This window comes from Dipteris shenzhenensis, chromosome 27 (assembly GCF_047967505.1).
Source record: "Dipteris shenzhenensis isolate YYH24624 ecotype China chromosome 27, Dip_SZ_1.0, whole genome shotgun sequence".
NCBI classification, from domain to species: domain Eukaryota; kingdom Viridiplantae; phylum Streptophyta; class Polypodiopsida; order Gleicheniales; family Dipteridaceae; genus Dipteris; species Dipteris shenzhenensis.
Genome location: NC_141622.1, coordinates 26,460,598 through 26,604,776, shown reverse-complemented (window position 1 = coordinate 26,604,776; position 144,179 = coordinate 26,460,598). Strand labels below are relative to the sequence as shown.

General features: G+C 43.1%; 1 protein-coding gene across 1 annotated transcript; it reads right to left on the bottom strand.

Annotated features, from left to right (window-relative positions):
* Positions 1-76,534: 76,534 nt before the first annotated feature.
* LOC147884098 (M28 Zn-peptidase nicastrin) lies at positions 76,535-131,891 on the bottom strand. The gene is made up of 14 exons (XM_087398980.1): positions 131,532-131,891; positions 130,935-131,107; positions 128,344-128,447; positions 101,125-101,191; positions 100,827-100,919; positions 100,491-100,655; positions 100,220-100,360; positions 99,991-100,068; positions 99,777-99,889; positions 99,606-99,666; positions 99,327-99,494; positions 92,311-92,412; positions 80,969-81,058; positions 76,535-77,200 (listed from the first exon to the last, which is right to left on the bottom strand). Exons 1-14 carry the CDS (start codon positions 131,812-131,814, stop codon positions 77,138-77,140), a joined length of 1,701 nt encoding a protein of 566 aa, XP_087255106.1. The 5' UTR covers positions 131,815-131,891; the 3' UTR covers positions 76,535-77,137.
* Positions 131,892-144,179: the final 12,288 nt, after the last annotated feature.

Genomic DNA, 144,179 nt, shown 5'->3' with positions numbered 1-144,179 from the left:
AGGCATGGATGGGGTACTAAGATGGGCCATTGATGCAGATGAAGTACTGTTAGCCGGAAATGAAATCGAGACCAGAGGCTAGAGGCTAAGCATGGCGACGCTCAAGGGCCATAGAGAAAAGGAGATCATGAGGGCGAACGGTTGTCATAGGAGGGAAAAAGGAATTAGAAATGGAGGGAAGGAAGAGGGAGACTATGACACAAGGGGAAAAGGAGAGGGGGAAGAGAAGCATGTACATGATAGGAGGAGGAATGTAGAGATGGAGACATCAAGGGAAGAGAACCATACTTTATTTGAAAGAAGGGATGAGAGGGAAATATCAAAATACTAGCTAGGTGGCTTTACAAGAATGAGCATGTCTCATCAAGGAATAGCCCCTTCCTTTTATAGCCAAAAGAGGGGGTCTCTCCCCATTAATGTATCCTCCCACATGCATGGTGTGTGTGGAAAAGTCTCCCATGAGGGCTAGGCAGTTACGCACTCTCAATTGTGTGCGACAACCCTTTGCCTCAATTTTCCACATAAATCAAGCCCCATATCTCAAGTCTATGATACTCCCTTGGTCTCTTTCCAATTTTATAATATGTTCAAACCTCTAGGAGGACAAGTGGAGGGTTGGCACAAGGAATCTTGCCACCTCATCCTACTTTCCCCATTATTTAACTTGCTCTCTTGGACCTTCTATACCTCCCCCACATGGGCCTATCCCATATGGAGGGAATAACTCAATATAATAGCCATCTCCACCTATTTTATATTGCTTCTCCCATGGACTTTGAGCCATATCTCACTAAATGCAGCCTAGGTGGAGGGGTGGCACATGGAGGAGCCATGCCACCTTACATTTTATAATATTACTATCATGGATTATGTACAACACACCTTATGGGTCCTCTTACATGGAAGGGTGGCACATGGTCATGCCCTGCCACCTCAACCTTGGGCCCTATGCACACCATAGTTTATTATACTATTGCCACATATACAAACACACATACATATTAATGTCTTTTTCCTTAGACAATTTTATCCATAACAGTACCTAAGGTATTGAAGCATTATCATGATGGATTTTGTGGAGGCCACTATGCTGGTGACTATATAGCTAAGAAGATTTTACATGCTGGGTACTATTGGCCGACCTTGTTGAAGGATGTCACTATGTATTGCAAAACTTGTGAACCATGCCAATTCTTTGGTAGGAAGTATTTGCATCCGAGGCAACATCATCCAGTGATGTCCATCCATCCATTTCAGAAGTGGGGAATAGATTTTGTCGGGCCCCTGCCCATGACTACCCACAAAAAGAAGTATCTTTTGGTAGCCACTCAGTATGTCACTAAGTGGGCTGAAGCTATCACCCTCCCCGCTGCAAATGGTAAGGCAATTTCAAATTTCATATTTGAACGTATCTGCATAAGGTTTGGGACACCCATGGAAATAGTATATGACCATGGGAGTCCATTCTTAAATGAAGCAGTGGAGTTGCTCATGGATCTCATAGGTATTGATCATCACACTTCTAGCATCTATTATCCAGCATCCATGGGACAAATGGAGCGGACCAATGGCCTCCTTTGTAAATCCATGGGAAAAATGGCCACAGACTATAGGAGGTAGTGGGATCAAAAGGTCACTGAAGCGGTGTGGGCTTACAAGATCACCCATAAAACGTCTATAGGTCACACTCCTTTTGAGTTGGTGTACGGTACTAAGGGAAGTAGCAAGCTAAGGGTGTCCACTTTTTGTTCACTCCCCAATCCTTAGGAGGTGGAAAAACAAGCTTTTTAGCACACAAAAATGCAAATCTCATGTACTTCCCTATGGATCTAGTCTTTGAAGTCTTCAGACACAACATCATACATGCTATTGTGAACACAATGGTATAGTCTGACTGAAAATTCAATGCACACACAAAAAATCTCTTTGTGTCACACACAAAAAAATTCAAGGCGGTCACACCTACGGTTACGAACAAAGAGTGTCATATTAAATTCTAAATTTCTCACTCATTTTAGATTAGATTTTATTTAAACTTTGTAGGTGGTCTCTTTAAATTATGAGAGCTTAACTTGATTTATTGGTAATTATTTGAATGATTTATCTAATTATAAATAATTATTTATAATAAATAAAGTCATAAAATACATGCATTTTAGTAGCACACCACATTTTTTTGGTATTTTGAATAATTAAGCAAATCCAATTTGGTGGAAGGTTAGTAGGCACATAAGGGTGTGTCGTTCAATCATCAAATCCCAAATCCAATGGCTAGATTTAGGAAGATTGAAGTTTTATTTTTACTTTTACTCCTTAGAGGATCAACAAAGAATATTAAAAATAAATCTAGTAATTCTCAAACATGACCAAACATTTCAAAAATGTCAATATTTTTAGTTCTCCACATGATGAATAAGAGGAAAAAAATTTGGTTAAATTTGAGTAAGGGAAACATACAATATGGCCTCCAAGAGTGAAATCTCCCTTTTGTGGGGGAAAAAGGGCCACCCAAGTCTAATACCAAGACAAGGTAGGCTTGGTATTAGGCTTGGTGAGGTAGGCTAGGAGCATCACTGACCCTAGTGGCAAGCCATTGGAGTGTGCATCCTGCCCATGTGGAAGGTTGAGTCATCTATTTTTGCCTTGCAACCATGCCACGTTGTTAGACCACATGGTGCCATGTCATCAAGGAGATGTGACATCACTCCTTGCCATGTCACCTTAGATTGCCACACATGCTGCCACATTAGCCACATGTGCCACCTCATCATTCCACATCATAGGGACTCTTGGAGCCATGTCATCACACCTTGCCACCTTGGCATACCTCGTCAACATTGCCACATCACCAATCCCTCCACCTCAATTTGCCATGTCAATCTACCACCTCATGAATGCCCACTCATCATGCCACATCACATTTCCATGTCATGGAAGAGACTCATATATTCCACACCATATTGCCACATCATCACCATGCATGGTGCCACATCAGCCACATGTATACACATCATGATGATGGCGAGCCACATCATCAACATGCATGGTAAGTTATACATGCATGTGATTTGAGTGCATGAGGCATAGAATACCTCGATCGAGGTTTATGACCACGATGTGCATGAGGCATAGAATACCTCGATCGAGGTTTATGACCGCGATGTGCATGAGGCATAGAATACCTTGATCAAGGTTTACGATCGCGATGTGCGTGAGGTGTAGAATACCTAGATCGAGGTTTATGACCATGGTGTGAGTGAGGCATAGAATACCTCGATCGAGGTTTATGACTGAAGCATAGAATACCTCGATCGAGATTTATGACCACGATCGAGGTATTTGGAGTAACCACAAAAATTAGTTTCAAAACAAAATCCAACGTAATTTAGTAGCCAATTATTTTCAATCTTAGCACCTTCTCCACCAATAATAATCAAGAGCAATCTAGTGGATGAGTAAGAGCAATCTAGTGGATGAGTTGAGGCTCTCTATAAGACACCACATTTTGGTTCATTTCACCCATTCTTAGCCATTCTTGCCTCCCCATCACTTTGTCACACCTTACATCCTACTTTCATTGAGAATGGGTTCTCAAAGCCATAGAGCTAGTAGACGTGAAAGATGTAGGAACCCCCCCCCAAATCTCATTGACGAGGAGCACAAGCAGAAGGCTCGTGAGCGCAAGAGAGCCTCTAGAGCTAGAGCTCGCACTGCCACCACCGATCCACCTCCACCTCTACATCCCACCTCCACCTCCACCCCCACCCCCACCCCCACCCCCACCTCCATTGTCCCCCCCTCCACATCCTCATCCGCTCCCCTACCTCCAGCCTTCGCCCTTCCCCTAGCCACCTACATTTTGCCCTCCACCTCTACCTCTTCCCCCTCCACCCTCCCCCGTCCCCCTCCCCCCCCCCCTCCCCCCCTCCACCCTACCATCTCCCATTGATCCCCTTGCCCCACCTTGCAGCAGCAGTGTTGCTTCATGACGTGACTTGCCGAAGTCCATTATCCGTCGTCGTACTAGCAAGATCATGTAGTATTTTTTTAGTGACCTCATGCTAGCCTCACAGTCTGCTCTTCTCACGTCCCTGATTGATCACCCTGACTTGGTAGAGTGTAGGAGGCTTGCTGGTCTTGGTGCACATAGAGATAGGGTTGTATGTAGCGAGGTCCTTAGTAGTGTTCAATGTTCCTATGCTTCTATTAAGCATAGGAACTCTAGTGATGCCCTTGCAGCACGTCATGCTATTGTGGCTGCCATTAGTAGACCTCATATGATAGGCCATGTGCGTATCGCTTCATGTCTTCTTCAGATTGCACCGTGCACATTGCGAGCATTGCGAGCAGGCATGATTAGGAGGCAGAGTCTTGAGGATAGTGAGACTGATGCTCTTTGGGCTTCGAGTGGTCGTGCACCTCGCAACGATCGATTGTTGGATGATTCCACTAGGTCCTTCATACAACAGTTTTGTGAGGAGCATTGCAGAGCATCCCCGGTGCTCAAGAAGGCATTGTGGAAGAGGGTGTCATGCGGTGTGTACATTGAGCATGGTGCATGTTTTTTGGAGTGTACCCAGATTGAGTTGTACACTCAGTTTGTAGAGGCGCACCTGGAGTTTAGGATTGGGCAGAGGTCATTTGAGCGATGCAGGCCATGATTTGTGCGATGCTCTCAGGAGCCTGACACATGCTGTTGTCGCTACCATGTGGATTTTGGATTGATGTATGATGTATTCCACTCCCTTGATGGTCATAGGGGAGTGCTTCCTACTAGCCCTCGCGACTTCATTCATTCCATATTGTGTACACGAGATGGCGATGCTTTATTCCACTCCCTTGATTGTGTGGAAGGCAGGTGTACTTTGTGTGGTGACTTTGCTAGAGTGCCACGAGTTGCACTAGATACTTGTGACGTGCAGATGGTTTGTTGGCAGCAGTACGAGTACAGTACCCTGACGTTAGATGGTGGTGCACAATCGAGGAGGTTGCAACTTGTGGGGAAGGAGAGACCACGTGTTGTATTCATTGACAGTTTTCGAGGGAAGCTGTACTACTACATACGCCACTCGCACACTGCAAAGTGGGAGGATCGTCAGTTCCGTGCATGTTTGAGGACATTTCCTATAGGGGTGGTTGTCTCAGTGGTGGACTTTGCGGAGAATTATACCTTTGCACCACAGCATGAGATCCAATCAGAGTATTATTTCTCAGAACAGGTGATGTGTGATTGAGTTATTGGTTTTTTTATGGCCTCATTATATTGAATTATTTCAATAGTCATATTTTTTTTCAATGCCATATTGCAGGTTGCTATATTTGTGCACATTAGCTATCATCATGCACAGGCTCATGTGGATAGCATTGATAGCACCATGGACCACGCGTCATTGTGTGAGAGTATCACTTCTACATTAGTGATGATCGATCACATGATGCCCATTTTGTGCAGCATTGCTTCACTTTGCATGATAGTTTCTTGAGGGATCATGGTGTCACATGGCAGCGGCGCTGGATCTGGTCAGACAGCTATGGTGGTCAGTTCAAATCTGCTAAATAGTTTTATTGGTTCTGTAGATGGCATTCCGATCACATGGAGCTACTTCGAGACAGGGTACGGTAAGGGAGAGCACGATGGTGTAGGTGCTTGCATGAAGCATGCTTTGCGTCAATACCAGTTGCGTCATAGTGCTGATCACTTCAAGGATGCACATGATGTGGTGCGGTGGTGCAGCCAGCACTTATCCACTGGTGCTATGTCCTCCTTTCAGTCGCGTGACGATAGGGTGGTGAGCTAGTATTTTTGGTGCATGGACATTGGGAATCTTGATCGGTCTAGGCCTTTTGATTATCATTCAATGTCTAGCACTCTTGATTTCCATTCCATCAGGAGCATAGGTGAGTCTCACCCCACGATCTTTTCTCGACGGTTTGCATGTTTTTGCTCCGCATGCATTGATGATGATTAGGGAGGGTGCTTCATGATACCATGGGCCAATCTATGGGCATGGCGAGTGCTTTCTCCCTTCCAGCCTTGGGAGGAGGTACATGATGATCAGGATGCGAGATTCAGTTCCTCTAGAGATTATGACCAGCTTACAGATATTTTGTGTATTGGTGATATCTTCACGGTCATTGCTTCGGAGGGCAATGAGGAGGGTGTGAATTATTACTTGTTGCGATGCTCTATGGTGAAGAGTGTGCTGAATGAGGATACAGTGGATGGGCATGGGATGCACTTCAATGCTCATAGCATGATCGTAGGTGGCCAGTATTTTCAGCAGATACAGAGGCATGGTCGCTATATTGAGTTCCAGGAGTACATGGCAGATCAGGAGGCATACATGTATTCTCATCTTGTTGTTGCAATCAAGATTACTTTGAGTCATGTTTGCACTCGCAAGGCGACGTCCACTCCATGATGGCACCTTGCAGTGGAGGATCACGAGAGCATTCTTGCAACTATTGGCATGAGAGCCGATCCTGAGGAGTAGCACATTACATATCATAGTTTTGGGATCATCAGTTGATCAGATAGATTTTTTTTGGGCATCACTAGTTGATTACATATTTTTGTATTCAATATGTATACGCCCACTGTGTGACCGTACCATTGTAATTTTCATGGACTCGTATTTTGTATTTCACTATGATGGTTTTATACATGTTCATACACATCATTGTCTTAGATTCTATTTTATACATGATGTCCGTTGTCTTCTCAATGGGATTTGTTGTTTTTGTAAAACAAAAAATTGTTTATTCGTAGTAATGTTGTAACTGTGTTTTGTGCTTTAGGACATTTTAAAAATGTGACTAAGAAAATTCGCGCACATACTAACCAAATATACATGTGGACTTATCTGTTGGGGATGAAACTTCGCACAGCTCTTAGGCTACCCTAGACCTAGATCCATGCAAGATTTGGTCTCCAACTGATTTGGTATGTGCCATGTGGAAGGTATAATTCGTACATTTTTACAATCCCTACTAGTCACTACGCATGAAAAATGGTGCACGTACTAACCAAATATGCACGTGGACTTATTTGTTGGGGATGAAACTTTGCACGGCTCTTAGGCTACCCTAGACCTAGATCCATGCAAGATTTGGTCTCCAACTGATTTGGTATGTGCCACGTGGAAGGAATGATGCGTACATTTTTACAATCCCTACTAGTGACTACGCATGAAAAATGGCACACGTACTAACCAAATACGCATGTGGACTTAACTGTTGGGGATGAAACTTCGCACGGCTCTTAGGCTACCCTAGACCTACATCCATGCAAGATTTGGTCTCCAACTGATTTGGTATGTGCCACATGGAAGGTATAATGCATACATTTTTACAATCCCTACTAGTGACTATGTATGAAAAATGGTGTACGTACTAACCAAATACGCATGTGGACTTATCTGTTGGGAATGAAACTTTGCACGGCTCTTAGGCTACCCTAGACATACATCCACGCAAGATTTGGTCTCCAACTGATTTGGTATGTGCCACATTGAAGGTATAATGCGTACATTTTTACAATGCCTAGTATTGACTACGTATGAAAAATGGCACATGTACTAACCAAATATGCATGTGGACTTATCTGTTGGGGATGAAACTTTGCACGGCTCTTAGGCTACCCTAGACCTAGATCCATGCAAGATTTGGTCTCGAGCTGATTTGGTATGTGCCATGTGGAAGGTATAATGCATACATTTTTACATTCCTACTAGTGACTACGCATGAAAAATGGCGCACGTACTAATCAAATATGCATGTGGTAGTTTTACTCGGTTTCTCGATTAGTTTTCCTGGTAAGCAACATGATCATGTTGTTTTCATGCTACTTTAAAGAATAATTAACAAATGTTAATAACCCATTAATGTAAACATGAAAACGTGAACGTAATCAAGACTTGATTACATGAGGAGGTTGATAAGCACACATGTCACCAAGGGTATCTTGAAAGCTTGTAAGCAAGAAAAGAGAGCCAAGGAAGCCATACTAGAAGCCCTGAGGCAACAATTTCCCAACCCTCGTGTGTACAAGTTTGAGCAGAATTACATGCTTACGTGCATGGGAGAGCTCCTAAAGTCTCATAGATACAAGTTGAGAGAAGCTGTTAGGTTGGATAAGAATAAGCTAAGGTAGGCAAATGCAAAAGATTGGAAGAAAGTGAAGAAGGAGTTCAAGGAGAATCCAGATCCATGGCCGACTTGAGAGAGGGTGGCGAGGAGATGCCTGGAGACCGTAGGTGCTTTGCAGCTTGGGATCGGTGGCATGCTCGCCAATTGGGCATGGGTGGTAAGTATATATTTATCTTCTACTGCATATCTAATATGTTCAATCATTCAAATGTTCTATCATTCATATCTAACTCTTTGAATTTGGATCCACAAGAATTTGTGATTGGTAGGTCTCCAACTGATGAACGAGTATAGAAGTGCGTACATGCTATGATTAGAGCCAAGCCTTGGTTTAGGGAGATTGAGAAATTAGAATATGAAATCAATTGGCAGAAGGTGGTAAAGCATCATGTGAGTATACTCTAATCCTCATTGTTGTCATTTGAGTACCATTGTTGTCTTACAATTGACACTCTTATCTTATTTTCTAACTTGTTTCATTATTAGGGAGGCAATTTTGACCCATCCATGGATCTAAACTTGCAATCTGAACTTCAAGTAGAAGAGGAGAGGCTCGTAGCCCTGAAGGAGGCAATTTTGACCCATCCATGGATCTAAACTTGCAATCTGAACTTCAAGTAGAAGAGGAGAGGCTCGTAGCCCTGAAGGAGGGTGAGGAAGTAGGCCTAGCAGAGCGCCTATAGACGAGGAGGGCGAGGATGATGAGGAGAGTTTGGAGAATGAGTGGTAGTAGTAGGATAGGACATATTATCATTTTGTGTTTCGACACTTTGCTAATACCAACACTAGAAAGATTCACCTACTGATACCTACACCGACAAGTATACCCTGTGCTTTCATTGTGACACAGACTTTGACGGACACTCCGATACTTTTGACTTGTTAAGAAAAAAATTGTTTGTACTTAGCTTCGATATCTGTGTAAAAAAGTGGCCCATGTCTTGTAGTGCAGTTGGGAAGGTTGACATCGAGGTAATCAAGGCCGGCAGTTGTGAACAACTGCAAGTCACACATCCATAAAACAACCGCTCTACATCAAAGCGAGGTGATGAAGGCCAACAAATGGAAGCCTCATGCTCGCCTTTGATCCCATTTCTCACTCCCTCTCCTTTCTTAAATTGAAACAATTAATACTATGCTACTTGCTCCACTAGTAAGCTAGGGCAAGGTGATCAAGCCTAGCAATTGTGAGCCACACACCCAGCCTTTCTTGACAAACATCGAAAGAATAGCTAAAAACTTATTTGTCAAGGGATGTGATCAAGGCCAGCAATTGCAAGCCACACACCCGGCCTTGCCTAAGAAACATAAAACATAAAAACTTAAGCATACATGTCATTAGGGTGAGGTGATCAAGGCCGGCAACTAGGAGCCACAGACCAGACCCTGATTGCGGACCCTAATCGACAAAAAACAAAAAACAAATGAGAGTAGAAGCTCATTGAAAGCACCGACAGATGGTAAACCCTGAACAAAACATGATAATCTATTATCAAAATGTGACCATAATATTGTAGTAGGGACTAGTTTTTATAAACCTTGGCCAAAAATATCATGCAGTGGCTAACATCTGCACGGTACATTTTGCCCAATTGATTAGCATTGTATTACGCATGGCGCATGCTGATTCACTATAGTATCATGTAGTAATTATACCACATGGATAGACGGCATCACATGATTGCCATAGATATACCGTGATAGTAATGTGAATGTACCACACTGAATTTTATATATCATGCGGTGTTTTTACATTACCACATAGTGCGATACCGTTTGGTACTTCTGATGTACCACATGGGAGTTTGCAGGTTAACCGGTAATGCTTAGCCGATAAAAAAATCCATGGTTCTTTACATTTTAAATTTTCTTTTGGTATTTAAATAAAAATAACATTTTTTTCATAAAAGATATTTTTTGAAACACCCTAGCAACTTTGGTATCATGAAATTGTTATGCCACTGATGTTAGCAAAATCATGTGGACTCTGGAGTGCCACTCTCTTTACAAATAACTTATTAACACTTTACAATTCTTTGATAATACTGAGTGATGTTTTCAAGTTACAAATGCCTTTGATATTGAAATTCTATCTTATTCATAATGTGTTTCATGTCTAGATGTTGTATTATCTTGGTCAAAATGTCTACCTTTACACTCAATTCAAGGTTCCTTATCACGTGTTTAAAATGTTGCACAATTGTCAATGTCAAGTGTTGCATGTTCCGTTCAAAATATTTGGTCAAGATAAACACGATTCATGGTCACTTAGCAAAGCTATGTTGGATGTCTTGGCTAAGGGGATGAAATCATTATAAATTAATTCATATGACACTGCATTTGAAGTCAAATGATCCATCTTGCGTACACACTTTCCATGATTAATGTTAAATGATCTATCCTACAAATAAATGAGGGACTCATAGGCTCATCTCGAGTTGATGAATAGGACAAAAAGAATTAGTGTTAATATAGGCATGCTTGGTTAATCTACCTTATGCATATAGAGAAAGTTAATATTGTGTCTGCTAAGCCTTCTTTTGCTGCTTTTTTATTAATATTGTGTCTGCTAAGCCTTCTTTTGCTACTTTTTGCTACCCAAACTACAGATGCCTATAGACACATGATATCGGGTTACTTTTGAAATAAATCATTCAAATCCAAGGAATCATGATATGATAAAAGAAATTTGCAAAATAAGGAATGTTTCAAAGCCTTATGATTAAAATAGGCAAAGTTTGATGTGTCAAAACATGGGTAGACATGTATGACAAAACTTGGGTTACACTACAATTGGTAAGAGGGAGGCATTTCTCTAAAGAATGACAAGTCTAATGCATTGCATCTTGAAACAAATGAGTAAACTCTAATACCTAAATTGTTTCTTTAAAACTTGAAAACTAAGATGGTGGCCACTAGGCCCCATGAATATAGGAAGACTTAAATTGGGTGTGCAAAGTGCATGATTTGCCATGTAGTTCAAGTATCCAAGCATAGAGTCCCATTTATTAAAGAGTAAGTAGATTTTTATTGCTTTAGAAACTACCCATCTAGTGAAGTAGCTCAATATTTTCACATCTCCTTTCCCATATTAATGCCTTCTTTCATGCAAAGGGAGGGACCATCACATAGATTGCTATCTTTCATGATTAACTTGGCCCATTTAAAGACATTGGGTCGCTTCGGTGACTTGCTATAATTTGTTGCCACTTGCAATAGCAAATATCAACTTTATCTACTTCCTTTTATAAAAAAGACTCCCCCTCAATGAGCCCTCAATACCTTCAACGTACAAGAAGACATGTGGGTTCGTCAATTTTCAAAAAAAGAGGGCAATCTCCTATATAGGAATTGGTCTCATTGGCCTCTTCTCATTATTGTCAAGGACCGTGGCTTGCCTTTGTGAACTACAAAACCTATAAGATAGGCATTATGATCATTGCATCACCGATAAAGCATGCAAAAGAGGATTTGTGGCTAAAACAAGCCCTCTAGCATTGATGTGTTTAGCTTTCCATGCGTTTTACGTATAGGAGCAAGGCCAAAATTTTTACATCTTTGGCTCTAATATTGGTCACCCAAGATTTAACACTATATTAGGAAATTTGGGAATTCTCAATACGGTTAAGATTTGGCCACATGGTCAAATCTGAATCCATTACTTGAAAGTGGAATCCATCCTAAACACCATATATTAGGGAATCCTCCCAAGTCCCACTTTCAAATAAGGATTCAAGTTTTGGCCACATGGTCAAATCTTAACCCCTTGCTTGAAAGTGGGACTTGGGAGATTCCCAAACTCTCCAATATAGTGTTATTTGAAAATTCCTCATTTAGCCCACTATCATGCCATGATATGATTTTGGTCTAACATTGGCCCATGCCAGTAGCCAGAACTGGTGGGCCTTGACATCGGATGGCTAGAAAAAGGCATGGTTAGTGATTCATGCCCGAAAATCACCTTCATGTCCAACAAGAAGACAAATTGCAGCTTGGAGCTAGTGCACTTAGGGAAAAGCTTTTTTCGGAACAAATCAAAATAAAGGCACTCTCTAAGTCTCTTTTTTCACAATAAATCAAAATAAAGGCACTCTCCTCTCTCTCTTTTCCCAACAAATCAAAACAAAGGCACTCTCCAAGTCAGCCCAACTTTGCATTCCAAAATATACACATTTGCTCAAAATCATAACGGGCATTCTAAAATCTGAGCCGTTTCATCCAATTTGCATTAAAATACACCAAAGGGCTGAATTGGGTTGACCAATTTATGGCACTTAGGCAGGCCGAAAGGTTTTCTAATTCCCTTAGGAAAACACTGTCCAGATAGTTTACATTACTAACTGCCATGCACGATCGAATTGGGAGCTACTCTCGATCCATTAACGGCATGCGGCCGTTGGGAAAAGTATGGAGCACATGGCCGTTGGGATGAGAGTAAGGATGCACAAGCCTTGAGAGCTGGTTAACTTTGCGTCGAAATCCATTGAAGAAAATGTATGGGAATATTGAAATGGATGAAGGTCAACCACATGAAGCCGACAACTTCCAGTTGCAAGTGGTTCCACCTTCCAATGGAGGGATGCAGGCGGCAGGCCGCTTTACGCGTTCACCGAAGCTGCCGGCCCATGCAACAACTTCGGCAGCGATTACTAATCACGATTCAGAAACCTGAATACCGAGGACGATAATCGAATGACGATCGATGGATTTGGAAACCAAACCTATGTAATCCCACCACGACCTTTATATTGAATCAAAACTGGTTCGATGATCGATCTGCACGACCTTGTGCATTTCAAATGAGAGTCCCTACCTGGACGCATCTAACGACTACATAATCTAGATCTTGTTTAATGTAATTAGTGTAAAGACTTACCGAATTTATACTGTAAATGTCGCTTGTTTTGTGATATAAGCGAAGCTACCCGCAGATAGCATGAGAATCGGTGAGAATTTTACAACAACAACATGGACGATAATCAACGTAGGTGGATGAATACAGAGGCTAGAGTGGAAATTACAATCTTCTTGCAGCTTAATCAATGTGGGATGATGAATACAGAGACTAGTTACATGATTAGTGCGGAAACGATCTTCTTGCAGCTAATCGAAGCGGGTTAAGCGTGAACTCGTTAATAATTATTACTCAAGCTTGGGATGATGCGTTCGATGAAACTTACATCAACACGTTCTTGTTGAACTCAGGATGAAGAAATTCGCCGTGTAAATTCAGAGTTATCCCTCGACCATCATCGTTTAACTCGGCTTTGGCCTACAATCTCCTCTAATTATGGTCGCTTGCCTGCTGCTCCGCCAGCAGCAATATACCCCAGCGCACGTTACCGTGCCAATGAATCCGAGTAGCTGGGTCTGTATCTGCGCCTGCAATATCGGTTTCTGTCGTTTCCTCTGGGATACCGTCACCAAACTGTATGTCTATATATTCACTCTTCGCTTTTCAGCTGCATTCATCTCATTGCTATTCCTGCAATCCTCTTCTTCCTCCTCTTGCACTGTAGTTTGCTCCATTAGATAGGTTCTCTCTCCGCCGCTCGATTCTCTGCGGAATTTCCAGCAGCTCGTTTCATCCTCCTTTCTGTTGATTCTACTTGTCTCAGCCACTACCACAGGTAGAGAGACCCTTCCCCTTTCTCCAACACCTGCTTCAGTCTCTTTGATGTCTAGAAGTTACTACAAAATGGCGCACCTTCCTCGTCATGGCTGCATGGACGTCGAGGTCACAAAAACCTTTCACGCAAGTCCTATACGCAGCCCTGTACACAAGAACCGTACGAAGGGGTTGCATTTCGGAAGTAAATTGCGCATCCCTCGTATAAAAGCTCGTCTCTGCTCTCTCTCCTATCTCGTGGGAAAGATGAAGAAATCGTGTGGGCGCGTTACTCTGCTAGCAGCGCCAGCGCAAAGAGATCCCAAGATCTACAGCAGATTCGCAATCGACGGGAGCAAGCGCCGGGGAGGCGCGAGCTTGGCCACTGCTTATTGCACAGCCCGAAACTCGAGCTATCCAGACGCCGTAGCGGACTGTATCAAGTTTATAAAGAAGTCAGCGGTCTTGCAGCAAAGGAAATCTCAAATTTCAAGCTCATTAGCATGTCTGATAGAGCGAGACCGCAGGAGGGAGCAGACATTTAGCTACGTGATCGAATGCTGAGGATAATTCCATTCCTGCCCTTGCACGAGATCGACAGAAGAAGCCAGAGATGCATGCAAATCGTCACCTGACCTGTCATTTGCCAAAAATCTTTCCATCCGGCGTTCCCAACTTTCAAGATGGCTAGTATTCATCCGGCGAATGGTTATCATCAAGATGGGTTATAACTCTGATGGCTAGTCTTGCCTCATGTAAAGTCGAGTGTACTTCTGTCTTCCTCGGCCCTAAAAGAATTGCTTCACGTAATCGGCCTTGATGGTTTCGACTCGGAAGTTCAATTCACTGCGGGGAGGAGGAGCACCTTCGCAGCCCGCAAGTCCACATTACAGGCTGCGTTGATTTCAACAAGGGAACGGAACAGCTTCAGTCTGCAGGCAAGCTGCGAGTAGCCACGAATACTGCTGGATCTTGTAGAAGCTTTCAAATTTTAGTGTTCAAAAGTGCACCCTCTATTTGTTCCTCCATTACCTGGTGAGCAGAATGCAATTGCAAATTTCTACAGTTACATGCGAATTTCAATTTTGCATCTATACACGAGAGAATAAGATCGAGCTGAATTGAACTTGTGATAAAGAGTGACCTTTTGTGAGTTCTTTAGTGCATGCATTGAGCGTAATGTTGAGTGGAGGAAGACTGGAAGAGATGAATGTGAATGGCTGCTTTTATGTAGTGAGAAGCAATGATTCTGTGAGTACTCTAGTCAAGCAATGAAAGATCTCTCCAAACTATTTCAGTTGAGTATTCTTGGACATATGGAAAGGCTACAGCTCGAGTTTGAGGGCCATTTGATGCTAACTAAAGAACAAATTTAATTTGCAGATACAACCACCTTCTAAGGCAAAGAAGAAGTTGAGCTTTAGCTATTTGCATTGAGTTATGTATGTTTTTACATTTCAAAGTATATCATCCACAAAACAAGATAGCTTATGAGTTTTAACGTGTGCTTTGGTGGTTAAATAGAGATATTCACATGGGCGTATTTACCAGCTAAGTTTTATCTTGATCCGAAACATGTAGGTTTTTCAGCTAGCTAATTAGCTACATTCCTTTGAATATAGACTAGACTAGCTTGTTGACTTGCTAATTGTAGCGAGTCTACTGGTTGACCAAATAAAACTCTTATAAAAGAGAGTAATTTTGTTTATTTAGGCTAAATTTAATACTTCCAACGAGGTTCCTAGTAAGAGCTGAGAAAACTGTTCGTCTTCCTTAAATCAGCCTTTTCCCAAACGTATATCTAATTTTCTCAGTCTAAAACATGATTTTCAAAAATAGGCCCACAATCTTGATTTAGAACTTTTTGTTGAACACCCATATCCCCCAACAAAAATCAACCTTCTTTGAAAATTTAAAAATGGTAAAAAATTTAAAGATAATCCTTTGGCTTCGGATTCTCCATAATTTCTATCCTCATCTCAATCTTCCAAAATTCATTGTTCTTGGCCTCAAACTTGCATTTCAAATCTTGACACATAAATTGAAGAGAAAAACTAGTCTAAATTGCTTTTTCCTCAATTGTTTTACCACTATTTCACCATCTAACGAGCATCTAACCAATTGAACCGTCTATATTATAGTGTATCAAAATGATAGCTTATTAAAAATTTGACAACTTTCTCATATAAAATTTCTTCTAAATAAAATTTGACAACTTTCTCATCTAGGATTTCTACAGAATGAAAATTATTTCTTTCCATACAAATAATTTGCGTTCTGAAAAGGGACAATATAAATATTCAAATGATAAGATACCAAAACAAAAGGATAACAATATAACATAGAAAAGAAATAGAGTGTAGTAAGATGAGGCCTCATAGTATTTTTAAAAGCTTAAATAATTAGCCACTCTTTTATATTCATTGTCACATGATATGGCAAAGTACACAACAACACAAGCATCCATAGATGCATTTCTTGAATTTTTTTTAAAAAGTGACGGGCATATCTATTTGTGCGTCTACCTCGGGGGGGTCACTCATCATATGTAACCCTATCACGTGAGTTCAACAGAAGGATTTTTTTTATGTCTAAAATTTACAGAAATAAATATACATAAGGGACTATTTAAAATAGTTTTGGAAAAAATTTACAGATTTGTATAGAAAAGGGGTATATTTTATTAATGAAAATTTTTATAGATAAGGGACTTTAAATATAGGCCTTGAACGCACGTGATATAGAGGGTTTATACATAGTGACCCCCCCGAGGCGTCTACAGACCCACATCTATAGGTGCATCTATATAACAAAGAGACACGCCTATAGACGTGCTATTAGATGCTCTGTAGAAATTTTAAAAAAAATAGAAAGACACGATTATAGACGCTTTGCAAAATTTTGAAAAAAAAAAAAGGAATTATGTGTGGTTGAACAGGATGTTGTGTATACTATGTGCTTGCAAGAATCCCATTTGTATAGTGTGTAATTCAATTCTTACAGCCAACCGCATTTTAATTTGCATGATTCCACACATGTCTATAGCCGACGATTATAATTTTGAATAAAACATTACAACTCCAAAACGTTTAGATCACAAGGCATTCATTGATAGAGCATTGCACAAGGAAATTGAATGCCAAAAAATAAGAGGAGTGTAAAGCCAAGTGAATGGCTTCAAGTACAAAAAAGAGTAGCTAGCATTAATTCTAGTACTACTTCTATGACTAATCTAATTCATCCATGTCCTCACCTTCTTCATCACCTTAATCTTCCTCCTCAATATCCTCGCCTTCTTCCCCTTGAATATCCCCAGGGGCCTGTAAACGAGGGACAACATGCATCAATGTATGAAACTTCAAATCTTTATTTACAACATTGATATTTTTTAAGTACTTTTAAATACCTGCAAGGGTGCTACAGTAGCCCGGATATTCTGCTCCTCAATAATCAACCCTCATCATAGAAGTGCCTCCATTTATATCGCCTACGATGTTCACAATGGTAGGCTATCTCAGTAGGAGTAGGGTATCTGCCCACGATATCAAGCTGCAAGATGACACAATTTGCAAAAGGGTTAGTACAAAGGAATAACCTCCTAATGAACCACCTAAACACAATATAATTTGAGATCGATACTTACAAATTGGGCCTCCCATGATGCAATACCCCCTTCTCCAAAATGCACGTTTTCATATTGCTCCATTTGGATCCTTCGTGCCTCCACGTGCTACAGCGCCTTCGCTACCTTCATTGCTTTTTTCCACTCTCGCTTATGAGCAGTGTGGGACTGGCCCCTTGGTGGTTGAGCTCCCTTTCTCCTAGCAATCTCGGCTAGTGCTTGCCTCTTAATTAGCAAGGATCTCTTATTGGCAAGGATAATGATAATCTTTAACTTTGCCCATTTGTCTATGAACTCAACATTCGATGGATTGGGATACCTAGAGCGTATAGCATTGATGGTATCATCACCCAAAAAAAAAATTTGCTCTTTGAATGGAATAAAGCAATCTCTATAATTGTTATGAACTACAGAATGCATGAAGGCCATGATGTCCTTCCCCTATGCATCCATGAAGAAGCTGCCCATCTCAGTGATGTCATAGATGATCATACCGTCACCCTCTGCCATTACCCCCAAAGCTCTCCCTACTACTATGCATGTGGGCACTGTCATGACAAGCTAATATGATGGGCACTCACCTCTGGAGAAGGTAAACCCGATTGCATGGGAGTACACTAGCGGATCTGTGATCTAGAAGGGCCTCCTGACTGCAAGGGACAAGGGACTCCAGACCACAGGGGAGAAGGGACTCCAAACTGCAGGAGAAAGGGGACTCCTAATTATCAGGTTGGTGGTTGCGCCGCCTGCTCGCATGAGGGAAATTGGGAAATTGGCATAACTCTATTATATATGCATATGGAAAGAAGACATGCATGATGGAAATTGGGAAATTCACGTAACTTTTTTATATATGGATATGAAAAGAGGGCATGCATGATGGAAATTGAAAATTGGCATAACTCTTTTATATATGCATATGGAAAGAGGGCATGCATGATGGTTCTTATTTTCTTCAGTTCATGATGTGGCCAGGAAGCTCTTCAAGAGCCTCACCTAACCCTCGAGATGCCTTATTACAGTAGTTATATAACATTTCAGGGCACCCTTCCACTCCACAAGAGTTATACACATACATAACAATGTGTCTATAGGCATGGTTGCATAATTTTTAAAAAAATTTGACACGCTGTTAGATGCGCTCTGACTAACGAATCTAGACAAAACGGAGAAGGAGAAGAGAAGGGAGAGTGGATTAAGGAGAGGGGAGATGGAAAGGAGAAGGGAGAATGGATTAAGGAGAAGGGAGATGGGAAGGGGAAGGGGAAGGGGAAGGAGAAGGAGAAGGAGAAGGTATGCAAAGTTGTATGTTGTATGCAGAACTATCGTAGTGCATCTATAGATGCAGCTAACAATGCGTCTATAGGCACGGCTGCATAATTTTAAAAAAATTTTGACACGCTGTTAGATGCGCTCTGACTAACAAATCTAGACAAAAAGTTGACAACAACAGACGCCTAACCCCAAAAAGAACAAAAGTACCCAAAAACATTCTTTCTTGCATGCAACAAAGGACGAATCTAATAGAACAAATTTCTGAGTGTACAAGAAGCATCATAGATTGAAAGAGAAGAGCAACTGATAAGAGATTTACCTTGGATAGAAGTATGAAAAGCTTCTTGTCTTTCTTCAAAGCTTCCTCCTCTTCTTTTCTTGTGGCTTCCTTCTTCACCCTCTTCTCTTGTGTGCTTGGGGATGAGTGTGTATGCCTGGAAATGAGTGTGAGTGCCTGGAGATGAGTGTGTTTAAAGGAAAGCAAGCATGGCAGAGTGAGGAAATGAGCAAATTGTAGGTTTAAAAACTTGTCCACATGTCTAAAATTGTGTACACTATGTTTTAGATGTGCCTAAAGATGCATTTCATAGTACAGACATGCTACAGAGTTTTCTTATTAAATTTGCAAGCACAAACACATTTTTTGGGTTTTTTATTTGTAGGATCTCTTCATCTTCAACAAGTACCTCCAGTGAGGATGAATCCCTCTGTATCCACCATCGAGAAATGTGGTTGGAGCACAATGTCGAGGAAACATGTATCATGCAGGTAGAATTACACTTAGTCACATCTCAAAGTATAGAGAATGGGATGCGACCATATCCATGGTAAGTGTTAAAGCATTGAGGTTGATTGAGATACCTATGGGTGTTCAAGTGTTTGATATATGATCCTTTTCTAATTTGATACAAGATGCAGTGCCACACCCGCATATGTTGCCCTATGCTCATTTTGAGGAGGCGAAGCATCGGTGATATGAGGTGGGATCTTCAGGAGGGACCGTTATGGATGCATGAAGTGATGGTAATAGTAGCCCTCCACCATTATCTCATGAGGCCCTGGACGTAGATACTTCAATCTCCCAATCCATTGGATATTTGGCAAAGTTTTTATGCATGTCACAGTAATTTGATTTTTCTTTTAGAATTGTAAGCAAGTATTTTATCTACCATAATTATGGATGATCAATGGTATGGTGGGATATTTGATTCTTGACCACTTTCTCCCTCCCACCATGCTATATAAGCCAAATTTTAAAAATGATACTAAACAATACTAGATGCTATACCATAATAGATAATAAAATTTTATCTCTAAGGCATTGATGGTGTCTTAGTAGGCTATTGGAATGGGCTAGTGGTGTTAGATGATACTATACCTATGAACATGTGAAAAATGACATTAAGAGATGTATTGTGGAAATCTTGATAGAAAGTCACAACTAACATATAGCTAAGAACTACCTAGCTTTGCTTTTGAACCATTCAAGAAGCTTATTATCCATTAAATGTAGTATTCTTTTGGGTAGCTTGAAACCTAGATGACAAAGTGATTACACATTGTGTTGTGCATTTGGAAAGGCTTTGCAAAGTATCACCTACATCATTAGTATCAAGTGTTTGTGTGGATTTGTGAATTCATGTATGTAAGATAAGAACGTATTCATATTGATCCCTTGACTACGTTTGCTATATAGGGCTCTTATATGGGAGATTCTAACCCCTTGAATGTTGAGGGCATGTGCACCGTCCTCTTGGGCCTCCTCCTATGTAAGTTGTCACTTGCCCACATTTATGATTTTCTATATCCCAACAAGGAGGATTTCTTTTTGCAAGATATTGACCCTAAATAGAGTGAGTTTCCAATTGACATGCTCACTCTTCCCTTGGGCCACCCCCTACATAACAGTGCAAGGTATTATATGATTGATGCCCTTATCAAACTTTTCTATGGGGGGTGGATTAGGACAAAGGAAGGTTGCTAAGATACAAAAGAGGTTTTGCACAATGCCCAAGACAATGGGAGCACTAGGGATAGTCAACATTGAAAATTCCTCAGCTAGATTTATGGAACATTGGATTAAAGCATATAAGAAACCAAACTCTCTATGGGCTACTTTTGGTTAAAAAAATACATCTAAAGTTTAACCAATTTGGTGCATACGTTGAAAGCACCTTCCAAAGGGCCCAACAATTTTTGGCAAAGAACCATGTATAGACAAAGGCTCTAAGCTAGAGAGCAATATGAAAGCCTTGGGAGTCTCAAAGACCCCACCTTCTATGGAAAGGCTTTAAATAGGAAGTCATAGAAAATGGAAAAAAAATCATGCAAATCACAACACAAGTCTATTTTTTGAAAAAAAAACAAAAAGTACCCTTTTCAAAATTTTGGAGACAAAATATACAATTTTATGTCAAATATCTTTTTAAAATAACTAATTTTATGGGAAAAAATTACTTATAGCTTACTCTAAAACCCAGAAACGTCCAATAGTATGAATTGGAAAAAGTGTTTTAACCTAAATTTGAAATATATGACAAATTACAAAGGAGAAGAAACTCTTTTGTTCAACTAGGAAAGTCCTTAGACCTCTTGCTTTAAAATGTCAAATGTTTCTCGACCCTTAATTGTCCAAAAAAATTGAACTCGAATCCATACAGAAGGATTTCCACAACTTGCAATTTAAACATTTCTACACGTTGATGAATTTCACTTTATTTTATTTTTTGCTTTTTAAGGCATCTTTGAATCATACTTTCCCTTGAGCACTTTTGTTGTGCCAATGTACTTTTACAGAAGTAACAACATTGCCCTCAAGTATAAGTTTTGTACTAGTACATGTTTCCAAACTGTGTGTTGTACATAATGTGCTATCCATAAACTTGTAGGAATGTATTGTCTTTTTAAAAAGCTTCCTTTTAATACAGTGTTAATCCAATGCTTGAATTTACACATATTTCAATATTAACATAGGTTTATATTATGGAGTTCATGGCCATATAATAGATTTGTTAAATGTAAAGATGTTTTTAGATTTAAATATTAACTAAAGACATTTATCATCATATCTTAGTTGGATGGGAACTATGCCATCTTCATTGCAACACAAATAAAATAACGTGGATAATGGAGGAGCAAAGGGAGCTTACTTGGTCTCAACCAACAAGTTTCCCTTGTCTTTGAATAAGTAAACTCTCATATGAATATAGAGAAGGTGGGTAGGTGTTGTTACCTAGAAAAGAAATCAGGACAAGAGGCTAGACACTAAGCATGGTGACGCTCAAGGGCCATAGAGGAAAGGAGAACCTAAGGGCAAAACATTATCATGGGTGGGGAAAAGGGATTAGAAGGGGAGGGAATGAAGAGGGAGATTATGGCACAAGGGGAAAGGGAGAGGGGAAAGAGAAGCATGTACATGATGGGAGGAGGAATATAAAGATGGAGACATCAAGGGAAGAGGGCCATCCTTTATTTGAAAGGAAGGGAAGGGGGAAATCAAAGTACTAGCTAGGTGGCTTTACAAGAATGAGCGTGTCCCATCAAGGAATAGCCCCCTCCTTTTATAGCCAAGAGAGGGGGTCTCTCCCAATAAATGCATCCTCCCACATACATGGTGTGTGTGGAAGAGTCTCCCATGTGGGCTAGGTAGTTATGCACTCTCAATTATGTGCAATAATGCTTGGCCACATTTTTCCACATATATCAACTCCCATATCCCAAGTCTATGATACTCCCTTGGTCTCTTCCCAATTTTATAATACGTTCAAACATCTAGGAGGACAAGTGGAGGGTTGGCACAAGGAATCTTGCCACCTCATCCTACTTTCCCCATTATTTAACTTGCATTCTTGGACCTTCTCTACCTCCCCCACATGGGCCTATCCTATATGGAGGGAATAACCCAATATAATATCCATCTCCACCTATTTTATATTACTTCTCCCATGGACTTTGGGCCATATCTCACTAAATGCAGGCATGGGACCACCTAGGTGGAGGGGTGGCACATGGAGGAACCATGCCACCTTACATTTTATAATATTACTACCATGGATTATGTACATCACACCTTATGGGTCCTCTTACATGGAAGGGTGGCACATGGTCATGCCCTACCACCTCAACCCTGGGCCCTATGCACACCATATTTTATCATACTATTGCCACACATACAAATACACACACATATTAATGCCTTTTTCCTTAGACAAAATTATCCATAATAGTTTCCCCCCCCGGGCAGGGAATGCACAGCATTTCCATGCCTAGGTCCATCACGCACAAAGAAGGGCTTGAGGTAATGCTTGTTAATCACCTTCTTGCCATATGGCTCATGCAGCTCCCGAACTTGTACAGACCCATTGCTACGTTCCCTGATGACTTTGTATGGACTGGTCCACAATGGAAGGAACTTCTTATCCATTTGGTGGTCCAATCTATTATCAAAGCATAGCACAACATCCCCCTCAGCAAAGTGTCTTTCCCATCCCTTGCGAATCTTAGCATCCAAGCGGGCCTTTTGTCAATTCTTTTGAATCTCTGTTTGATGTAGGGCAAGGCATCGGGTTTCATCTAGCTTCTCAAGTTGCACCAACCGGGCCTCTACATGTTCATCTTCTATCATCCTCTGTTCTTGTGCCAATCTCAAAGCCGGAATCTCTATCTCTAGTGGTAAAACAGCCTCAGTACCGTACACCAACTCAAAAGGAGTGTGACCTGTAGACATTTTATGAGTGATGTTGTAAGTACATACAGCTTCTGTGACCTTCTGATCCCACTGGCTCCTGTTCCCTATAGCCATTTTTCCCATGGTTTTACAAAGGAGGCCATTGGTCCTCTCCATTAGATCCATGGATGCTAGATAATAGATGCTAGAAGTGCGATGATCGATACCCATGCAATCCATGAGTAACTCCACTGCTTCATTTAAGAATGGACTCCCATTGTCAGATACTATTTCCATGGGTGTCCCAAACCTTGTGTAGATACGTTCAAATATGAAATTTGAAACTGTCTTACCATTTGCTGTGGGGAGGGCGATAGCTTCAGCCCACTTAGTGACATACTGAGTGGCTACCAAAAGATACTTCTTTTTGTGGGCAGTCATGGGCAGGGGCCCGACAAAATCTATTCCCCACTTCTGAAACGGATGGATGGATATCTTTGGGTGATGTTGCCTAGGATGCAAATCCTTCCTACCAAAGAATTGGTATGGTTCACAAGTTTTGCAATGCATAGTAACATCCTTGAACAAGGTCGGCCAATAGTACCGAGCATGTAAAATCTTCTTAGCTGTATAGTCACTGGCATAGTGGCCTCCACAAAATCCATCATGATAATGCTTCAATACCTTAGGTACTTCATCTGCATCAATGGCCTGTCTTAGTACCCCATCCATGCCTTGACAGTACAACACCCCATCAAAGAGGGTGTAGCATGTGAAATCGGGGGATCGAGCTCTCCTAGTCATGAGACAACATCCTAATACAACACTAATCTAAGGAGGATGCAACCTAAGTGCAAACATGATGAAGAGAGTGCTCATGACATGTATCTCAAGTCAATTAGGTTCCAAGATAGATTAGCTTGCATCATAAAGAGAATCTTGAGATAGTGCAAAGTGCTTGATTGATATTACTTCAAATTAACCTCCCTTTTATAGGTGAGGGTACTTACATCCATATGCTTGCTCACATGTAGGATATCTCCTCCATGCCATGTGACAGCTTTCCCTTTACTCATACCTTTGCTCTACAAGTGCTCATGGCACCACAACTCTGAACACCTCCCCTTGGTGCCATGATCCTTTGGCTACTGCAAGGTGGTCAGATGTGAGGCTACAAGATCAAATCCTCCCCTGGGTGCCTACATGGCTACTCTCAGGTGGTCAAGTTCGATTTACAAAATGTAGGCAAGGTTGGTAAGGTTTTTGTTTCTCAATGCTTCATGACACTTTGTTCTTTCATGTGCCTTAATGCTTTATGTGTGGATGCCATGTTCTGTGCTATGGTCATCTCATGCACTTGTGCCTTTGGCATGCTTATGACAATGATGTGTGCATTCATGCTTTGAGTTGTCATTTGTTGCAAAGGTCTTACCAATTGATTTATTTCAATATTGGCAGTGTCTAATTACTAACAATGAATTTGATCTGACAGGCGCGTAGAGCTTGAAAAGACGATTACTTTTCCTTTTTGGAGCATGTCCAAATTCTTCCTCGATTGGAAGTTATGCCTTGTTGAAGTTTCTATGAAGAAGAGGTCCTTTGATGATGTGGCATAGGGATTCACATGCTGAATTCCATACTGTGCTTAGCAAGGGACTCTGTGCTTAGGTGGCATTGTGCCATGTGGCAATCTTTAAACCCAAATAGGTTAACCCATGGCTACATTGACTTTACCATGGTCCACCTAAACTGAACCTAACTATAAACTTAACCACAGTTGAACACACCCAACCTTATCTGCCATGTGGCCTTTTTTTAAGGAACCTTGGAGATTTGAAGGTTTGTTGTGCACGGAAGGTCGACGACTGACAAGCGGCTTCGACAGAGGGAGCTCGAGGATGACGGGTGGAGGTGTGGTTGAGCTCTTTGCTCATGAACTTGCCATGGAAGATCAGCCTGTGTGTCGACGTTGCAATGGAGGGAGTCGTTCGCTGTTTGCTTCGGTCACTAGAGTCCCATGTTTGGAGACAAAGGAGAGTTGCTGCCTTCTGCATTAAGTCGCCTTGTCTGCTGGTTGAAGGGCTTTTCAGAGGCTGAGCGTTGTGGAGGCTACCAGTTCATTGTTGCTGTTGGATGCTTGCCTATAGCAGTCAATAGAGGGAGCTGCTCTAGAGGCAAGGCGTTGGTCTATCAAATCGGCCGTGAAAAGCTTCGACTACTGGAGAGATGCAGTAGGATAGGAGTCGGCTGTCTGTGTGATAAGCCGAGCCTTCGCCGACTGCACTTGCCTATGGATTTTTGCGAGCTCTGTGGTGTTGTTGCAAGGCTTGGCGGGAGTCTTCTAAAGAGCTGTGATGAGCCTTCTGAAGCGAGAGTGGAACTACAGCTTGGGCTGGTGAGAGAGCTAGGTGATGTAAGACGATGTGCATAAGATGGGCTTGAAGGCTGCTTGACGGAGCTCTAGTTCGATGGTGGCATTGAATAGCACGGCTCCTCCCTTAGTCAACTTCCTCAAATATATCTTCTTCCTCATCTTTAATGCTTCTTTTATGTAGCTATCATCTTCGCTCTTTATCCCTTCATGTATCCTCGCCGCTGTCATCCCCAAGCTCTCTATCTTTAGCTGTGTGAGAAGCAAGATGCTACTATCTAGCCTTGCTGAGCCGGTTGGTCTAGGCTTTGTTAATGGAGAGGCTTTTAGGAGCCGTTGAAGCTAGTGGGAGTTGTAGAGCGGGCATGCATATGTTGTAGAGCTGCTTGTAGGACTATCATGAGTTGAGAGAGCTATGGAGCTTTGAAGGTTGGAGCTATGGCAGTTTTGTTGGTGCTTAACATAGAAGTTGTCATTGAGGAGACACCGCCTTAGTGCTAGAGTGCAGCCTACGATAGCCTTTGTTGGCTTGTAGATAGGAGAAACTATGGTGCTTTCCCTGTCCCTCAAAGAACCTCACTCATGAATTTCTCACAAGAAGAATTGAAATGAGCTGAAACCTATGGATGGAATTTTCTCTCACAAAGATCACTCAAGAAAAAACTCTCACTCTAAAACTAAAACTCACCTAGAAGAAAAACATGAGCTCCTAAGGTATGCCTACAACTAATCTAGGAACGGGAGCAATCCTAGTGAACTACTAATGAGCTAAACTAGGAGAGCTAAACCTATGCTCTGATACCATGTGAAATCAGGGGATCGAGCTCTCCTAGTCATGAGACAACATCCTAATACAACACTAATCTAAGGAGGATGCAACCTAAGTGCAAACATGATGAAGAGAGTGCTCATGACATGTATCTCAAGTCAATTAGGTTCCAAGATAGATTAGCTTGGACTCATAAAGAGAATCTTGAGATAGTGCAAAGTGCTTGATTGATATTACTTCAAATGAACCTCCTTTTTATAGGTGAGGGTACTTACATCCATATGCTTGCTCACATGTAGGATATCTCCTCCATGCCATGTGGCAGCTTTCCCTTTACTCATACCTTTGCTCTACAAGTGCTCATGGCACCACAACTCTCAACAAAGTGCCTACTATCTTTGCGGATCTTCTTTCTCTCATAGCTAGTACTTTCTAGAGGAAAGGAGAGAGCATTCAAAGACCTGTAGATACCGCCATACCATGGATCCCCAACTTCTATGGCTGCTACAAGGGTTACATCAAGGCACTCCTCTAAATCAATCAAAGCATTCTTCAAGTTGGAACAACCTCCTTTTACAATTTTGAAAGAAAAATCATATTCTTGTAAAACGACCAACCGGCCCATGGGATTTGGTGATTGAAGAACCTGCTTTGCAAGACCAGTGCTAGTTAGTATAATGGACTTTCCAGCCACATAATGCTTAAATTTCTCAATGCAGAACACCAAAGACAAGGCATGCTTGTCAGCCTCTGAGTAGTGTCGTTCAGTGTCGAGCAATTATCGAGAACCAAATCGAACGGGATACATGAACCGATCCTCCCCTTGTTGGAGAAGAATACCTGCTAGAGTGTGCTCACCAAACCCAAGATTAATATAGAAAGTATTTGACCAATCTGGATTGCATAGAATGGGTTCTGAAGCTAGATCATTCTTGATTTGTGCAAACCCATTATCACAACCCTCATTCCAAGAGAAATCAACCCCTTCTTTCAATAGTATAGTCATGGGTCGTGTCAAAGCAGTATATTGATCAATGAAGTGATGATAGTATCCTGCTAGATTGACAAATGAGCATACCTAATGTTTGGCTGTTGGCAAGGAGAGCTTGAGGATAGTTTCTACCTTCTAGGGGTCAGGCTTGACACTGTCAGATGAGACAATATGTCCCAGTAGCCTCCCTTGAGTGGCTCTAATGGTGCATTTCTCAAGGTTGAGACTGCCATTCACATCATCGACCCTTTGGAAGGCCAACCTAACCTTCATGACATGCTCCTGACATGACAATAATATCCAGAAATCATCTAAAAACACCTCCAAGAAATCTCCCAAATAAGAAGCAAACACCATCTGCATAAATCTTTGAAAGGTAGCAGGAGCATTGGTGAGGCCAAATGGCATTACTTTGAATGCAAATGTCCCCTAGGGTGTGGCAAATGTGGTTTTAAGCACATCTTCTTCAGCAATTCTGATTTGATAAAACCCGGAGTAACTAGCACTAAAAGTATACATCTCATTACCACTTACCTTCTCAAGAATGAGGTCTTGAAAGGGAAGAGGATGATGATCCCTCTTGGTGGCCGCACTGAGTTTCTTATAGTCGATGCAGACCTACCACTTGTTGTTTTTCCTTGGGGTGACTACCACTGGTGAAACCCATTCAGTATTGTGAACCGGAACAATAAACCCAGCTTCTACAAGTTTTTGCAACTCTGAGCGCAAACCATCGGTCTATAGGGGCCCTAATCTCTGATACTTCTGAGCCACAGGCTTCGCATCAAGCTTCAGCTCTATCTTGTCTCTATGGCAATCACATGGCAAAGGTGGCGGTAGCTAGTTGCGAAGAGGTCAGGGAAATATTTGAACATTTCTAGGAACTCATCTTTCTCACTTGGAGTGAGGTTTGGGGAAAGCATAGATTCAAGTTGTTGAGGACTAGCTGTTAACTTTTCCGTAGGTGGCAGGGTCGGAGACACCCCCATCATGTAAACTTCCTCCTCTGAGAACTCCTCCCCCCGTCTGATTCTTCCATTGATTCAGACACCAAGGATGAGAGAGTATCACTGTCTTGCTCCTCTTCTTTTTCTGGTTCCATGGCACCTAGTTGCACTGGGATCTTCTCCTTAGAAGCACCAAAAGACATGTGTCCTGTCTTCCAATAGCTAACTGCATCACTCTTTCTCAACCATGGTCTCCCGAGTATGGCTGGGTAACTCCTGCATGTATCTTCAATGTCCACTAGATAGAAATTGATAGTGGTGGTCAACCCATTGATAGTGATGGGCAAATCCTCAATGACTCCCAGGGTGGTGAGTCGACCACCATTTGCTACCTTGATTCGAGTGGAGGAACACCTTGTACATTTCAAATTCAATTTCTTCATGATTCGGGGCACCATGATATTACATGCAGCTCCCCCATCAACACACACACTTTTGACACGGCAATTATCTATGATGACATCTACTGTATGTGGGTGCCGATCAATTTCTTCAGAGATAGAAGAGACCTCTTGTACCTTTCCCTTTTTCTTGCTCCTCCTTGTTGAGAGCCCTTGCTGCAGCTCATGTCTCACCTTAGGGCCTAATGCTATTAGTTGAGGGAGCGTGATGCTCAAAGATCGATGAGCAAGGTCCTAAACGATCGAATAGTCCTCTTGCCCTGAGCCGATGGGAAAATCCGAGGGCAACCACTTACTCTTGCGAGATCTTTTAGTCTTCTCTATTGGTGGGTCTGCCATCTCAGCATCTAAGGGCTTTGAGAAGGACACCTTCTTTCTGTGGCCGCCCGGTCCACGGTTTGGAGAGGGGTCTGAGGTGGTACGACTTCTTTTCCCAAGGTCAAGGATCTCTACATCAGAATCCTCAGTGCCTGATTCACTTAAAAGATTCACCCTTGGAATATTGGGACATTCCGTGCGATAATGACCCTTCTAGTGGCACACACAACATTGGCACGTTCTCTTGGAGGGCGATTGGCTTGATTTATGATGCCCACCATCTCAAGCCGAAGATCATTCAGGGCCTTGGCTAGTTCATTGACTCTGGGTTCTTTAGTAGGAGGGGCCTCTTTAACTAGAGGGGCCGAGAGAGTAGAAAGGAGGGGGGCTCATGGGCGAGGCTAGGGAAATCTTCTAGGCCCAGAGGGTGAGGATATACACCTTGTTCAGGGTAAGTATCTAAGGGAGGACCATACATTTGAGGTGGAGGCAGTGGATACATCCCTAATGGGGGGTGGGAGTATGCCCCTAGGGTGGACCCCCCAGATTGTTGTTGCCAAAGCGGAGGGGGATGCGGAGGGACAATTATCTTCTTTGAAGCGGGGTCAGACTGAACTTTATCAAAATTTTGAGCAATCTCATGTGCTAGCACCATAGTTTATGGATTCTCCCATTTAAGCTTGAGGCAGAATTCATCACTTGTTCCTGCTACAAGGTAGCCCAGCACATGCTGAGTCATTCCAGCTCAAAATCTGGCATTGTCCTCCTGTGTGGCAATTAAATGGTCTAGGAGCACGGCCGCTCGATCCACATATCGACGCGCCGTCTCACCTTCTGACTACTTCAAGTTTGCCACTTGCAAGTACACATTCTCTGGCTCCTCTTCTTTGCCAAAATACTCAATCATCGCTGCTATTAACCTTGGCCAGCTTTGGCAAATGTCATCGGCCTACTTCTCATACCACACTTGAGCCAAACCCTCTAGAAATGTGGGAAGAACCAACAGCCATCTATCTTCAGTAAGAAAGTTGAGAGAAACACAATGGCGCTTGAAGGCCACAAGATACTCATTTGGATTTTCTTCAACCCATCCACAAAACATGGGAATGTCAACCATGCTTGGAAAACGGAAAAGAGAGAGACAAAATGAGGCTTATCTGTGGGCAAACAATGGAAAGAGGTAGCTTGAACTGAAAATCAGGTGAAGATACATCCACAAAGCACACATAGGTAGGGTAGGGTGTGACTGGTGTATTGTGAAATACTACACGGGAAGAATCTTCAACATAGAATAGCTCATAGACAATCTTAAAAGGACCAAGCCTCATGATATCACATCCATCTTTACAAGTGAGGGTTAGAGACACGGCGCTGCATGAGGTTGTTCATCAAGGCAAACAAGAATGCCATGACAAATGTCAACAATTGGAGAGCTTGCACATCACCTTCAACTTATTCCAGTTCTTGTAATCGCCATGCTATTTCTTCAAGGGGTGTGCGGTCTGGCATCCTTCTTTTGAGCAATGTCCTTGAGGACCTTTTTGATGATCTTCTGAAGTCGGTAAACTCATATTAAATATGCCCAACACTTAGTTTCATGATGACCACATCCTTTGCATTCCTTACAAATGATCACCCTCCTTCATGGCTTGCGACTTTGTTGGGACGGTGCTTCCACTCGCTTCATGTGTGATTGAAGTACAAGCTTCATGTGCTAGGAAATCAGCAACTAGATTTTGAGCTCGAGCGATATTCTGAATTTTTACCTCTTCAAATTGGTTGTAAAGTTGCAATGCTTGTTGATGTCGTGGAACCAAGCCTTTGCTCCACACCTTCCACCTTCCACTAACTTGTTCACACGATAGTTGAGAATCTCCTTACACCTCAAGTTGCTTAACGTGATGTTCTTGTGCCTTTTGTAGCCCAAAAATGAGTGCCGAGTACTCAGCTTGGTTGCAAGTACTTGTAGGTACAGACTTGTTATAACAATACTCCTCACCACCCGATGAAGTGAGCTTCACACCCATGCTAGCAGCCTTGGTCGAAGGTTTGTAAGCTCTATCAAATTGAAAGATCCAAGATGTCATCACACCAAGACTAAAATCCGGACATCCCAAGTTTCTCGGTAGTCCAAGATAGGTAGAAGGAGAGGGTTGGGAGAATTCAATACTTGAGCCAAACGTTCAGCACCAAATAAACTTGCAATCCTTTGTTGATAATTTATCTTTAGACCAAAAAGAATTACAACTTGAAGCTCAAAATGAGGCACAAAGGGTTGATTAGGTACAAAGGGATTCCTTGGTTGAAACATTAACAACCGTAGCCAAGCCCTAGAAACCTTTGTAGTGAGATTGAGAATAAACCATTCAAGACATCTTATCCACAGGAATTAATAAGCAGATGTGCCAAATCTCCCCCCAAGCTTGGGTAGCATCCCACCCTTCAAAGAAGGACACCCTTTTAATTACCTCCAAAGCAGCAAGTAGCTCGATCACTGCACAATGAGTAGAATTGAAATCAAAGTCCTCCCAGTGTATTACTAGTTCTTCACCTTGAATCATCCACGGTGTATCACCCCACCCATCATCTCCTTGAGCAATGCACTATACAATCAGTTGTTGAAGATCAACATGAAGATCAAGAAAGAGATCTCGCCCATTGGTAGCCGTAAGGTGCGGAGGACCAGGCACCAAATCCTTGAACTCGTCGAGAAGTGACATAAATATCCACCCTCCTCATGTGGCATGCATCCAAGGAGTGAACTTGAAAATTTTTTGAATCTGCGATCTAGTAGGAGATGTGAATAGAGCACATGAAATGAAATACTTTTTCTTTTTACAACAAGAGGAAACTCCCCACGATTAGAGAGTTACAATTCCCAAGATTTCAATATATAAGTAAAATCATTACATTTTCATCACTTCCTATTTACTGGCCCAATGATAAGTCTCCCTTTTGTGAAGGGGGAGATCTTGGGTTCAAATCCCACTCTTTAATAAAAAGAGAGGAGAGGAGAGGAGAAGGAGAAGAGAAATAGAAAGCGAAGGGCAGGGTGCGGGATCTGTTACAGTTTTACAGAAGCCCAAAAAAATTCTCTGCGACCAGAAGACGCAGGAGCCCAAAAAACCATCATGATCTATCCGCAATGTGCACAGGTGTACACAGTAGACACGCAAATGCGTGCGCAAGGATTCAGAGGGAGCACGGATGTTATAGTTTTGCAGATGCGATTAGTACGAGCAAAAGATTTTCCAGCCAGAATACATGTAGGAACCATGAGCAAAAAGCAGGCAGATTGGAAGTGCAAAAGCAGGGAGGTTTTGCACCCGTAGAGGCAGGGAAGGCACACAGTTTGGAGGTGCAAAAGTAGAGAACTGTGCACAAAAGAGGCCGTAGAGCCACACCCAGCCATAGGAGTAATAGATTTTACAGCACTAGCCGTGGAGATTTTGATCCCAGCAGCCACACCATTTTTGTTACTTAGAAAAGAAATTAGGACAAGAGGGTAGACACTAAGCATGGCGACGCTCAAGGGCCATAGAGGAAGGAGAACATGAGGGCGAAACGTTATCATGGGTGGGGAAAAGGGATTAGAAGGGGAGGGAATGAAGAGGGAGACTATGGCACAAGGGGAAAGGGAGAGGGGAAAGAGAAGCATGTACATGATGGGAGGAGGAATGTAAAGATGGAGACATCAAGGGAAGAGGGCCATGCTTTATTTGAAAGGAAGGGAAGGGGGAAATCAAAGTACTAGCTAGGTGGCTTTACAAGAATGAGCTATCCCATCAAGGAATAGCCCCCTCCTTTTATAGTCAAGAGAGGGGGTCTCTCCCAATAAATGCATCCTCCCACATGCATGGTGTGTGTGGAAGAGTCTCCCATGTGGGCTAGGTGGTTACGCACTCTCAATTGTGTACGATAATGCTTGGCCACATTTTTCCACATATATCAACTCCCATATTTCAAGTCTATGATACTCCCTTAGTCTCTTCCCAATTTTATAATATGTTCAAACATCTAGGAGGACAAGTGGAGGGTGGGCACAAGGAATCTTGCCACCTCATCCTACTTTCCCTATTATTTAACTTGCATTCTTAGACCTTCTATACCTCCCCCACATGGGCCTATCCTATATGGAGGGAATAACCCAATATAATATCCATCTCCACCTATTTTATATTACTTCTCCCATGGACTTTGAGCCATATCTCACTAAACGCAGGCATGGGACCACCTAGGTGGAGGGGTGGCACATAGAGGAACCATGCCACCTTACATTTTATAATATTACTACCATGGATTATGTACATCACACCTTATGGGTCCTCTTACGTGGAAGGGTGGCACATGGTCATGCCCTGCCACCTCAACCCTGGGCCCTATGCACACCATATTTTATTATACTATTGCCACACATACAAATACACACACATATTAATGCCTTTTTCCTTAGACAAATTTATCCATAATAGTGTTTATTGGGCTCTAAGATCCATTCACACTCACTTATTACTGCACTTAGATTAAAGGGCTAACAAGGACTCATTCACACCACAATTGATCTTTTGCCAAAGAAAGCAAGTAAACCAATTTGACCTCTTATCCTACGATTTCTACCATTTGTCTCTTTGGAATGACCTGAGTTGTTTTCCTACTCACTTGCTCGCATTTGGCTTCAATTCAAGTGTCTATGAAGCTACAAAACACACTGAAAATGTTGCAAGATCATTGCTACCTAGTTTCTTTAGATTATAACACCTATGGCATCAAATCACATGGCAATGGATCTACTTTCTTTATTCAACCACAGCCAATGCATCAGGTATGCATTGTCTATGAGCACTGATCTTGTTGAGAATGGAAAATGTTCTACACTTTTGTGACCAACTAGAGCGGATCAGTTATTTTATCTTGAGGATTACTTAATAATGATGGATATGCATTGTTGAATACTTCAAAACATTACAGAAAAAATTGGAGATCGATAAAAAGAAAAGATATTATAGAATATTTTATATTCAATACAAAATTTAGGGAAACATCCCAATAATGTGACTCCTCATATCTTATAATGAAAAGACATATTATTACTCACTAATCTTAGGATAACTTTGACATATTTCCTCATAATTTGCATGGAATATTAGTAAATTACCCAACCAAGGATGAGTATAAAATGCATATGTGCATAATACTGTGATGCCAAAAATTGATATTTTTAACTTGGCATTGATATTGTTTTTCTCTATGTTTGATAAGAGTTTGAGTATCAAGTGATAGCCTAGCGGCTCTCACTTATTTCTATTTTCTATGATATTGTATGGGATTGAGAGGATGAGTGGAATGGCTCATTGTAAATACCATAGGTATGAATTATAAATACCTTGGTATGGGGTGAGAGTTATTTGTGTATGGGATATTATGGAGTTTTTTAGAAAATAGGAAGAGTGAGTCATATAAAGAGGTGGGCTCATGTCCATGTGTTCCAATAATATAAGAGAGGCCACATGCCAAGCGTGTGGAAGGCATGTGGAGGAGTGTGAAGTCAAGAGGAATCCTTCTAGAACTCCTATGTGGAATAAGGAGGATGTGGACATGTGGAAAAGAGAGGGTCCCTATGGGCTCCATGTGAGGAGACTCTTGACTTTCTCAATATTTTAAGAGTCTTGAGCATCTTTTGATGGGACACATGGCAAGAGTAGCCAAAAAGGACATGGATGGTGACATACGTGCTTATGTGATTGATGGGGAAAGGAATCTACAGGCAGCAATTGTAAATGGGTGAAGGAGGGTAACAAAATCTCTATAAAAGGAGCCCTCCTCTCCCTTGTTCATTAGAATCTCTTCCACCATTGGGCCTTATGTTGCTGTAGTTCTAGTCTCCCCAAGCCTCTTCCATGAGCCTTCTCTTCCTCTTGTAGATATTCTCTTATGTAGACTCTTGAGTCCTTCTCTCTCTAGTTTATTCTCTCTCTATGAGTAGTCTTGGAGCTTCCGCTCCCTCTTGTAGGTATGAAACCTCTTCTTCTCCCTTGTGTTTGTAGTGTTGAGGTGGATTCTCACTCTATTTGTAATGAAGGTCACTTCAGGTTCTCTCTCTCTCTTAAGTGTCTCTTCCCTTTTCTTTCTTTCAAAGCCTTAAAAGTTCTTTCTATTCGGCTGCTCACTGTGCACACATGGTCCATTTGTTTCCCGAGCCACTATGCAAACTTCTTCCCCTCTTCTAGGAGAAATCTATGAGGGGTGGATCGTTGATGAAGGTGGAGTCTTGAGGGAGCATCCTGCTCAGGCAAAATTAGCCTGGGTGGAGGGTAGTTTTCATGACAGTTTGACCCCCTGTTAGTGTTTTGCTATAACTTTTTGCTTGGTAGTCCGATTGTAATGAAATTTATATCAGCGCGAAGCTCTCTTCAATGCACATGTTCCTATGTAATCAGATCTTAAATCAGATACTGTTGCAAAAAGTTATGAGTCTCTGTGTTTGACAGTCTGTTTTCATGATAGTTTTTACCCCCTTCTAGTAAACTGTCCATATCTCTTCAACCGTCTGTCTGTTTTCAATGAAACTTATATCAGCACGAAGCCCATCTCAAGGCGCATCTCTTTGTGTACTTGAATCTTTGATGTCATGTCTCTACTGAAAGTTATAGGCCTCTGTGTCTAATGATAGTTTGTAGAGTGTTTTGAGCTAAGTATAAAGGTGTCTATGAAGGAGGTGCAATGTTTCCTCGGAATCTACCCATCCGACCTAATCAGCCCCTTCAAACTCCTCGATATATATTAGTTCATGTCATGTTGAGCCGCAAGATCTTCTTTCAAGAACGTATCGCTCTTCTTTTCGGCGCAGACCGCCGGCTCGCTGAGATTATGGCCTCTGTTGATCCTTTCCTTCTCCCTATGCTTGATTACAACATCACTTGGGATGTTACCATCTTCATTCTCATCTGAGGGAGGAAAGTATGGTGTGGTATCTTGGCATAAAAGCTTCTTTTTCATGTCCCTTTTCAATGATAAATATCTTTGTCAGTCAGTTCGAAAGCAGCTGGAAGTGAAGAGGTGCGTGAAGTTTATTACCCCCAACTTCATGTCACATCTTTTGGTGGAGACGCCGGGTACGTTTGGTATTGGATTCATCCCACCTTACTAAATGGTCTCGGGTGTACTTGATTGCATGTTATGCCTAGAAGAGGCATGTGTTTGTATGAGATAAAGAAGATGCCTGGAAGAACTCCGTTAGAAGAGATTGTAACCCATTTAAGAGAACTTGAAGATTGTGAAGGTGATGCTCAAGTTATTCGCACAGTCACCATGATCATATCCTTTATGTTTGCATTGTTGAATATGTTGGTGAATCGACAATGCCGGCAGCAGGCACAATGATAAATTGGGGATTGATCCATGCACTGGAAGCTTGGTGTGAAGAAGAGTTGAGTCTTTGGGTAGTTTTCGACTATAACAGTGGAGTGGTGATTCTTAATGCTTTCGACTTATTTTGCTATGCAAATGATGAAGATTACAATATCTTGAAGCTTTTATGTGCACTTCCTATTGTGAAAAGGGTGATTCTAGAATGCATGTATACACAATGTTTTCGTGGTGCTGGTTGGTCACTTATTTTTGAAGATTTTGTTGAGGACCACATTGTGGAGGGTTTTCAACAAGTGGTTATGCATAATCAGTTGGTCTTGGTATACTAAGGTTCTGTGGGATCTTGTTCGGATCTTGTTTGGGATATTATTTGGATCTTGGTGTTTCCTTTTTGTGTTTCATCATGGTGAAGATTCCAGTGTTTCGAGGGACCCAAGGGGAGGACCCGGAGTCTTATCTTCGGGATTTTGTTCGAGGATGCCGGCTTTCTAGATGGTCCATGAAGGATCGGGCGGAGATTTTGCCTGATTTTCTTGAAGGTGTAGCCTTGAGTTGGCATGAGACCTTGCCGGACTCTACCAAGGAGGACTGGGACCAAGTGGTGGTAGCAATGAAGCAGAGATTTGGGGCAGTGGAGTCACCAAATGCTTTGATGTTGCAGTTGGACCGGTTCTATCAAGGAGAGGGTGAGTTGGTCTCTACGTTGGCAATCCGATATGAAACTTTATGGACAAAGTATGAAAGGGCAGCTTTGCGAGCTGTGGCATCTACATCATCGGCCCCTCAAAGTCTCTCAGGGATGGAGCACTTAAAGATGAGCAAATTTGTTATGGCTTTGGAGCCTCGGTCTTCGCTCAAAGGTAATGAGTAAAGATCCAATAACATACGTGGAGGCGCTTCGCATTGCAACTAAGAAAGAAGCTTCTCTAAAGATCGAATCCTCTTTTGTGTCTTCAACAGCTTCAACTTCTAAGGTGGAGGTAATGGGCACTCCTCAGGTACCAAAGTCCTCTGAGTTAGATCATAATATCTCCCAATTGATGGCAGAGTTTGCTGATTTGAAATTGCATTTGGTTAATGCACGACAACCTAGAGCACCAAAGAGTGAAGATAGGCCTCGAGATAGGAGTGGGGTCACTTGCTATGAATGTAATGAAAAAGGTCACTATCACCCCGAGTGTCCTAGATTGAGAAAGAAATAAGAAAAACAAGTATCCTTGTTAGAAGCTTCTTCAGGGGATGAGGAAAGAGAGGTAATGATGGCTAAACGGGGGCGTGGTAAAGCAAAAGAAGAAGAAGAAAGCAAGGAAGAAGTAGATGAGGAACATCAGGAAGAGGAACACCGTAGTAAGAAAAAGAAGGCATCTAGAAGGAGAATTAGCCAGTCAGACTTTCCTTTAGGACAAGGAATTGGAAGCTATGACTTGTTGTCCGACCTTAAAGAAAAGGAAGCTCATATCACCTTTGGTCAATTACTTGCTTTGTCTCCAAAACTACGGAAGGGATGGGGAAAACTAGCAAGCACAAGGGTGTCAAAGAAGAAAAAGAAGAAAAGTGCCAATCCTGTTGTTCAAAAGGTAGATATAGATGTTGGTGATGATGTACCTGTGTTGATGTGATCATTGATGGTCAAGTGATTTCTAATGTGTACATTGATGGAGGTGCATCGATTAATGTCATGAGAGAAGACCATGATTGATGCTGATTTAAAATACTCTAGTACTACCTCTCCTTATCGCATCAAATTGGCTGACAACACTAGGGTTAAGACCTTGGGAGTTGTGAAGAATCTAGAAGTGGATGTATGTGGAATTTCTGTGCCGACTACTTTTCAGGTGATCCCTACCAAGCCAGATGCACGTGCCTATCCATTGATTTTGGGAAGGCCTTGGCTACGCAAGGTGAAGGCTGTTCAAAAGTGGGACACTGGAGAATTGATTTTGTAGGGAAATGATAAGAAGGTGCGCTACAACATCAGAAGCCACAAAAAGGAAGTTGTCAAGGAGGAGTCTTCAACATCAGAGAGTTCAAGCTCTGACTTAACCGATGAAGAAGAAGAGACAGGGTGTAGCTCCGAGGAGTCCAACTCAGAGGGTGAGGTGGAAGGAGTGGCCTTTGGTCTTTGTCTTGGTGCTGATCGGGATGAGTCAGGAAGGAACAAGGTGGTGGTGCAAGAAGATCCTGTAGAGACACTTCATGTGGAGGATGTGGAGCACACTAAACAACGCCAACGCAATGAAGAGCTTCTTGGTGATTCTCTATCAGGTAGTGAGAAGCTCCAGTACTTGGATATGCTAGATGATTTTCCATGTCTCTTTGCAACAAGCTATTCACAGGTTTGACCCGCCTCTCTTGTGGAGCACAAGATTGAGTTGAAGCCAGAAAGGAAGCCAGTTGTGCAACACCTAAGGCGATTGGGGGTGATCCAAGCTGAGGCACTAAAGAAAGAGGTAACACAACTACTTGAGGTGGGATTCATCTTTCCTGTTGATGATTCAGAATGGATATCTCCTGTAGTTGTCACACCAAAGAAAGGAAATAAGTGGCGAGTTTGTGTGGACTTTCGTCCTTTGAATGCATGCACTAATAGGGATCATTTTCCTTTGCCATTTCAAGATGAAATACTAGACCAAGTAGCAGGGCATGAGATGTATTCTGTATGTGATGGGTATTCTGGATACTTTCAAATTCGTATTCGGGAGGAAGATCAAAAGAAAACATCATTCGTCACACCTTGGGGAGTTTTTGCTTACAGAGTGATGCCTTTTGGGTTGACCAATGCACCAGCTACATTTCAAAGGTTCATGAGTCAAGTCCTGGAGCCTTACTTGGGAAATTCATACGGGTGTTTTTGGATGATTTTTGCATTTATTCTCGGCGCATAGATCACATGGAGAAGTTAAAGATGGCCTTAGCTAGGATTGATGAAGCAAAAGGGTGTCTAAATCCTAGCAAGTGTCATTTGGCTCAAACAAAAGTAGTCTTGTTGGGGCATATTGTGTCTCAAGAAGGCCCGCAAATGGATCCTGACAAGGTTCAAGCAATCATGGCATTGCCAAGTCCTGAGAGTGTCACTGGTGTTCGCAGAATTCTAGGAAAGAGCAAGTATTATCAACGCTTTTCTGACAATTTCACAGAGATAGTGCATCCCATGAACTTGTTGACAAGAAAAGGAGTTTCTTTCCAATGGGGTATGGAGCAACAAGAGTCTTTCCAGCAACTTAAGGAGGCCATGAGTAAGGGCCCAATATTGAAGCCCCCTGATTGGTCTCAAGACTTTTATGTAAATCCAAGTGTATCTTTGCATTCAGTTGGTGCTGTATTTGTAAAGAATAAGGGAGAGAGATAGGAGACTCAAGTGCAGCCTTCTTCACAACACACAAAAGAGAGAGGACACACGGTTGGAGGGTGAAGCCTTTCTTCACTTTTGCACACAACAACAATACAATAGAAGAGGGAAATACCCTATATGTCAAACCCTAGAATACGTGGTTCATATGTGAACCCAAACCAAAAACATACGTGGTAGTCTAACTACACCACGAGTACAACTAACATAGGCGGTGACATAAATGATAGTCATCCAGGAGATATATCGGGGGTAGAGCTTGATATCTCAACACTCCCCCTCAAGCTCAAATCCATCTCACGTACACCAAGCAAGCTCCTAAATCTGTGAAGCTTCTCAGTACCCAATGCCTTCGTAAAAATATCAGCCACCTGCTCCTCAGTGCTGACATAGACAAGATCAATCTCACCAGCTAGAACCTTCTCTCTCACAAAGTGATAATGCACCTCAATGTGCTTCGTTCTAGCATGATAAACTGGGTTATTAGCAAGCATGATGCTGCTAATGTTGTCACAATGAATGACAACTGCTGCATGAATTGACTGTCCCATATCTGCAAGTAGCTTCCGTAACCAAGCTACCTCACATGCAGCCATTGCTGCACCCCTGTACTCAGCCTCTGTGCTCGACAAGGCAACTGTTGGCTGCTTCTTGCTGCTCCAACTGATGGCACCACTCCCAAGGGAAAACATAAAACCACTAGTAGATCTCCTGTCTGAGACACTACCAGCCCAGTCAGCATCTATGTATCCATGTACCTGTAATGCACACCCAGCTTCATAAAACAGTCCATAATGCAATGTGGACTTCACATACCGCAGTATGCGCCTAGCCGCATCCAAATGTGGCTTCCTCGGTGCCTACATAAACTGACTCACCAGCCCCACAGCATAGCTCAAATCTGGTCTGGTTATAGTCATGTAAATCAAGCTACCTACTATGCGCCTGTACATAGTAATATCTTCAAGAAGCTCACCTGTCTTTGCATTGAGCTTCACATTCTGCTCCAATGGAACAGAGATAGGCTTACAGCCTGTCATCCCATATTTGGACAGCATGTCCAAACCGTATTGCCTTTGCAACATCCATATCCCACTCGGGGATCTAATAACCTCAATGCCCAAGAAGTAACGCAGCTCTCCCAAATCCTTCATCTCAAATTTCTGCTTCAACAGCAGCTTCACTTCATTAATGTCTGCATCACTATCACCTGTAATAATCAAGTCATCAACATAGATGACTATAAGCACAATCCCTCTGTTTGTCCTTTTCACATAAAGTGAAAAATCTGAATTGGAAATCTGAAATCCAATAGTGACAAGATATTGCCCTATCTTGTCTGACCATGCCCTCGGCGCCTGTTTTAAACCATACAAGGCTTTGCGCAACCTGCATACAAAATCGGGGTGTGAATTATCCTCATAACCTTCTGGCTGCATCATATAAACCTCTTCCTGCAAATCACCATGCAAGAAGGCATTTTTCACATCCATCTGATGCAAAGACCATCCCTTTGCAGCAGCCATAGCAATTACTGCTCTCACGGTTGCCATCCTTGCAACTGGGCTGAAAGTTTCCTCATAGTCAATTCCATATGTCTGCGCAAAACCTTTGGCAACCAATCTTGCCTTGTACCTGCTAACAGACCCATCAGCATTGTGCTTTACTTTGTAAACCCACTTGCAGCCAATAGCCTTCTTATCATGAGGCAAAGGCATCTAATCCCAAGTGTGGTTTGCATCCAAGGCAGCCATCTCTTCATCCATAGCTGCTTCCCAATTTTTATGCCCTGCTGCATCCTCAAAACATGTGGGCTCTGGCTCCTCTAGAACCTTGACCATATAAGCATAGTGATGTGCTGTATACCCATCATATCTCAGCCTGTCAACTGGATACTTAATACGAGTGGACCTCCGTACAGCTGGATCAGTTGCAGGAGTCTTTAAATCATGCCTGCTTTTCCTTGCACCAGGTGTAACAACAGAAGGAATCCCAAGTTCCTCATCAAGGCTCATTTCAGAGCCACTTGACTCTCCATCAACATGAGAGCTACCAGCAGACACATCAAACACTGGAGCATTGTCTACTTTTTCTTTTCCCTTATGTGATATCTGCACAACACTATCAGGACTGCCATGTGACGATTCACTAGATCTCAATCTCCCTGTCCATGCATTAGATCCACTAGTAGAGGACTCTCTGGGTCCACTCAAGGCTTGAGATTGCTGCTCTGCATTTATTGCAGCATTCCCATTTCCTGCATCTGCATCTCCTACCATAACAGTTGGTGCATACCAGCTGCTCATTTCATCAAAAACAACATCTCTGCTCACTTGCATTTTGCGGGTGGAAGGGTTATAACAGCGATACCCTTTCTGATGCAGAGCATATCCAATAAAGATGCATTTTTCTGCCTTTGGATCCAGCTTTGTTCTCTTCTCATCAGGAACATGAACATAAGCTATGCAACCAAATACCTTCAAGTGAGAAAAATCTGGTTTTTGGCCTGTATACATTTCTTCAGGCGTCATGCCATGGACAGCTGCAGTGGGGGTTCTGTTCATAATATAAATAGCAGTTGCTACTGCTTCAGCCCAAAAATAATCAGGCATGTTTTTCTCATTTAGGATCGCCCGTTCTACTTCTGCAATATGCCTGTTCTTCCTTTCTGCAACCCCATTCTGCTGAGGGGTAGACCTGCATGAGTACTTCCTTTGAATTCCCTGTTCTTTCAGATATTCACAAAATTCTTCTGAAAAGTACTCTCCCCCTCCATCAGATCTTAGCACTTTAATATGCACACCTTTCTCTTTTTCAACCATGGCCTTAAAAGCCTTGAAATGGCTGAACACTTCACTTTTGTGCTTCATAAAATAAATCCACACCTTCCTAGTGTAGTCATCAATAAACGTCACATAATAATGGCATCCACCAATAGAAGCAGCTTTGGTTGTCCAAACATCTGAATGGATCACTTCCAAAAGTCTTCTGCTCACCTTAGCATTTTTGGGAGATGCATGTCTGGCCTGCTTACCCATTTGGCATGCTTCACATACCTTTTGCATTCCCTCAACTCTGAATTTAGGCAAACCTGCAACAATGTTTTTCGTTTGCATAGATTTCAGCCTTTGTATATTCACGTGCCCAATGCGCTTGTGCCATATCTCAATATCTGTAATGACACCTCTCCCATGCGCAAACATAGCAGCTTTCACCTCAGGCATATCAACATCCAAGGTGAACATTCTGCCATTTTTGTTGCCTTTTGCAACCAAGCGGCACTTATTTTTCAAGTCCTCAACAAAGCATCCATCAGGATTAAATCTAACCTGCAGACCTTGCTCAACCATCTGGCCAACTGAAACCAGGTTCTTAGTGATTTTTGGAACATGAAGTACATCTGCCAAGTACTTCGTTTTGCCATCCTGCATAGCCAATGGCACTTTACCAACCTGCGTAATTGGGTGCGCAGTATCATCACCTGTTTCAACATAACCTGGCTTATCTAAATTTCTAACATCATGAAACCACTCACCATGACTGGTCATGTGGTTAGAGGCACCTGAATCAACATACCAAACATCATTGCAAGCTGCGGCATCTCCTGACATGGAGTTAACCATATGCTGCATCACAAAAAGGTGCTCATTTCTGTCGTCACCATGCCCACTTGATGATGCATAGCTGCTTTGCTGCAACTTCCCACTTTTGATGTCATTCTGCTTTTTATAGCATGTATTCTCCTTGTGTCCAGGCTTTCCACAATAATAGCATTCTGTGCTGCTATTTACTTGCTGGTTCCTTTGCCATGAACCACGGCCTCTTTGGCTCCCCCTGCCTCTAGAACTACCACGTCCTCCTCCATAGGACTGGTTTTCCTGTTGTTGCTGTTGGTTCTGATTTCCTGCACGGCCACCAAAACGGCCTCTTCCTCTACCCCTGCCTCTACCTGTATTCGAGTAGAAAGCAGTCTCTTGAGAAGTTGAGGTGGCTGAACCACCATTCCTTTGCTCTTCACTCAGCAAGAGAGCAATAAGTTCCTGAAAATTAGGAAATGTTTCACGGACTCCAATGGATGTCCGAAACTGTGCATAATCTTTCCCAAGACCATTCAAGGTCACGGACACTAAGTCCTCATCATCAACAGGTGCTCCAATGGAGGCAAGAGAATCTGCAAGGCCTTTCACCTTCAAGGAATACTCATTTATATTCAGATTTTTCCTTTGCACATTGTGCAACTCCTGCTTTAGCTGCATCTTTCGTGCTTTGGTATTTGTGCTATACAGCTTCACCAATGTATCCCATGCCTCCTTAGGCGTCTCTACATCCTGTATATGCACAATCATAGAATCTGAAATGCTAACAGACAGCCAATACAAGCATTTTCTGGCTTTTTCATGCCATTCTTTAAAGGCCTTCAATTCAGCAGGAGTGGAAGCAGCACCCAAAACTGGTTCTGCAGTTTCACCACTGATGTAATCCCAAACTCCCTTTCCCATAAGGAAGTTTGTCATCCTGAACTTCCATGCTTGGAAGTTATTCTTGTCAAGCTTCTCACTGACAATGGTAGACAGATTCTCAGACATTTTACAAATCACGAATTGCAATAGCAACCTGTAAACACAGCAAATGCCTCACAAGGGCAAATAGCAAAACTTCTGCAAATAGCCTCACAGGGGCAGATCCGCAACACTGACGAAAGTGGTATTTCACCACACAGTCACTTCCTAGTGACGATTTTGCATCAACAGGCAACAGGCATGAATCTGCAACTCCCAATATCTCTGCACATAGGCATACGATGCAATTTCTGTGGCACCTTTCCACCGACTAGCCGCGCAGTGGTCGCTCAGCGAAAAACAGGGCCTTTTTCTGAGTGCCTGCGAAGAACTTCCGCCTTCAAAACGGCCCCGAAACGGCCTCAAATCCAAAAAATAAAGTCACGGAGGGCTTTGCCCCGAACCGTAGCATATACTGCGCTCTCGCCACACCGCGAAGGGCCTCTCAATCTGAAACAGTGCACTCCTACACTTCTTGCTGTGCTACCTGCAGAGATTTGCTCCCAAACTCGAAATAGGAAAGCAACACTGGTCCTCTTACCAGGACACCACAAACTTGGCTTGCTTTCTTGAGCTCCTTACCACGAACAAGGCTCTGATACCATGTAAAGAATAAGGGAGAGAGATAGGAGACTCAAGTGCAGCCTTCTTCACAACACACAAAAGAGAGAGGACACACGGTTGGAGGGTGAAGCCTTTCTTCACTTTTGCACACAACAACAATACAATAGAAGAGGGAAATACCCTATATGTCAAACCCTAGAATACGTGGTTCATATGTGAACCCAAACCAAAAACATACGTGGTAGTCTAACTACACCACGAGTACAACTAACATAGGCAGTGACATAAATGATAGTCATCCAGAAGATATATCGGGGGTAGAGCTTGATATCTCAACAGTATTGCTACAAAAAGTAGAGGCAGGAAGAATGCAACCCATCTATTATGCCAGCCGACAGCTTACAGATGTGGAAACAAGGTATGAAGAAATGGAGCAGCAAGCTCTCTCTTTGGTGTTTTCCGTCAGAAAGTTTCGCTCCTATTTATTACCTCGACCATTTTTCTTCCTTACCTCTCAGTCTGTATTAGCATATCTAGTTCGCAAGCCTAATCCTGGGGGGAGATTTGAAAAATGGTTGTCAGAGCTTCAAGAGTTCTCTTTCTCTTTTGTCACTGAAAATACCACTAGGTCCACTATGGCAGATTTGCTCACAGGGTGGGAGGATCTAGGAGAAGAAAAGAAATGTAAGGAGAACATTAAAGATGAAAGGGATACACCACCAACAGCTTTTGTTTTGTATTTTGATGGGGCTTTTAGTCCTTCATGCCAACAAGGAGCCGGGGGGATAGTCTTGATGAATCCTGAAGGTCAAGAGGTATGGGCAAGAGGACAAGATCTTCCAGGTATCACAACTAACAATGCAGCTGAGTATAATGCTTTGATTCTTGGTTTGGAGGGTTGTCTTCAAAGTCAAGTTAAAGAATTGGAAATAAGAGGAGATTCTCAGCTTATTATAAAGCAAATGCAAGGGCATTACCAGACAAGAAGTCCTCATTTGAAGGAGCTTAATCAAAAGGCTATGGCACTATGTAGTCAGTTTGATTTTTGCAAGTTTGTTCATATAAACAGAAAAGAAAATCAAAGGGCAGATGAGTTAGCTACTCAAGCCATGTAGTACAAGACCGGGGGGTGGTTTCTTTGGTAGACACTGGATGGCCAAAACTGCAAGATGTTCAGCAATACGTGGAAGAAGGCATGTTTCCTCAAGGGTTAACTCCACAACAGAAGCAGAGATTGGTAAGGAAGGCTTGTCCCTATACTATTGTTGATGACATTCTTTATAAATTGGGAAAAGATAAGGTGCTCCGTCGGGTGGTCCATCCCATGGAGACTAGGAGAATCCTAGAAATGTGTCATGAATGCTCTGGTCATTTTTCTTCAGCAAGCACAACTAGGAGAATTCTTAATGCAGGATACTTTTGGCCACGCCTCCATAAGGATGTATATGAATGGTGTCGAAGTTGTAAAGTATGCCAAAAGTTTGGAAGGCGACAGTTGATTCCTGGGCCCTTGAAGCCTATTCCAACATATGGACCATTTGAGAGGTGGGGGTTGGACTTTGTGGGACCACTCCCTCGCTCATCTCAGGGCAAGCATTATTTATTGGTGGCCACAGATTATGCGACTCGATGGGCAGAGGCCAAGGCCACAGTCAATAGCAAGGCAAGCACAGTTGCAAAATTTCTCTTTGATCAAATTTGTTCACGCTTTGGTTGTCCTTTGGAAATTCTCACTGATGGAGGAACCTCTTTTAGAAATGAACTAATTGAAGATGTGGTGCATAAGCTAAAGATAAATCATAGCATGTCCACGCCATACTATCCTCAATGTAATGGCTTGGTTGAGAAAACAAATGGATTGGTATGCAATTCAATGGGAAAGCTTGTTGACACCAAGAAAAGGCATTGGGATAGGCACTTGGCAGAAGTTTTATGGGCTTACAGAACCACACACAAGCTAGCTATTGGGTTTACACCATTCCAACTAGTGTATGGAATAGAAGCCATTTTACCCATCGAATTGGAGATACATAGTCTTCGCACAGCTATTGCAAGAATAGAAGGACAGGAGGATGCCTATGCTTAACCCTTGGTACAGCTAGAAGCCTTGGATGAATGCAGATTACAGGCCTTACAAAACTTGGAATCTTCTCAAAGAAGGCGCAAGGCTCGTTTTGACACCAAATTACGCAAGAAGAAAGATATTGCAGAAGGAGATTTGATAGCCGTCTGGACAAGCGGCTAGATAAAAAGTTTATCGGCCGATGGGAGGGACCATATCGAGTCAAAAAGAAGTTCACGAATGGAACCTTTCAGCTTGAGGATGTTGATGGCATGGTGATACCCGGATGCACCAATGAGTATCGCCTTCAATACAGCAGACCCTCTCTGTACTAGAGAGGATATGCTGGGGGGGGAAAGATGTGACGCCAAAAATTGATATTTTTAACTTGGCATTGATATTGTTTTTCTCTATGTTTGATAAGAGTTTGAGTATCAAGTGATAGCCTAGCGGCTCTCACTTATTTCTATTTTCTATGATATTGTATGGGATTGAGAGGATGAGTGGAATGGCTCATTGTAAATACCATAGGTATGAATTATAAATACCTTGGTATGGGGTGAGAGTTATTTGTGTATGGGATATTATGGAGTTTTTTAGAAAATAGGAAGAGTGAGTCATATAAAGAGGTGGGCTCATGTCCATGTGTTCCAATAATATAAGAGAGGCCACATACCAAGCGTGTGGAAGGCATGTGGAGGAGTGTGAAGTCAAGAGGAATCCTTTTAGAACTCCTATGTGGAATAAGGAGGATGTGGACATGTGGAAAAGAGAGGGTCCCTATGGGCTCCATGTGAGGAGACTCTTGACTTTCTCAATATTTTAAGAGTCTTGAGCATTTTTTGATGGGACACATGGCAAGAGTAGCCAAAAAGGACATGGATGGTGACATACGTGCTTATGTGATTGATGGGGAAAGGAATCTACAGGCAGCAATTGTAAATGGGTGAAGGAGGGTAACAAAATCTCTATAAAAGGAGCCCTCCTCTCCCTTGTTCATCAGAATCTCTTCCACCATTGGGCCTTATGTTGCTGTAGTTCTAGTCTCCCCAAGCCTCTTCCATGAGCCTTCTCTTCCTCTTGTAGATATTCTCTTATGTAGACTCTTGAGTCCTTCTCTCTCTAGTTTATTCTCTCTCTATGAGTAGTCTTGGAGCTTCCGCTCCCTCTTGTAGGTATGAAACCTCTTCTTCTCCCTTGTGTTTGTAGTGTTGAGGTGGATTCTCACTCTATTTGTAATGAAGGTCACTTCAGGTTCTCTCTCTCTCTTGAGTGTCTCTTCCCTTTTCTTTCTTTCAAAGCCTTAAAAGTTCTTTCTATTCGGCTGCTCACTGTGCACACATGGTCCATTTGTTTCCCAAGCCACTATGCAAACTTCTTTCCCTCTTCTAGGCGAAATCTATGAGGGGTGGATCGTTGATGAAGGTGGAGTCTTGAGGGAGCATCCTGCTCAGGCGAAATTAGCCTGGGTGGAGGGTAGTTTTCATGATAGTTTGACCCCCTGTTAGTGTTTTGCTCATAACTTTCTGCTCGATAGTCCGATTGTAATGAAATTTATATCAGCACGAAGCTCTCTTCAAGGCGCATGTTTTTATATAATCAGATATTGAATCGGATATTGCTGCAAAAAGTTATGAGTCTCTGTGTTTGACAGTCTGTTTTCATGATAGTTTTTACCCCCTTCCAGTAAACTGTCCATATCTCTTCAACCGTCTGTCTGTTTTCAATGAAACTTATATCAGCGCGAAGCCCATCTCAAGGTGCATCTCTTTGTGTACTTGAATCTTTGATATCATGTCTCTACTGAAAGTTATAGGCCTCTGTGTCTAATGACAGTTTGTAGAGTGTTTTGAGCTAAGTATAAAGGTGTCTATGAAGGAGGTGCAATGTTTCCTCAGAATCTACCCATCCGACCTAATCAGCCCCTTCAAACTCCTCGATATATATTAGTTCATGTCATGTTGAGTCGCAAGATCTTCTTTCAACAACGTATCGCTCTTCTTTTCGGCGCAGACCGGCTCACTGAGATTATGGCCTCTATTGATCCTTTCCTTCTCCCTATGCTTGATTACAACATCACTTGGGATGTTACCATCTTCATTCTCATCTAAGGGAGGAAAGTATGGTGTGGTATCTTGGCATAAAAGCTTCTTTTTCATGTCCCTTTTCAATGATAAATATCTTTGTCAGTCAGTTCGAAAGCAGCTGAAAGTGAAGAGGTGCGTGAAGTTTATTACCCCCAACTTCATGTCACAATACCCAAGCTCTCTTTGACAAGCTTGAGAGTGAGGTAGTACAACTTGATTGGGTTGGAGATAGAAAGAGGTAAGCCTTTGGCCACTCTACATTAAAGAAAACTAATTTCATAACTTTTGCAAACTAAGTATATTTTTTAAGCTTTTTAAAAAATGTACATATTGCTAATTCATCTCAAACAAAAAATAATAAAATATCTAATAGTTTAAGAGCTACTAGTAATTCACCCATGACTATGTAATGTATATTGCATCCTTGACTTAGAATGACAAAAATATAATATTTTCTCTAATACATTAAGCAATTTCATATCAATCATTGCAGTTCATCCCAATATTTGAATTGGAGCATATTTTTTATGCTAAGGTAAATAAGTAGATGCTAGTCCATGCTCATAGAAGAGGTTATTAAAACTAAAAATATCTATAGAAAAACATATTGGCTAAACTATCTAAATGGTCAAATTTTAGAGAAGAGAGTAATGCAATCTATCATCATTCGGAAATGGTTCAGTTTTGGCCTAATGGTCAATATTTAGATGGTAGTAAGCTTTGAGAATTATTAATTTACTTTATTAGATTGAAGCCATCTCAAAGTATAACTTGTAGTTTATAATAATTAAATTCTAAGTCATGAAAAAAAAAAACTTGTTTAAAAACAATGATGTAAACTTGGATTCTGGAATCTGAAATTTAGTGACAAATTGATATTTCCATCGACGGAGTGAAATTTCCATCCAAATAAAAGGGGGGAAAAGACACTACAAGACACGGGCCTCTTTTTGACATAGATACCAATGCTAAATACAAAGAAAAAAAAAATTACTAGTGGAAATCATCAAAAACTCCATCTGAGTAGATGTCACAAAGAAAGCGTCAGTGTGGGCGTCGATAAAATATACTTAACAATGTCAGTAAGGGTGTCAGTGTAGGCGTCGATATATATCGACACTGCAGTGTTGGTACTAGTGTCGGTATATACCAAAGTTTTTACAGAAGCTTTAAAAAAATTATGTGGGGTAGGATGGGGCTTGTTTTAGTCCCATCCTTTCCCACAATTTTTTTTCCCATTAAAATCACTATTAAATGTGATACAAATACGGAGGTGTACATTATAATTTTGCAATAAAATTCTACAAAGTGATGACAATATGCTACAAAATGGCAAATCCGTTGAAGTAATTAATGTGCTAATGCACTACAAAATGGCTAAAGTGCCAAACTCCAAAATGGCAAATCTGACAAGGCGCACAATCTACCACAAAATGGCAGGAATGCCTAAATATTGAACCACTAAATATTGCCCTATCCTACTCCTCGTTCTCCTTCTATATCCTTCTCCTTAAACCATGCCTTGGCTATCCTGAAGGCCCTTCTGTACTCCTGAAGGCCCTTGGCTGAAGGGCCTTCTGTTCTCCTCATTGTCTAGAGGCCTTCCAATCACATATTCCTATGGATCCAAGTTCAATTAGTTAGATATGAATGACAAGACATTTGAATGATTGAACATATTAGAAATTTAGTAGAAGATCAAGATATACTTACCACCCATGCCTCATTGCCAAGTTTGCCACTAGTCTCGAGGTGCAAAGGACCTACAATCTCCAGGTGTATCCTCACTGCCTACCGCCGCTGAGGCTCATACACATCTAGATTGTCCCTGTAAAACTTCCTCATGCTTTCTTCCAATCCTTTGAGTTCGCCCACCCTGGTTTGTGCTTACACTTGACTACTTTCTCCCTTAGTTCATATCTATGAGACCTAAGGAGATGCCCCATGGAAGCAAGCATGGCATTTTTCTCAAACTCAAACTTTGGAGGATTTGGAAATTGTCTCCTGAGGGCTTCCATGCAGGCATCCTTGGCTCTGAGGTCCTGGTGTTTCCAAGGTTTGAATATATCATTTGGGAAGTGGGTGCTCACCAACCTCCTCATGTATTTGGTGACCACCTTCCTGTCCTTGTCCTGTATACCCTCCCCAATGATATTCACTCTGTAGCAAAGGTCCTCAAGCAAAATAAAGTCCAAAGGATTCATGGTGGATGGAGTAGCAGAGCTAGATCAAGGGGTGGTGCGAGTGCTTAAGGAGTGAGGAGTAGCAGAGGGAGTGGGCTCTAGGGTGCCTCTACCTGTGAGTGGAGAGGATAACATACCTGACTGGTACTATGTCTCATGACAAAGTGGAGGCATGTAGGGATCTAAGTGTGCAGACTCGTCTACATCCCTTGAGCCACCATAGTAGCCTCAACCCTTATTGTTACAATAGAAACACCCCTGACCACATGACGATAGGCATTGATCACTTGTCGATAGGTGTTGACCACATGACAGCATGTGTTAACCACATGTTGACCATGTGTCAACACAAGTCAGCCACACGATAGGAGGAGTTGATCACATGGGTTCATCCAGGAGTACTATCCGAGGCAACCATGCATCGACACATGTCAACCACTAGTCGACACATGTCAACCATGTTGGGGTAAAGGGCAGTGTGCCCACCCACTTGTACAGTGCCCATGTATACTCATATATATATGATAGAGGAATAAGCTGGAGTAGCTTTTGCTCCACCACTTTTGGTGTCTCCTTATCCCTTTGTGTGTGCTCTCCTCTCCCACAACTGGTATCAGAGCCCATGGCGTTCGATCTACGAGGAGCTCGGTGAGAGGAGAACGGGAACTGCTTCGAGAGATCTACCGGGAGCTTGGAGATGGGTGTAGCATTGTATGTGTTGCCTGTGGCATGAAGATGGAGGTAGCTCGGCTTGGTGCTTAGTCAACTGGCACCTGGGATATGCAATTGCGTTGGGCATTGTGGAGAGGACAACTGCAAATGCGCATTGCTTTGGTGGGCTAGAAGTTCAAGGCTGTTCGAATATTGTTTGCTCGTTGCTGGCTGACCAATGGTGGCTTTGGATGCATCGTGCATTGAGGTCATTCCAGTCGTGAAGATGTCAACTGAAGGTGCAAATCATGAAGGCCTCTTGTGGTCGCTGCTGGGAGTATGTCGCTATAGTCCCGTCGCTACAGAAAACTCTATGGTTGTGGCGTTGTAGCTGGCTCTACATGAGAGTAGAGTGGTCGTTGTTGACAACCATTCGCAGTTGGAGATGGCGTCCCGTTAGAGAACGTTGACAGTGGGCTGTGAGGCTTGAGGGAGCATGTATTCCTGTGGAGGCTTCACATTGATGAAGCTGGAGCTACCTCAGTCTTTGGAGATGTTCCAGTCTTGGCATAGTTCTTTGCCATTGTCTCTAGCTCATCTGGGAGCTGTTGGGGAGCCTCTGGATTGCATGTTTGATGCAGTTGAATGCTTGGGGGATAGTCGGTGTTGCATTTGAGGTCTTGGAGCTGAGCATTGGCTGATTTTGGTCTCTTTGCGGGACATTTTGCAGAAGTACGCCTTGTGGACATTGTGTGGGATATGTGCTTGTGCACTATGCAGCTTCTTTTGGTTGCAGTTGAGCTTTGTTAGCTCATGTTTTCCCGTGCATTTGGGTCCTTGTACGGACATACTCTGGTGCATCTTAGTCCTTGTGAACATTCCGTTACATTTAGTCAGTGGGTTGCATATCTTTTTTGCAGATACATCACTTTGGCAGTGGCAGTGACACATGCTTTGACAGTGGTACATGCCTGGTTGAGATGCATTGACAGTTTGTTGGATGCATGGTTATTTGCCTATGTTGGATACATACAGTGGTATGGTGATGTATTGAGATCCTGTCAGATTAGCATTGTTTGGAGCACATTTCGGGGCTGTTTTGCCAGTGCTTTTGGGCTATTTTATTGCTGATCTGTGAGAAAATGATTGATATTCTTGACTGACAGGTCATTGAATAGTTGTTGCTGTTTTTATGACAAAACAGTCATTTTCAGGACTGAATATCTCTTTTCTGGTGCGGAATTGCACTTTGTGCCGAACTGGAAAGTTGTAGTTTACAGAACATACTACAACTTTGCTTTTGAAAGCAAATTGATCCGGTATAAGCTGCAGGAGTTACAGCCTCTGCAAAACCACAAAAAGTTGCAGTCTACTGTCTATTTGTGACCAATGTGCAGGAAGCTGTTTTTCAGGTGAGAATATCTGAGAATCCAGAAGGATTTGGCTCTTGAGGTCAACTGACAAGTTGTAGACCTTTCTACCAGCTACAACTTTTCTGTTTACAGCTTTGGCATCAGGTCTTTCGGTGAAAAGATATCACTGTTCAAAAACAGGGACAGCGTGTTATTTTGCCCAAAGTGGCTGTGAGGTATTGTTGTAGGAATTTCTCTTGCACAACAGTGAATTGGGAACTCACAGTAAATTACAGAAAGTGATTGGGATCTCACTTCAGTCCAAGGGCATTATTGGCATTTTGGCAAGTCACTTTGGCACATTTGGCAAGTGGTGAATGCTTGATTTTGTTGCTAAAGGATTGCACACTTGAGGTGATGCATTGGTGATGCAGTAAATGCCATTTCGATGCATTATGGATTTGCATTGGTGGATGCCGCACTGATTTTTATGGATAGTTGAGCTGGGCTCCTATTGCCATTGGTTGAGCAGGCATTCCTCATTTGGTTCAGTGCATTTCTTACTTGGATTGCTAGGCATTGGCAGGTTACTGGGCTGCATATATTCTTGTTTATGCCTCTTTATGGCTGAGTGCTTTTGAGCATTGGATCAGCCAATTTATTTGGAGACCTGATTGGTCTGGACAACACTATATTTTTTGGTCATTTGGGTTGCCTATTGCACTATACTGCTCTTTGGTTGTGACCTATTGTGCCACAGATATGGCATCTACAGCTGGTAGTGCCCTCTTTGATATTGAGAGGTTGGATGGATCAAACTTTCAGTATTGGAAAGAGCAGATTTGCAGCCATCAGCTAGTTTATGGTATGCCAGACTTGGACATATGTCTACTGCAGGTATGGAAGCCCTTATAACATTGAGATACATTCTTGTTATGGATGTCTCTCAAATTTTATGTCATGATTGTGATGATGGTCAGCAGTCAGGATCCTCCTTTGTGAGGAAGACAGCCAGTGAGAGGTATCTTGAGCCATTGCAGTTGGTTCATAGTGCAGTTTGTGGGCCTATGCCTACCGTTTCACTGGGTGGCACCTCTTACTTTGTGACATTTATTGATGCTGCTACAAAGTACATATGGGTATATCCGATTCGGCAGAAGCATGATGTATATGATACATTTCAGCACTTCTTGGGTAATGCTGAAAATCAGTCAGGAAAGAAGCTATTGAGCTTGATGACTGATGGTGATGCAGAGTTTACCTCTCCTAGATTTCAGCATCTATGTGATACACTTGGTATCACGAGGGTGTTGACCACTCCTCATCTTTCTGCTCACGATGCCTTGGCAGAAGGCATAAATCGGATTCTATTGGACAGGATTGGTAGCATGCTACGGTATGCAAGTCTTACCGAATGCTATTGGGCTGAGGCATGTAAGACAGCTGCATACTTGCTTAATAGGTCACCCAGGAGATCTCTGAATGGTAGAGTGCCATTTGACTTCTTGACAGGCAGGGCACCATGTTATGAGCATTTACGTGTGTTTGGCTGCGAGGCTTATGCTCATGGTTCCCGATTGAGGAGGTCTATCTTTCTTGGATACAGTGAGTCCAGTAGGGACTACAGGTTATGGGATTCTTCAACTAGAGAGTTGATACGCAGCCATAATGTCTATTTTAGAGAGGATGCTATGTTTGGACAACCCAGGACTATGGATAGCAGGAGAGTGGTGTTCCAGGAGGGTGTAAGTGCACTGATACCTCCGAATTCTATTCAGGGACAGCCCATATCCCTTGGAGTGGGAGGTTTTTCCCACGGTGAGCAAGTTATAAAGTTGGGACAGCCACGATTACTTCCTGATTTTGGTCAGAGACGATCATATGTCTCAAGTATTCCACAGGTTTATGCTCCTATGGAGATTGTTGATGCATCTTCTATGGACAGTTATAGTTTACTCCCAGGATGCGGAGTGCCTCTTGCAGATGAGGATGAGGCTATGCATGGTGAGGAGGATACCTTGGCTAATGATGCCCGGTATGATCCATTGGCTGGTTATGCCAGGACAGATGTGGTTTCTGCAGTTATTGACTCAAGTCATATTGCGCATGGGCAGGAATCATTGATATGTTTACTTCGTAAGTGCCTCCATGGCCAGAAGCAATCCCCTCGAGCTTGGCTTCATAGGTTTGATACCGTTATGAGAGCTCAGGATGTGATGCGCAGTGAGACAGGTTATGGTCTCAGTATTCAGGAGGTCGCTATCCTTTTGAGGTTACTTGCCATATGGTTCCTTATGAACAGGGATGCTTTGCAGTGGGCGCTGCATGGTCTTGATGATGTTTGTCAGATACTTGGTTGTTTCAGTATGGAGAGGGGAAAGTTACTGAGTACTCCATTGCCTGTATTGGCTCCATACTTGAAACACAATAGGTTTGACGATCACAGATCAGTTGAGCAGCAAGTTATGGTTGATATGGCAGCCATAGTACTTCATGCATCCATGACTGTGTTGAGACTTGGTTCTCACATGTTTGCCATTGGGGCTACACTTCCAGTTCTTGCTTCTGCTGCAATGGGAGTTGGTAGCATGATTATGGTAGATTTTGGCAGTAGGGAAGCAGTTGTGGACATCAGGTCCTTATGCTTCCAGGAGCAGCATGCAGGTGATGCAGGTTGGGTAGACCAGCAGAGGTCTATTGTAGGGCATGTGCTTATGGTCACAGGTGGTACAGAGACATTTTCTTTACACAGTGATAGTTCAGGTGCTATGGACTTAGCACAGGAGCACGTGGTGGTGAGAGTTCACTCTCCCAGTGAGATCTGGCATGAGATCTTGGTTGACAGGCATCTACAGCTTGTCATTTTCTATCCTGCAAACCTAATGTCTGCTAGCAGCTTATCCTCTATGCACTTTGCACATTGTAAAGTGCCGATGGGAATAGGATGACGGTGTGGTCATCTTGTTTTTCAGCCTATGGCTGATTGTATTATATGTGTACTATACTCCCTTAAAGGCACACTGCCTTTAAGTGGGAGGTTGTTGGGGTAAAGGGCAGTGTGCCCACCCACTTGTACAATGCCCATGTATACTCATATATATATGATAGAGGAATAAGCTGGAGTAGCTTTTGCTCCACCACTTTTGGTGTCTCCTTATCCCTTTGTGTGTGCTCTCCTCTCCCACAAACCAAAGGTCAACCAGGAGTATCATGCCCAAGGTGATCTCATCGAGAGCTATGCACATGGAGAGTGAGCTTAGCACATGGAGCAATCAAGAGTATTTACAGTTACATAGTGGTTCAGTGGTTCAGTGGTGTGGTGATCTAGGTCACCTGCACATGGAGAATTTACACCATCTTGATTAGAAGAAGCTGGCGAGTCAAGGAGTCAGGAAGTCATCGTAGCCATCAAGAGAGCTAGCGGTGCAATGGCCATCCTCAACACAGGAAGAAAGGGGGAGATTCTCAGCAAAGAAGGGGCCCTCCAAGGCGGGGATGAGGATGAAGGCTACGATGGAAAGGGGAGGGGAGGGAGAGCATTGTGCATTGAGCGTTTGGCACTAGAGTGGGAAAGGAGAGTGTGAGGAGAGATAGAGGCTGGAGCTATGAGCTCGCCAAGGAGAGAGTGTGGAGGGACTTGTGTGTACCCTCTATCTACTATGGGGATAGATCTGTGTGTTCTTGTGACTTGCGACTTGTGACCTGGAGACAATGGTCATCTTGGTCACTCTCATTTTTCTTGTCTCTTCCTGATATAGGGATTGTTCACTAGTGTATGACAAGATTTTCTTATTCTACTTATGTTGTGGAGTTCTCAAGTGATTTTCATTTAGCATAGTGCACTCGTACCTCATTGTTCACTGCTACAGTATAGCATACAGCACTCGCACACCATTGCACGGTGCACTCTACGTGATCCATTGCATTAGAGCATTGCAACACTCATGCTTTTCACGCCAGTGGCCTTTGGCCTCTAGTAACACCTCCAGAAGGATAGGAACCCCTCCCCTTAGACAGTTTATGGCAATCACGGTGGGACACTGTTGGTGTTGAGTAGCATAAGTGAAGTGATGGTCTAGGGTCCTAGAGAGAGGTCTTATGCTGAGTAGTTCTGAAACATTTGAAGGAGCTAGTGAGAGAACTAGGAGGTACTTGAGGAGAGTGGAGAAAAGACTTCTGGCAGACCAAACTCAGCACAAGAAGCATTATGTGTGACATAAGTCTGTGAAGTCCTCAACTCGAGCACAAAGTGAGCCCATTGGAGCAATAGCCAGAGCAAGTAACTTCATCGACACTCTCATTGTCTTGGATCAATAAGAACCCTAGTGATCAGATCCAGACTACAGAGAAGAAGAACTGCAAAGTGGAGAACAGGTGAAAGAAGAGGTTACTAAGGACGAGGGCTCCTCAAGGACTCATCAAGGTCAAGGCAGCCCCTCTCCTCCTCTTGCAAATGATGTCTTCATCAACCACCTCTTCTGCTGGAGTGGTGACTCCATCTACTCCCACCTCGACCTCTGCTGGACAAGCTACTACCTCATCTGTTATGCATAGCTCTAGGCTCCTAGCTAATCTTTGTTCTACATCTATCCCACTGGGGGGTACTTTTGGTCTGGCCATGCCTTTACCTGCTACCATGATGGTTTCATTTCCCTTTCCATCCACACCGGTGCTGCCTTTTCCACCACCTCCTTCCTTTCCTACTGCCTACTCATCCATGACTTCAACTCCATCCCTCTCTTTCCCAAATGCTCTCCCATCCTCTTTAACCCCCACATCTTCTATGTTCTCACCCTTTCCCTCTGCAACACTGAGACCCTCTGCATATGCACTACCATCTGGGTACACTTCCTCTATGGCTACATCAGTAGTGACTTTCCCATTGTGGTCCTACACAGGAGGTGTTGTCGGTGTGTTTTCCTCCTCTGGAGCACCGACACTCATTACAGGCCCATCGAGACTCCCTCCAACTCTTGCATCTTCTCTAGCCTCTTAGGTGGGGATGGCCATTCTCAGTCGTACAGACAGAGCTAGACTTCTCAAGCTACTCAACAAGGTCCATGTGAAGACTCAAAACTTCAAAGGCCACCTCCATGACGATGCGGAAGCTCATGTGAGGAAATTCCTCATAGCATGTAGAGCTAAAGGTGTGGAGAATGAGCATGCACTCCTTCACATCTTCCCCTCGTCATTGGAGGATGCCGCGGATGTATGGTACAATCAATTTCCCCCTACCCACTTCCAAACGTGGATATACCTATGGGAGGAATTCTTACACACTTTCAAGTTGGAAAAATTTGAACACATGATTGTCCAAGAGTTATCCACTGACACCATGAAGCCTGGAGAAAGCATCTTTGAGATGTACACAAGGATGAGGGTCTTGGCGGTAGCAAAGATATCTGTGCCACCTAATGATGCTGTCATGAAGGATGGTTTTTGAAAGCATTACCCCCTACCATTGCTATAAGGTTGTTTGATAAACTCCCTGAACATGCCTCACTTCAAGACTTCCTAAAAGAAGCTATCAAGATGGAATGGTCACAACTAAGTTTTGCCTTATCAATGACTATGACCACCCAACTCCCAAGAGAGGAGGGGTCATCCACATGGCAGCAACTCAAGGAGTTAGAAGAAATGAAAGAAGACTTGAAAGATAGAATAAATGTGGATGGCTAGTCGTCCTTTGAGGCCTAGATTTGAAGTGGTCTTTGGTGCACAGAATGCAAGGTTCTAACCATGGTTATTGGGAGTACCCCTCCAAGCGTAAGGTACCTACTTCTTCCTCATTTTGTACATTTTGTGAGATCCATGGACATGATGCCTCTGAGTGTAGGTACCTCAAAGGATTAAGGAAGCTTCTTCCAGAGTATACCTCGGGGGAACCTCTAGTTGCTGCAAACAGAACAGTACCCATAACTTCTGGCCCAGCAAGAGTACCTCCTGCTCCCCCTCTTGCACGAGCATCTGAGCCACCTCCTCCTCTTGTCATGCCACCTCCATTGATTCCGACTCCCCCTTTGCTCCAAGCTCCTATTCCCAATTCAATTGGTTCCCTTTATTTCTATCCTCAGCCTTACTATGCACCGTACCAACCACCTATGTCAGGAGGTGGCTATGGACCCCCTTATCAATGTGGTCGAAGGGGTGGTTTCTGAGGTGGACATGGAGCTGCAAGCCAAGGTACAAACTTTAGAAGACCCATCATGTGTTACAGATGTGACAAGTATGGTCACTACCAAGACGATTGTACACAATCATTCGGGGGACCCTCTTGTACACAGTGCAGCACAAACTACCACTACACAAGAGATTGTCCAAATGGAAGAGTGGAAGCCACATTCCAAGTGAATATGGTTGATGTAGTAGTGGTGGGGGAGGGCAACATCCCCCATTTGATTGGTGTAATGTTGGGCGCTGTGACACGGTCACAAACAAAAGGTGATAAATGTAAGGACGACAGCACCGGAGACCTCAGCACCAATCAATTCGACAAGTGTTCCCCCACCAAGGTCATTCTCCCCCTCCAAGGTACACAATACGCCCAGGAATAGACCACCCATGCTTGGTTCTGATAGTGATTCAAAAACAAACTCGAAGGGCACACAACCATATTAAGGTCAACCACTAACTCTGCAAGTGCCTCATCCTCAGGTGATCACTCTATGCCTTTGAGGTATCAGGAGGTGGTAAAGACTGTCATGAGAGATCTTCAAACAAGTTCTGAAGATGAAGGTAGCACACCTCAATTTCCATCCCGCAAGTCCAGAACTGTGAGGTTTGCAATAGAAGTGACAACCCTCAGACAGCACCAGGATAATGAGGCACAAGTAGGTCCTTCCACTTTGTCCCCAACATCATTCAACAGAGAAGCGGTGATGGGGACAAGACCTAGTCCTACCCAGGCAAAAGGGAAAGGGGTGATGGAAGAGAAACCACGAGAGACAATGACTCACAGTTCAGACGTACATCCGCATCCTTGTGTAAGCTTCGACCCTCGGCTCGAGGCTAGCAAGATGAGGTTGCAGAAGGCTAATGCTAGTGTCCACCACTACTCCCTATTTGAAGATCTTATGAGTTTCAAGCCCAACCTCACTCTACGACAACTTTGTCTATTGTCCCCCCAAATCAAGCAGAGGCCACACATGGCCCCCATCTGGTGTTCAAACCAGGAACTACCGGATAACCGAGCTACTCAAATGCCTTCTCCTCATATGGAAGACTTACAAGTAGGGTTAGCTGGTTCCCGCATAGTTACACGAGAGTGGAGCATTGATATCTAACACACTGATCATCAAGCTCTTAAGTATTAGGGCTGGGAGACTGCATCAACCTGCAGACCACTTGTCCAAGTTACATTCCGAGGAACCAGCCAGTGGTATCACCGATGAATTACCCGATGCAGGCTTGTTCAGGGTGATAGCACTACCTGATGAATGTCTATTTGTGGTGGACTAGTTCCCACCATGGTATGCCAACATAGTACACCTCTTTTCTACATGTGGCTTTCCTCCAGGTTTGACTCCAATAGAGAAACACAAGCAAATACTTCAAGCTGCTCCTTTTAAGTTGATTGCAGGTCAATTGTACAAGCTCAGGAAGGACCAGATCTTGAGACGATGTGTGCTTCCCCACGAGACACAATCCATTCTTGAAGAGTCACATGCTAGCATAGGTGGAGGGCATATGGGCTCAGATGCTATTGCTCAGAAGATCATACGTGCAGGGTTCTGGTGGCCCAAGCTCTTCCGCGACTACCATGCTCATGTGACCAGATGTGATTCATGTCAACGAGCAGGTCCCAAGCCTACAAGGCGCAAGTACCTTCCTCTCAAACCATTCACTCCGGTGCCCCCTTCTATCGTTGGGGATTGGATTTCATTGGACCCATCTCTCCTTCCACACGTGGAGGGAACAAGTATGCTCTACTTGCCACTGATTATGGAACCAAATGGGTTGAAGCCAAGGCAGTCAAGAATTGTATAGCCCATGTAGTAGCCACATTTCTATATGATCAGATCATCTCTCAGTTTGGTTGTCCTATTGAGTTGATGAGTGATAGAGGGTCTCACTTCCTAAATGACACCATTGCTCAGTGGTTCACTTGCTACAAATAGTTGACAAATTTTCATCTCCCTATTACCCATGTGCCAATGGTCTAGCTAAGAGCTCAAATCGCACAATGTGCGGGATCATGCATCATCTTTGCCTAAGTTCTTTAGCAAATTGGTATGACATACTTCTAGCTGCTTTATTCACCTATCGAACTGCTTACAAGGTGAGTACTGGGTATTCACCCTTCGAGCTGGTTTATGGAGACTGGAGGCCGTCATGCCTTATGAATTTCATCTTGACACCCACAGAGTTCTTCCAGACAAAAATGACAACTTTGAAGCCTGCACAATGGGACTCTTGTGGGAGTTGGAGGCACTAGCAGAGCATCGACGTCAAGCAGTCTTCGCTCAAGAAATGTGGCACAAATGACAGAAAGCTTGGCATGACCGAAACCTCAGAAAAAGAAATTTCAAAGTTGGTGATTTAGTACTCTTGTATTCCAATAAGTTTCTCAAACACAAACCAAAGTTTGTAAGTGGTTGGATAGGCCCATTTTTCATTGCCAAGCTTATCCCAAGTGGTGGAGTCTACTTAGCCACTTTGGAAGGTAGACTCCTACCTACACCAGTGAATGGGTCATGCATTAAGAGGTACCATGATCAATGAGGAAACACCCTCCTAGTCCTTCTATATACCTCCTCAATGCAACCCCCCTCCCACTCCTCCCTCTCCTTCAACGCCACCCCCCCTCCCACTCCTACCTCTCCTTCAACGCAACCCCCTCCCCTCCCACTCCTCCCTTTCCTTCAACACCCCCCCTCCCACTCCTCCCTCTCCTGCAACGCAACCTACCCCCTCCTACTTCTCCTTCAATGCACCCCCCTCCCACTCCCTCTCCTTCAACGCCCCCCCCTCCCACTCCTCCCTCTCCTACAATGCAACCCCCCCTCCTGCTTCTCCTTCAATGCACCCCCCCCCTCCCACTCTTCCCTCTCCTTCAACACACCCCCCCTCCTACTTCTCCTTCAATGCACCCCCTCCCTCCCACTCTTGCCTCTCCTACAATGCACCCCCCTCTCTCTCTCCTCTCTCTCCTATAATGCACCTGTCCTCCATCTTGTACTCAGCTTCTACCTCTACTTCTGGCTCCATTGCTGCCACATTGAATGTGGTTGCTCTTTTTAGGAATCATGCCTACACCATCAACGGCCAGCAAGGAGCTCTCTACATCTACTCAGCTAAAGCTTTCCTTTGGAGTACAGCTTTTTCTTTGGCGTACAGGTTTTCTTTGGCATATAGCTTTCCTTTGGCATATAGCTTTTTCTTTGGCGTACAGCTTTCCTTTGGCATACAGTTTCCTTTGGCTCGTACAGCTTTCCTTTAGAGTACAGCTTTTTCTTTGGCATACTACAGCTTCTTTGTCGCTCCATTGATTTCTAAGTAAAATCGTGACTTGCGAGATTTGCGTCTCTCGGATCTTGCAAACCACTGCAACCCAACCCCCCCCTCTCCCTCAGATCAACGCAACCCCCTCGCTCTCCCTCTCCCACCGCTCCCCTCCTAGCTATACTAATCCTTTCTCCTCTCTCCAATCAATGTGTCACACTCCTCTCGTGGGTCTCTTATCCTTTCTCCTCTCTCCAATCAATCTGATACACACCTCTCCCAGGTCTCGACCAGCCTTTCCAGCCACAAGCTCCTATCTCATTGGCCTCGACATCAGCACCCCCTCTTTAGTCCTTACCTCACCAGACATTTTATCTTGTGGGCCTCGACATCAATACCCCCTCTTCAGTCCTTGCTTCTCCAAACCTCGACATCAACACCACCTCCTCGCTCTTTGCCTCTCCATAGGGAGCATTTCATGCCTACCGGTGCCCCTCGCCACAAGTACAAACCCAAATTACCCCGAGATACTCTATTCATTGACTTTCATATGGCTCGGGCAACCCATAGAATAGGATCAGGACCACCCTCCATGGCATCACCTAGCAAACGCACCGCAAATGACCAAGGTGCCGGTTCTACACCATAGAGCACTTTTAAATGACCTTGAGCAGCTGCAGATTCACCTCCCTCCAATAGGATAACTATCATATCAGATGAAGAGCTATCCCCTTTTTTGAGTTCCTTTGATTCAGATCATGGAGGCTCTGACTACTATCTACCCCCCACAGGTACCATCAAGGCACCATCCACCAAGGCATTCAGTGGGCACAGTATCGGTGGCAATGATTTGGCCCCACAAAGTACAGCTTGTGATCTTCCACCCCCTGCTTCATCTTCCTCTATCATTCGGGTGGTTTTCAAACCTTTCCTTGATCCCACACTCAAGTTGTCTAGCATCTTGTCACCTGATGAGATAACCTGCATGTCTCTCATGGAGTTTGATGCTGTCACACTTCCCCAAGTGGACGTCCAAATGTGTACTACAAGCGTCAGGGAACATATACCTATACCTGTGGGCCCCACCTCACCTTCTTACTTCACCAATGGAAGGCCAACCCTCCTTCCATTGTCACAGGTCGCCTCCCATCATCATCCCTCTCCCCTCTTGTCACCGCCTCTTCCATCTCTTTCACTATCACTTCCACTGTCACTTCCCCAGGAACTACCTCCTCTCCTCTTTCGATAAGGAGGGCACCTTGGCGAGTGCAACCTAATGTAGTCTGCCTTGAAACTTCTTCAATATATTCTGTTACAGGTTCTCCATCAGTGACATGTCTCGTATCTCCATCAGTCACTTCGCCAGTGCCTGTGTGCTCGAACTTGCATCTCCATCAGTCACACTTGTCCAGGCTTCTCTAGGGATCTCTAGAGTTTTAGTGATCTGATTGCACCAGGTACACCCCCTATTGTACTAGTGACGACAGGTGTTGTACCAGTGTTTTTCCTCAAAAAGTGTATTTTTGCGAAGGACTGCAGCTGTTTCATCTTCCCTTGCCACCACTTTCACCGATGTAGTCATCACCACAGTTCAGGCAACCTTTGACCATTATTGGACCATGTGTTGGACTTGAATCTTACTCTGGGCCCTAACTCCCATGGGCTTTCTCAGGGGCTGTCTTCTTAGGGAGTACTTCACATTTCAGCCTCCCCACCACGACCACCATAGGGCAAAGACAGGAGCAGAGACCAGAGTGGAAGCCCCTCCCAAGGAGATCCTCTATCAGCCACTTCAGCATCAGAGGAGGTATTTGAGAGAGGGAGTTTGCCCAAGTCTGTGGATTGCCCACCCCTTCATCAGAATAATATGTTCACAGCTTACATAGCTACTTCATCAGGCCCACCGATTTCAAATGTTTCTCTTGTGAAAAAACAAAATGAAGATTACAGCCAAATACTATTTGTTCTTCACAGGAAATGCTCACCAATATGTGGGGAAGAGGAGGATCCGAATCAAATCTTTACCATTCCTTTGCAATAATGCCTCACATAGAACAAAAAGACCTCAAGGGCCCGGACATGTTTTGTGCACTTAGATAAATTGGCACCTACAGGCAACCTATCTATGGAGGAAGAGGGAGCTCTCCCTGACATGTTCGAGGAATTGGGGGACGTGATTAATTTGGCTGACAGGATGAATTACAGCGATAGGTACGCTTGGATGAAGAGGTCCTTGCATCTTGCTCAATGTATCATGGATGACACTTTCACACAGTTAGGGACAGCGGTCTTTAATTCCACAGGTTATGCTCATAAGCTCCTCTCCCAACAGCAACATTTGAAGTTAGAATTTGAGAGAGCTCAAGTAGCCTAGCAGCATGCCACAAAGGTGACACTTTAGCAATAGGAGGAAAGGTCACAGAAAGAGAAGGACTCAGTTATTCACGAGGGTGACATCGCTTGGAACATTCAGTGGGCTGGCCTTGAGGATCGCCTCCACAGTCACAAGCAGGAATGGGAAGCAGAAATGACAACACTACGTAGCCCCAGCATGCAATATCTCTGGCAACTTTGCAAAGCCAGCATGTCATAGAGGTGACCAGAATTCAACAGGAGATCACACAGTTAAAGGACTCGTTGTCTTCCTCAGAGATTGCCTAGGAAAAATCAGAATCTAGAGTGGCTGGATTGGAAAAGAAGCATTCATCCATGGAGGAAGAATTCACAGACCTTCAGACACAGTTGGCCACCCTACAGACTTCCCAGTCCACCTTGCAAGGGCAAAAGGATCATTACTACTGGCAATACCACCAGTATAAAGCCAAGTATGAAAATTTGAGAAACGTGATGGACATGCTTGAGGCTGATGAGGAAACACCCCATCCATAGCTACATATGACTGGGGTAGAGCAAAGGGATGAGAAAAAGGCCATAGAGCTACATAAGAAGGCGAAAGAGGAGAAGGCTACTGAGGACCTCCCTCAATAATTTGATACATGGGTTTATTGTTTTTTTTGCACTGTTAGATTTTTGCCAAGTTGATTGGCTCTCAATGTAAACATCAGGGTGTTTTATCTCAAGATGTACTATGTTTTTTTGCAATTTTCCATGTTGTCGCTTATCAAGCATCAATTTATTTTCCCAGTTTCAATTTAATACAAATTTTAAAATTACTCGCACGGCTAACCACATGGTCTGTACCATTTTCTTTTCCTACTCCATCACCATATCAATGGTTTGTAAGTTCTTTTTTCTTTCATGGGTTCCTCCTCCATTTCTATTCATCGAGATGGTAAATGATAGTAGCAGGGGAAACTTTTATAATAGTAACACCCCTAACCACATGACGACATGCGTTGACCACATGACGACATGCGTTGACCACATGACGACATGTGTTGACCACATGTTGACCATGTGTCAACACAAGTTAGCCACACGACAGGAGGAGTTGATCACATGGGTTCATCCAGAAGTACTATCTGAGGCAACCATGCATTGACACATGTCAACCACTGGTCGACACATGTCAACCATAGGTCAACCAAGAGTATCATGCCCAAGGCGATCTCATCGAGAGCTACGCACATGGAGAGTGAGCTGAGCACATGGAGTAGTCAAGAGTATTTTACAGTTACACAGTGGTTCAATGGTGTGGTGATCCAGCTCACCTGCACGTGGAGAATTTACACCATCTTGATTAGAAGAGGCTGGCGAGTCAGGGAGCATCAAGAAAGCTAGCGGTGCAACGGCCATCCTCAATAGCTAAGGAGATAAGAGGATGACCAATGGGAAGAAAGGGGGAGATTCTCAATGAAGAAGGGGCCCTCCAAGGTAGGATGAAGGCTAAGGTGGAAAGGGGAGGGGAAGGATAGCATTGAGCATTGAGCATTCGACACAGGAGCAAGAGAAAGGAGAGTGTAAGGAGAGATAGAGGCTGGAGCTACGAGCTCACCAAGGAGAGAGTGTGGAGAGACTTGTGTGTACCCTCTGTCTACTATGGGGATAGACCTGTGTGTTCTTGTGACTTGCGACTTGTGACCTAGATACACTGGTCATCTTGGTCACTTTCTCATTTTTCTTGTCTCTTCCCGATATGGGGATTGTTCACTAGTGTATGACGAGATTTTCTTATTCTGCTTATGTTGTGGAGTTCTCAGGTGATTGTCATTTAGCATAATGCACTCATACGTCATTGTTCACTACAGTATAGCATATGGCACTCGCACACCATTGCATAGTGCACTCTGCGTGATCCATTGCATTAGAGCATTGCAATACTCATGCTTCTCACGCCATCGGCCTTTGGCCTCCAGTAACACCTCCAGAAGGACAGGAACCCCTCCCCTCAGACACTTAATACTCTTCCTGGACCTACGATGGGTATGCCTACATGATGACCCCTTGGTCGAAGGGGCTATAAGGGATGGATGTTGAGTAGGTAAAGCCATCGATGGCCCTAATCTACCCTCGAGGGGTGTAGGAGAGGGAATAGCTAAGGTCCTCTGCGACTGTAGATAGAAGAATCTCCCGACCTCCGTGTCGTTCATGGATGCGACAAACTCATTAGTACTCTCAACAAAGCCATGGGCTGCTAGTGAAGGAGGTCCTCGAGAGGTAGTCATAGTGCTAGGCTCGATAGGAGTCGGGCGGCCTGTGGGGAGTCCACCCAGGGGTAGTTGCAGGGGTAGGGCCCTGAGGAGTCAGCTGAGTGGAATTAAAGTCCTCTAGAGAGTACACATCATGACGTCTCCTCCTATGAGGAATCCTGTACTTTCAGGACGTGCAACGTGCTCACATGTCTAATTTGGGGGGATTGGACAAATGCAGACACAAACACGAAAACAAAAACAAACACAAGAGCGGGTAAGAAGTAGAAAGACAATTTATTACTTGAAACTCAAATTCAATTTACTAAAAATATGAAAAAACAACTATTTACTTAGGACAATTATGAAAAGACAATTGTTTACTTTAGACAATTTATATCCAAGAGAGTTTTCATATACAAAAAATATCGCAAAAACAAAATCTATCTTCAAAAGAGACATTCTCCAAAAATGCAAAAATAGAGGAGGTCTACTTCTTTGCATTACTATCCAAGGTACTTTCCTCCTCCTAACTGCTAGATGGGTCACTCAAAACCTCATCTTCCACTTCTTCTAATATATAATTATCCCTCTCTTTGTTATTCATTATGTTGTATGTTTTTTAAAAGAGAGAAATGATAGGGGGAAATGTTTGAAAAGAGAAAGAAAAAGATAGGCTCCTTGCACTCTAGGATCTAGCAAGCATTTACAAACTCAAATCATTCTTTGAATTCTTGGATCTCCAATCTTAGCATTATGGAAAAGAGACTCTCTCAGGAATTCAAAGAATGATTTGGAGAGGGGCGCAATAACACAAGTATGCATATGCTTGCTCAATGTCAGGCTGTTGAAGCTTCACATGGGTGGGAGAGAGAAAAGAGAGCGGGAAAGAGAGGAAAAGAGAGGTGAAAAGAGAAAAAAAAAAGAGAAGAGGAGAAGAGGAGAAAATAGAGGAAAAGAGAGGGGGAAAGAGAGCGAAAAAGAGAGGAAAAAAGAGAAGGAAAAGAGAGAATGTATGGAATGAAAAGAGAGGAAAAGAGAGAAAAAGAGAGGAAGGAAGAGGAGGAAAAGAGAGGAAAAGATAAGAAAAGAGAGAAGGAAAGAGAAAAAGAGAGGAAAAGAGAGAAATAAAGAGAGGAAAAAAGAGGAAAAGAGAGAAAGAAAGAGAGGAAAAGAGAGCAAGGACAAGAGAGGAGGAAAAGAGAGGAAAGGTGAAGAAAAGAGAGAGGAAAAAATAGACTAGGAGAAGAGAGGATAAGAGGAGAAAAGATAGGAAAAGAGAGAACAAGAGAGGGGGAAAAGAGAGAATGTATGGAAGGAAAAGAGAGGAGAAAGAGAGGAGAAAGAGAGGAAAAGAGAGGAAGGACAAGAGAGGACAAAAAGAGAGGAAAAGAGAAGAAAAGAGAGAGGAAAAGAGAGAAGGTAAAGAGAGACTCTCAAGAATTCAAAGAATGATTTGGAGAGGGGTGCAATGAAAAAAGCCTAGATATTCTTGCTCAATGTCAAGCTACATATGCTTGCTCAATGTCAAGTTGTTAAAGCTTCATGTGGGTGGGACCTCAGGAGAAAAGAGAGAAGGAAAGGGAGGAAAAGAGAGAAATAAGAGAGGGGAAGAGGAGAAAAGAGAGGAAAAGAGAGAAGGAAAAGAGAGGAAGGAAAAGAGAAAAGGAAAAGAGAGGAAGAGAGAGGAAAAGAGAGAAGGAAATAGAGAAAATAAGGTGGGGGAAAGTGTTGTGAAAATGTATAAAAAGTTTGATAAAGTGGAGAGAGAGAGAGAGAGAGAGAGAGAGAGAGAGAGAGAGAGGAGTGCACAGGATATAGTTACCTGTACACTATGTTGTATTGAACATAATCATGAATATATACATGAAAACCCCTTAGGGTTAGGGTTAGGTTTTTTCGTAATGCCCTATCTAGATGGTACAGTATGCACCATCCTCAACACCCCCTCTTAAATTGCATTGGGTAAGTAGCGGGTGCATGTTCAAGATCTTTTTATGGATTTCGTTTTGGTCCTATGATAGCATCCAAAACTAGAAAAGAAAACTGACTCAAGTGACTACGTAGCAGAAGCATGTACAATGAATACAACTTACTAGATCCTATATGTAATGCGCATTTTTCCCTCTTAAGTTGTAGGTCATCCTTCGCCTTTGGGAACATAACCTAGAAGATAGACAGAAGGGACGAGGAAGGGAATCTTAAAAATAAGAAGTCCACCTAGATCAAAGATTAGTCGATCAAAATATGACTACGTGAATGACTGCATGTATAGCTGCGTGCTGAACATGTCAAAGCTGAACATGTCATAAGTCATCGTGGACTATGCAACAACTCTGTAGAAGAGGCGTCTTGATATAATGGTAGTCAGTGTAGGTGTCGTGAAGATATGTTCTGGTAGGTTATGACATACAAGAGTTTGACCAATCGAAAAAAACTGACAATAATGTTGGTGCTATGTTGCAGTAAACTAGTCTCTATCATATGATGCACGATCGAAGAAGACTGCATAGTTGGTGTGGACAAAGTGATCCAAGGACATCAAAAAAGCTAGGCCCGAAGGTGCGAGTATAATACTCTGCTCTGTTGATGAAGATGCCCATGAAACTGACAAGGCATGGAAGCCTATCATACTTGTATGATAAATTATCATGAGCTGAAGGTAATCTGATGTGTTCATGGCTAAACATCCATCAATGTGGGATGTAGCATCTTTCAAAGGGTCAACATGGAGCTGAAAAAATAAAGGCCTAAAAGCCTGAAATACAACTGCTAAAACATGAGATTTCCCTGAAACATAGTATAGGAGGTGCCGATTCCTGAATACTGATCAAAGGATACCAACGATGAGAGTGCCTACCCATGAGAACACTATATGAGAGCTTCCACTGGGGCCTTATGCTTGAGTTGCTAAATGGTCAAAACCATTTAGCATAAGCCAAAGATCAAGCCTATAAAATAAAGATGACAATTGTGTGTCGAGAGTAGCCAAGAGGCTGTATAAGGCTAATGGATATGTGTAGGAACCAATGCCAAAAAAATAGTCAACAATCTCAGACTTTACATAGGGTGGCATAAGGGTGCAAGATGTGTCCAACAATCTTGAATCCAAGAGGGAGATGACTACCAAGTGTTACAAAGTATGATGAACTACCACAATCAAAACTATTGTCAATGTGTGGATGTGTACACTAATGATAGATCCAAAGGATCTGATGCCACCAGGAACTAATCAGGTGATATGGAAATGGCTTTGGATTGGGTGGAGAAATTCAAGCATCCCCTTTATGGATATGCTAGTCAAAATCTAGACTATGTGTCGAAGCGAAAAAATGCAGCAAAGTGAATTTTAGCTCATTCATTTTATGTATTGAATGGACACAATGGATCAGGTGGTGAGTTTGATGAATAGGATTGAATGTTGCTGACCTGCGCATAAGCCAAAGTGCATATCTAAGGTTCTCACCTCGTAAAGCATGATCTTCTGAATCTTTTTTGCTTTTTGAACCACTACAAAATTCCCTCTGGATCAAAAATTATGGCTACTTGAAATATGTGCCAACTAATGGAGGGCTCTAATACCATGATAAAGTGGGAAGAGAGAGAGAGAGAGAGAGAGAGAGAGAGAGAGAGAGAAAGGAGTGCACATCATATAGCTCCATATGTATTGAACATAATCATGAATATATACAGGAGAACCCCTTAGGGTTAGGGATAGGGTTAGGGTTTGTTGCTAATGCCTTATCTAGATGGTGGAATTTACACCATCCTCAACAAGGGCATGGCCTTCTCATTGTAAGCACTCTCACCTGGGGGCACAACCCCTATTTGTAAACCCCTTTACCCAAGGTTGGGAATAAAATAGACAGTTTTGATCATATCGAATGTAAATATTTTTGTTTAGGCTCATGTGCATATGTTAACAGGGAGCTTAATGGATTTACACATCTGTCTCTTCTCACCCTTAACATTAATGATGTCTATCTAAAGGATCGAGGCAACAGGAGTTATCCTTCAACATTCGGTGATCCTACTAGGATAGACAAATGCTATGTTTGGGTATAGAGAAAGTGACTATTGGAAGTAGGTATAGATGGGTAGAATCAATAAGGGGGGGGAAATTGAAGCCATGACAAAGCCAAGGAATTCGGTCCAGTGTAAGCCAATCAGCCAAAGGAAGCAAGTCACTCAAGAAGAAGTAGAAAATTGAGTGCAGATAGCTAGGAGGTAGGAGTTGAACATCAAAGGATGAAGCCAACAAAAAGGGTCATCTCCTTGGGTCGAATTGTTGCTCAAATCATACATTAGATTGAGTGATCCCCTCTTGTGACTATCCATCATCCAGTCATGCCAAGAGAACCAAGAGCAAAGAGGTCATAGCTGAGAGAGAGGAAATTTTGAGAAGATGTAGATCGCCGCAAGTTGCATTCAAATTGATGGCATAAATGAACCAAAGGATATGGCCAGAATATATTCTGAAGAAGTATAGTTTCCCTCTATGTATTCACAAGCCTCAGAGCATATTCACATATTTTGCAAGAAGAAAAGAACGAAGATCCACTACTAAAGGACAGAAGACGACAAAGATCAAAGTGAAAGGTCAAATTGGCAACCTGAGCAAGCAAACACAAAGGGGCCCTTGCATGTGTGTGACCAAATGAATGTCAATAGCAAGGAAGCTTCAAGAGGTATAGCCTAAAAAACAAGAGGTAGTTGGCACAAAGAAGCCATGAGCTTTGAAGGCTCCAAAAACAAGAGGTAATTGGCATGAAGGAGCTAGAGCTTCGAAGGATGTAGCCTCCAAACAACCATGCAGCATGGAAGTACTGACACGGTATTTTGCATGCATGGGACCAAAAGAAGGCCGATAATGAGGATGTAAGCAAAAGGCTACTTCATGACCAAATCTTCATGGAAGTCATCCCAAAGGATAACGAAGAACAAAGAAGTGGCCAAAGACTGGAAGACCAAAGGGTGAATGCCAACCATGGATCATGGAAGCACCGATGCAACATACCTTGCATGAGATCAAAAGAATGCCAACAAAAAATTTACAAAAGGTGAGTTCGCGATCGCCTATTCATGGGCATAATATTGGTACCAAGAACATCAAGTTTCAAAGGACTAGTCAAAGCCTCTCCACGGGATTGCGTTCCCATTCACGTGTGCTTCCTAATTCATTCTTGTTTTGGTTCGTTGCTTATTTGTTCTCTTTTTCCCTTAGACTTCCGTTCATTGCTTGAGGGCTTGGTGGTTCTCGTAGCTCGACATTAGGCTCTATTTTCTTGAGTGCTTGCCTGATTTCCTCCACCGTCTCCTTTTCTTCTTTCATAAATCCATGGCTTTTGTGTCTTCTTTCGATTTGTTTGGTCCCTTGTCTCTTGTGAGGACCTTGTGACCACCTTTCCTTCTTGTTCTATGATCATCCTAGTTACAAGCTCTTTGCAGTATGTCTAACAGCTTCTTTCATAGTTCGCATTCACTCTTGTGGTGAATTCCTTCGTATAATTCACATATTATTGTTCTTTAGTATGTTTCCTTGATAGGGATTTGTTCCCCTCCTTTCCACTTGGTTGACGTTAGATTAATTAATTTATTTTAAGCTACGTCTAATAAGAGCGCACGTTATTTAAGAGGGTAGAATTCGAACCCACAATGTTGTCTTTCCCACATATAGAGTAGAAGAGCATACCTAGTGCTAACTAAAATATTTTAAATGGTCCCTCTTCCCCCTCCCCCTTTAGTAAGTGCCTTCGTCTTTAAATCCCCCTTCAAATGGTCCCTATTCCCCCTTCCTCTTTAGCATGTGCCTTCTTAATTAATGCCCCCTTCTTTTTTAATGCCCTCTTCTTAAGCGGTCTCTCTTAATTGAAACTCCTCCCTCCCCCTTTTATCCCTTAGTTTAATCATGCCCTTTACCGCTTCCTTTTCACCCCTCTTCTCTTCCCAACAACTAATTAATGGGAATTTCCCATTTTTCAATGTATCGGGGGACATACTCGGGACGCTGAATGAAAAGGGAAGAGGGAAGTGAGCAAAATGAGCAATTTGAGACAATGGTGATAAACTTCCCACATAGCACTTCATTTTTATTCAGCTAGTGAGGAACCTATCAATGATGTTGATATGCTCAAGTCATGTGATTATCCACAATGTTTTACATCATAAGAGTACAACAACATTATCAAACTTGATGCGTTACAACTGCACACAGCCTAAGCTTATCATATCTGTGAACACCATATCCTAGAGATCATATATGATGATATAGATAAAGACCAAGCTACCTATTGGTTAATAAGTCCCAAACTATGCATATTGCCATAGGCCACTTCCATACAGCTTTTGCATTGAGTCAAGATGAGGGGTGATCCCATGAGATCAAAGCATATGTTCTTGCTATGCAACCAGGTCATTGGAACAATCCATTATCTACTATATTCTCTTGGATTGTTTTCCACCTATATCTCACATCAACAGATATATAGTTTAAACTTAATATGCCTATCTATTGTGAAGATATGAAGGCATCCTACTAGAATCTGATTCAATGCCTCATCACGTTCGTCTTCAAAGATGAGGGACCCTTGGGACATGGTCATAGATCAACAAGAGATGAGACCAACTTATGTGCATGCCACCATGGAAGTGGTTCAATTTGCCACACTCACTTGAGGGACCTTCACACAATATTACAAATGTTCATCTCGAGGTTTTGAGTAGCATAATGATAGCCTAATGCACGAGACCTCACAACTGTGAAGTAATTTTGGCAATAATTTGACCAAGCTACGTTATACACTCATTGGATGTTCATAATTGGTGACAAATGTCACTAATGGCTAGACGAGCTAGAGCTACTCTAGCTCACATTGATAGAGTATCCAATTGACCGCTCCCAACATCATAATGTGCTCCCTACGACACTTGAATGGTCCCTCTTAATGGAGTTGCAATCTCCAATTGGCCTTGTTGATATCACAATGTACTCCTCAAACGCTTCACCTACATCTTTGCTTCGTGATGCTCTCCTCTTTGCTTCGCTCTGTTCTTGCCTTTGTCCTACGATGCCACACTTCTTGAGTAATCCTTTTGCTACAAATTCTCATCTTATCTTCAAGATGAAGGACAATCTATAGGCATTGAGAACTACACTAAACTTGGTAGCAATCTAGATTCAATGAATAGACGATGGTGGAACCATTGAATAGACGATGGTGGAACCAACACTAATTGTGCAACAAGAGAGCAAACTGAATGTGGGCTTCAATGAATAGACACTACTATTGTGGGTGTTCAGAAATGTCAAAACAACTAGCCTGACCTCATCTACTCTAGTTCCCTCTCATCAATTTGGCTTGAACCTTCCTAGTGTCACGATGTACACAATCAATGGCACTAAATGTCTCCTTATCTTCCCAATCTTATCTTCAATTAGATTGCTATAGTTTTAGATTTAATGTGAGCTATCTTGGTGACTAATTCACATGTACAATTATCTTTTTTCCATGTTTGTTTTGAAGACATCAAAGGATGGAAGGTAATGGTGACACAATTATGGATTTACATCAAGTTAAAGCTATAGGCAAGTTTTGTCTTATCATATGTGGATTCATTGACTTCTGAAATGCAATGTTATAATTATTTAAAAGACCATGAGGGTTTTGTATGCAAGGAAAAAGGTAGAGCTAGATAGAAACTTTGTAGGGTGCTTTAGTGCTCTAGCTCCTCCGACAATGGTAAGTATACTTAGCTCATCCTCTATGGGCACTTCAATGTCTCATTGTACCTCTCTTCAAACACAATGGAGTGCTCTTTTGCAAGAAAAAGCAACACGCGTTAAAGAAGCTTATGATACATATCACAACATATTTGCAAATAGGCATGTGAGCACAAGGAAGCAACTACAAGTTCATCAAAATGTGTAAGATTGGATAGAACTAGCAAAGAAATACGCGACCTCATTTCATTAAAAAAATAGGAACAACGAATTTACAAAAATTCTTCAAAGAGGAAACGAATGGTGTGAGCAATGAAAGCTACAAAACAAAAACGTTAAAAAAACATAGGGGAGGAGACTGCCAAAAAGAAAGAATTAGAAAAATACATAGAAGAAATGAGAGAGCATAACAGAGGGAAAACAAGTATCATTATCAAACCAAAGATGAAAAAGGAGAATGAGGATAGATCACACTAATTCGCCATATGGAAACATGGCAAGGAGAATTAGCATGGCACAGAATTCAAGTCCAGCTCTAGAAGAAGTGCGAGACTTTATCACATTCTTAGAAAGAGGATCATCCTCCCCATTGAGGTAGAGGTGACCTTTAAAGTTGAAGCTAAAACAAGAGATTCACATAAATTTTTGTATGATTGCATCATCCTCTCAACCACATGGATGCCCCACACACACCTACATCCAAGCATACCTTTCCAATGCACTCACCCACATAGGAACACTTATGCATGCACCCAACACCTACAATTCATGCAAGCACCCATGCACACATGGACAACTGATGTGCTAGCACGCACATGCACCTCTTAGTGTTCAAACACATGGACAACTAATATGTGAGCACGCACATGGACAACTAATGTGCAAGCACACACAAATGCATGTGCATGCACCCATCTATCTACACATTCATAAAGCATGTATGCAAATGGATAACAAGCATGCTCACATGAAAACGTGCAAATACATACCCATGCATGTGTGCAAACTCAAGAAAATATGGCTGCAAACATATGAACGCGGACACGTGCAATCACACCCCCGCACCACACCAACACCATCCAAGGTTTTATTAAAACCCTCATGTAAGCACTCACCCCACACCCACACAAGCCCCCTTGCCCATGCCCATGCCCACTTGCATCCACATGTATATATACAAAGCATACATGCACATTAAGAAACCATCCACCTGCCCCCATGAGACCACTTCCCCACCCTTACATCTATACCCATAGTTGTCACCTACACACATACCCCATAGCTATCGCCTACACACATGTACATGTCTATGAACATGCACATGAATTCACATCTATTCATATTACCCACACATAGGCAACCCACAAAGCGTGTGCACAACATGCAAGATTAGAATTGCAGTAAAAGTTCACGAGGCAAGGACGTGGACTTTTATACACACAATTAAGGACCCAAAGGACTCTCCAATGCATACAACAAGCCTGCCACACCTCAAACATAGATTTCCAGCTCAATTTTGCTGAAAAGTGAGGAAACCAACTGGTAAAAAAAATAGCAGATATCCCCCCACAATTGTTGTAAAGAAAGACGATGTATTGAATCATGCATCACCCTCTTTTCTCTAATGTATATGCAACCATGGTGATAAATGCTGCCACTGCATCAATGCAAATGAAGCTAACGAGCATGAATTCTACAGTAACAATGTGCATTTTCCCCACCTTCTAAATACTCTGTTTCTTCTCCATATAAAAGCACAGAGAATACTCTCCTTGCTTGCATTCCGCCTCTCCCCCTCACACTTCGGGAAGGGGGAAACAATTTTAAAAACTCACGTAAAATACGCTAGTTTGATTGACTGGCAATCCCTAAACAGAAAACTAGGACGGGTGCAAATATTAAACTGATTTGTGAAACCACTGAGCAATGTCTCTGTGATTCATTCTGAGAAGACTACAAAATTGTGAGAAGCTATGAAAGCTAAAATAATCAGACACCAAATAAGCAACAACTCTACACATATCGGTCCTACGATCTCAGGCTGCTTTGACTTTTTTAGATGGAGGCCGTCGGAAAACAACAATAAGATCATCAAAACTCTGCACATACAACAAACACAATCATTAGAAGTGTGGCTGAGAGTGGTACAGAAAGCATAGTCTAATATCGCAGCCTTAAAGCACAGAAAGAGAGTTTGTGGCCTCATTTGGTTCCCCAACATTCCCAGACAAAGCAATAGAGGCTCTTCAACATTCCCCTAAAATGCGACGAGGACATCACTAGACTGCAAACAACCTCACATGAGATGGGGCAGTACATAACTTTGTCCTTAGAAATGGATGGGCAGACATATTTCTAGTATTGAAAACATGGCCTGATACAGCTGACTTAGGGCAGGTTACACAAGTTCATGACGATACCAGGGCAATTTACTTTGGGCCATATATTTGCTAGCAACACATCGATCGACATGTCCCCAAGTGTGTAAGCCTGGACAATACGTGTTCAGTGCTTGACATCAGATGCTGGTAGACAGACTGTGCTGATTGAAGGGTATCTGTAACATGGGCATTGTCAGCAGGCTCAAAAATCTCAGGAGGGTATAGCAGTCACATCCATGGGCATTGAAAGATGCTAGCATGACGGCAAGAAAACTCAAGGCTGCATCATTCAAAGAGGATTTTTGGAATGAGGTTTATGGTTGGAAGAAACCTTTACAGGATGTATGGTAGCCTTTATGAAGCACCCATTGCATTTACATTTTATCCCAAACGGTAAATTTGATTTGTTCCAAGGAACGGCCAAGGCCAAGGCCAAGAAATCCCAATGAGCCAATAAGATTGCTAAAATGAAAATTATATCCAAAACATTTCAGACAACCAAGAACGTGAACAAGAAGTCAACGAAGAATCAGCACCAAGGTACCCCCTTTTACCCAATGCTAAACCCATACAGCAACAAAGATATAGGATGAACCCCAATTATGCAAAACGAGTCAAGGCTGAGCTAGAGTAGCTCCTTCGTACATGGTTCAGTTTTATCATCGAAAGAAGTGACTACTTGTTCCCTATAGTGAGTGGTTCCGCAAAAAAATACAGTAAGCTACGTGTTTGCAAACACTACAAGAAGCTAAATGCACAAACACTACCAATTACTATGGTCCACACCTACTGTTGGGGCTTTGATGACTTTGGTGGGGATGTCACAGTACCTAGTCTCCTAAGCATGATGGAGATTATGCTTAGAAGATAAGTTTAGGCAAGTTTTCTTTTGTAACGATTTTCATGATAGGCCAAATTTTTCAATTACATCTTCTATCCTCTCAGAGAGAATAGGCCAATTTTTCAAATACAAAGAAAGCACATCTCTTCTATCCTCTCAGAGAGAAGAATGCCAAGCTCAAGAAGTCACCATGTCAGCTTAGACTTTATGTAGTTCTTAAATGTGTTCTCTTATGACCTCTAATAATGGTAGTCCCATCTAAATAAAGTAAATACCTAAACATATGACACCACACATATAGACATTCACACACCAATAGAGCATTTAAACTAAGTCCTTGTGCTGAGTTTCTAACAGAACTCAAAAGGTACAAGGCCACACCTCAGCCCTGATATGGCAAACACTGAATGATAACAATTATCAAAAGCTAATCCACATACTCCTCCAAACTAAGTATCTCGATTTGCTATCTCAAAATGAGCATTTTTAAGCAAATAGATTTAGAAAAGCTAATAGGGCAGTGCAGCACTAAAAAAATAGAAACAATGCATTGCAATATCAACAGGCCACAACTTGGGCTGTATGTCTATTACTATAGCGAAAGCAATTATCTACATGATCCAAGAACATGTACAGAAATAATAGTGCAGTCGATAGTCACCCACAAGGTTCATAACTATAAACTCCATGACGCAAAGGAAGGACAAGACTCCTATGGCATCCCCACCAGCATCAATAACCCGATGGCGCAAATACACCACCACACACATGAGCGTACCTTCATATAAATTTCTTCATGCTGAGTTTCGATCAGAGATACAGAATTGAAGAGTACTTTCTTGAACCTTTTATGTTTTTAGAAATTTTTATCCTTTTTAAGGTGACTCACATCTTGAGTGTTAATGAGACTTGTGGCTGTTTGTAGAATAGAGAAGCTTCAGCTCAATCTTCTTTTGTCATGGAAAATGGGGATGCTAAATGATGATGGCTCGAGGATGGCTACTCCATTGTGCAGCTCATTTAGGCCCACCAAAAATGCTTTTGACCATCTTGGGAGCTCGTGGCTTGAATTTCCAAAAAGCAACTTGTGTACTAGGCTTTATTTGTACGCATGTGCAAGGTAGTATTCTTGTAATTATTCCTTTCCGGTCTTTGCTTTTAATACATTCCACCGATGGTGGCATTACCTTCGAGGTGCATGGCAGCAATTTACAATTTTCTCAGGGTTACTGAAGAAGGAATACCATTAAAAGATGGTGTTCATGGGTGAGATCCACGGGAGTATCCGAAATATAAAACTATATATGTTACAATTAACACAAACTTTTTAAAATCGTTCACATTTGTTGATAATTGTATGTGAAATTTTAGAAGCTAGAACATGGAGTGGAGCTTTTTCTATGTATACAATTTGACTCCATAGAACTAGAAGTTAGAAATTATCCTTCAGATCCTATGACTCTAGACTCACTTTCTCATGCCATTCCTTAAATCCTCAATGATTGTCCCCCCCGCAACCAAACACACACATGCACCCCCACCACAGAACACTTCCTTGGGTGCTCGTCCTCGTTCCAGCCCCACTGAATGGTTGATCGTGCAAAAGTTTATATGATCATAAACTCAGAAGTATAGCCATGCACCCTTACAATCAGGATAACTTCCTGTGTGACTGTACTGCCACAGCCTGTAAAATCATATAACCACCTCCGTGACACACCTTTCTCAGTGACATGTGCAGACATTTGAATAGATAAAAAGGCCTTTCAACAGCAGCTTCGAGAAGGGGAGGCAGCATAAGATTGAAAAGGCTATTACACAAAGCTCACCATCTCGAGTCTCTACCCAACTATAGGGGAGACCATCACCACAACCGTCCATTTGTACATGTTTCCAACTTGCTCATATAAAGAAAGCAAAGCATTGCTTTCAACCTTGCATGAACATGATTGCGTCTTAAAGAAAAACTTACACATTATCTCGTCCATTACATGCCAAAAAATTATCTAACCTGAGGTGATGCCATCTTGGAAGCTCAATCATATAATCGCAAATCTTAAGCCACAGTAAATTGAGAGACACAAGTCCTATATAAGATTTGCGACAAGATTTGTTCAGTAGCTTTGAGCACCTAGCCCCTCCTTGGAAAAGGTCCACTTGTGGTTTTGATTGAGAGGTTGAAAATATTAAACCAAGTACTTCTCACAAGTAGGATAATAATCTGGGTGATCTTCTGTACTAGTTGCAAACATGTCACTGAAACTAGCAAAGATACTCTCAAGACCTAAGCATTTTAAGCATGATTTTGTGCATTTACTCTACGAGAGGCCTCATTTTGTAAGACCGGAAACCCAAGCTCCCAAAACGCAACTTCATAATAAGGGTTTAAAACACAATGAAAGGCATATTCCACCCCCTTGGCTCGTCATCACTTATTGTGAGATATAGGAAGACTACCAGGTCATTTTGGTGGATGCAATAGTACTCAAAGCAAGAAATGTTTTCTATCTATATCTTTATCGATCTATGTATCTACACACACACACACACACACACACAGAGGCGGGAAAGAGAGGGGGGGGGGGGGGGGGGAAGGGGGGGGGGAAGGAGAGGAGAGAGAGAAGCTAGGGTAAAAGGGTTGATACCTTAGTAGTTATTACAAGTATAACAAATAGGGTGAACAGATACAGCAGAACAGCAGCCATGATAACCAAGTCGAAGGTAACACTAGCAACCTGTCATTTCCAAGCACAAAGATGACCCATCAGCCTCACTAGAAAAGGCAAAGAGCGCAAATCTAGATTAAAAACTACTAACTTGCTCCAAGCCATGCAGTCAGGTTCAATACACTAATGCGTTGCAATACCAGAACAGAAATCAAAACTTGACTCAAACTAGATGCGATGAAAGGATAAGAACCCAACGTGCAATGACAATCATGTGAGAATGCTCGAAATTAGAACAAGCAAACAAGTACAATGCAAAAATCTTAATTCGAATCTTCTAGTCCAAAATATAGTACAACCATAAAAGGCAAACAAGCAATTCCTTTACAATTTTTGATTCCCGGATTCACATGGTAACCAAACCAGAGTTATTCCCTCATTGTACAGCTAACATAAAACCCTATAGGAAAGAGTATTGAGAAAATACTGCCCGTTCTATTGAGGATCTCTATTGGGCAGTTCCAGGTTTCATCACATCAACTCCAAATTGAGAGTGGGCGAGCTAAGGAATTACCCAAGGAGAGGCGGATTTGTACCTTGTGCATTCCTTTGAAAAATGAAGATGAAGTGACCTACAGGAGATCGAGTTGAGGAGCGTTTCCTCTTCAGGTGCCCCGTGTACTATGAGATCCGAGGCCGCTACTATTGTCTCTTTAGAGATAGCTTCTGACTGCTCTCCCATTTCCTCTCTTATCCAAATCAAAGATGCTTAGCCGCCTTCATCCATGAGGCAGCTAGGCATCAAGAGCACCTACTCAGATTACAGAGACAGGGAGGCAGATTCATCTCAGAGCATAATCACAAAGTTCTTTCAGTTAGATCACACTACCATTCCACAAGTAGTCAACAAGATAGAGATCCAGATAGGAAGACTTCCCTTCTATGTTCAAGCCTAGGGTGCGACCTACGTGACATACAAGCCCTTGTCAGACGCAGAGCCACAACCAAGAGGCCATGCCGGACCACACACACACATAGCCGCCAACGCTCTATCTCTAATCTTTTGCCACCACAACCCTGCCACCCATTGGGTTTTTCATGGCCTCCCTTCTGGGACCTCTGGACCAAACCTGACATTGGATTTGAGATGGCATGCCTAGTGTGCAGTCCATACGTGTGCCATACGTTCAATTCTATTTGCCTTTGATCATGTTCACCAAGGCAGATCTTGATCTTTATGTCTGTCATTATGGAGATCTTTTGGCGTTCCAAACATGGCAAAAAAAGTCTCACACTGCTTTCAGTGCATCGAATTGTTCCCCTAAAATGCATGGAGGTTTGAATATCACTAATATCCAGGTGCACATCCTTGCTCATAGGGGGAAAATGTTGCTGCAATTTCTGAAAAGTGATCAGCCCTGGGCTCTCGTGATTCAATCTCTGGTCACACATATCAGTACTCCTACTTTTGGTCATTGGCAACCCACTCGGTGCTTGTTTGGATGCATTGATGGCGCTTTGCATGGCTGCCCTATGGTCTCCAACTTGCTTCTTGACTGGAAGCATATTCTGTCTCACCTGGAATGGCATGGTCGACAGTTTCGAACCCTTGCTAGCCTCTGATGCATATTTTGCCTCCTTGCTGCTTCGTCGGGTGGTTATGAGCTTCTTGCATTCTACTCTTGTGTCGAGTGTTGCTAGCATGGGTTTTGAACGGGGCTACCTGCTGTGTCGAGAAGCCTACATGCTGCTACAACCTCGACTTGGCAGTTCTAGGGCTTTGTAATGTTCTCTCGACCTCTGTGCACCCGTTTTTCACCCCTCCTTGCTATCGTGATTCTTCATCTTGCCCGCCTTTGAGCTCCTGCAGCTTCTCGTTGCTTTTGATCGCTATCCTTCCTCTCGTTTTCACTCGCTCACTGCATATGGGTGTCTTGTTGTTGGAGATATCATAGCCAAAGAGTGTTGGTATGATGTGATGTGTTGTACTAGGAGATCTAGTACTAGTTCATGTGAGTCATGTGTGAGTGCCACATGTCACTATGGGACTTAATCCCATATGCACTCGGTGCTAGTGTGTGAGTGTGTAGCCTATTTAAGGCTTGTAGTTCATTTGATATTATACACAGTTTTCATTATGTCTTCATTTGAGTACTATTTCCTCACACCCTAGCTCTTCTCTCTCTCTCTCTCCTTTCACCATGTTTGTAACATGGTATCAGAGCAAGTCGGCCCTGCCCTAGTCTGTTCTACCCTAACCCTAATTCTGCTCAAGCTCTCAAGCTTCTCCTTGCTGCCGCCTCAGTTCTGCTTCAGCCTCTACATAGCCTCTCCACAGTTCACCGCCTAGGGTTTCCTCTGCTCCAGCCTCTCCTTTGCTGCCTCCTAGGGTTTCTGCCTCATTTTGCCTCCTTCCTACCATTTGCATCTTCTTTTAGCCCCTGCTACCTTGCTGCTGCTGCATATTCAACTGCCTTTGCAACTCCATAGCCTTTTACCTGCTGTTTTTTTGGCATATCTACTGCATAGCAGATCTTACTATCTGCTGGTCGGCTCAGTTTTCAAGGCGTTTTTTCACACGTGTGGCCCTTGCGGTCATTTCAGAGCATTCTGTTGCCAAAAATCAGGGTTTCCAGGCTGCTGCAGCAAGTCAACCACCTGTGGACATTGGTTGCAGAATTTTGAGACTTTTGAAGGCCTTTTCGACCTGTTTTGGAGCTCCTATTGCACTTTTGAGTCGTTTTAGGGTTGCTGCTGGAGAACCGCCTCAATATTTCAGAGATTTTCTTGCTGTTTGGAGGATATTTCCGCCAACTTTGGCACTTAGTATCTGTTCAAGGCACCTACAGCACCGACTTGTGAAGATCTCCCTCACCTCGTGATCTGCTACAGCATTTCAGAGCCTGGTTCTTCACCGACATACCTCTTCGCATCAGGATGTGCACACTCTTGTGCGGTAGCTACTTCCGGATCATGGGTTCTCTGCCCTTGCTATGCATAAAATGAATGAAAATATTTCTATGTTTGAGTTCAAGGTTCTCAGCCTTGAGTTGTCCCTCTAAATTGAATGTATTTGGAGTCAATAAGAGGTCCTCTGCCCTGGGTTGTCCCCAAAAAATGATTGTATTGTGTTTTACTTTGGTTGATGGTATCGACCACCCAGTTAAGAGTAAGGGGGAATGATGAGTGATGGTTTGCCCTTGCCAGTCGCAAGGTGACTAAGAAGTCACTATCAAGCGGGAGGTGTTGGATAGTTGGATAGCCAAAGAGTGTTGGTATGATGTGATGTGTTGTACTAGGAGATCTAGTACTAGTTCATGTGAGTCATGTGTGAGTGCCACGTGTCACTATGGGACTTAATCCCATATGCACTTGGTGCTAGTGTGTGAGTGTGTAGCCTATTTAAGGCTTGTAGTTCATCTGATATTATACACATTTTTCATTATGTCTTCATTTGAGTACTATTTCCTCACACCCTAGCTCTTCTCTCTCCCTCTCCTTTCACCATGTTTCTAACACTTGATGCATGGGTGTGTTCAGTAAGCTCAGCCGTACCCCTAGTCACCATTCTCTGATACATGTGTAGACTATTGCAAAGACCAAAAGGCATCCTTTCGTAAACTAGTTCAGCTAGACCCTGTGCATATGGCTCTTGGTGGACGTCCGATACTCGACTTGAAGTTTTCCATGCATGGAGTCCACGTGGACATGCAAGCCTAACTAAACTAAACCTCATGTGGATGAGGTAACTAGCTCAACAATCCCCCCCTCAGCCGAAATGAGGGAGAAGATGACACTATGCAAACAATAAGATCATTCTCCTACGATCGACTATGCTCACAAAGAACTTCTTGACGACTAATAGAAACTCACAGCAAATGAAACTCACAAAGAGCATCTTGAACACATGACAACTAATACTCACATTCACAAAGAACCTTGAAACATGCTCACAAAGAGCTCAATCAACATCTGCTTGCAAAAGAAAAACATTAGAAGCCCCAGTCTTGGTCGCTGAGACGATCATCTTCAACCATCATCATTGTTTCTTCCTTACTGTCAGCTGCAAGTGCTTTACCCTTCTCTTGTTTCAATATTTCGTCACCTTGTTTAATGTAGCAGTATTATTCAATATGGCCTTCCTTGCCACAAGTTACATTTTCGTGAGTCTCATGGTGGTCTCCTCTTCTAGTAACTTGCTGCATACGCCTTGTTGTCAAGCCACATAAAATTATTACGTTTTTCTTCACTCAAAAGCATTCCTACACAATCCAAGAATTCCATATCGTCATCAAGCCTGAGAATCCGAACAATCTTACCATATTGATCTACTAGTAAGCTCCTGAGCAAGATGGCTTTCTTGTCCTCGTCTTCTACCTGTGCTCCTAGGTCACTCAATTGCCTCATAAGTGCTTGCATGAGATTAAGAAAGACTCCCAGTGTTTCTGATTCATTCATCTATAGGTCGAAGAGGTCTTGCTTTAGATTTGATTTTGAATGCTTCATTCGTATCCCAAAAAGCGTTTCCAATGTCTGCCAGTTCTCAATTGCAGTTGCCTTGATATCTAGATGATGAGAGTATTCAGGTCCTAGAGCTCTACCCAGATAACCCAGTGCCTTCTGATCCTTCTGCTCCCATATCGTTATTTTTTCAGCATCATGGGATCTTTCTTTTGGCTTTTTCTCCACGCCAAAGACTATGCTCCATAGCCCTTTTTGCATGAAAAGAAGTCGTGTGGCCAACTTCCAGGATGCGAAGTTCTTCCCACTAAAAGTGACTAGGATGGCTCCGTGCTTATCCTTCTTGGGAGAGTCCATGCTTAAAATCTATGTGGATTGAGAAGGACTCGAAAACATGCCTCAACAAGTACGTCAAGGAAAGTCTTCGGACCACCTCATCTACTCCTTCGTTTCTTCGCGACCTTGATGCACGACCAGAGCTGCGTAGCAACCCTAGACATGCATGCACCACAGTAGATATTATCACAAAAACAAAGACAACCCGCTATGATACCACTGATGACTTATTCCTCAATCAATTTTGATGCATGCAAAGAATTTGTAATAGAATGATTAACTCTGAACTGAGATCACGTGTTTTATGAACTATAGAATCGATGAGATATCAAATGACACAATAACTTTCTTTCAAATCACTCACACACACAGAGCTCATTGCTACGGGGCTTGTTGCTCTTTACAACTCAACTAGGTAAGCCACAAAGGCACAACACTCCACAAAAACAAACGACTACAACTCATGCAACAATCAACCTGCTCCACTACTATATTGCTTCGATGCCACCGCCTGTGTGCCGCCTCACATGGTCACTAGCAACCTCCTAGCCCTGACTGTCTATAGGAGCCAAGAGTCGCGCTCCCTCTCTGAACTTGCAGAGGTTGACCCTCATCACTGCCAACAATTATCTCTGGAGCCTCTTCTATGTGGTTCTTTCCATGCATGGAGTCCACGTGAACATGCAAGCCTAACTAAACTAAACCTCATGAGGATGAGGTAACTAGCCCAACACAAAGGGCTTTTTGAATAAAGCTTGTTCTTCAAAACAGTTTTTCGAAAGCCTACATTACAAGAGGCAATCTGCAAGTATTTTCCGAGTGCTTATGCCTTGGTGATTTTTGGACTTCCTCTCGATTACAACTTACTACTGGTTGTGTCACTCATATACCTAGATGAATCCAGGAACATTCCCAAACTCATCCTCTAAAAACACAACATAGTGCAGTTTCAATCTCACGATAGTCACTCATAAGATTAAAAACCATAAACTCCATCACGCATAGCAGGGACTACCTTTTATGACATCCCCACTGACGCCGTCAGCGCCCAACAATGGGTGTAGACCATAGTATAAAAATATGCTCTCACACATACAAATCCACACACCCACACATACTTGAGCATCCATTTATACAAAGTCTTCGTACTAAGTTTCTGTCGGCACTCCAGAGGTGGAGGGCAAACTCAAAAGTTTGGGCATGCAAATCTCCCTTAACAGGAAATTTTGTCTGCACGGCGACAATTTTTGCAGCACGTCTTTCCCATTGTTTCTCATGTACAGGCTTTGGAGCTGGAGGAACCTTTTACTGAAAGGGAGTTATTTGATGCAATAAAATCCTGTGGAAGATGGAAGTCTCCAAGATGGGATGGTCTCACTGTTGAATTTTTCCTCGCATATTGGGATATCATCAAGTCTACTTTGCTGCATATGGTCAATTGCGCTTGGCAAAACAACAAATGCCGGATTCATTAAAAAAAGGGCTTGTCAAGCTCCTTCCAAAGAAGCAAATATGTGAATCATTAGCTCATTCACTCTTATGCCAGTAATTTATAAGATCATAACGAAAATGGTGGTTGATTGCATCAAAGGATACTTACATGATGGCCCCATCCTACCCAATATGGGTTTGTTCTCCACACGCATATCACTGATAATATTGCAAATGCCTATGTTGGGATAGAATATGCAAAATACACCGAGCAGGATGTGCTATTGTTGCAAGTTGATATTAATAGGATTTCATCTCACAGACCATGCAAGCTTTGGGTTTTAGCACAAAAATGCAAAATGTTATTTACTAGCTGTACAATGACAGTAAAGCTGCATGTTATTGTCTGGGGATATTTCTGAAAATTGGACTCTCCAATGTTCGGTTCACCAGGGATGTCCACTTAGTCCGTTGTTGTATACGGACTAGCATAGTCTTTTATGGCTGAGGAAAATTGTTCCGCCTACTCAGTTAGTTCGCCATCTTGGTTATCCTTTGGGATGGAATATTACTCCTCGTCAAAAAATTGACTGGGTACTTGTAAAATTGAAGAAAAAACTTGAATATTGGAAATTGGCAACTTGGCCATTGCATGTTCGCCTAAGGATAGTCCTATTTTGGTGGCATAAATTCAGTTTAACCTGCCTTTGATCATGTTTGGCAAAGGAGATCTTACATGCTTTATGCCAGCCATTATGGAAACTTTTTGGTGTTCTAAACATGGCTGAAAAAGTTTGAATTGCTTTCAGTGCAACGTCTATATGTTTGTCAATGATGCATGGGGGTTTAAATATTCTCAACATTCACGTGCATATCCTTGCTGAAAAGGGCAAAAGGATGCTGCAATTTATGCAAGGAGATCAACCTTGGGCTTCCATGATGCGCTATTTGCTTTTGCAAATCACCACTTCTAGCCAACTCAGTGGGATTTTCTGTTGGGTTGTATTGATGGTAAGATTATTTGATTGAAAGCATATCCCAATTCTTTAAGGGCTGAAAGTATACATTGGTCAAAGGTCTTTGACCCTCTGTTGGCTCTGCAAGAACTTAGATGTTCCTACTTTATTAGTTTCAAAGGGATCCGCCGTGTGGCTGATGTGATTCATGATGATGGTACCATGATATCTTTTCCTTTGGCTGCCAAACAATATGGTTTAATGATGCATTAGTGTCCTCTATGGCAAAACATTGCTCACATGCTCAGCCTATTCTACCGGTACCTCCACTTGAGCTTCAGGATAGGCTTGAAGATTGGACTCTTCATTCCCCAAGTTCATGAGCCCGTCCTTTGACGCTATCCCACATTACAGTACCTTCCTTGTATAAACTTTTACTGCCCCACCTTGGGTTTCATATAAGGCAAATCAACTCTGGCGCATGAATCGCTCCGCAAAGCAGAGGAAGAGATTGCGGCAACTCAGGAGATCTAAAGTTCCTCTTTGACAGCAGGGTTTCTATGGCGGGTGATGCTAGGGTTTTTTCATTCTGGGCAACTCTTGCCACGCAAACATGTTGCGCCGACTGTTTGTCCCAGATGTTTGGCTCCATAGGAATCTACGCCTCATCTCCTTTGGCACTCTCCACACACCCAGGATTTCTTGGTTCTTCTTCGGCAGCGTTTGAGAGCTCCTACTACCTTTGGGAAGCATTTCAGGCTTTTTGGGAGTCACCCATGCACACAAAATCTTAAGCAATTACCATTTGAGTCTGTATCGCAATTTGGCATCAAATTAACACATTTTCTCATGCGAGTGGATCAATGATTTAAAACCCTTTTTCTTGTGGCCAAGACTTGACCCTGTCGTTTCTCAAGGAGCTCAGGAAAAGGGTCCAAAAACACTCAATGAATCCCTTCTAATTGGACAATGCATTCAAGAAATGGTACAAAATTTTTGCCCCTTCCTCCTTTACTTCTTGTACAATCACTTCCCACCCAATGAATGTCGATTACTTCCAAAATGCAAATAATTTTCAACAAAATATGTTTCGGCTAAACAAACCTCAGTTTTCAAGAGATAAATCTAGATTGCCAGATTGGGATCAATAGGACAAGGACAGACGCTTCAATTGTAATAAATACGGACATGTACACAAGTGTTGCCGTTTGCGTCAACCGATGCAAAGTTCAAAACTCATGGATAATTCATTCTCAAATTCCGATGCCCTTGTTTCGGGAAAAGATCATCTAAAGCCGTGAGGGAGGCACCGACTTCAAACAGTTCTCGAGTTTTTCCCATTTCTTTTGTTGTGGAAGCTCTGTTCAAGAACAAACCTCTTATGCTCTTAGTTGACTCAGGGAGTTCTCTCGCCTCTTCTCATCAATCTTTCATCCTTAATCATAAGATCCCTCTCTATTCTCTGCCGAATAATCAAATAAGGTTTGGAGACAATGTGACCAAAGTTGATTTGTCTACTAGAGCCACTAATGAAATTCTCCATACTACTGTACTGCCGAACCAGATTTTCCATTGACTCTAGGAGGCGATTGGTTGCTTAATCAAGAAGTAACAATTGACTTCAAAAACAAGTGTTTACAATTAAAAGATTATGTTACAGTACCTTGGTTGTACTCTAGGTTAACAAATGCTCATGTTATTTTTGCTACAATACATGAAGAAATGTTCAGACAGGCTGAAGTAAAAAAATACTCTCTAGTTTTCAAGGTGCAATTGCAGGCCCCAATCCTACTACAATGTCAGCTCAAATATTCCAAAAGATCCCCACAAGCAACTCTCGCCCAGTTTCTACAGCACAAAGACACCGTTCCATCAAGGAGATTCAAGTGTTGAGGGACCACATAAACGAGATGCTTCGCGAAAAAATAATGCAACATTCAAAAAGCCTGTGGGCTTGTGAACTGCATTTGGTTAAAAAAGAAGCTGGCTCCTACAAATTTTGTATCGACTTAAATAAGCTCACCACCAGGGATGAATATCCATTGCCCCGTCTTGATGACATTCTTGACTCTTTGGCAAATTCCAAATACTTTACAACACTTGATTTAAAAGCAAGGTATTGGCAAATTCAAGTAAAGACGGAAGATAGTCCCAAGACAGCTTTTCATACACCATTTAGGCTTTATCATTTTAATGTGATGCCTTTTGGTTTAAATAATGCTCCTGGAACTTTCCAGCGTGTCATAAATTTTGTACTACATGATTTGATCATTCAAGGAAAAGTTCTAGTTTACTTAGATGACATTCTCATCCACTCGGCTTCTTGAGAAGAACACAAAGAATTGATATTGCAAGTCTTGCAATTATTCCAAAAGTAAAATCTTAAATTGAATCCTCTCAAGTGCAAATGTGCCCAAACAAAATTGAAATATCTAAGATTTATCATCGCCAGTGATGGTATTCGTCGAGACCCATCCAAAGTCAAAGCATTACAAAAATTTCCGATGCCCTTCAATGTCAAGCCACTACAAATATTTCTAGGTATGGCTGGTTTTAGTTCTAGGTTCATGCCAAAACTATCGCAAATCTCTGTGCCATTACACAAACTCATGCAAAAAAAGTCAAGTTTGCTTGGGACGCACAGTGTTAGGGAGCATTCGACCAAATCAAAGATGTTTTAAAGGAAGATGCCTTATTGCAACATCCAAATTTGTCCAAGCCATTTATAATCCGCACGGGTGCGTCCGAAGATGGATTGGGTGCAGTCTTGTCGCAACATGATGATCAACACAACTTGAGGCATATCATCTATCTCAACCGATTGTTGAGCTTTCAAGAAAAAAAGTATGCAGCCACTGTGCTAAAATGTCTTGTAGTGGTTCTCATCCAACAAAAAGATCACCAAAGGCGCCTAGCCAAATGGATGATACTCCTACAAGACTATCACTTTAAGATCTCTTACCACCCTAGTAAACTAAACCAAATAGTTGATGCCCTGTCAAGGTCTCATTTTGTCGAAGCTCAACATGAGTCTCTGCCCATAGCACCTTGCACTCCTTTGCCGTTTCAGCAAGATCCAAGTCAACTCCCTATAATTGACAAATTGAAAAAATTCCAATCCGAGGATCCCGAGATCATAAGCATCATGGATAAGGTACATTCGGCCAAACCTCCACTTTATTTTCATGTAATTGATGGTTTACTCTTCTACCACAAGCCTCCCTATATAGCCCATCTTCACGTAATCCTGAAGTTCTCTAGCTAACTCGTCCTCTTCAAATTGGCTCATCCTATAAGGTGGAATACTAATAGGTTGAGCTCCACCAGCTAAGTCAATGCGATGATCTACAGCCCTTTCAGGACATAACCCCTCGAGTAGTTGGTCTGGGAATACGTCCGAAAATCCATTCAACTTCTTTAATTCTTGGTGTTCATACATGCTTAAATCATTTTTGTTAATTATTGAAACAAGAAATGAAGAAATTGGAATCAAAACACATTGATACACATCATAAGAAGTTTTTAATATATTCCGAAGCTGCATCACAGAAACAATAGGTCCTTGAGAAGAGGGAATAGCATCACCTTTGTCCTCCAACCACAGACATTGTTCCAAAGAAGTTCCGTCAAAAATACTTGCATGCGTTTCATGATGGAATTTTCGGAGGCCACCTTGGTTTTCTCAAAGTTCTCACCAAGATTCAAACAAGGTTTTATTGACCCAGAGGAATAGTCTACATCATTATTTACAATCTTGCACTACATGTCAATCGTATTTAAGTCTCTGACCACAAGACCATCAGGTGACATGAATCCATTTTGGTTTCACGACCATTTGAATTGGTGGCTTATTATCGACATCATGGGCCCTTTTCCCATAAATAGATGCTAGTTTTGTCTAAAAGAACGGCATTTAGAAAATAATGAGCTAACAACAAATAGACGAGTACAAGGGCTCTTTCCATGTTTCCCAAGATATTTGAAATTATATAAGAAAACAAAAATAAAAGAAACAAAGAAAGACCAATGTATATGGGGAACCACTATGAATAGTACAATGTACAAGTGCCTAAAACATGAGAAAGACAGACAGACAGACTAAAACATCAAAGGGACAGAGAGAGATGCATCACTAACTTGATATATATTGAGCTCTGCCTTTGGTAAGTCATAAAAGACAAAGGTATTATCCAAAACTTCATGTTGCACACTTACTTCTGTGGTATGGTCACTCAGCTCCTGTGGAAAACATAAATAGACCAAATCACATAAGCTCAAAACAATCCCTTGGAACAAAAGAAACCTACTTGCATAATTCTTTTGAACCATCATACATGGAAATATTCTATTCGAGCTGCCTCCAACTTCACAAGAGCAAAAGACAATAGGATTGGAAAACAAGTTTGATGGTCATGTCTACAGTGAGGATGTTACAACAAATATCGCCAGCTTCAATGGGATTGTTAGATTGAGAAAATGTGCAGGTCGATTGCAATGTGATAGTAAGCTGTGTCCTTGCAGCCTTTAAGTACCCCGGCTTTTGCTGGCCCTGCCTGGCCACGTGGCTGGCTGCCACTGGCCCAGGCAGGTCTGAACAGTACTTGGCTGCATGGAAGAGCTTGGAGAAGAGTTGGAGCAGCCACAATGCATGGAACCCTGCCAGCAAATGCTGCGATGACAAATGGCAGCATCTGGAAGCTGCACAGGTTATGTACGGCTTGGGATTTGGACTAGGACAGAAGCATCAAATGGCAGCACGGGGTGACCAGGATCAAACCGGGACAAGAGGTGCCTATCTAGGACGTTATACGGATATTTGCAGTGTCTGCAAGGAACTGGGGCACAGGTCACAGGTCTGGGACAGGTCCAGGAAGGAGGCGGAATGCCTGTAGCAGAGTCAACTACCTGGTAAAGGTTTTGGGCCAGAAGAAGGCCAGGAACAGGCCCTGAGACAGGGCAGATCTGCCTGGGCCACTGGCAGACTGACATGTGGCCAGGTGGGGCCAGCAGGGCAGTCAAAGAGACTGCCCAACCAGTCAGGCTTACAGAATGGAGGTAGGGCTGACTGGGTCGGCCAATTTGGGCCTGGCCAGTCGCTTGATTTGGGGGCCATTGGGCCCTATAAAAGGATCCACTTCAGAACTTATTACTAATCTATATATTGTGAGCATTTTGGGAGCACTCCAGCCAGGTTCAAGTGCAGATCTGGAAGGACTTGGAGCAGAAAGAGGATAGGCTGAGTGCAGCATACAAAGGTTTCACTATGTCTTCAACATTGGCTGTCTACCAGGGCAGCAAGAAAGACGAATCTATTAGAATTATAGATATAATTCAGCAGTGACCAATGTAATTTAATAAGCTAGTTAGGGGCACTTTTCCCTCTTTAAGAGGTTTTTCCCCCTAACCGCAGTAAGTCCACTAACTATGGTTAGTGACTACTAAGGTTTTGTCACTAGGACAAAACCTTATCTCACTTCTTTCAGTTGTAACACTCATCTATTTGCAACTAAGCTTTCAGCTCTCTCTCTCTCCCTTCTGCTTCTTGCTCTCCCCTTTGCTATCTCTCCCAATCTCACATTTGGTATCAGAGCCTCATTGAGCTCTTGCCTCCAGCCCAATCTCGAAGCAGGCCATACAGCTTGCCGTATCGTCCGTACAGATCTGTACGGACTGATTCCGTACAGTATGTACTGTACCTGCGACGCCCTGCCATTCGTCATCGTCATCGTACAGCTCCTACACTGATTCCGAACAGCACCGCCTGCTTCATCGTACGGCCGTACAGCTCGTCGCCGTACAGCCTGCAACCCGTACTGTACCTACGCTGCCTTCCGTACAGCTCCATCGCTATCTTCGCCGTACAGATCGTACGTCTCCTGCACCAGATTCGGTACATCGTCGCCAACCTTCGTCAGTATTACCCGCACGTGTGACGCCTCGTAGTTCGTGCAATCTGTCGGGTCGTACACTTGCAGCTAGTGGATGAATGCCATGCACGATGAATTGCAGTCCATTCAGAAAAATCAGACTTGGGATGTCGTAGACTTGCCACCAGGTAAACATGCCATTGGTACACAATGGGTTTTCAAGGTGAAACAGAAGCCAGATGGCTCCATTGACAGATACAAGGCAAGGCTGGTTGCCAAAGGCTATGCTCAGAAAAAGGGCATAGATTATGAGGAGACTTTTGCTCCTACATCCCGGATGACCACCATCCGATCTGTTATTGCAATGGCTGCACATTTTGAGTGGAATGTTCATCAGTTGGACATTAAAACAGCCTTCCTAAATGGAGACTTTTGGAAGAAATTTATGTCAAACAACCTCCAGGCTTTGAAATTTCAGAAAATGCACTTCAGGTATGCAAGCTAAATAAAGCTTTGTATGGGCTGAAACAGGCCCCTCGTGCATGGTATGCCAAGATTCATGCCTTTTTGACCAACAAGGGGCTGCACAATAGTCCTACTGAAAGCACCCTCTACATCAAGAAGGATGGGGGGGAAATTTTAGTCATCATTCTTTATGTCGATGACTTACTGCTCACAGGGTCCAATGAAGATAATATTGCAGATTTCAAAGCTGATTTGCAGACCAACTTTGACATGTCAGATTTGGGGCTGCTTCACTTTTATTTGGGGATCCAGTTCTCTCAAGAGAGACGTGGCACTATTATGTCTCAGTCCAAGTATGTGCAGAAACTCTTGGACAGATTTAACATGCATGATTGTAAGCCCATAGCCACTCCCATGGAGCCGGGGCTGAAACTCACAATGCATGATGCAGGAGAATCAGTTGATGCCACATTTTACAGTCAGGCTGTTGGATGCCTCATTTATCTCTGCAACACTAGACCTGATATTCAGTTTGCAGTATCTCAGATGAGCAGGTATATGCATAGCCCAAAAACTATGCATTGGCAGGCAGTTAAGCACATCTTCCATTATTTGTAGGGCACAAAGTCTTTTGGCTTGTTATTTCCCAGGGGGGGTGACTTGCAGATGCATGCCTACAGTGATTCAGATTGGGCTGGTGATTATGACACTAGGCAGTCCACTAGTGGAGATTGTTTCTTTTTGGGTAAAGCTTGCATTTCCTGGCTGAGCAAGAAACAATCTACAGTGGCTACCTCATCATGTGAAGCTCAGTACAGGGCAGCTTTCACAGCAACAGTTGAATGTGTCTGGCTGCGTCGTCTATTTGCTGATCTTCATCTGTCATTGGAGGGTCCTTCTCCAATTCTCACTGATAGTCAGAGTGCCATTGCAGTGGCAAAGAATCCAATGTTTCATGCTCGCACGAAGCACATTGAGGTTCACTATCACTACGTCAGAGAGAAGTTGCATGCAGGAGAGATCAGTATGATCTTTGTGTCCACACATGACAATGTTGCAGATATTTTCACCAAAGCACTTCCACGTGAAAAGTTTGAGGCATTTCGCAGTGCCCTGAACTTATATCCGTTTGGTGATTAATCATCCTTGTACATGACATTGGCATTGCAGGGGGTTGTTAGAATTATAGATATAATTCAGCAGTGACCAATGTAATTTAATAAGCTAGTTAGGGGCACTTTTCCCTCTTTAAGAGGTTTTTCCCCCTAACCGCAGTTAGTCCACTAACTATGGTTAGTGACTACTAAGGTTTTATCACTAGGACAAAACCTTATCTCACTTCTTTCAGTTGTAACACTCATCTATTTGCAACTAAGCCTTCAGCTCTCTCTCTCTCCCTTCTGCTTCTTGCTCTCCCCTTTGCTATCTCTCCCAATCTCACAGAATCAAGGGGGGAGCTTGTGCCTCACCATTGGCTGCGTTTCGGAGCAGCAAGGAGGTCAAGACTCCACGGCAAGAACTGCTCTAAGTGTGGCTTTCCGGGAGGATCATCCTGAAGGTGTGTTTGTGGGGCACGACTATGAGGCCCACATAAGCTCTTGAGAAGCACACAGGAGTGCCACAGAGGTAGGAGAACAATGTTTCGTGTCTTCAGGGCTAGCCAGTACTTTCCTGGTAGAGGGTGGCACACTGAATACCTCTCTTTTTGTATTGTGTCCACATTGGACAGAAATATATATTTGCTGGTTCTACACCTCTCTTGTGCATTGTCCATTTACTTGCTGCACAACTACACTAAGCACACACTAAGGAAAGGAAGTTTGAATTGAAATTCAGTTCCTGGCTCTCTAACTCTATTGAGGGTTAGGTCTTCCGCTACGTATACCGTATGTTGCCTTTTTATAACTCCTCCATGTTAATGAAAAACACATCGCATGGTACAGTGGAGCTTCAAGGAAAATCACCTCCAAGAGGGATTTGTTCACATCTTTTATTGCTTCTCCAGCTGATAAAAGGTCACCTCTGCTAATGATTATGCCTATCCAGCTAAAGGCATGGGTGAAATAACTCTTACTACTGCTGATGGTACAGATTTGTGCATTTCAAATGTATCATTTGTGCCAGGCATAAAGAAAAATCTGTTATCACTTTCCTCTTTTGCAAAAGCAAGGTTATGCTTTAAATTTTGAGGATGATAGAGTGAGGGATAGAGAGAAGGTAGTCACTACTGGTAGGTTGTACTAGGGCTTGTATCATTGGGACTTTTTTTAAGAGAGGGAACAAGATGCATGTATGATTGCTACAGCATCTCCATCTATCATGCATGAGGCAAAGCTATGGCAGGCCAGGTGCCAATTATGGAAGCTTAATCCACCTGCGGAAACATGGAATGGTACAGAATATGCCTCATGCAGAGCTGCCACCAAAGCATGTGTATGAAGGGTGCATCTTGGGTAAAATGCACAGGAATGATGTTCCAAATGATGGGTCAGTAAGAGCTGTCAAGAATCACAGTAATGTGTGGTCCCTTGAGGACACCATCTTCTGGACAGTATATATATTACGTAACCTTAACCGATGATTTCTCCAGATTTGCTTGGGTATAGCCATTCAAAGCAAAGTCCAAAATATCAAGTGTTTTTAGCACTTTTTAAATTGTTGCAATGGCTGAAAATGAATCAAGTTGCAACTTCGTACAGATAGAGGGGGGGGAATACTTGTCAGATGCGTTCAAAGCATGCTTGGCAGAAAAGGGGATAAAGCATCACTGTACTATGCCATACACACCAGAGATGAATGGTGTTGCTAAACTAAAGAATATGACCTTGATGGAAATGGCAAGATGCATGGTAAAGGGCCTCGAAAGTTTTGGCTTGAGGCCATCATGTGTGTAGCGCAAATTCTGAATAGGTGCCCTACAAAGTCTTTGAAGACCATCAATCCACTTCTTGATATGATAGAAAGCCTAAGGTTGTCTACCTTTGACTTTTGTTAGCCTTGCTTACATTCATGTGCCTTGAGAAATGAGAGGCAAACTAGACAATGAGACTGTCAAATGCATATTTGTGAGTTGCAGCAATGGCAACCAAGGCTGTCGTCTCTTTGATCCATGCAAGCAGAGGATCTTTGACAGTAGAGAGTCGAGACGTGGTGTTTGCAAAAAATTTGCCTAAGCCAATTGCTGGATTCACCAGACAGATGACACAGAGCGCACAAGCCATTCAATTAACCAGACTACAATGCACTGGCCATACAAGATAAAGCTCAGGATGTGGAATTAAAAATCCAAGATATGACCAGACAAGGAACCTTCCTTGTAACGTGGTTAGATATGCAGTAGATCAATGCATGCACCCATGGTGATCCATACTTTCATGGGAAAGATATCTGTAGGTACCTGTTGCCTGGTTGAAGCCATCCTCACTAAAATGGAGGAAATGATCTTTGTAGAAGGCCATCTTTGTCACATGTGGCTGCGGAGGGGATTATACCTTTCATTGATCGTCCCAAATGATCTGATTAGTCTCCTGCTACGTTTAGCATGAGAAGGGAGCGTCTAGTAGAGTGAATACTAATATGGCCGTGGATGGGCACCAGAACCATTGGAGCAAAGAAATGTTGGAAGCTCAAATGAGATTGCTACAACAAGAATGAAGTACAAGACTAGGGCAGACATAGAGACAAAACCCTGAGATGGACCCTAACTGGGGTTTAAAAATAAATGGTGACTAACTCACCCACAAACTCAACTCTAGCTGAGGTTAGGGGGAGAAAACCTTAATAAATGGAAAAAGTGCCCCTAGCCCATTATTACATAACATTAGCCACTGCCTTAGGAAATATAAATATTTCTAGCAAAAAAGAAATGTTTATTAACATCTACAGATGATCAGCTCATGGGCTGCATACATGTCCACCAACAGATAATGCCCATATCATGTGATTGTGGTCAACTCATGTGTATCCTGTGAATGCGCTGGAAACAATGCATAATATTTGCCTAGTGACATCTCCTGAACGTCCAAAAACTCTACCTACATGGCAGGTGTCCTAGCATTAAAATTCCAAGCATCGAGATCTCTCCCTGCTGTCCACATCTATAAATGTCCTCAATCAGTACCAAAAATGCTCAAGCGATCTGGAGGACGGCCACTCAAGCGTAAATTCATGCATCAAGCTGTTTGACCCAGTCTCCAGACCCGCGACACTTCAAGCATTCAGGTGGATCTGTGATCTCCATTGTGCCACACGTGGGCTGACAGACAATTTACCTGCCCCAAGCGCTTCAGGCAATCTCCACTGCTCCAAACCCACTGCTCTTCAAGCGGGCAAACTGACAGATGCTGATGCTTCAATTGCTCAAGCTTGAAGCCACAAAGTGTAACGTGGTCGTAAAAGAAAGCCATCATAGAGCCAAACAAGAGATGTTCCTACTCTTACGTATAAATGCTAGAAGTATACAATAGAGACAAAATTGCCACCAAGAAGATTTTGGGCTGCTGAGGCTCCAAGCTGCTGGTTCTGCTCAAACACTATCATTGCCACTTGAGATAGTATAAACCGATAGAGAAAGAAAGAAAAAAAAGGAAGATTTATTAATGTCTATGAAAGGCCAATAAAGCCTATGAGACCAATGAGCCAAATCCTTCACGAAGAGCTCCAAAAACAGCTATTGATAAGCTGATAAACTGGTAAGCTGATAGACTGATAAAAGCATGCCATATGAGATACTACTTATATTCATAAACGCTTTCTTTTTTAAGAAAATAAGAGGACTATATTGGGAAAAAATTGACACAAGTTGCAACTCAAGTCACCAACCTTTTTAAGAGCTTCAATGATAGGATCAGATGTGCTCAAAAATGGTGCAACCCTTGGTGTTCGAGAAAGCAGGTCTAGCCAGAGGCCAATGTATGAGGGACTCACAGCCAAGCTACTTTCATCAGCAAACACTTCCATCTGCCTCCCCTGATGCCCATATATGTGCCTCTGCCTCATACAGAAATGCAACAGGCCGTCAACTTCATAAACAGCATCCTCAGATAATATATAACCTTCACTTTTGGTAAATTGTGAGCTTCAAAATAGTTTTAGACGTACAGCAAGACTCTCAGCTACAAGCTTAACACTGCGAACAACAGCAGCAGCATCCACATTCCCTCTGCAAAGCTGGCTTTGAATTAGCTTGGAGCTCCTTGCAACACGACCTGACATGAAAAATGCATCCAAAAAAAGAGGAAAACAGGGAATTTAAAGGATATTGGAGGTTGCCTCCTGTCAGATAAGCCTCCAGCATGTTCTAAGAGCTCTGGGGCTTTATGAAGTTTCGAAACGGTGGCAGCGGTGACTCTATGCCTGGAAAACTGTTCATGCTCCCATGCGACCTGCAGATATGACAGCAGAATGGCATACATATTCAATATGATTCAAATAATCTGCAGTGCAGTCACTTTTGAAAGCTTGAAATTTAATGCCTAGTTCTCACTCTTGGATTTGATATATTAATCTTTTTGTGCTTAATGTCGACTTCAATTCCTAATCCACCAGCAATATCTTGCATACCCTGCAGTGGACATACCACGGAGAAGTCAGATATGGATTTCATCATTTGCTCCTCAGACCAATTTGGTGAATGCATGACAGACAGTTGCCAGCTAGGTCACATATGAAATCTGACTGCACAAAGAAAAGCATACAAAATCCATCAAACATACATCATGTATTTGTTTGATATATGCACTTTCTGGAGGCTTAGACACATGCAGCCAAATTTTGTTTGCTCTTGAGCCGATACTGTTCAAGCATAGAGCATAGTCAATGCTTTCCCGAAGACGTTGGTCAAAACTCCTTAGCCACTGAATCAAAGGTCAATGACAGTGTTTGGATGAGCATAGGCAACACATTTACAAGACTCAAAAAGCAAGGCATGCATGAGGTTTGAACAAACTAAGACCATAAATCAATAGAACAACACTAATAGCCCACCTTGGCCGTGCCATTATAGTTATATGGCCCTCCTGCTGTCAATCCGAAGAGGACATTAAACTTCCCCCGAGTCTTGGTATTAGCATAAAGCCGAGAAAATAGCCTTGCAAGCTCTAACAATGCAACAACACCGCTTCCATTGCTATCGCTTCCCTCAGACAAAGCCTGGAATCACAACGCAGGAAGCAATTTAGATCAAACGACCTAATTTGATTGAACTCAAGAAGCCACAGTTTTTTTTGGGAGGGGGGACCCCAAAAACCTAATTACAATTGTGTTGCCAGAAGAAAAATTATTGAGGTGAACTTACAACCACCATATCAACTGCAAAATTACCGGTGCTGCTCCAAAGCTATCATATGAGGCCACAATGGCAATAGTAGGGAGTTGAGATGCATCACCATCTCCACGCAAACCTGGCAACCAGCCCTATACACACCGGAAAATTATCATAAGGTGATGTCGTAAAACAAAACAACAATGTCTTGAAGAACTATTCAGATGCAAATGGGTCCACCTTACAATGTGCAATGTTCATACATATGTATCAAGGAAAATCCTCCAAAACTATAATCACCCAAAATGCTTAAGACAAAAGAATCTTTCCTATATTCATGAAGATGTGAAAAGAAACCTGGATGTTTGTCAAAGTAGTGGTTGTCAGCTTCTTTGGTTCTGAAACAGCGACAACAAGCTTGTAACTGCAAAACAAACAGCATGTATTCACAAAGCTTCAAAATTTACTTTCAATTTAAATTGAAGAATAGAATTGAACAAGAGCATTGAATAAAAGCAAACAACAAAATGCAATTGAACAGAAACCAAAAACATTATAACAAGAACCTTTTATCTGAATTTAGCATTGCTATGTCCAGGGATTGAGATTATGCAGACTATGTGATACTAAGATAACGGTAAACAAACAGCGAGTATTCACAAAGCTTCAAGCTTCACTTTCAATTTAAATTAAAGAATAAGATGAACATGGGCATTAAATAAAAGCAAACAACAAAATACAATTGAACCAACTCCAAAGACATTATAACAAGAAACTTTTATCTGAATTTAGCATTGCTATGTCCAAGGTTGAGATTATGCAGACTATGTGATACAGAATAACATATAACAGTACTTGGCCGTACAACTACTTTCAAAGATTCAATCCATGCTAGTATTTATGATTCAAGAGTGTTAATGAAGATATCCGCATCCAACTGACCATCACAAAAGAAACCCAATTATCTGTGCATGGCAGAAAAACTTCGAGGCAGTAAAATTGTAAATGGAAAATCAAAATGCGAGGTGATACATTAAAAAAACTATTAACACCTAACTTCCTTTGTAATTCACGGGCACAGGCACATACACTTTCCTCCCAGCCAACCTCAGTGGTAGCAAACTCAGAATCTGAATTGCGTGAAAGCTCCTGCTTGCAAAGTTCCACTGAGCCCCAATTCCCTAGATGGATCTAGTATGCCACATGTCTTCATTCTAGGTTACCTCCTAAATGCATCATTTACCCTCTCTTGGGATATCATTGAAATCATTTGCCCATTTAATGCATTTAGACCCCTTAGCCTTAGATCCACCTAGTCTTGTGCCATGTCACCCTCACCAAAGACCTTGACCTTGATTCCTTTTTTATGATTTACGTAAAGCTCAAACAAATATAATACAAACATTGATCCTTTAAAGGAAAATGTCAACTAACCCTTTCGAGGTCATGTTGCCTCAACTTTCAGCTGAAATGGACTGAACCCTGTAGAGGAATGTTTTCTATCATTGTAGGCAAATTCTAACAATGGCAACCACTTGTCCCATGTATGTTGCCTCAATGATACATATGCTCTAAGCATATCCTCTAAAATTTGGTTGATTCTTTCCGTCTGACCATCCGTTTCTGGATGATCCCCACTACTCATTCCCAACTCAATCCTTAGTGTCTCAAACACTGCGATCCCAAAATGACTCGTAAATTTAACATCCCTGTCTAACACTATGGATTTGGGTAATCCATGCATACGAAATATATGTTTAATAAACAAATCCGCCACTTGCGGGGCACTAAGAGACTCTCTAGTTGGAATGAAGTGAGCCATCTTGGTAAGACGATCAACTATCACAAGGATAGAATCATATCCACCTTGTATCGTAGGCAGACCTACAATAAAGTCCACGGAAATGCTCTCCCACCTACCTAGTGGTATTTCCAAAGGCTGTAAAAGTCCAGGTGGCTTCACCCGCTCTGCCTTACTTACCTAACACGAAAAACGTGTCACATATTCATCAATATGTTTCTTCATTTTCGGCCAAAAGAAATCTCGCTTCACGAGACCATACGTTTTCTCGACTCCTGGATGTCCCGCACATGGGCTATCATGGCATTGTTGAATGACTCTCTGCCTGAGATCATTCTGATTAGGTACTACTACCTTGCCATTTCTTTTCAGCATACCATCTCTTATGGTATATCTTGCATAAGTTTGGCCTTTTCTGGATGCCAGGTCACCCTTTTGCCCGGGTTTGAATACATGGGCCTTAGGCCAAAGGCTGTAGACGAACTCGTCCACCTTTTGAGTTTCCCTCGGTCATTAGAGCACTCACTAATACCGTGAAACTCATATTATGCATAATGCCTGACAACGCATCAGCAACTTTATTATCCTTCCCTCTTCGGTACCGAATCGTCAAGTTAAACTCCTGCATGAGTTCTGCCCACCTAGCTTGGCGGCCTCTCAAGTCAAGTTACTTACAAAAATGTTTTAGAGTATCATAATCAACATCAACATAAAACTCTGACCCATGCAAATAATGTCTCCATGTTTTCAGAGCATGGACAACAGCAATCCTTCATGTCAAAGGTCTCATGCAACCTTTTCTTCAAGGCATCCACATCCAAAGTAAATAAGAAGGCTGCCATCTGATGCCTTCTTTGTGTAGAGGCAATGATCTGTCTCACTCCGTGTGTACCCTTGGGATCACATAAATGCATCAAACTTATAGTACCACTCCCTAGGAGCCTGCATCAGCCCATAAAGACTTTTCTGAAGCTTGCACACCATCTGTTCTTTGCCCTGCACAACAAACCCCTCTGGCTATTGCATATAGATGTTCTCATGAAGATCTCCATGTAGAAAAGCTGTTTTTACATCCATTTGGACAAGCTCCATGTTCTCTCTGGCAACCAATGCAAGCACTATACGAAGGGTAGTCATCTTCACCACTCGGGAAAAGATCTCATCAAAGTCAATACCCTTCTCCTGCTTAAAACCCTTGGCTACCAACCTTGCCTTATACTTAGGCAATGCATCTGCTGGAGACATCTTCAGCTTGTAAACCCATTTGCATGGCAATGCATGCTTTCCTTTGGGCAAATAAACCAAATCCCAAGTAGCATTCTTCATCAAAGAATCCATCTCTGACTGCATAGCCTTCTCCCACTTCTGCTTGTCATTCCTAGACATAGCATCCTCAAAGCATGAAGGCTCACCACAATCTGTCAACATGACATAATCTAGAGATGGAGCGTATCTCTGTGGAGGTCGTGAGACTCTAGTGGAACGTCTCAACACTTGCTCACCATGAGCATCTTGCTATCCCAACTAATGTTCCTGCATAACCTGAGGTTGTCTACCTAGATGTGGCTCTCCCACCTCACGATCTATGGGCTGTCCATGCCCTACATCATGTGGAACAGGTTGTGCATGCCTCTCATATGGTGGTTGTCCATCCTCATGAAACACCACTCTACATATCTCAACAGTCTTTTCTGGCTTCTTGTGCATCTTGTCCTCATTAAAGATAATATCATGGCTGCGTACTATCTTCCTGGCCTCTGGATCCCACAATCGGTATCCCATCTCGCCTGAATCACCATATCCAAGAAAAATGCACTTCCTTGACTTTGGATCAAGCTTGCTACGTTTTTCCTTAGGGATATGAACATAAGCTTCACAGCCAAATACACGAAGATGCCCATAAGATGGTGGCTTGCCTGACCAAACCTTTTCTGGTACTTTCCCATCTAATGCCTTGCTAGGTGATCTATTGATAAGATGTACTACTGTCTTGATAGACTCAGCCCAAAAGCCATGAGGTAGACCTAGCATTAGAAAGCATGCTTATATTCCTTTCTTGAATAGTTCTATTCATCTTCTCAGCAATCCCATTCTGAGAAGGATTCTCAATTGTAGTCAACTCCTGCTTGATGCCACGTAGCTCACAAAAATTCTTAAATGCATGAGAGGTATACTCTCCTCTATTATCAGTGCGCAAGCATTTAAGCTTCTTGCCCGACTGATTTTCAGCAAATGCTAAGAGCTTTTGAAATGTATCAAAGACATCACTCTTCTTCTAAAGAGAATAGACCCACACTTTCTGTGTAGCATCATCAATGAAAGTAGCAAAGTAAGAAGCACCACCCAATGAGACAATAGACAGAGGTCCACACACATCACTATGAACCAACTCCAATGGTTCAAGCCTCTTCTTGCCCAAAGATTTTTTATGTGAAGACCGTGTTTGCTTCCCATACATGCAATGCTCACACATGCTAAAATCTGAAAAAATAAGCATGGAAACATACTGCAAACCAGAAAGTATCTTCATTCCTATCATGCTCATGTGTCCCAACCAACGATGCCACAAAGAGACAAATGGCTGGTCGGTCACATTGATTACATTATCTCTTATGCCTGACACATGCATTGAGTACAACGTTCCATGCTTGGAACCTCTAGCAATCACAAGTGACCCTTTGCTAATTTTCCATGTATTGTTGCCAAAAACAAATGATAGCCATCATCATCAAGCTGTCCCGTACTTATCAAGCTCTTTTTCAGATTTGGAGCATGCCTAACATTCTTGAGTACAAATGTAGAACCATTAGGAAGAGACAGGTGGATATCTCCCACTCCAACAATGTCACATGGATAATCATTTCCAAGTCTCACGGTTCCTTTCCTTCCTGCATCATAAATGGTAAACCACTCCCTATGTGAAGTGACATGGAAAGATGCTCCTGAGTCTAGTATCCAATTCTGTGACAATGCATTATCACTAGTCACAAGAAAAGCATGCTCAAACATGGAGGCATAAAGAATGTCACCCTCATCACTATTGTTACTTATGGCATTCACTTCCTCTATATTGACCGTGGATTTCTCTTCCTTCTTGGATTGCACATTAGCTTTGCCTTTGCCTTTATCGTTCTTCCATTTGTAGCAATCCTTTTTGAAATGGCCTTTCTTCCCACAATAGAAGCATTCCAAATCCTTTTTGGCATGGGATTTTCCTCCAGATTTGCTTCTAGACTTGCTTGTATTTCTGTCGTGGCATTTCCCCCTGGAATATGACCTCCCTCTCACATTGAGAGCACTTGAACTTTTAGTTCCAGCATTGTTCTTTCTATTTATCTCCTCAGTGAAAAGGCTACTCTCAACATCACTGCTTGTCAGGCCTCCTGCACGGGCTGAATTGCTTATAGCAGTCCTAAATGTGTCCCAACTTTCAGGAAGGGTGACCAATAAGAACATTGCCTTAACTGAGTCATCAAAGGCAATTTTCTGAGCTGAAAGTTGACTGAAAATTGTGTTAAACTCATTTAAATTGCTAGACATTGAAGTCCCTTCTTCTGTGCGAAGATCTATGAGTTTCTTCACTCAATACACTTGACAAGCGGCACTCTGCTTCTCATAAAGATCATGCAACTTTGTCCACACACCATAGGCACCACCAGCAGTATCTTTCACATTGAAATACACCGATTTTGAAAGTGTGAGCATGATCGTGGAGCGTGCAAGCTCATCCAATTCCTTCCATCATCTTCCCAATCCTCTCGCTTTATGCCTTTGCGTTTTATAGGCTTTACTTGCTTCTTCTACACCACAACATTGTAGATTTGCTACTTCCAATAGGAGAAGTTTGTGCCATCCAACTTCTCAATGTTAAACAATGCATTCTCTGATGCCGAAGCCATCACAATGGATGACAGAACAACCACGATACACTACACCAATGTATCAAACTCAAGCCCAAAAAATATCAACTGCAATGACAACAGCCACACTGTCACTATCACAAATACATGTTCTGCTGTGAGTGACCTCAGGGCATCCCAAAACTAGCCAATAGCTTTTGCACGGTAGCTCCGATGCAAAAAGTGTAAACAGAAGAAATGTAGCTTGTAAAAAACTCTGCAACTTCTTAGTTTACAGCAAGTCCAAAATCCTTACAGATTTCCTTATATCTGCTGTTGGAAACCACCACCTGCAAACTTTTACTGCTGTAATAACAGTCTGCAACAGTTTTGACCTGTTTTGAACTGTCAATATCTTCCCAAATATAACTTGGTTGCCTTTGCTGTAAACACCAAAGTTGTAGACAACCAATAGATCTACAAACTTCTAGTCTACTGCAGGTCCAAATTCATTATGGATTTTTTGATATTCACTGCTGAAAGCAGCCCCCTGCTCACTTTTTCTAGCTGCTGTCATAAACTGTCACTGTAAATCATGGCCATACCGGGCATCATAACTTTTTCTCTAAATCCCGAATTGAAACGCTTTCAAAAACAAGATTGTAGATTGTCCAAAAAACTAAAACTTCTTAGTTCAACTCAGAAGACAATTCCTCATGGATTCTCTGATATTCACTTCTGAAAACAGCCACCTGCTCACTTTTTGCTCACTTTTTACTGCTGTCACAAGACTGCAAATTGCCAATCACCAACTTTTCCTGAAGCATTTGAGGCATAAACTCCAATGAAATAGCCCAACAATTCTGAAAATTATTGTCCAAAAAATTCCCTTAGTGGGAAGAGTATTGCACTCACAAAAATAATCCCTTCCTGGGATACAAGACAGCTTCAGAAAAACACTCCTCACTTATGCTCACTTTCTCAGCTAAACAAAGGCTCAAAATGCATCAATTGTAAGCAATCACTTTCAGCCAACCTTTGGCTTGATATGCATCAACTTGAAGGCATAAACCCAACTGAAATCTGAATGTACCAGCCGCCTTTGATCAACTAGACTCCGTCACAAGCAAAAGACGTTTTTGCTTTCGGGCCCAAAAAAAAGCAACTTCTAGTGGCTGGAATTATAGAGCAACAGGTCGTTTTTGACCGTAGATGGATAATATTCATTCTCCCCTGCTCAAACAAGGCAATAGATTGCTGGAACAGTCGAGGCAACCTGATATATATGGCTGAAACAATAAAAACGAGCTAATATATGTCAATCAACACCGCAGTGCTACAGTCTCCTTGTTGGCTTCGCTCAACCAAGCTCTGATACCAGTTGATGGAGAGGAGGTCTTATCGAAGAGCAACAAAGAAAAGGAGAACACCAAATATTGTGGATGCTAACTCACCCAGATCAAGGTAAGCTCTTATTATATATATATGGTACAAAGGGGTATAGACTGGGCCATTGGCCTTTACCCCAACAGACTTCGACCAAGCCCGGGCTGCCATTGGTATTACTTTTCTTTTCATTCCAATGGTGGTACTTGGTTTAGGAGTCTCAACTAGCTTCGCTTGCTTGGCTTGACCACTAGACTGTGAGGCACTCCCTTTGCTAATCCACTTCTTTTTAAACCCAGTTTTTCTCAAGTACTCATACCGAGTCCCAACTTGCACAAACCCACTTGGTCTGTTCCCTTTTGCATCCTCATAGTTCAGGACTATGGCAATTGCTTCATCAAGCGTGTTCGCATACTTAGCCCGAACTTCCATCTTAATCCGATCATTCAATCCAAAGATAAAATCTTTTACCTAGATTGACTGAGGTAGAGGTTCATAAACTTTCACTACACTTTCTCTGAACTTATTAGTGTATTCCGCCACTGATAAATTTCTCTGACGAAGGTTTCGATACTGATTCCAAGCTCGAGATGCTTCGTCAAGAGGTAAGAAGTGTTTTCTAAATTCTTTTTTAAACCCCTCCCAAGTAATGGATGCCATACCATCTTTCTGTTGTTTTATCCACCACCTATCCGCTGCCTCATTAAACATATGGGTGGCCTCGCGGATTTTCTTTATATCATTCCTAATTTCACAAATGGCAAAAGCCTTGTCCCATTTGTGTAACCAAGTCTCTATGATATCACAACTACGGTCAGACATCCGACCAGAATACTTTTTTGGCCTATAATTAGCAATATTAGGCACCTTAGCTGACACGACCCCGCAGGATCTGACCCTATCACTGACCTAGAATCTCGTCCTCAATCCAACCAGAATCATAGCGCAGGCACCTCGATCCTTCCCAGCACGTGGGCTATAGCTCGACTCATCCATAGGCCCATATCTAACCCAGGCGTCCCATACCACCTGAGCTCGTCCAAAGGACCTTCGATACACCACCTATGATCCGCCATGTAGATGGCCAGAGTCCCGGCCTGGGTCCAAGCCCCATCCATCAGTTGAGAAGCGCTCAACTGATCTACACAATAGCACTGGTCCTCCCTCTATATAGAAGGAAACCTACTATAGATAGCACAATGCTATGAATAGCTCCCTCCATATAAATCGAGCACTATATATGAATCAATCCCTATATATAGCAATCTCAGCTAAAAATAGCCATCCAGCCCTATGCTATCCCGTAACCCACATTAACCTGCTATCCAACCCTAGGTACACCATGCACATGACATACTCCCCTTCCTCTAAGAACTCACTCCTGAGTTCACTAGAAAGCACGAAAACTCTCTGTGAAGATGAGTCAATGCCAATAACTATACTCTGACTGTCAGTTTGAGTGTGCTATACTTTCCATGAGATTCAAATCAAAGAAAATCTAAGGCCAAAGCCACAATCTTTGATAACTAACCCAAGGAAGTAAATCTCTCAATCTAAACAAGGTTACATATCGTCGAGTAATCTTCTCGAGAAATCAAGTAACGCCTGAATCCACAGAGTTAATTCCGTTGACATATCTATACACAAGCATGGTAAAATCCGTACCTGAAGGTAAATGATTCTATCAACCTTATCTATTGAGTATCCTTGAACTCAAAATCTTAGGTTGAGATCGAGGAATCATTGTTCGAACATCCCCATCAATTGAACCCCTCCAGCCCAATTTTTGGGTTGCAATTTCTATCAACCCTAATTCTTGATTTATTTAGTATTCAGAAAATCCCTCAACGGAATACCCTTGTAATTCAAATTCTCGGGTTGAAATACATGACAGACTTTCCATCGTAGAACAATTAGGTATCCGTTCATAACTCATGATGGAAGAATCTTCATGGAAGTATCATTAGGCAAACACCTGACCAAAAATATGGTCCCCCTGATCTATCCTCGAAATGCCCCTACATGAGGATAATCAGAAAAATTCAGTTGGCTATATCCAGTCAATGGTACTGTTCTAGACATGTATATAGTCAACCATCATAGGAATAACATCCTATGTGATCCAAAGACTACGGAAACATACAATCCGAAATCTCTTAAAACAAGATCCACTATCGAATATCCTGTATAAACTTGTGTACAACAAAACCGCTCCAATCATAGGATCATCCAGTTCTTAGGACCTCTTATCTAGCAACATCAAGTTCCAAACAAGGCACTAACAGACCATCATCAGAAGAGATGCGGTAACCCTCCCTGAGATTGAGTCTAGACTATGGAGCTCCAAAGTTGAACCCAAAAAATACATGGCTTCTCTCAGGGTAAAGAATCTTAGTCAGCCCTCAGTTTTTTTTTTTTTTAATACATGGCTTCTCTCAGGGTAAAGAATCTTAGTCAGCTCTGATACCAAATGACACGACCCCGCAGCATCTGACCCTATCAATGACCTAGAATCTCATCCTCAATCCAACCAGAATCATAGCGCAAGCGCCTCGATCCTCCCGACCACCCCCGAGCACGTGGGCTATAGCTCGACTCATCCATAGGCCCGTATCTACCCAAGCGTCCCATACCACCTGAGCCCGTCCAGAGGACCTTCGATACACCACCTATGATCCGCCATGTAGATGGCCAGAGTCCCGGCCTGGGTCCAAGCCCCATCCATCAGTTGAGGAGCGCTCAACTGATCTACACAATAGCACTGGCCCTCCCTCTATATAGAAGGAAACCTACTATAGATAGCACAATGCTATGAATAGCTCCCTCCATATAAAGCGAGCACTATATATGAATCAATCTCTATATATAGCAATCTCGGCTAAAAATAGCCATCCAGACCTATGCTATCTCGTAACCCACGTTAACCTGCTATCCAACCCTAGGTACACCATGCACATGACATTAGCCCTCCTAGGCTCGACTGTATGAACACTGGTTTCAGGCTCCATTGGAGCTTTACCCTTCTCTTCACGAGATGGTCTAGTAGACATACTATGAACCATTTTCCTCAGCTCGGATTGCCCTACATTTGCTTGTAACTATTGCACTAAAATCTGTTGCAAGGCAATTCTACCAAATAGTGTATGGCCTGTTGGGCGTGACACCTGCGGGGTCGGCCGGACTCCCGACTCTACGAGATCCACCCTAGAAGCTTCTTCTTCTACTTCCATTTAGGTCGATGGGGTTGTGTGTGTGTGTGTGTGTGTGTGTGTGTGTTTTTTTTTAACACACCTAAATTGTATCCAGAATCAAAAGCCCAACACCCAAATTTACAGCTAGCCGGGCATATATCAACTTAAACCAAAACCACTTTTCCCTATACTAGGGAACCTCCTGCACACCTAAGCTGCAAATATCCCATGCATAACAGGCATGTAACCGAATATTTGCATCAATCTAATATGCCTCCCAAATCTGGAACCCAATACAACGCGTAGGAACTCCAAACTAAAGACAAATAAAATCTGAAATAGCACTAGAAATACCAAAATTCAAGAAAAGAAGAGTAAGATGCTCCCTGGTAATTTCTTCTTGCTAGCCACCATTCGATCTGTAACTCAGAATCGACTTCTTGAATGCGATTGTCTTGGAACCCAATTTTCTTCTCTTGTTTCAATATGTGACGTCGATTTGGCTACTGTTGACCAGGTAGGTCTTCGTGAACACAGTCATTAATCTTTTGATATGACTAAATGTAACCAAGCTTCTCAATATTCGTTCACAGCAAAATGCATGTATCTCAGCAGGCTACCAGATCCATTAGTCAAGCCCTGAGCAGAATTGTCACGACTAACACAACCATTTGTCCATCGTAACGCACGAACTTTGCAGAGCTACTGAATTACCAGACAGAAATATATGAACCGCTCACGGACTCTCTCCCCACCGTACAAGGGCAAGAATCATCAGCACACCGCTTACCATCAAACTGCCATACGTAAGCACTAGCCCCGACTACCAACGGAATCAGGATGTGCTCACAGGCGCCTATAATCTTGTCTTCCACGCCTTCAAATCAACGACAAAAAATACCAAGATAACGACAGCTAGTCCCCGCGATGCCAAGGAGCCCTGAAGGTAACCACCCGTAAACCTGCGCGTGCGCCACTCTAATATCCAACGCAGCTCCTTTCCACCAAACAAATGGACCTTGGTATCGAACTCCAAGCGCCCTTCAAGTAGCACATGCAAGTCCCGTAATGACACAATAACCCTCTGCTTGCAGTCGTGAACTCCTGCTCCAAATCGTCAACAGCTCGTTAGATTCCCGTCACCAAGCCCACGTACAGCTTTCGTCTTTGATTCCGATCCCGTATAACTTTGTGTGCATTTCTTCTTTGCACTCTGAGCGAAGCGTCGCTTCAAACTCCCACAGCCCGATACAATCCTGCAACCAGGGCTCTGATACCAAATGATACATTAAAAAAACCATTAACGCCTAACTTCTTTTGTAATTCAGGGGCACAGGCACATACACTTTCCTCCCAGCCAACCTTAGTGGTAGCAAACTCAGAATCTGAATTACGTGAAAGCTCCTGCTTGCAAAGTTCCACCGAGCCCCAATTCCCTAGATGGATCTAATATGCCACATGTCTTCATTCTAGGTTACCTCCTAAATGCATCATTTACCCCTCTCTTGGGATATCATTGAAATCATTTGCCCCTTGGCACATTTAATGCATTTAGATCCCCTAGCCTTAGATCCACCTAGTTGTTGGGGTAAAGGCACTGGCCACCCTATGTAAATAGTACGTTATGTTGTACTTTAGTGTAGGACACTTAAGTACGCTAAGTACACATTTGTACTTAGCTGTACTTAAGGGTTACTACCTTATCCATAATATAAAAGTGTGTACTTGGGGAGGTACCACTCACTCATTGTGATTATCCCCACAAGTGTGTGTCTACAGTGAGTCACTCCCTACTCTCTCCCTCACAATCTATCAACTGGTATCAGAGCCAACGGGCTCTCTCTCCTACCCCTTCCCTCCATCCTCGTCCGAGCTTGGTAGCGCAACGCTTGTGACCCGAGCGAGGGATAGAGGGGTTGCTGAGGATGCATCTGCCCGCCACGCAGGATTGGCTGTAAGGCATTCATCGGGCGCGCCCATCTCCAAGTTTGGAGTAGGACGGCGGGCAGCAAAGGTTGCACGCATCAGGAGGCATCGAGCTTTAGCGCGCAGCTAGCTGGCTAGCATAGCGAGCAGCTCTTGCGAGCATCACACAGTGCGCGAGCTAAGGCGGGCGGCATACGCGTAGACAGCGCGAATCGAGAGCGGGTCAGCGAGCTGCAAGGCCGAGCGGGATAGGCGTGGGCGAGCTGCAGCGCGCGGCCCAGCGAGCACGGCTGCAAGGACGATAGTCGTCGGCCACCAGGGCCGACACCAAGTCGGCCAGGCCGTCGCCTCCTTCAGCCATACGCCTTCCACCTTCCCTCGTCCTTGATTACAACGCCTCCAACAGCAGCGAGAAGTACGTGCTAGCGCGCGGGTACGAGTATCGAAGTGTGTAAGTGCAGCTCGAACAGCGTGCAAAAGTACAGTCAACGGGCTTAGTATAGCAGAGATTGTACCGTGCAAGTACAGCGCGAAATACTAGGACATTGAGTGTCTAGAGACACGCAAGTCTGTGTTTCCAGCGGGCACACTTCTCTGTGCACCAACGAATCAGCAATTTTCTGTGTATTCCAACATTTGGCACGTTTTCCTGCGCAGCATTTTGCGGCACAGCAAATTACTGCAAATGCATGTACAGGTGCTACTGTGGCAGGGCATCACTCAACTCTGAGGCTTAGCTTATGCCGCAAACAGAGTTGAGACAGGTTATTCACTTGGCCAGTGATTGTACACAGTGGTGGCACTAAGAGTATGCATTGGACAGATCTGTACTTGATACTTGCAGTGTATGCTTTGTTGGATGCAACTCAATGGATTTGCAGTCAAACGCCTTGTGTGAGCAGTAGCAGTTGATGCCATTTACTGTGTCAATGCACGGAATGTGCTGCCAATTCAAGGGGCTTTTGATGCTATTATGCTTGTGACAAATGCTTTAGCTTGTTGCTGAAAGTACAATCACATTTGGTACAGATTTGGTCGATTTTGACCAAGTTTGACTTTAGTCAAATTTGGGGCTTTTGTAGCCTGACCGGCAATTTGTCAAGTGGGAGCACTCTACATGCATCAGGCTATCTTGTGGAGCACTACTATGCTTTGAAAGTGCAAATTTGACTTACAGTGTTTGGTCAAAGGTCAATCTTTTCAAATTGGAGGTCACATCCCTGATTTTCTTCATGCATTCAAAGGGCTTTTGAGCCACCTTACTTCCAAACTGTAAATTCAGTTGGGGGGGAAGTTTCTGGAGCATATGGAGGTCTAAAATCAGAGATTTTCATCCAAAATCAGAGATTCACTGTTTCTTGACAGTCCTGGACTGTCAAACAGCAAGTTTGACCAAATTTGACTGTCAAAAAGTCACTGTTTCTGCAGCAAGTGGGAGAAAGACTTTCAGTTGGTTTTATGCCACTGAAACAGTACCAAGTTCACTTTTGATCGTACTTCCGCTGCGGGAGAATTTTTTCTTGGAGTGACTAGTGCTTAATTGCACACCTACAGGGAGTCTACTTTCTTTACTATGAGTTCCGGTAGCGACGTGTCGTCCTTGTTTCAGATAAAGAAGCTCGAAGGAGCTAAAAATTACGACATATGGAGGACACAATGCTACAATGTGCTGATGCAGAAGGACCAGTACAAGCCTATAAAGGAGAAGGGTGTTAAGCCCCCCAACGTTACTGATGAGCAGTGGGAGAAGATGGACGGCTTGGCCAGGTCGACCATTATGCTTACAGTTGTTGATTCACTGGTTGTAGGCATCAGGGATGAACCTACTGCGTGGAAGATGTGGCAACGTCTTGAGGATACTTATGCCAAGAAAAGTGCCACGGGAAAAGCTTACTGGCTAAAAAAGCTTGTTGGTCTTCAAATGAAGGAGGGGACAGCTATGTCCACTCATATTATTGAGTTTAACAGCATATTCAGCCAGGTGATCAACCAGGGGTTGAAGCTCGATGATGAGCTGAAAGCTACACTCATCCTATGTTCTCTACCTGAGTCATGGGACACATTCAGGACTTCTACCAGCAACTCAAAAGCCATTCTGTTATTTGCAGATGTGGAGAGTGCTCTTCTACAGGAAGAGATGAACAGAAAGAACAATGCTATTGGGAAGTCAAATGCTTTGAATGCACGCAGCAGGTCCAAAACACGTGGAAAAGACAAAGAAAGAGAGAGGAGCAAGTCCCGCTCTAAGAGTGATCTTGTATGCAACTATTGCGGCAAGAAGGGACATATTGAGAAAAAGTGTTTTCAAAAGAAGAATGACCAGAGAGCCAAAGAAGGCAAGGCTCAAGGCAAGTCTAAGGGCAAAGAAAAAGAGGAGCTGAATGTTACTTATGTTAGTGACAGTGACAGTGGACGTGAGATATGTTTCACCTCTTCACTGGAGGCTCATACACTTCATGCTGGTGATGGATCAGATATGTTTTCCTGGATTATAGATTCAGGTGCTTCCTTTCATGTGACATCCTACAGAAATCTGTTTGTCAGATATGCAGGAGGGCAAAAGGGAGTTGTCTTTCTTGGTGATAACCATGCATGTTCTATCATTGGCATAGGTGATGTCAGGCTTGTTCTTGAAAATGGCCAGCAGTTAATGCTCAAAGGGGTCAGGCATGTTCCTGAGGTGAAGAAAAACTTGATTTCCACAGGGTTGTTGGATGACGATGGTTATCATACCACCTTTGGTAATCAGAAATGGAAAATCAGCAAAGGGGCAATGGCTATTGCCAAAGGTCCTAAGGTTGATACTTTGTATTCACTTCATGGTGGACATTGTCCACATTCTGATGTAAATGCCACCGAGCTGCCAAAGATTTCATTGTGGCATAGCCGGCTTGGCCATATGAGTATTAAGGGAATGGAGCAATTGGCTCATTTTGGTTACTTGCCGAGTCTAAAATTTTCAGATTTAAAGAAATGTGAATTTTGTCTCTACGGTCGTCAAGTACAAATACCTCATAAGAGAAGGTCAGATCAGAAATTACAGCTCTTGGAGCTAGTACATACAGATGTGTGTGAGATGCCTACACTCTCTTTAGGAGGTTCAAAGTACATACTGTCATTCATAGATGACGCCACCCGCAAAGTGTGGGTTTACACTCTCAGAAAGAAGAGTGATACGTTCAAGGCTTTCACTAAGTTTGTTGCACTGGTCGAAAATGAGACAGGCAAAAAACTGAAAGCCTTACGATCTGACAATGGTGGAGAGTATCTGTCCAAAGAATTTCAAGAATTCTGTGAGGCAAAGGGTATTCAAAGGGTGTTGTCTGCACCATATGATCCTCCACAGAATGGTACAGCTGAAAAAATGTTCAGGACCATTCAAGAGAAAGTCAAATCCATGTTGTCACATGCTGCATTGCCCCACACATTTTGGGCTGAAGCTGTAAAGACAGCTGTGCACCTTATTAACAGGTCACCAAACAAGAGACTATGTGGCGGTGTGCCTGAACAGGCATGGACGGGTAAGCCTCCGTCTTACAAACACCTACGGGTCTTTGGTTGTGTCGCGTATGTGCATGTACGCAGGGAGGACAGAACTAAACTGGATCCAAAGTCTCTTAAATGCATATTCCTAGGTTACGGTGACAAAGGTGAGATGGGCTACAGGATTTGGGATCCCAAGAACAGAAAACTTATACGCAGCAATGATGTCGTGTTTGATGAAACCATCATGTTCAAGGAACCTGTTGTACAGCAGGGACCTTTAAAAGTAACTATTGATGATGACAGGCATCATGGGCAACACGAACAGGCTGTAAATCAGCCACAACAGCAGCATAACCAGCCATTAAATGATGCTGCAGCAGGTCCTAATGGACAGCCAGGTATGGCAGAAGACATCCCAATGGATGAAGCACAGTTAGGTGATCTTCCTGACATGCAAATGCAGCCAGGAGACATGGGACAGCAACCTTATCTGGGTGATGAACAGGCTGGACAGCCAGCTCAAGACGATGGTCATTGGGTTAGAAGGTCAACTAGACCGACGCGGCAGCCAGAAAGATTTGTTCCAGGCATTGATTATTTGATGCTCACTGATTGTGGAGAGCCTTCATGCTACAGAGAGGCTAGGCAGAGGGCAGACAAGGTTCAATGGGATCTTGCTATGAAGGCTGAAATGGACAGCCTTCACAAGAATGGCACTTGGGAATTGGTATCCTTGCCTACTGGTAAGAAGGTACTGCCATGCAAATGGGTTTATCGACTTAAGGTCACACCTGGTGAAAAGCCAAGGCATAAAGCCAGACTGGTTGCCAAGGGGTTCAAGCAGGAATATGGTGTTGACTTTGATGAGATATTCTCTCCTGTCGTTAAGGTGACAACACTCAGAACTGTATTAGCATTGGTTGCATATGCAGATATGGACTTGGTCCAAATGGATGTCAAGACGGCATTTCTTCATGGTGATTTACATGAAGAGATTTTTATGCAGCAGCCAGAAGGCTTTACAGTAAAGGGAAAAGAGAAGCTTGTGTGCAGGCTGAAGAAAAGCCTTTATGGTCTTAAGCAGGCACCCAGAGAATGGTATCATAAGTTTGATACATTCATGCGAATCCAAGTAAATAGTACGTTATGTTGTACTTTAGTGTAGGACACTTAAGTACGCTAAGTACACATTTGTACTTAGCTGTACTTAAGGGTTACTACCTTATCCATAATATAAAAGTGTGTACTTGGGGAGGTACCACTCACTCATTGTGATTATCCCCACAAGTGTGTGTCTACAGTGAGTCACTCCCTACTCTCTCCCTCACAATCTATCACTAGTCTTGTGCCATGTCACCCTCACCAAAGACCTTGATCTTGATTCCTTTTTGATCATTTACGTAAAGCTCAAACAAATATAATACAAACATTGATCCCTTAAAGGAAAATGTCAACTGACCCTTTCGAGGTCATGTTGCCTCAACTTGAGCGTAACACAAGGAGGAGAGGGTGGAGCCAGTTGAAGATTTAGATTTAGATTTAGAGAATAAGGAGCAAGAGGGACTGAAGAAGACTTTTGCAAAAGAGGAGCATTCCGAGGTTAGTCAGTCCTTTAATTGAAAACAATCTTCTATCCTATTACCTTAGTTGAGCTTCAATTAGCTAGTGCTATTGTACTACTTCTAAGTCCTAAATGCCCCAAATGTTCCATTTATACTAAGTACCCTGGACCTCCTGTGTGCCTTCTATGTCTCAACACATATTTGAGTTCACTGTCTTGGGTGTTGTAGGTATACTAACCTGAACCTCCCGTGTGCCTTCTATGTCTCAACTCGTATTTGTGTTCAGTGTCTTGGGTGTTCTTGGTGTCACAAAAAGAAATAGCAAACTGCAGTCTTCTTCCCTAATCATAATTGTACGCTAAGTGGTGCCAAGAGGGCACTGATTAAGCTCTTAAGTTGCCACTTGAACACACTAGGGGTTTTCTTGACTTGACTTCGTTGCTTAATTACAATGAGCGTGCAAATAGATCTTTATACTTTATTTACCATTTGATCTTTATATAGTATTTCTTTTGCACCTCGATTGTACTTGAGGGATAGTCGTGTTCGTCAGTTGGAGATTTGTCTTGCTCTTAAGTGCTTCTTATTTTTCTTGACTCAATTTTGGTCCATGAGTATCAGGTGCATGTAGATAACAAATTTTTATCCTTCATTCACCATTTGATCTTTATTTGTTATTTCTTTCACACCTCTACCATACTTGTGAAACAATCATGTCTATTGGTGGGGACTGAACTTGAATGTATGCCACACACATAATCGCAATGAAACATTTAATTGAAACCGTTTCAAGGGTTTTGAAACATTTTAAAATAAAACATTTTAGCATTTTCTTAATTACTAAACATTCTATTTAGCAATACCTCCAAAGACTTTTGAAAGTTCCTTGAGCAGAGGTCCCCATATCCTCACAAACCCGACCATTTGGCAAGGGCAGTGAAGGCAGTTCAGCAAGGATTGATCCGAGTTGTTTAATAATACGAAATTTTATAGATGGATGACCGGCACTTTCCCACAAGCACGCAAGTGGGAACTGGGAATCCGGAGCTACGCTAGCCCTCTTTCGTTAGGCAAGCCTAGTGGCACATATATGCATGCACCCTCTATGACATCCCTCAATTGACTGATACTAGAGGCCTTCCACACCTACCTTGCCCTGCCTCTTGTTCACTATTCACCACCAGTGATATCAAACATGCAACCCTCAAGCTACACCATGGCCAAGCCAAAGATCATGAGGAGCCATGCAATGGGTACATTAAACACGCCTTAGCACCCTAGCCCCAATCTTAGCAAAGCTATTGAGCGAAGCGGTTTGCATTGGTTTCCCTCACACTTGGACCCTGAACACCAATGTTTCGATCCATAAGGCAAGGGATCCCGTAAGTCTGAAAAAATTTAGGGCTACTATATTGAAGCATCAACAATTGACACTCATGTTAGTCGTTTGCAGAGCGTGAGAGATTCAGAGTTCTTGGGCAAGCAGGCTTCCGAGCGGATCGTGCTACAATGGACCACATTTTCACGCTGGAGGTGTCATTGAGGAGGCTAGGGCACAAAAGCAAAGGGTCTACAATTGCTTTGTGGATTTCTGCAAAGCTTTTGACAAGGCGACATGGGCCCGACTATCTAGGTGACTACATCATCTAGGTAGAACCGGGACATCACCTGGGCAGTCCACACACTCTACAAGCAGGTATCAAGCACAATCAAGATGACGATCGGATGAATTAGAGGAGACCATGATAATGTTGGGGCTCAAATGAGGTTTTCCTTATCACCAACCTTGTTTGACCTATACATTGATGAACTCGAGTCCTTCACCATGACACTAGGTGGAGTAGACTCAACCTTTACCCAGATCTCTGATCCCGATACGTGGCTCTATTCTCCTCCTCAGCCAACTCCCGAGGGTCTCTAGTGACACCTGTGTTAGAAATGACCCAACACAGGATACGCACAGCGGAAGACTGACAGAATTGCCCAAGAGCTCACACAGTGTGGTGTGGGGTGTGGAATCACAAACGTCTTAACTTACATGCATAGATGTGCAAGCCAGTAAATAGACAATGTTTAGAGACAAATATAGAAGTGACACTTTATATTTCCGTCCGTCCAGAAACTAGGACAGGATACAATACCAAAAGGTCCTTCTACTACAAGCCTGGCACTTCTAGATCTTTGAGCCCGAGTGCTCCACCTCGAGCATATGTAGACTCTCTGTCTAGATCCCTTCCACCTTGCTGTCTGGAAGCCAGCCTAGGTGGGCAGCACCTTGAGCTCAGTCTGCAGCCCTATGCCAACCTCCTTCTCCTCCTGTGTGTAGGTCCAAGGGTGGGCCTGTGGCTGCTGCTGTCTGCTCCCCAACTGCTGCTGCAAGTGATACTGAATGAGGGCTGGAGGCCCTCCTTTTATAGGGCACAAGGCCTGCCCCAAAAAACCGACCAGCAGCCTGAATCTGGCCGACCCTAATCGGCCGACCAGGCTGCTATAAAACCGCCCTAAAAGGGCTCACTTAACCAGGGCCCCCTGGCCCACAAAACTAGGGCTTTAGCCCTCACTTCAAGGGCTGATGCCCTCTTATATATGCAGGGTCCAGCCCCCTTTTGCCCTGCCATTTCTAGGCATGGTAGGCTGGCTGGAACCAGCCCTACCAGCCCTATGACTGGCTGACCAGATCGCTGGTCACCCCCGCCCTGTTGCGCCTCTGCCAGGCCTTTTTCCAATGCCGTACAGATCTGATAAGCCTCCTTACATTCCTGTACAGTGGGGCCGTACCCTGCTGATGTCAGCACGCCCTTCGCAGGGCCCTATTGCAGGGTAGTCTCATCTATCTGTGCAACACCAGACCGGACATCAGTTTTACTGTTGGCGTTTTGAGCAGGTTCTCCAATAAGCCCCGGGAGAATAATTGGAATGCAGGGTTGCGGCTGCTTAGGTATGTGAAGGGCACTCTTGATTATGGCATCACTTATGGTATGGGCACTTCCTTGGCTGGTCATTGTGACTCAGATTGGGCTGGAGATGTTGGGTGAGCAATCAGTTGGAAGACCAGCTAAATGGCTTAATTGCATATCAGCTCCAGCACTTCCAGTGCTCATTTCTGCCTGCTCCAGCCGGCCGTACGCCTGTCCTTTGCTTTGACAGCTGCCCACATGGCAGCTCATGTGCTGCCCATGTGACAGCCCCAATCTATCCAGGTCTACCTCCCCCATGCTCTCCTCATATGGGGGCTTACAGATGGGGAGGTGACCATTCCAAAACCCCCTCTCACCGACACATCCAAGCCCAATGCCAACACATCAATGACATGCTCTAGTAACTCCCTGGTCGTAGTCCTCTGGAACATTTCGATGTCAAAATCTTTTCCTAGCTTTTCATCCAATGGCTCCTGCTCCACCAGGTCTGGTTCCGCTTCCGCACACCATCCTGGTACACAAGTCCATCTTTAGTAGCGCCTCTTGGCACCAGCTCCTTCAGTCACATTCCCGCCTTCGAACTCAAGCAATCCAGCCGTCACGATCTTCCATTTGTCCCGCTCATAATGAGCAAAGTCTTCCAGGCATCATGCTTTGAGGGTCTGTTTCAACCCGTCTTTCCTTTGGCAAGGTCTACAACCAATGAATATTTCCAGATAACCTGGACCATGAACTCTCGTTGAGTTCTCAAATAGGTACTCCTCTGGCTTCAGTAGTCTTTGTCCATCACCTTCTAGCAATCTACGTCCGAGATTTGAAAAAGCACCAATACTTCCCCTTCTGCCTTCGAAGAAGGCCAATTCCTTCCAATCTCGTATCACCTGAGACAAATGAAGAGCAGAGTCTCTCCACAGCATGCTATAAAGGCTCAAATGCAAAATATCAAGTACATACCAGAGTGTTGTTCTGCTTGTGTGTTTGCTCTGAAAGCAAACCATGTACCTCATCGAGGCACATACCAAGAGCCTGTGTAATCCTGTACTGTCCCCTTCTGAAGTACAGCATCCATCTGACCATGAGACCCCAAGGCCCTCCATGGAATCCACCCTCCTGTTAGTGTCAACAGCCACGCACCTGGAAGGTACCAAGCGCTCCATGCTGTCCTTCACCTTCACAAAGGCATCTGACTCCTCGTTGACCCACATCTCTATGTTAGACATCCTCACTGTGATTTCTTGGTCAACATATCTGACCTCGGTAACACTCGGTGATGTCACCAGGAACAACTCTTTGATTACCACATTTGCTTTGGCCACTCCCCCTGAATCTGAGTTGGACTCCTTTTTGTTTTTCCAATCCGCCTTTTTCTTTCTACAGTCCTTTGCAAAATGTCATGGCGTATCACAGTAGAAGCACTTCCTCTGCTGCTTCCTCTTCGAAGTCTCCTCGTCGTCAGAGTTTTCTTTCTTGGACTTGCCACCGTTGGACATGCCCTTTCCTTTGCCAGCATAATCCTTCGCCAGCATCGCCTTGTCGTCTTTATCCTTGTTGTAGAGCTTCTCCCAAGCTTCCTCCTGTAGCAGTAATGGACCCAACTCCTCAAATGTTAAGGTTTGGTCCTCTATCCTCCTGTCACGGTCATAACAAAGCTCTTGAAACTCCAAGGTAGTCTTCTCAGTACCATCAAGGCCAAATGGTATGAGTCTGTCTTCTGACCAACTGCTGCCAGCTGATCCCTCACCACATTGATCTTCGTCGAGTGGCTATGTACCATATCTCCTTCCATATCAAGATTGTAGAGTTGATGCTGAAGAAGCAAAATCCGGGAGGTGTTGTCCGTCTCGTACAGATCCTTCAGAGTGACCCACGCCTCTACTGACATCTCGGCCATCTGGATATGTGAAAGAACAGAGTCCGCCGTAGTCCCTATGATTAATGCCAGGGTATGGGCATCTCTGTCTTCCCAAGCTTCGAGCTCCTCTCTGTCTACTGCCATGACTATCTCTTGCCTATCCACCATGACCTCCGGCTTCGCCTCCACTCCGGTGATCAGCTTCCACAACTTCCGAGCCACTAAATGACTCCAGATCTTCACTTTCCAGATCAGGTAGTTGGTCCCGTCCAGTTTCCCAGACTCTCCAAAGTTAGGGATAGTGAATGAGAGAAAACTGGGGGAGGATGAAGGGAGAGCAGGGGCTGAAGAGGCTGTTGAGGTTGACATCTCTACTGTTTATACCACACAGCAAAGTCAATCAAACTCAATTTCAGTAGACCAGAACTCTGAACGCACCTGATTGAACCGAGTCACCCTCCTCACAAGGGTACAATCCTCCAGTCGTGGAAGTCGATTCCCTAGAGCTTCTGAATAAGGGTCGTCCTTCAGCAAGGTCCCTGCCTTCAGGCTCCCACACCTATGAGCCTCCTACTTGGGCTCTGATGCCATGTTAGAAATGACCCAACAGAGGGTACGCACAACGGAAGACTGAAAGAATTCCCAAGAGCTCACACAGTGTGGTGTGGGGTGTGGAATCACAAACTTCTTAACTTATGTACATAGATGTGCAAGCCAGTAAATAGACAATGCTCAGAGACAGATATAGAAGCAACACTTTATATTTCCATCCGTCCAGAAACTAGGACAGGATACAATACCAAAAGGTCCTTCTACTACAAGCCTGGCACTTCTAGATCTTTGAGCCCGCGTGCTCCACCTCGAGCATATGTAGACTCTCTGTCTAGATCACTTCCACCTTGCTGTCTGGAAGCCAGCCTAGGTGGGCAGCACCTTGAGCTCAGTCTGCAGCCCTATGCCAACCTCCTTCTCCTCCTGTGTGTAGGTCCAAGGGTGGGCCTGTGGCTGCTGCTGTCTGCTCCCCAACTGCTGCTGCAAGTGATACTGAATGAGGGCTGGAGGCCCTCCTTTTATAGGGCACAAGGCCTGCCCCAAAAAACCGACCAGCCTGAATCTCGCCAACCCTAATCAGGCCGACCAGGCTGCTATAAAACCGCCCTAAAAGGGCTCACTTAACCAGGGCCTCCTGGCCCACAAAACTAGGGCTTTGGCCCTCACTTCAAGGGCTGATGCCCTCTTATATATGCAGGGTCCAGCCCCCTTTGGCCCTGCCATTTCTAGGCATGGTAGGCTGGCTGGAACCAGCCCTACCAGCCCTATGACTGGCCGACCAGGTTGCTGGTCATCCCCGCCCTGTTGCGCCTCTGCCAGGCCTTTTTCCAATGCCGTACAGATCTGATAAGCCTCCTTACAGTCCCGTACAGTGGGGCCATACCCTGCCGATGTCAGCACGCCCTTCACAGGGCCCTGTTGCAGGCCGTACGCCTGTCCTTTGCTTTGACAGCTGCCCACATGGCAGCTCATGTGTTGCCCATGTGACAGCCCCAATCTCTCCAGGTCTACCTCCCCCATGCTCTCATCATATGGGGGCTTACAGATGGGGAGGTGACCATTCCAACAACCTAGACAGACTTAAGACTTTCTGTGACACACATGATCTAAAGGTCAACCTTGGTTAAACCAGGTCATGATCTCCAACGCATCTCAAGCAACTGCACATCCAAAGCAATTCACCTTCAACGGGGCACCAAGTGATATTGTTGCATCTTATGCATACTTGGGAGTCCTCTTTTCAGGCCTGATGAGACCAGCTATGTAGGCGCTTTGAGCAAAGCATCTGCCACACTTGCCAAACTCGAGCATCAATGCTTTCAATTCCACTTTCAAGACCACAGGACCAGTATCTTCTACTCAAATTCTCTTGTTCATCTAGCTAGGATGTATGACAGTCCCATTTGGAGGGAAGATCTATTGAAGACAGACCAGTCCCACATCGAGAGACTACAAGTTATACGTCTAGCGGCTTCTACGGAGATCATTGCATGTACATCTCAGAGGAGGGTCTTAGCGATCCCCCTAGCTATACTCCGATCTATCTCCCATATGCATTGAGGATTTCATTTGGGCAGTTTTGAGTATCCTCTCACCGACTACAGATTGAGATGGGACGAGCGGAGGGCACCCCACATGATACATGGATCTACACTCTACGCAACATGTAGGAGGTTGAGACAGAGGAGCACCTAGCATTCAGATGCCCTGTCTACTATGACATCCGAGGATGCCATCACTTGCGGATTTGGACCACTCACAGATTTCTTGACACATCTTGATCAGTAATGCGTGATGAATTTTCTCCTTGAGGCCTCGCAACATAAAGACAGACTCCTAGTGCAAAGGCGAGATCAGGAGGGCTCATCAGAGTGTTGGAATGGTCACTTCCCCATCTGTAAGCCCCCATATGAGGAGAGCATGGGGGGGGTGAGCCTAGGGTTAGAGAGACTGACACATGAGCAGCAACATGGCTGCCATGTAGGCAAAAGAAAAGAGAGAGGGAGGGGGCTGCCACATGGGCAGCACCTCTCACTGAGAGGAGAGTAGTTGGCAGAAGGAAGCTTGCCTCGAGGGCAGATCTGGCAGAGAATGGCCAGGGGACTGTCAAGGGCAGAGCGGAGCAGATCTGCACAGCATCTCCAGCCTGGAACAAAGGCACGATGACATCAGCAATGGTACAGACCTGTACAGGTGCACACAGCAGGTGTACGGGCAGGACATGGTGCCAGCAAAGGGCTGCAGCATGGCACAGACATGGCGGGGGGGCAGCAGGAACCGGGTCAGCCACTGGATAGGGCTGGTGGTGGGGCTGGTTGGAGCCAGCCAACCAGGCCAGCACATGGGCAGACCTAGGGGCTGGTCCCCTGCATGGAATGGAGGGCCAAAGGCCCTTGTTTTGAGAGCCCCTTGAGGCGGTTTTAGCAGTAGACTGGTCGGCCTGTTTGGGTTGGCCAGAATGATGCTGCTGGTCGGCTTTTTGCAGCAGGCCTTGGGCCTATGAAAAGAGAGGCCCTGGGCCTCATAATTCATCCAACCATCCAGCAAGAGCAGGAGCAAACAGAAGCATCCAAAAGCCACTCCCTTGGGTCTCACACTGGGGGTGAAGGAGAGTAAAAGGTGTGCTGCAGACTGAGTTTCCTGGACCTTGGCTGTCTTCTAGGGCAGCAAGGTGTTGTGATCTGGACGGAAAGTCTACTTACGCTTGAGGTGGAGCATGCAGGCTCAAGTCTAGAGATAGCCAGCAGATAGGAGTACCTAGTGGTAAGATTAGAGGACCACACCATTGGTGGGACTCTGGATCTATCTCTTTTGTATTGTGTCCATAGCTTAGGAAGGAATTATATTATTTTGGTGGTTTCTCTATCTGGCTTGTTCATTGTCTATTGATGAGTCTGCACATCTATTTTATGCACATAAGTTAAGAAGTTTGTGATTCCACACCCATACCCCACTAGGTGATTTCTAACATGGTATCAGAGCCCAAGTAGGAGGCTCACATGTGTGGGACCCTGAAGGCAGGGCCCTTGCTGAAGGATGACCTTGATTCAAAAGCTCTTGGGAATCGACTTCCACCACTGGAGGACAATGCCCTTGCGAGAAGGAGGGTGGCTCAGGTTCAGTCAGGTGCGTTCAGAGTTCTGTTCTACTGAAGGTTGAGTTTTGTTCGACTTTGACGTGTTGTTTAGCAGCAGAGATGTCGACCTCTTCATCCTCTTCAGCCCCAGCTCTCCCTTCCTCCTCCCCCAGATTTCTTTCTTTCACCATCCCTAACTTTGGAGAGTCTGGGAAACTGGACGGGACAAACTACCCAATCTGGAAGGTGAAGATCCGGAGTCATTTAGTGGCTCGGAAGCTATGGAAATTGACAACGGGAGTGCAGGCGAAGCCGGAGGACATGGTGGATAGACAAGGGAATATACTCATGACAGTAGACAGAGAGAAGCTCGAAGCTTGGGAAGACAGAGATGCCCATGCCCTGGCATTGATCATAGGGGCTACGGCGGACTCTGTGCTTCCTCACATCCAAATGGCGAGACATCAGTAGAGGCGTGGGTCACTCTGAAGGATATGTACAAGACAAACAACACATCTCGGATCTTGCTTCTTCAGCATCAGCTCTACAACCTTGATATGGAAGAGGGAGATTCGGTACATAGCCACTTGACGAAGGTCAAGGTGGTGAGGGATCAACTGGCATCAGTTGGTCAGAAGGTGGACTCGTGCCATTTGTCCTTGATGGTACTGAGGAGGCTAGCTCGGAGTTTCTAAAGCTTTGTAATGACTGTGACAGCAGGACAAAAGACCAAACCTCTCACTTTTGAGGAGTTGGGTCCATTACTACCACAGGAAGAAGCTAGGGAGAAACTCTACAACAACGATAAAGATGACAAGGCACTGCTGGTGAGGGATTACACTGGCAAAGGAAAGGGCAAGCCTAACAGTGGCAAGTCCAAGAAAGGCAACTCTGATGACGAGGACACTTCCAAAGGAAGCAAAAGAAGTGGTGCTTCTATTGTGACATGCCAAGACATTTTGCGAAGGACTGCAGAAAGGAGAAGGCGGATCAGAAAAACAAAAGGAAGGAGTCCGACTCAGATTCAGAGGGTGAAACAAAGGCCAAAGCAAATGTGGTAATCGAAGAGTTGTTCCTCGTGACATCTCCATGTGTTACTGAGATTAGATATGTTGACCTAGAAACCACAGTGAGGATGTCTTGACATTGAGATGTGGGTCGACAAGGAGTCGAGACCTTTGTGAAGGTGACGGACAGCATGGAGTGCTTGGTATCTTCCAGGTGTGTGGTTGTTGACACTGACACGAAGATGGATTCCATGGAGTGCCCTGGGGTCTCATATTCAGATGGATGTTGTACTTTAGAAAGGGGCAGTACAGGATTACAAAGGCTATTGGTATGTGCCTCAATGAGGTGCATGGTTTGCTTTCAGAACAAGTACACAGGCAATACGGCGATCTGGTATGTACTTGATGTTCTTCATTTGAGACTTTAATATCCTATATGACCAGTAAAGGGGCATATCCACATAGTAATTGTGCATTCAAAGACTGCATTAAAAAGGGTCCATTTTCTCAAAAATCAGCTAGCTATAACCATCCATGGTTTTTTCAGGCACTCCATTTGTAGTGATCTCAAGCTAGGACCTCCTTTTCTTCCTGTTGGTGATGTTGTAAATCTAGACCTGCAACCTTGAGATCCAATATACAATACACCACTGGTAGCCCCTGCATAGTGGTGCATTCAAGAGATGAATAACGTGTGGTGTTCAGAATTTTGAATGTGGCAATTGATAAGTATTAAAGCGATCTCCAATCTCAAAGCATCAACACAGAAGAAAATACTTCTTCTGTTTTGGCATTAAAAATGACAAAATGTATGAAAGACACTGCAAATCCCAATGGTCATACCATCATAAAGACGGCACTCAGGATAACTACAACATTTCAGATGCAATAGGAAACAGTTCAGACATCCAACAAGCTCATATGCAGAGGGTGCAGCTTCCACACCTGATACGCTCTCAATAAAGCATTGGAAGACTCACCCGCCCGTTATTGCAGTGGCATGCCTGCCCGCAGCATCATTTTCTTCTAGTTCTTTCAGAACAAAATGAAGATTTTCATTCTCAAATGCAAAATAAACCGGATACTGCAACCAAAACAAGCATACGAGTAAAAACCCATCAAAAACCAAAAGAGAACAAACAAATGAAAAACAAACTGCTGAGATAGTAAAGTTCACAATGGTTGTGAGCATCAACCATATAACGATTCAGCAATCATCAAATATGAGAATGGTTGAGAACTGAAACCACAAAGCCAAGCTGATGAAATTATTCCCCTCTCACTAACTGAAGCAGTCTTTTGAATCAACTTGACTTACCACTTGGTGAAACCCTTCTGTAGCCCTTATAAGAGTGGTATTTTCTTATCCAAAATTCAGTATCAAAATGTGTGCACTATACAACAGGTGTTCAATTCACATTGGGTGTTGTCATCCAATCAACAGAAATCTTTCAATCCGAGGCAGGCCAATTGTCCTGCTAAATTGGTTCTCAGCCTAGGACTTGTCCCTTGAAAGGGAATATACATGGTGACCTCAAATTTCAATAGCCCAATTACTCTATTTTCTAAAATTAGTAATAGATGAAAAATAAAGTGCAATTGAGCTCCAATGCACTACCCAAGCTATAAGTAGCTCCAATGCCTTTTCATTTGCTCCGGGGGAAGTCTACTAGTGCAAAAATTCCTGGCCAACTTTGAAGAGCGGCCCTTATCTGTAAAATCCCTCTGCCTTGCCCTAGTTTCCCATTTCTAAACCTTTGTGTGATCATTGTAATGAAGTAAGTGTGTAGCATGGCAAAGGCTATTAGACTCATCCTGAGTCAAAGTCCAAAAATGACTAGCTCCTATCAATTCTTGGCAAGTGGCTTTAGCTTTAGCTCCATTTTCCTTAAGATCATGCATAAAATTATTGCCACAGTCGCAGATAGCCTGCTGCATGCGAGTACCAAAAGCTGTCCATGCATAATCAACATCCATTTGACAATAATCCCAAAAGGGGGCCAATGCATTTTTCACCAAATTTTTATATTGCTCATGCTGCAAATAATTATTATTTACTAGGAACAACCTTCTATCTGGCAACCTATCCTTATGAATATGATAAAGGGATAGTTGCAACCACAGAGGAGCATGATCCAAATGAGGGAAGGCATTGTCAGCCCACATGTCACAAGTCAAGGCATCAAATTGCTGCACATTGAACATGTACCAGCGATCCAAGCGGGCTTGATAAGTAGAATGCGCATTGTGCTGAAAAGTATAGCCAGGCATCAAAGGTTTAATCTCTTTCCAAAGGTCAAGCAGACCAAATTGTGAAAGTAAATGAGTCCATTGGGCTTTCTCAGGGACAAGCATATGCGTATGACCTGATGAATTATCTCCTAGCCGCGGCACATTATTGAAATCTCCACAGAGAGGCATTCTGTCTCCCGGGATAATATAGCATGTCTCGCAAGATCAAAGCTCTATGATGGGAAGATTGTGGAGCATAGACAGAAGCAATTTCAAATCTCTCTCCTTGGACAAGACATTGCACAATAATTTAACGACCAGCACAGTCATTAAAGCCACAACTGGCTGAAGATCGTGCTTCACAAGCAGCACAACTCCAGAGAAGGAGTTATATCCCACAAAGTGCCCTGAGTGACCTTTTGCGAAAATCGCACAACCCCTGTACATTGTATGTCAAACACTGTAGTTTGGGCAGCATATTTACAGATTTACAAGTATGTACATTCTAAAGAAATCCCAAAAGAAATCAAGATTGCATATCAGTCCCACACACACACACACACATAGCAGAGCTAAACTAAACAAGTACCTAAGGGTAGATGAACTCCAAAAATAGAATAAATCTAAGAACTAAAAAGAAAATGGGCTCTAAAGCTCTCCACTTTGGATTTCAATTCTGCGTTAAAGGATCATAAACATACGAAATTGCAAAGCTATAACGACTACAATGAAGGATAGCGGACTTTCTTCATTGCTTCTCTTGTATTATAGCCCTTTCTCAGAAGTAATAGGATTAAATTACTAAATTGAGATATAAAGGCACTCTTACTTGTGCAAAGACAAGTCTTCGATGACATTAATTGTTGCATCAAGTAGTGCAATTGACATGTGTGTCAAAGATTTAGCAGATGATTGGTATACAAATCTGGAGATAGAGATAGAAGGCATAAATAACGATCATAAACAACGATTGATCGCTACTCAGGAACAATTTAGTATGCATACAGGGTTTAAAGCATGTAGATTGACAGTGTTTGGACAATGAGAGAGACTTAAAGGTCAAGACTTTTGTAAGCATGCAAAGCTACCAGTTTGATTATGATGCAAGTTTTTTGCAAATCCTATGTTAGAATGATAATACAGATTTGGGAGGACATACCCCGTCAAAGTCTTTGAAATTGCATAACTTTGATAGAGCAGCCCCAAATTAGAGCTATATCTTCACTTGAATGGAGCTTTTTTATTACAAGAAAAAGTGGATGACAAATTGACCCTTTCTCCTTCATTGATATTTAAGCAGACTTTTAAAAATCACCCAAAATTGTCAATAAGAACTCACAGGTATGGTATTGTGTATAAGCCATTGTTCTAGTTCTGCAACTTTACTGATGGTATCTGCATCCGCATCCGCGTCTTCAGTATCAGCTTTACCGTCCCCAGAACCTTGATTGCGAAATTTGGGAGGAAGGAGCAATAATAGACCTCCTAGAAGCCGCTTGCTTTGTAAGATATCTGCAGACCTTGTGCAAAACATGAAACCACTTAACTGCCATAATGTGATGTCAACTAATTGTTGAGACCTTTATCCAACACGCGCAGCCACGAAGTTATGAGCGGGTTGAAGACATACCTACAGTAAGTAGCCTAACATGGAAGTTGTCTGATTACTAGCAAAACAACTAAATAAGCCTGAGATGAAGAACTGGGCGATAAATTCACAGTCACGATTAGATCCGGGTTGCGAAATAAATGCTCAGAAAAAATAAAAACTCTGCTTTTCGCAGCACTGACAATGTGTTCCCTTGCCAATAATAATTTTTAAGTTGATACGCAAAACAGGGCCGATAAATCGCTACATACCACAGTGTTACAAAAATTTTAATCAGGTGGTACGAAATTCTGATGCGCACGGTGAAACAACACCGCAGAACAATACCGCTAAGGAAAGTAATGTCGACTCTGGCAATGGGGACGATGACAACGTGGCGGGAGAGATCGGTGTCTTGGTGACAGAGGAGCAAGGAGCTGGCGTGGTGGTTGAGGCCAGCTCGACGGGAACCGAAGGGGATGCCGTTGAGGTCGTATTGGATCATGCGATAGACATCGACGACGGCGGCGGCATCGCCAATTTCGATACAAGCGGCGAAGAGGCAGAGGAGGCCGAGAAGGGCAGCCAAGGAGTCAAGAAGGAGGCGCTCATCAGCTCGGTGGGAAGCCATGGCAGCTGCTTGAAGCTCCAACAACAAACAGTTCAAGAGCTCAAAGCTCAGAGCCTCAGACAGAGAAACAGGGAGAGAGTGTGTCAACTCTTGCACAGCTTGAGCTTTCACTCTCTCGTCCCCTTCCCTGCACGTGTGGGACATCCTTCCCACCGTGTTGACATCCACATGGACATCTCACATCACCAATGCCACACACACGGCTTCCACGTCGCTCGCCAGCCTGCCCAGTCACCAAAACAACTTGTAGGTCCCCGCGCAGTTTGCTATGCCTATCTTTGCCTGCTAGAGAGGGGAGCTTCCATTATTCTAGATAGAATCCCATATCTAGTCATCTATCGGCCTCTCCAAGTAAAAGAACTATCCTCGTGTAGTTTGCCATTCCCCGTTGCACCGGTCGGAACCTCCTATGCCTGCCTGCATGGCAAGAGAGGGGAGCTTCCATTATTCTTGGGAGTGGAGGTTACCAAATTTCCCAGTCAACAATCAAATGTTAGGCCAGAATTCCATATTTGGTCAACTCTCAGCATCTCCAATAGCTTGCTATTGGGGATGGGTGAGCGCCACTAGCTAGTGTAGGGAGATGCTCTTAGGTCCTTTAGAGGGCCTCCCCGCGTCAGTTAGTAGCCCTCTACTTTCGCTACTAGCATCAAATTTTCACATCTCGTGCAGGAGAAAGGTTGGCTAAGCAAGAATCCCTGACAATCATATGCCAGCCCAGCCAAGGGATTTTGAAGGATTCTAGCCCAGCATTCTACTGTTCGACTAGAAGAATGGGTCATTGGCTCTTAGTCCGACATTTAACTCTTCACTCTAAGCATGGTTTGTGGTTTGGGGAGATGAACTGCAACCTGATGGGAGATGACAGCAAGTGCAACGTGTTTTCCCCTCAACTGAGAGAGAGACAAAGATAGAGAGAGTCTTCAACCTTGTAAAGCTAGAGCTTTGATAGAGTGTGTCCCCCCTCTTGCACGTGTGGGAACATCCCTCCCACCGTGTGGACATGGACATCGCACCATGCAATCCACATTGAGTGTGTGATCAAATCGATCCTACCCCCATGCACCAGACTACAAGATCAAAATCAACAACATCTAGTCAATTTGGTGGCATTTTGCTTCCTTGTAACAATCAAGGCCCAGTAACTGCTTCTCTGCAAATGGTGGCCCAAATTTCTCTCCTCACCTCCACCTATCATGCATGTGAACCAACTTAAAAGGGTTGCCTCACACAACAACCCTCCCACCGCAATTCCCATGGCTTTTCATCGAGTGCTCATTGTGGCAAGCAGCATTGACGAAACAATAAAAGTCTTTTTGTTTAATGGCTTCTACATCCTTTTGAGAAGCGGTCTAAGTATCTCACATCTACAACTAATGCATAGGCCCTAATTATTCATCAACATATTCAACTCGAATTGAATTGCACATGTAGTTCTTCACGAGGGAAGCTAGCCACTTGAATTGCACATGCAATTATTCATTAGGGAAGCCAACTCAAATAGGATTGCACATGCAATTCTTAATGAGGAAAGCCAACTCAAATTGAATAGCACATGTGGTTCTCCACAAGGAAAGCTAGCATGAATAGAATTACACATGTGGTTCCTCATGAGGGAAGCCAATGAGTGAGCACAAACTATTGAATATAAATGAATTTTTATATCTACAACAAACAATATTATACAAAACTTCAACATTTTATGTAAATAGGTGGAGCAATAGCAGCTCGGCACAATACTAACAATGATACAATGACTTGGATACCAAAGAGTCCTTATTGTAATAACTCAATGCCGAGATCTACTTAGCCACTAGGAGCTTTGCCCTTTTTCTGTCATCTTAATTGAATCCATTGAAACATAGGTCAAGATTAGCAGAGTTAATCCTCAACTAGCATCAGGGAATGCTTTATCACAAGGAGTTTTTTCTTCTCCTATCCAATATGAAAGTATAGAGATATAATTTTCATGCATGTGAGAGAGAAATAAAGAAAGAAATATGTATTTACACCTTGGAAAGGACTCATGGGCCTATGAGATAAGGTACATAAAAGGGGAGAGAGAGAGAGAGAGAGAGAGAGAGGGAGGGAGGGAGAGGGAGAGGGAGAGGGAGAGGGAGAGGGAGAGAGGGAGAGAGAGAGAGAGAGAGAGAGAGAGAGAGAGAGAGAGGGGGGGGGGGGGGGGAGAGAGCGAGAGAGGGAGAGGGAGAGGGAGAGAGAGGGGGGGGGGGGGAGAGAGAGAGAGCGAGAGCGCGAGAGAGTGGGAGAGGGAGAGGGGGAGCGAGAGAGAGAGAGAGAGAGGGAGACGGAGATGGAGAGAGAGAGAGAGAGAGAGAGAGAGAGAGAGAGAGAGAGAGAGAGATTGTGAGGCTATAGAGGTCAATAAATATTGAGTGGTTATCCAATACAAGTGCACAAATAAGGAGAGGGACCCATCACAAAAAATTGCTAGTACATCTTGGGACTGCTCCTTGTACTTCAAATAAACAACATTAGTATCTTTTGTAGGAAAAAAGAACTTATTACTAAGGCTAATGATGTGTCCTTCATGACTATGCAAGAAACCACTTTAATGCTTTTTGTTGGTATAGAGATGGATTCACTAAAGCTTCACCATCATGTAAGCATGCCCATCCAGATTCCGTTCTAGGTGTTGCTTTTTACAAACGGGAAGGAATTCATAGTGGAGCATTCTCTCAGCAAGAAGTCTTAAGGACAATGGAACTTCAGAACCTCCTTCAAGAACACATGTTAGAAATCTATAATCCGGTCAAGGGGAGCAACCTGCAAAGTTGACCTGCATTGCTTTGGATGGATTGTTTGGGTTGCAAGTTCCTAAGTAATATGGTGCAAACTAAAATGGATGAAGGTGGAAGTGGGAGCAAAGGCAAAGGAAAAACAAGGTGTAATAGAATAGTAGACAAGTGCAATTGTGAGTGACGAAGAAGGCGAATGTCATAAGTGGAGTGTGGACAATCAATAACGACTAAAGATGGACGTCGTGTCACCTTAGTGGCTACATGATTTAGCAAAATATCCCTATATTTGGCATGATTAGCCAAAACTAATGCCTTTGGAATGGTTGAACTACCATGTGTCGGCATATGAGTTGCCCCATTCAATATAACCAAACAGCTCACTAGCATGCTTGATGGTACACAAGGCTCAACCAAGTCACTATCGATCGAGTTATCTGTATCCAAGCCTCGTTCTATGGAGTAACCTATGCTTGATAAGACTTTACTTTGCTCCCATTATACAACTAGGAAAAAAATACTCCTTGTACATCCTCGAGCTATATTGTTTCGTTACGAAACACTTCAGTTAACCTATAGGGTCCATTCCATACAAGTTTGAAATTTATTTTTGGGGTCCCAACTTGGCATTTTATAGTAACACCAAAATTCCTTTTTCCAGGTGTATAGGAACAATATATCTATCATGACATGCTTTCCTTCTCCTTTGAACCACCTGTTGTGACCAGGTTGCTCAAAGAGCAATTTATCCAGGTGGGCTCAGTTAACCTATAGGGTCCATTCCATACAAGTTTGAAATTTATTTTTGGGGTCCCAACTTATAGTAACACCAAATTTCCTTTTTCCAGGTGTATAGGAACAATATGTCTATCATGACATGCTTTCCTTCTCCTTTGAACCACCTGTTGTGACCAGGTTGCTCAAAGAGCAATTTATCTAGGTGGGCTAGCTGATGCAATTGCCCCATGATTGCCTCAGACTCATTTAAGTGATGTTCAGCTGCCACTAGGAGACTCGGGCAACAAACTCTAAGCTTACCACAACCTCTAATCCAAAAGCCATCTAAAATGGAGTTAAGTTTGTGGTGACTTTGAATGCACTTCTATATGCCCATAACGCAATGTGTAGCCTTGCATCCCAATCACTCTTATGAGATTGCACGGTCTTATTCAAAATCAATTTGAGATTTTTGTATGTAGACTCGGTTTCTCCATTGCCTCCGGCATAATAGGTTGTAGGTATAGTGTGCATAATCTTAAATTCATCCTTCAGCAACAATTGGATGACCTCATTCAAGAAGTGTGATCCTTGATCACAGACAAGTTGTATTGGGCATCCATACCTGCATATGATATTTTCAAACACAAATTTGGCCGTGTTCTGAGCCGATTTGTCTCAGAGTGCCTTAGCTTTTGCCCATTTGGTAGCATAATGAGTGGCAACCACAATATACTTATTTTGTGTAAAGATGGTAGGCTTGAAAGGACCAACAAAATCCAATCCTCATCTAGAATGCTTCCCAAGGATGAGTAGGTTGCAATGGCATAGATTGCTTAGGCAAAATACGGCTAGTGTGTTGGCATACATCACACTTCATACATTTCATGTGAGCATCAGAAACTAAGGCTTCCCACCATTTTTTAAAAAAAAATTGGGTAGAAAAAAAGTTTGTTTATATTATGATCATCATATAATTTGTACACATAAGGTCTTCAAAAAATAAAAAGTCCTCTCAAAAGAGCAGTATACATTTTGAGCCCAGGATTTCTCCTTATTAGAGCAACAAAACCAACAAAACCTGTTGCTGTTGACCTGGTAACCTTCACTTAGCATTGTGACAAAGGAACAGGGTGCCCCTTTATACTGTAAGTTCTTCTCTGATTGGGAACAGGGAGGGTAAGAGCTATGCTTGAAGGTCAACGCTAGAGTTGGTACACCTCCTTGCATCCCTGATATGGTCCTCCAGTTGAGCATGTAGTTGTGAAACCTGATCATTATAGTTATGGAACTCTTGATCCAACGAGAATTTAGCTTGGACCACAGCAAGTAGTGTTCAGTTAGTAAGAAAATATATTTCATACCAATTAAAAAACAACTGATCAGCATGCATGACCTCATCATTGAATTGATAAGTATTTCTGCAAATCCAAATAAACCATAAAGCATGTGCCTTGATGTACACCCATGTGGCATAGAAAGGTTTGAGTGCATCTCCCAAGAGAATTGACTTCCAGTTGATTGGTTCCCCTATCCTTAACTGAACAACTTTCCAGACCTTTCTTGCTCTGGGGCAAGCTATAAACAGATGGAAGATGTCCTCTTTGATACCAAAACAGTATTTGCATGTGCCATCTCCCTTACCAATCCTGAGGCTTCTATTAGTCCAGACAGCCTTGTGCAGAATTAGCCATAACAAAGTGGACATTTTCTTTGGTATTCTTCTATCCCAGATCAGTGCAAATCTGTTACCCCATTTCCTTTTAGCATCAACAATGTTCCATCTAGCATTGAGTTTGGACACAATCTCTTCAATGCCTTCACGAGTTAACTGCCTAACCAGTTGAACTCTCTATTGAAGTTTAGGACCCTGCCCCCTTTCGAGGTGATATCACCCTCCCGCAGTTGTATTCTACTCATAACCAGCTCTTGATCTGCATTACTGAGTTTGAATTCCCTTCTTATCTCAAGCCATGTCTTCCACTTGAAGTTGGTTTTGTCCCACACATTTCCCTAGTTGGTTAACCCCTTCTTTGAGAATGCCATGCTTTTAGGAAGTCCTCATCACTTGATTGCTGTTTGGTAAAGAAGATAGACACCCAAATTGCGACAGGAAATGCTCACAAAACCTATAAATCCTTGAAAAAGACAGCAACACTCTTCGAAAATACGCACAAACTCTCAAAACTCACAAACGGAAGAGATAACAAGCGTGTTGGGTACAATCTCCCCCCATAGGTGTGGTGCTCTCCTTCCACCTCCTATGTATTTTTGTATATTTCCCCAAAAAGCTTCTAAGCAAGAATCATACAAAAAGCCCTTGTGCTTTCCTCCATACACCCTTTTACAAAAAGCCCATCCACCTTCTAGAATAGCTAGCTTTTTCTAAAAATAAAGCTTTTTCTAACTTTAGTTTATACACTTAGCCAAGCCACTAATATTCCAAAATTCAAATATGTACATAAGCTTTTGTAATATCAAAAATTAGGCATAAGCCTTATTCACCCCCGCATCATTGGAGTTGCGCCTACGCGCCCAAAATATGGTGGATCATGCTTGCCAGATGCCATTTCCCAATCAATTACTCTTCCCCTGAATTCACACGATCAATAGTAATGAAATATTTCGAACATAAGATAACCTTGGAATTAATCACCACAATCAATCAACCTTTCAATATTATACCAATGCGAAATCAATAAATGATAGATGAATAATGCACACATGCGACACATACCATCTCATGGTGCACCTGATGCTACACATGAATAAAATCATACGGATGGTGCACACATGCTACACATACCGTCATCGTGTAAGTGGTACACACAATGCTACACACCCATACAGCTGCCGCAGCCGTATATCTAGCCATGTAGTAGCACAAATGCATCACTATGGAACAACGAGCACACATGCATTAGCTGCGCGACAAAAATGCTAGATCTCACTAAACTAAATACTGAAGGATTAAATTAGGGACAATTCCAATTCTCATAACACAAATTGAATCTAGAGTTATGAAGCTTCCTTTTCCAAAGAGGATAATGTGACTCTTGATATGTTCAAAGGCCCCCCATAGGGTTTTCCAAAGCTGACTCCCCTTAGTTGTGCAAGGCTCTAGGTTGCCTATAGTTGAGAGAAGAGGAAAGTCCTTCCATCTAGGGGCCCTGTAAGGTTTGACATATTTGAAATTTCTCAAAAGCAGGTTAGCTAAGTCAATCACTGTCAGGAGAAGTGATGGCTTTTATTATCCATGTGGCTGCTAATTTGTATGATGCTGCCAATTGTATATTAATAACTCCCAACCCTCCTTCCTTTCAGGGCCTGGTGCAAAAGGCCCATTTGACCTTGGCTATTCTTCTTCTTGTGTCACTCCCCCCCCACAAGAAGGATCTGCAGATTCTTATAAACTATTCTAATCTTGTTTTGGATGGACACTAGTAGGAGAGATAAAAGATAGATATTAGGTATATGCAATGGTTTAGCACAACCCTCCTCCCTGCTAGATTTGCCTAAAACCCTCTGAGCATATCTCTTTTTTTAAAAAATCTATCTAGAAACCATTCCCATATGTCTTTCATCTTAACTTTGAAACCCATAGGGATACCCACCCACCAATAGTCTGAAAATCTGCCCATGTGGAATTCTTTTGCAGGCCATCTGATCCATAAGGTTTTAAGGGTCACCTATTATCAGGGCATAACCAATTTTTGAGTGATTTATTTTAGATCGAGATGCCATACAAAAGATGTCCATGCATTCTCTAGCTCTTTGAATGTCTGCATCTATGTTTCTGATGGTGGGAGTGGTGTCATCTGCAAATTGCTAGTTCACTAAATGCTTTCCTAAAGGGAGCTCAATACATTTGATTTCACCCTTTGACACTTTATCTTTTATTAGCCAACACAAGGCATCAGCAGCTATGGCAAATAAGAGAAGGACCAAAGGGCACCCTTGTCTTATGGATCTCTTTAGCATGAAGCTCTGAGACATCTCTCCATTCACACACACCTTTGCTGAGGCATTGGAGAGCAATAGGGCAACAAAGGAGGTGAACTTGGTTCCAAGCCCAAATTGTTAAGGGATTGCAACAAAAAATCCCAATTAAGCCTATCATAGGCTTTGTCAAAGTCAATTTTTATTAAACAAACCTCTTGATTACTCTCTTCAGCATGTGTGCAACCTTCCCATAGATTGATAATTGCCTCCAAAAGATGTCTGTTTTTTATATATCCTTTCTATTCCTCTAGAATCCAATTATCCATTTTACATCTCAATCTTGATGCAATAGCTTTGGCATATATCTTATAGGAACAATTTAACATGGTGAGGGGTCTCCAATTTTTTAGAATTGATCTATCTCCCTCTTTTGGAATGAGATTTATCATGCCACCATTTAAGTGGTTAGGTAGAGAGCCCTATTTAGCACTCCCTCTCCAAACTACCAATAAAGAAGGCCCCACTGTGTCCCAAAAAAACTTGTAGAACTCCACAGGAAGCCCATCCTCTCTGGTGTTTTGCCATTAGCCATAGAGTAGGCTACCTCTTTAAGTTCATGTAGAGAGAGGTCATTTTCCAGTTGCAATCTATCTAAGTTGGAAACTTTGCATTGTCTGACTGTTTGACATCTATCTCTATCATCCAAGACTTTATCATCTGCTGTGTCCAGTGTACTTAACAAGTTCTTGAAATGATTGACAATGATATCCACAATTTCTTCTTCTATTCTGGCCACCTCTCCATCTTCCTTCTGTAGCAGAGGAATTTCCTCTTGGTGTGTCTACCTACCTTTCCTGCCCACCATTCCCTGAAATAAATCTTGGCATTATGGATCTAAATCTACTCTTGTATCCTGATTTCCTTTCTTTTATCCAGTAGTTGTTGCTGAGCATTAATGTCATTCATCCTTGCTCTTTGTTCAAGTATTTCCACCTCCATCTTCAGCTTATCCATTCTCCTTACTCTGATAGTAGCCCTGTATTTTCTTGCCTCTTTTAGAGTTGATTGTACACTTTCTATAGCATCTTTCCAACCCTGAGAATATGATTCTGCTATAGAGAAAGCCAAATTCCAATTCTCTATAATACGTTTTTGTACAGTCTATAGCTTGTGGATCAGTCTTAAACCAAGAGTTTCCTTTTTTTCCATTTCCCAAATCAATCCAAGCTAAAACTGGCTTGTGATTTGACAAAGTGTGAGAGAAGAGAAGGTTCTTTGTTTGACTTCTAAAGCCTGTTCAACCAAAGATTGAGCAATGTAAACTCTGTCTAGTTTGGCTTCTCTCCTTAAAATGCCTATTTGTCTATTACACCAAGTGTAGATGCTAGGTGTTCCAATGTCTTGCAAGTTTTCCTTGAGATCTTCCCAAAGTTGAAGTTTCGGACCTCTAATTACAGAGCCCTTTTGTAACCATCTATCTTTTGAGTTTTCCAACATATTAAAGTCCCCCAGAATAACACAGTCACTGTCCAAGTTCATCATTAAGTCCCATGTGGCTCTTCCGTCCCATTGATCCTATTGGGGCATATATTGACACTACACTGTAATAAATGAGAATCTTTTCATCTTACATTCTAGAGCCAGCCATCTATGGTTTAGATCTTGCTGGCAGTTAATGACACAATCCTTGTAGTGAGAAAGTATTCCAATTGCAGTGACTCCTCTGCCTTCTTCATGATTTGTAAAGTACCATACCTTCCTGTTGTCAACATTTTTGAGTCTGTTTTCTAAGGTGTCATTGAGGACCTTTCTTGCTCTTGGGCAAGCTATAAATAGATGGAAGATGTCCTCTTTGATACCAAAACAGTATTTGCATGTGCTATCTCCCTTACCAATCCTGAGGCTTTTGCAATTAGTCCAGACAACGTTGTGCAGAATTAGCCATAACAAAATGGACATTTTCTCTGGTATTCTTCTATCCCAGATTAGTGCAAATCTGTTACCCCATTTCCTTTCAGCATCAACAATGTTCCATCTAGCATTGAGTTTGGACACAATCTCTTCAATGCCTTCAGGAGTGGGGATAGGTAAGAAGGATGAACTGCCTAACCAGTTGAACTCTCTATTGAAGTTTAGGACCCTGCCCCCCTTCCAGGTGGTGATATCACCCTCCCACAGTTGTATTCTACTCATAACCAGCTCTTGATCTGCATTACTGAGTCTGAATTCCCTTCTTATCTCAAGCCATGTCTTCCACTTGAAGTTGGTTTTGTCCCACACATCTCCCCAGCTGGTTAACCCCTTCTTTGAGAGATGCCATGCTTTTAGAAAGTCCTCATCACTTGATTGCTGTTTGGTAAAGAAGACAGATACCCAAATTGAATCTAGAGTTATGAAGCTTCCTTTTCCAGAGAGGATAATGTGACTCTTGATCTGTTCAAAGGTCCCCTTAGGGTTTTCCAAAGCTGACTTTCCTTAGTTGTGCAAGGTTCTGGGCTGCCTATGGTTATTGAGAGAAGAGGAAAGTCCTTCCATTTAGGGGCCCTGTAAGGTCTGACATATTTGAAATTTCTCAAAAGTAGGTTAGCCAAGTCGATCACTGTCAGGAGAAGTGATGGCTAAACTTTTCTAATCTTGTTTTGGATGGACACCAGTAGGAGAGATAAAAGATAGCTATTGGGTATATGCAACCCAAACAATCCATCCAAAGCAATGCTGGTCGACTTTGTAGGTTGCTCCCCTTGACCGGATTACCTCTAATTACAAAGCCCTTTTGTAACCATCTATCTTTTGAGTTTTCCACCATATTAAAGTCCCCCAGAATAACATTGTCACTATCCAAGTTCATCATTGAGTCCCATGTGGCTCTTCCGCCCATTGATCCTATTGGGGCATATACTGACACTACAATAAAAGAGAATCTTTTCAGCTGGCATTCTAGAGCCAGCCATCTGTGGTTTAGATCTTGCTCGCAGTTAATGACACAGTCCTTGTAGTGAGAAAGTATTCCAATTGCAGTGCCTCCTCTGCCTTCTTCATGATTTGTAAAGTACTATACCCTCCTGTTGTCAACATTTTTGAGTCTGTTTACTAAGGTGTCATTGAGGACTTTAACTTCTTGTAATACAATAAAAGTTGGAGAAAAAGAGTTTTCCCTCAGCCAGTTGGCTAGCTCCTAACTCCTCCAAGGGTCAGTTAACCCACACACATTGAGTGTGAGAAATGAGTATGGACTATTTACCATCCTTACTTTTCCCCTTTTTTGCCTTGGGGGTAGGGCTTTTGGGTGGGGCACTCTGGCCTTTGACTTGAGAGATCCTTCTCTTGTTTTAAGCAATGACTTGAGGTTTGACAGGGGCTTTAGAGGTCTATTCCTATTTTTGGGCAAGAGGAAGTTCTTCCTCTGATTCCCCAACCTCAGATTCACTCATGCTAGCATCCAATTAGTTGACATGCTCTTCAAACTCCTTGGACCAGCCAGGCTTAATTTCAGCCTCTTCCATTTTGGCATGCCTAGTTTTCTGGTCTATGAGTGCCTCAAATGCATTATTTGTAGCCATTGGAAAAGTGACTCTATCTTTCTCTTGTTGAACCTCAGGCATCTTCTGTTCCTCTACCTCCTTGACTAACCCCTTATCTATCCTTGCATCTACACCCTTCTCAAGAACCTGATTTTTCTGTCTGCATTTGATAGTCCACTTGGGCTTGGGGGCGTGGTTGGCCTATTGTTGAGCTGGTTCCTGAGGTTGCTTAGGTCTGTTCCTCTTCAGAGGACAACTTTTAACTATGTGAGATGACAATCCACACAAAAAATAGGAATTGGGAAGGTTCTTATAAATCAGAGGCTGTTCCATAAAGACACTCTCATTTCTGTTTACAATTACTAGTGTGTCTAAGAGTTCCTTAGCAATGTCTTACCTGACACAAACTTGGGGGTGACCTTTAGGATTAATAAATTGTTCCTTCTCTAGATCAATGAACTGACCTAAGCTTCTGTAGGGGTTAGGAGCTTGGTTTACCAATGAGAAAGTGAGGTCAGGGAGTTCTACCCATACAGGTACAAAAGTAGATCTAGGCTTGTCAGAACTGAAATCCTAAGACCAAAACTCTAAATAAAGAGGTTGATGTCTGATAGTCGAGAGGGCATAAGCGCCTTCTAAGCCATATCCTCATTCTCAAATTAAAAAAATAAGAAACCTCTTCTCAAGAATCTCACACTAGTGACCACAGTAAGCCTTTTCTTATCCAATTATTCCTCAGCCACCCCTCAAGAAAGGCAACTGGAGGTCTTGGTCCTGGGAGATATCCTATTAGAGCATGAGATTCCATCCAATCAATGGATTGCTCTAATCTATGTTCATTAAGAAAGGCAGGCACTTTACCTTTAACAGATGGCTTCTCCTCATCTTCATGCTGGTGATTCTCTTGCTGATGTTGTCATGAGTCTTCTGGTGCATTTCCTTTAGCTTGTACTCTATAGATTGTTGGATTGGTCCCTCCATTTGCGCCGGCTACTGACTTGGTCTCTCCGTTTGAGCAGTCATTGGTGTTAACAGTGGGGGAGGGCGTTCTTCTTCCTGTCTCGCTACCTGCTCTGCATTCATTTGTGACATGTGCATCAGCACTCTTGGAGGGCAGCTATAGGTTCTCTTCCTCTTGGCTAATCCTCCCCTACCTTGAGGAGTCTGCATTAGTAGTGCTTGACCTTCGACCCTTGGCTGTGTTCCCTCCAGGTTCTCCCACTGCTCCCTAGTTCCCTCCATTGGAGGAGGTTCATTGATTAAGGGAGTTGTGTCTCTCATTTGAGCCATCTTGATCACCGTTGCTAAAACGACATGTGAACGGGGGGTGAAGAGGTGTCCGCAAAATTCTTGGATAATGCCTACGTACGAGGGCCTTGCTATTGGCTTGGGTCGACTGCCAGAAGCTGGAGATTGGGATAACAAAGTT

Excerpts from the sequence above, each read along its gene's own strand:
- LOC147884098 (XM_087398980.1), bottom strand. The coding sequence starts at position 131,814 with ATGGCTTCCCACCGAGCTGATGAGCGCCTCCTTCTTGACTCCTTGGCT. Across the intron at positions 100,069-100,219 it reads ATATCAAACAAATACATGAT|GGTATGCAAGATATTGCTGG; the intron begins GTATGTTTGATG and ends TGTCCACTGCAG. Across the intron at positions 99,495-99,605 it reads TTGTAGCTGAGAGTCTTGCT|AGGCACATATATGGGCATCA; the intron begins GTACGTCTAAAA and ends TGTATGAGGCAG.